This window comes from Martes martes (assembly GCF_963455335.1).
Source record: "Martes martes genome assembly, chromosome: 9".
NCBI classification, from domain to species: Eukaryota; Metazoa; Chordata; class Mammalia; order Carnivora; family Mustelidae; genus Martes; species Martes martes.
In genome coordinates, this window is record NC_137896.1 from 123,776,268 (window position 1) to 123,920,446 (window position 144,179).

Genomic DNA, 144,179 nt, shown 5'->3' on the forward strand with positions numbered 1-144,179 from the left:
TTAGAGAAATTGGAGAAATTTAATAAAGACTGGGTAGTAAAAAGATATTACAGAGTTATTGTTAATTTTATGAGGTGTGATAATGCTGTTGTCATTCTGTTCTTAAAAGTCCCTATCTCCAAAAAAAAGTCCTTATGTGTTAGAGACTCATACTAAAATATATGAGGTTAAAATAATATGATTTCAGGAATTCACTTTTAAATTTTCCAGCAAAAACATAAAGCAAATAAACAAACTACAGTAATGTGAACATAATGTAGATGTAGTGAGTGCTAGATTCTAGATATGTTCAAGGTATCTCAAAAGCCCAGGAGCCTGATTCTGCCTGGGAATATGAGAGCAGTATTAGTTGTGTGTTGGAAGATGTGTAAGACCTTTCTGGTCTATTTGGGATAGGGTTACCAGGGAAGGTAATAGCATTCTAAACAGAGGGCCTGGGATATGTAAGAGCACACAGGTTTGCAAGAGGATTTTGAAATATACATGAAGGAGCTTAGGGCAATTTTTCAGTAGAAAATGTGTACCTTTAAGGTAAAAAGTGTTATTTGTTCTGATTGTGCAGAGTTGAGACTGAGTCAACTTTTCTCCACTGGATCATGCCATTTCAGACCAACTAATTTTGTTAAATTATCTCCTCATCTAGAATGCCATTTTCTTTTTTTCTTTATGAAAATACCAGCTATCTTTCAAGACAGAACTCAAGAATACCCTTCAGTCAAAAGTTCTCCTTACCCAATTTATCATTCACTAACTTCCCCCCTTCTGACTTAAGAGCAGTCTATTCAATGTGGCGTTAGATAATGAGCTCATTTACAATACCAGTATAGTTTTATGTGGAATCATCTCATTCCTTGGCTAGAAGAAGTTACCTCTAACCAATTCTACCTCTAGGAGAATTTTTAAGATCTTGTAGGACTCATCTATGGGGCATTTCCCCAAACACAGGCAGGGAGAGGGCCAGATATGAGCAGTCAAAAGTCCATGCATCCATTCAATACCCATAGATGCTCTTTGGGGTTGATATCTGTTTTACCTTGTGGGGGAAAAAATCCCCCAGAAAGGGAAAGTGAATATGATTCCCTGATGTTTCTGAAATGTTACAAAAATGGGTAATGTTAGCACTAAAAGTTGAGATGCTCTAATAATATTGGAATTTCAACATTTCTTTTAAATTTTTGTTTGACTTTGTCCATTTCACTCAAGATTTCTAAAGAAAATCATGAATTAAAATGGAATCTAAGAATGGATTTGAACTCTAAGCTAACAATGTGATTACATTTTGTTTTTCAGGAACTAGACTATGAAAAGAAAGTGCAAGCACAAGACTCTTTTAAAGGCATCTAAATCCAAGAAGGCAAGATTTAACAAAGAAACCCTAATATAGGGCAAGAGAATAGTAGACATTTTAGTTCTTCTGTTGTGTGGTACCCAGGATCATAGTGGACAGTATCTTTGACGGATAATTCAGAGAGCTGAACTGTAGGCCTGGGCATCATTAAATCTCTTAAATATGTGAGTTTGGTCGGTTTGGGTTGAGTATAAAACGGTTTTGCAATTTTTAAGGTCACAACATACTGCCTTTTTAAGCCATAAACTTTTAAAAACTAACACACATGGCTAAGCCCAAAGAAAACTAAACATTAGAGAAAAACATGTATCAGCTGAGTCAGTTGGCTTTCTCTCTGTGGAGACTGGATACTTGTCAAAAGTCACATCAAACGGGAATATTCAGCCAACAGCAGGATAAAGATGCAATGAAGGAGAAATGTTTGGTGGAAGTAAGGGAAGGGATAGTATTTTGGCAACAGCTAACACTCTGAAGCTTGAAATCTACCTGGCTAATATTATTCCCTTGTTTACAAAACAGAAATGATCTAAGGCTTTATTTAGTTGGTATATTCCTTTACACTATTGCTGCTGCCACAAATTACCACAAATCCGTGGCTTAGAACAACACAAATTTACCATCTTACAGTTCTGGAGGTCAGAACTTCAAATCAATTTCACTGACCCAAATCAAGATGGTGGAAGGCTTGTGCTCCTTCTGGAAGAGGTAGGAAAGCACCTATTTCCTTGGTTTGTCCAGCAACTGGTTGCCTGCATTTCTTGGGTTTTGGCCCCTTCCTGCATCATCAAGTCAGCAGCATTGCACCTTCTGACCTGTCTCTCTGACTTGGAGGGCTGCTTCCACCTTTGCATCCTCCTCTCTGATTCTGACCCCCTCCAATCCCCTCGCCTATGGCCCCTTGGGATTACATTAGGTCCACCTGGATAATCCAGGATAATTTCCCTATCTTGAGATCCTTAACACATCTTAATCACATCTGCAAATTCCTTTGATCATGTAAGGTAGCATGTTTACCAGTTCCAGAGATTAGCACATGGACATCTCTGAAGAGCCATTTTTCAGTCCACTACAGTTTCATAAATGGGTGATATGGGAAGACATTTTGATGGACAAAAATTTCCATTCTTACTTTACGAAAGTTTCCATTAAAAAATTTAAAAAGAAGGAATAATTTGTAAAAGTAGCAATATGATTAGCTCACAAAAACCTTACTGAACGGAGCCATTAGTTTCTGAGGAATCCAATAAAATGGAAACTTACAGTACTCTAAAGGAATATTCATGTGTAGCTAGTCCCAAACTCTATTTTGTCTTTAATTTTAGAGAAAATTGAACTACATGTCTCATATTTTCTTATCCTCACCAGTCCTGACATTAAAAGTGTCTTTATGATATGTCTTAAAATACATATATATATAAAATATACACTATATATATTGTGTATATATTATATATTTTTTAAGACTTCAATTTTTAAGACTTTCAGGGTCATTCACCATATATAACGTAACTGCAACTTCAAATGTTTTGTTGTAATCCATTGCTATGATCCTTTAATTCCCCTCAATGAAACCACATCATAAAGACACTTTTAATGTTATATATATATTTTTATATATGTGTGTATATACATTTTTTATTTATGTATCATTGCTGGCCCAAACATCTAAATGTTGATGTGTGCCTGATTTTTAAAAATTCATTCTTTTTGTAAGCCCAGTGTGTCTTTGAAGGCAATGTTATCAATGAACAGTCCTTTAGCAAGAATTTCCAAGTCTCACAGCTCAAGTGTTCTGGCTCTTAGGACTATCTATCTCTTTGCGTCTCTGCATAATGAAATGTCAACTGAGATAGGATAGCTATAATATAGGAGTTAAATATGGCTTTGTCAATGGTTTAGCTATTGATTTTTAACTTATGCTTAAAATAAATCATTACATGGATCAGATTTCTTGATCTAAGGTGTTTGAAAAAGTTATTAATGTGGGTCTCAGGGTGCACCAGACTATCTTGGGAAGGCTGCATGAAGCAATCATATGTTCACAAACTTTTAGAATTACATATACTAAAAAATTTACAAAGGAGAAAATTCACTATTAGAGTCAGTGGAAAAACCACGATTCAAAAGTTAACTGATATTTATGACCAGTGATTCTATTTCTAGAACATATATTGGAAGTAAATTTTAGTTGTCTTCTATAGTTAGGAAAAATCTTTATTTTCTTCTATTTCTTTTCTCTTTTTCTTCCTCTTGTTCCTTTTTACATAATCTTCAATCTCCACATTCTAGTTCAAAGGGGGGGGGGTCTAACCAAGAAGTTGAAGTTGCACATCAACTTCCTGTGCAATGGAAAAATGAGGAAGAGGAGAACATATTTTACTAGTAAGTACAGGTCCTTCTAACAGCTTTCTAACATCCACCAGAAGAGTTCTTTCCTGTCATAAATATCTAAGTGTCATACTTTCCTCTGTTTCATTCTCATTGCTATCGTGGGTCCTCCCCACAAAGTGTCTCCAGTGACTCTCTTACCTCCACGAAAGGGTCCTCAACACCCGTGGCAATTTCTAGGAGTTGTCTTCAAGGGTCCCTATATAGCTGATCTGGGTCATATCAAAAAAGCAATCATTTTTCCTCTCCTTCTCATCATTGACACTGCCCATTAAGTGCCAAGAGGCTCTGACACTACCTCCACTACAGCTCCCTCTTTGTAAGGGCCGCATGTGGTTGGCAGTCCTCTGAAATCACTTCATATCCATGGGACACCGTGCAGAGGCCTCTCTGAGCTCAACAAGAGACATATTTCCTTGGTACTATACACTGCCTCAGTATTCCTGAGGAGTACGGCCTTGGGATCCCCAAATCTCTCATAGATTATGTGGGGAAATTACTTCTTTATGCTTCCCCCTATAATCCTCCTCTCTATGATACTCAAACATAGATTAAAATGGATAGGGCTAAGAGGAGACCATTTATCTGAGATCATCATCCTGAACTCTGTCTTGAAATTTCTCTTCCCTTTCTTGAACTATATAAAGCATTTGGCACAAAACTCAGCACATAGTAAATGTTCAATAAATACTAATTGACAAAAGTCTCTCTCTCCTTCAGGTCATTGACGTTCCTTGGAGTTCTATACTTAGCCTATCCTACCTAAGCTAAGCTTTCTTTCCATAAATTATTCCTTGCCACCCAGTCATGAAGTTAAGTAATCAGAAAACCTTGCACTGCATCTTTTTGTGGACATTCCTTCATCCATGAAATGTGAAGTCAGCTCCTAAATGCTTTTATAATGAGCCCCAAGATGCCCCTGGGGTAGGTCAGCCACTGGCCAGCAGCCAGTGATCACATGATTGAGCTCACCTGTGGATTCTCCAGCACCCCCAGTGGAGCTTAGAGATGTCTGCAGTTCTGCCCAAACAGCTTGGCTGAGAACTCAGGAAAGACTTGGAGCTGGATCCTTCCATCTAGGCTGCTCCTGGAGTCCTGACCCTCAAAAACTCTGTGGGATAATAAATGTCTACTGTTTTAAGATGGGGTAATTTTTTAAGCAACAATAGGTAACCAATGCACTCCTCTCTCTTGATTCTTACCCTTTTAGTTCCCCCATCATTGTATACTAATGCATTTCATTTGTTTGTTGTGTTTCTGTGATAGCAAGGATTTTTCTCTCTGGATCGCTTTCGTGTTCTTGGTGCCTAGAAGAGTTTGAAATGTAGCAGGCAGTCAATAAACATTGAATGAGTAATGAGAATCTAAAATTTTTATGTAAAAGGTTAAAGTGTTTCAATTTCATATACTGTTTTTAAATTTGCATACAATGGTCTAATTTTATAGCCATGTGTTTACAGTAGACACCCTTGTGTAAAGTTTTCCTACTCACTATGATCCGCTTTACTGTAACAGAGGGCCCTTCTGTATAAGATACAATATGACCCCTAGCCCTTGTCATTGATCATTGGATAAGTGCTAGAAACCAGACCCAAGCGGAGTCAATCAGAAAATCTCCCCTGAGTATTTGGAATTAAAATCAAGAGATGAGAAGAGCCTCTCTGTGTGGCTGTCCCTGTGTGTCATCTGCACTGGCTACATTTTACTGCTATAACAACCTCAAAAATAACAACAGAGGTGTATTTCTTTCTTCCATATGTTCACCACAGGATGATCAGTGGCTTTATACAAGAGCAGCGACTCAAGGATACAGACTATTGGGACAGACACCATCTTGAATGTTGCCATCACCTTGTCAAAGAAACAGGTGAAGTTTGGAGGAACTCACATAAAGAATCAACTGCTCAACCTGGAAGTGACATACATTTTTCTTCACAACTCTCTGGACAGAACTACTCACATCCTCTCAGTCACTCCCATCTTCCCACCCTCCTCTGAACTGTGAAGGAAGTATATTCCTAGCAAGTGCCTAGAAGGTGGAAAGTATAAACTATTTGGACAGCAATGATGATGGCTCAATTCACAACATAGAATGCATGAGCCATAAATAGCCAAATTCTGTAATGAACCTGGGGCTCAAAGAATGATGACAAAACAGATGCCTAGAGAGAATTGAAGACAGGAGAGAGAATTCTGCCTCAGCTCCCAACTGGGTTTTTTTTTCCCCTCAGATCCTGTTTCAACTTTGTACTCAGATCTAGATGCATTCCTGCTCTTGGAGTGGGAAATCAATTGTTCTGGGTGTGAACTCAAAGTTAAGTTTGAGATGCCTATTTGGCTTTCAAGTGGAAATGTTAGGGAGGCTGTCTGATCTATAAGCCTGGAACCCATGTAAACACTTTAGGCTGGAGATAAGACATTAAGAGTTATCTATAAATGGTATTTAACGCTGTGGGGGTAGGGAGAGTGTTTAGATAGAGAAGTGGATCAAGGACAGTGCTCTAGGATACCAGTCAGCTAGTACTAAAGGACAGTATGGAGGTTCCCCCCAAAATTAAAAATAGAACCACTATATGATCCAGGAATCACACTACTGGGCATTTACCCAAAGAATAGAAAAACTCTAATTCAAAGGGATACAGGCTCCCCTAGGTTTATAGCAGCATTATCTACAATAGCCATACTATGGAAGCAGACCATGTGTCCTTTGATAGATGAATGTATAAAGAAGTGGTAGATATACATATGATGGAATATTACTGAGCCATAAAAAAGAATGAAGTCTTGCCATTTGCAACATGGATGGAGCTAGAGAGTATAATGCTAAGTGAAATTAGCCAATTAGAGAAAGACAAATACCAAATGATTTCTCGCACATGTGCAACTTAAGAAATACAAGAACAAAGGGACCAAAAAAAAGAGGCAAACTAAGAAACACTCCTAACTATAGAGGAAAAAATGGTTACCGGGGCAGGGGGTGCAGGGGGTCAGTGGGGATGGGTGAAATGGGTGACAGGGATTAAGAGGACACATATCATGATGAGTGATGAGTGATATGTTGAATTACTACGTTATATACCTGAAACTAATGTAACACTGCATGTTATCTACATTAGAATTAAAATTTTTTTGAATAAATAAAGAGGGGCATCTGGGTGGCTCAGCTGGTTAAACTTCTGCCTTCAGCTCAGGTCATGATCTCAGGACCCTAATACCGAGCCCTGCAATGGGCTCCCTTCTTGGTGGGGAGTCTGCTTCTATCTCTCCCTCTGCCCTTCCTCCCTGCTCATGCGCGCTCACTCCCTCTCTCTCTCCCCCTCAAATAAATAAATAAATAAATAAATAAATAAAATCTTTATAAATGAATGAATGAATGGCACAGAGAATGAGAGGGAATGCAGGAATATATTTCCACTACATCTTCTGGTTGATTCCTTACCATTTAGAACAGCTTAGATGCCTCCCTGACTGCCTAACCTAACTGAGCCACTCTCTCTTTCACATTACCATTTATTTTTAAAGACTTATTTATTTAAAGATTTATTTATTTATTTATTTATACTCAAAGATTTATTTATTTTAGAGAGAGTGTGTGTGCATGAGAGGGGACAGGGGGAGGGTAGAGGGAGAGGGAGAGAGAGAATCTCAAGCAGACTCCCCACTAAGTGCAGAGCCCAACACAGGGCTTGAACTCACAACCCCAAGGTCAGGACCTGAACTGAAATCAAGAGTTGGAGGCTTAACCAACTGACCCATCCAGGCGCCCCACCATTTAATTTTCTTTTATTACTTTATTTCCTACTTTCTCACTTTTTGTTTGTTGTCTTTCAAGAAGGCAAAGATCCTTCTGTTTTGTCTCTAGCACCTGAAACAATACCTAGCACATAGCAGGCTATATATTAAAAAAATATATTTCATGGAACTTCTGTTGTGAATGCTAGAAGTGATGACACATACATAGTCTTAGGTAAAAATGACTATAAGCCAAGACCATCACCCTCCCACAAAACATTGTCTCTATGCCCATCATATAGTGCAGAGCCAGGAGAAGTGTGACCTGAAGAATAGCAATGGTAGCAGCCTTATCTCTGAGTTTGAAATGCAAATTCTAGGCCCCACTCAAGAACTACTAAATCAGAATCTGTTCTAACAAACTCTCTGGATGAATCTTATGCACATTAAGGTTCAGAAGCACTGATGGAGGATAATACTAGGAAAAAATGATTTGATTTCAAAATATGCAGCCCTTCAAATAAATTAATACATTCACAAGAACATTAACACTCTTTACTCAAGGATTGTATACAGCATAATTTTCAGGGCAATCTCTGTCTTAATTAGACCTGAAAAACAGTGTGGAAAAAAAGATATTCATATGAAAACTCCACAATACCAGTTTACCTGGAACACATGCCAAACAGATCCTATGGGCCTCACAGGGCACTACACTCTACTAGAGTGGAATCATTTAAACATAGACTTAATGAATGCTCACCATATCTCACACTCTTTTCTAGACCTGAGGAATACAAAGATAAAAGAAGGAAGGGGTCCTTGTTCTCTGGAATCTCACAATCTGATATTGGCGACAAATAAGCACCGTAACAGAAAAACACAGGTGGTGAAACAGGACTATAAAAGAGGGACCTCACCCCACCTGGGGGCACCAGGGAATGCCATGCCAAAGAGAATCTTGGATCGTGTGTTAGAGTTAGGGTAAATGGAGGGATAAGGAAGGGAACCCCAATAAAAAGAGAACAGTGTGCACAAAAAATATGAAAGCTATATGGAAGAGAGAGTGGGCATTCCAGAAACAGCAAGGAGAGAAGATGTGGAAAACAATGAGGCTGCTGCAAGTAACCCAGGAGTAGAAGAGTAAGAGCTTCAACAATAGCGGGAGTGGTGGGAACTCATCCAAGCATGATGTACAATACAGAGTTGTAGAATCCAGCTTTGCCAAGTGACTTTGGGCAAGTTAATTTCTCTGTGCCTTATTTTATCCTTCAAATAAAAATGGCAATAATAATAGAGTGGTCATCAGTCTAGGAAGATAGTTTTTTAAAAAATGATTGAACTCCCTTGCTTCTGTTTTCTGGCATAGGCTTATTTAAGGAAATCAGAGACATAAATCACTTGAGCAGTGCACCACAAAGGCACTAGCATGGATTGAAAGGCTGCATTAGTGAAACATGTTCATTGAAATGCACACATTGAGTTGTACATTATTAATGAGAGAGACTACCTTGAATGCGTAATGCCATTGTAATGTAATCATTCATTTATTTTGTGTATTTCTTTTTCCAGACTCTGTGGTCACATGTTAATACTGACCTCCTTAGGCTGCTATGAGGATTAAAAATGAGTTAATTCACAAAAACAAAACAAAACCAAAAAAACCCTCTTGGGCAGTGAGAGGCTTTTTCTAAACTCATCGTGTTAACTATTGCATTAAGGAAGTAAAACTGAAAAATGGAAAGGTAATGAAGAAGAGGTACCAGTTCACGCCCTTAACTGGTAGGAGGGTGGTGCTTATCACTAAGGTTTTGAATACAAAAGGATCAAGGCTTCTTTCTTATCTGTGGCTAAGTTTCTACTCATCTGCTTCTACCCCTCACTCCAAGACGATGTCACATTCACTACTGCACTTTTGGACAGATAAACAGTGATCACCTACTACGTGGCAGGTGCTGAGAATGCCAACAGTTCGCAAGTCCAGTATGACCTTTGTCTTCACGGAGGTTGGGTGCGTTAAGTTCGAAATACCCCTGGAATCGACATTTTCCACATTTTGCTAAAACGAGGAGTAGCAGCGGCTGGCCGTGTTACTGCTAATAAAGAAGGTCAACTGAGAATCCACTGTCCGGCGTATGTGGGTAAGGGAAGGAAGAGATACAGCCATTAACGGAGGTGGGAAAGACCGAGCATGGAGAAAGGCGTAAGGGAGGCAGTGTATCAGAAAGACTGAAGTAAAAGGAAGAAGACATTCAGGTGAAAGGGAAGAGAAAGTTTCAGAACAGCGACACCTTTTTGACGGTCTCGCTGAACCTGGAACACACGCCCCACGTTAAATTCAAGGACCTCCCAACCCTGAACCCGTCGCGCATCTAAAGGGACCGCCTCCCCGCAGCGCGGCGCGGCGCGGCGCGGCGCAGTGACGTCAGGGTAGGCGGGATTTCCGCTCTCGGTGACGTCAAAGCAGGAGCGTTGCGGTAGAGCCCGCTGCTTTCTAGGTGGACAGGTGAGGCACTGGCAGCAGTTCGGGGGTACGATTTTGCGCGAGGGCTGCCTGGCAGGCAGGCACGTGGGAGCCAGAGCCCTTGCTTTGTGTGGCTCCTCGCAGAGCCCGTGCTGCCCTGGGCCGGACGGTCCGCAGGGGCGTGAATAACCGTGCTGCGACCGCTCACAACCACTTTGGTGCTGTCCCAGCAGTCGCTCCTCTGGGCGCACTACCGGGCCATTTATACTGCTAACTGCAACCTGCCGGCCGGGCGTCTTACAGCAGCCCTTCTGAGGGGTAGGGGCTGGGATATTGGGCAACTGGCCAGGAGGAGTGACGAGGAGGGGCCAAAGTCTGGAGCGGGAACTCCAAGGAACAGAGTTCTTGTACCAGCTTAGCCTCTGACTAGCCCTGGACAAGTCACTGTCTTCGCTCCGTGCATCTGTTTCCCCACTTGTCCATCCGCGGGGTCATTAAAGGCTCTTTTGGTTTGATCTCAGGTTTTTCGTAGGATCAGCCTCTTCCCCCACGCCTCTCCCAAATTTGTTACACCAGGTACCCTTGAGAATTGACTCGTGGGCCAGTCTCTGAACTTGACACGCCTCTGACCACATGGTTGCTGTCCCGCTTTAGTTGCTCAAGTATCTTTCTGCGGCATTGGAGTGCCCTGGTCGCTCAGTCGGTTGAGCACCCCTCTTGATTTCAGCTCAGGTCGTGATCTCAGGGTGGTAGGATCCAGCCGGGAGTGCAGCTCTGAGCTCAGCGAGGAATCCGCTTGAGATTCTCTCCCTCCCTCTGCCCCGCCCCGTGCTCACGGGTTCTCTGCCCTCTCTAAAGTAATTTTTTTTTTTTGAAGTATTTTTCTGTGGCACCAAGGTCAGAACCGAGCTCGTTCCCATGAATTTAGAGTGCAGCATGTTGGGGAAATCACTGAGGCTTTCAGTTGCCTCTACCGCTTGCCCTGCATTGTATTTTACGGAAGGCATCTGTGCCTCAATTTTTCTCATCTCTATAAAATGGGATACATTAGTATCCATTTGTCAAGATTGTTTTATTCACTGAGGTAATTCATATAGCACTTAGAACAGTGTTTTACACACAATAAGCACTCATGAAATCCCGACTGTTTCGGAATGACACACCCATACCCACAGCTCTCTAGATCTTTGCACAGGCATCGGTACTCACAATGCTTTACAATCACCTTACCCTGGGACCTTAACTGTATAAAGTTTCACTCTTGAGTTTTTTATTTTTCCACACAAGGCAGGATGAGACATGTATTCTCTGATTCACAAATTCATTTTTTCCCTCAGGAGTAGTAACCTGACACCTGCCTTGTGTCTGGTCTGCCAACCCTGGAACAGTTCATAGTCTAATGTCAGACCCCTCGGCCACTTTCATTCTAAGAGCAGATCCCTGGGGTGAAAGTGACAGGTATAACAAAAAGAAAAAAGAAACTCAGAAAAGTTGGGAAAATCTCTGGAATCTTTATTCATGAAAGTTTGTTTTTTAACTTCTTTCTAAAACGATAAATAGGAATGTCTCTTTTGGACTTTTTTCCCCCATTTTTCCACCTAAAGGTAAAGAAGGCTTAAGGACCTATGGCCCTCTTCCCAGCATAGGTATGGGGGGGGGGGGCAACCAAAGCAACACTGTAGGTGTGCCTCTAAAGTTGGCATTTATTTTAATAACTTAGACCTTTGTAATAGGTGATTTTCTTTTTCTTTCCTAAAATGCCCATCCTCTTCAGCATTTTCTCGTTTGTGGTACTATTATATTTAGAATTTGGTGCTAATTCTGAAATCTACTTTAAGTACACTTCAAAGGAAAATTAGCATATTACTTTTAATGAGTATATCTAATACATAAATAGAGCAGTTCGTACAAATTTGTAGAATTCTTGGTTTTCACTGATGTCCAGAAGCTGACAGCTGCTTTCTGAGACATTAAAAAAATTATTTTGTGTGTGATTACAATACAGTTTGAAGTCATAGTTGGTGGCTTAAAGTCCCCAAAAGAGTTATGAAAAAAAATTTTTTTTGCCTTTTTCAAGAAAAGGGAAAAGATAATTCTGCAAGTTTATCATGAATGTCATACATGCTTCCGTTTTGATATTTCCTCAGTGAGGGTGATGGACTTTATATTCATCATATAAGTTTATCCAGTTACACAGGTTGAGAAGAATCTCACTGGAGGTTAGTATGCAGTCATTAAAATAGCAAAATCAGATGAAATACAAAAGTTTTAAAAATATTGTAAAATTGCTGGCCTCATGGCCACTTATCAAGCAAGAGCAAGAAACTGTTGCACAAATTTTGGTATAATGTGCATCATGCCTATTCCTTCTCTGACTTTCTCCTACGATATTATGCTATTTTTTTCTCTGGATTCTGTAATACTGCATACAATTTCAGAGTGATATGTGACTGGAAAATACTGGAATAGGAGTCAGAAGACTATAGAATTGATTTTGCCATTTAAAAGCCCTATAATCTTGGACAAATAATATTACAACAGTTGTCTTGCCTATTTTGCAGGCATTGTTAAGGTCAATTGAGAAGGATGAGAATGTACTTCACAAACGAAAAGAACTACCAAAAAAAAAAAAAGTGGTTTTGTTGCTGTTGGTGAGATGATCATCAAGTCAACATAGAAAACAACTACTTCTCTAAATATGTTATTTGGAGAAAGATGGAATAGATACAAATCTAAGAGTTATAGCAGACCAAAAATGATTCTGTTCATGCATCTGTATTATGTGTTGATTCTCAGCTGTATGTTTTGAAACTTACATGGGGCTGTGTGGTAAGATTCCCACAAGTTTTTCTCTTTAATTCCCCTTACAGCAATTGCAATTAAATAAATACATGTATAGTTTTAATTTTCTTATTTTGAAATAATTATATATTAACAGGAAGTTGCAAAAAAAAATGTACAAGGAGGTCCCCATTTGCTATCCAACTAACCTTCCCCAATGGTAGCATCTTGTATAACTATAGTACAATTTTAAAATCAGAAAGTTGGCATTAATATATCCACAGAATTTACTGAGATTTCCCCCATTTCACAAGCACTCATTTGTGTGTGTATACACGTATGTAGCTCCATATAACCAACCATCTCATCCCACCCCAATCCCTAACTGCTGGCAATACTAGTCTGTTCTCCAACTCTACAATTTTGCCCATTTCAAGAGTGTATGTAGTATAAACACAATCATACAGTATATAAATTTTTTGGAAATTTCCTTACATTGCATAATTCCTTTGGGATCCATTCAAGTTGTTTAGTGTGTCAATAATTTGTTTCTTTTTGTTGCTGAGTAGTATTCTGTGGTATGATTGTACCATTTTTAACCATTTCACTTGTTGAAGGACATTTGGGTTGTGTCCAGTTCCAGGCTATTACAATTACAACTGCTATGAACCTTTAAAGTTTTTGTGTGAATATGTTTTTATTTCTCTGGGATAAATGCCCAAGAATGTAATTGCTGGGTCATATGGTATATATTTAGTTAATTTATATGATCATATGCTTTTTCTTCTTTAGCATTTTGATATGGTGGATTACATTGATTAATTTTTGAATGTTAACCATACCTGGAATAGGTCCCACTTGATCATGGTGTATAATACTTTTTATACATTGCTGGATTCTTTTTGCTAATATTTTATTAATATATAGATATAAGAGATGTTGGTATATAGTTTTCTTTTTTGTGTGCTGTCTTTGGTTTTGTCTTTATTAGCATACTAGTATTCTGTAGAGTCTTTAGTGGTAAACCTGTATTTCATGTCTGATATTAGTAATTTGTACCTTCTATCTTTCTCAGTGGAATTTTATTTTTTTATTGGTCTTTATTTAATTCATTTTTCTCTACTTCCAATTTTACTGATTTTTACTCTGATATTTCTCACTTTCTTCTCTGCTTGCTTTAGGTTTATTTTACTTTTTTCTCTATTTTCTTCATTATTCATTGAGACCTTTCTCATTTCTGATGTTAGCATGTAGTGCTATAGATTTCCCTCTCAACATGATTTTTGTTGCATCTCGCGTATTTTTATATGTTGTATTTTCATTTTCACTGAGTTTTATGTATTCTTAAAATTTCCTTTGAAATTTCCTCTTTGACCTGTGGATTATGTAGAAGTATGTTCTTTAGTTTCTGAGTATTTGGAGATCTGTCTTGTCTTTCTATTGTCTTAAAGACATAAGCTATATGATTTTAATTATTTTACATTTACATATGTTGTATAACCCAGAATATGGTGTATCTTGGTGAGTGTTCTGTGGGCACTTGGAAAGAAGGCCTGTTCTGCTGTTGTTGGATGTCAGTTACATGTCAATTACATCCTGTTGGTTGATGGTGTTGTTCCATTCTTCCACACATTGTTGATTGTCTATCCAGTAGTTCTTTTCATTGCTGAGAGATTCCCAGCTATAACTGTGCATTTTTCTCTTTTTCCTTTTCAGTTCTATTAGTCTTTGCTTTATATATTTTGAACATTTATTATGAACATCTATTGTTCGTTACATATATAAGTTGTCTTTTGGTGGAGTAATCCTTTTTTCATTATGACCTGTCTCTCCTTATCCAGTTACTTTGTTTGCTGTAAAGTCCACTTTTTCTGACACTAAGATAGTCAGTGTTGCTTTAAGGAAATAATGTTAGCACAATATAGCTTTTTTCATTCTTTTATCTTCAGGCTACCCCATCATGTTTGAAATGAGTTTCCTGTAGATAACATATAACTTGGTTATATTTCTTTTTAAATCCTTAATACCAATCTCTGCCTTTCAACTTGTATAATTAGACCATTTATATTTAAAGTAATTATAGATTACTGTCAGGGCTTAATTAATTTTATTTTTTGTTTTCTGGTTTTTTCCTCTTATTTCCTTTCTGTTTCTCTTTTCTTGCCTTCTTGTAGCCTACTTGAATATCTTTTAGAATTCCATTTGGGGGCACCTGGGTGACTCATTCAGTTAAATGTCTGACTGTGGATTTCAACTTAGGTCATGATTGCTGGGTCGTGAGCAGCACCCCCCACTGCCCATTCCTCCATTGGGCTGCATGATGATCCTGGAGCTTGTTTGGGATCCTCTCTCCTCCTCTCCCTCTGTCCCTCCCTGCCCCACTTGTACTTGTGCTCTCTTTTTCTCTTTGCCTCTTAAAAAATATTCCATTTGACTAGAGGGTATTATGCTTAGCGAAATAAGTCAGTCGGAGAAAGACAACTATCATATGATCTCCCTGATATGAGGAAGTGGAGATGCAATGTGGGTGGTTTGGGGGGTAGGAAAAGAAAAAATGAAAGAAGATGGGATCAGGAGGGAGACAAACCATAAAAGACTCAATCTCAAAAAACAGACTGAGGGTTGCTCTGGGGAGGGGGGACGGGAGAGGGTGGTGGGGATATGGACATTGGGGAGGGTATGTGCTATGATGAGTGCTGTGAAATGTGTAAACCTGGAGATTCACAGACCTGTACCCCTGGGGATAAAAATACATTATATGTTTATTTAAAAAATAATAATAAATTTTTAAAAAAATATTCCATTTGACTTATTTATAGTGTTTTTGAGTTTATTGCTTAGTATACTGTTTTTTTAGTGATTGCCCTAGATATAGCAGTATATGTAAAAATGTCACATAGCCTACTAGCATTGATATTTTACCACCTCAAGTGAAATTGAGAAACCTTACGTTTAGATCCTTCTACCCACTCCACTTTTTATATGTAATTGTCATATTTCCTCTATATACATTGAGCACTACATCAAATGATGCTATAACTTTTACTTCACTCATCAAATATGATTTAAGAAATTCATAAGGAGAAGGATAGTCCCTTATATTAACCACTGCTTTTAACCATTCCATTGTTCTTCCTCTTTTGAAGTTAAACTTTATTCACTTATTTCTTTCTGTTTGGAGAATTTCTAAGAATAGGTTTGTTAGTGACCGATTCCTTTAGTTTTTCTCCATTTGAGATTATCTTTATTTCCTTTTCATTTTTGAGGGGTCATTTTTCCTGATACGGAATTTGGGTTGACAGTTATTTTCCTTAAGTACTTGAAAAATCTTGTGCCACATTTTCCTGGCCTCCCCCTGATTTCTGATGAGAAATATGACATTCAAATTATTGTTCCCCTGTAGATACTATGTCATTTCTCTCTCTGCTTTTAAGATTTTTTTCCCTTGTTTTGGCTTTCTGAAGTTTGACTATAAGGTGCTTTTATTTCTGTAGTCAAGAAGCTCCCGTAAGTATGAAAATTTATTAGATAAAAAATAATGTATTTTAATTCAATGGGGGGAAAAGATGGTTTCTTTATTAAATGATATTAGCACATGTAGCTCTCTTTCTGAAAGAAAACAATAGATACTTATATAGGTGGATTAAAAGCTTAAGTGTGAACACTAGAATAATAAAAATGAAAATAAACATCTAGGACATTGTGTGTAAAATACAGGAGCCAAGAAAAGGGTTGAAGATCAGTGGTATACAAACTGCTCTTACAAGCCAATAAGAAAAAGATAAATAACCCATTTGAAACATGGGCATAAAATATAAATAGATAGTTCACAGAAGAAAAAGTTCAAAAGCCCAGCAAACATGAAAAGATGTTTAAATGCACTAGCTGCCAAGGAAATGCAAACTGAAGAGTGAGATACTTTATTCCCTGAAGACTTAAAAATAATGGTACCACTTATTAATGATAGGATTACAAAGGAAAAAGATGCCTTCCTAGATTGCTAGAGGAAATGTGATTCTTACAGTCTTTTTGGAAAGCAATCTGGCAATACCTATTAAAATTCTACCAAGTAATTCCAATCTTGGGAATCTGGCCATTAGAAACAAAAGAACTGGTATATATGGATATATGTAAAAACAGGGAGATTTAAGAGTACTTACTGTGACATTGTCCCAGTACACTGGGAACTAATTGAGAACCTGTCAAAAGGGAAATGGTCACATGAATTATAGTGTATCCATATTATACAACCATTAAAAATAATGAATTAGAGTTATACTATTTGACTTGGCAGGATTTTCAGGTGTTATTAAGTATGAGAGCAAAATGCATTGAAGTATGTATAATATACTCCTATTTATCAAACACTGACAACTCATATTTATCAAAATGTGTATAGATGCTTATGTATATTTGTAATTATAGAAGAATGTGAGTTAATGACATGAGTTTCCAAGTGATACGCATGGAAGTGAAAAGAAGTAGAGATGAGGCATGTAAAAGATTAAAAAATAATCAACTATTAAAAAAATCCCAGCATATATTATATCTCATTTATCCATTCAAACGAAATTGTATATAGATAGCTAGATAGAGATAGAGATTTATGTAAAATTTCTCAAAGAACATGGCCTCTGGAGTCATTCACACATCTGGGTTCAAATTCACGCTCTACCACCATCTAGTTTACTAGTTGTTACGTAATTTCCATAGTATCTTTCAGTCAGTTTTCTCCTCATTTGTTTTGTTGGGGTAGAGGGAGGAAACAATAGTATGCATCTCATAAGATTGTTGTCAGGATTAAGTGGTACAACATTTATAAAGTGTTCAGCACAACGCCTGGTTTACAGGAAGTTCTCTTAAAATGTGCGTTCTTAACTATTGCCTTATCTCTCTTGCTCTTTGACACTTAGATATTTTTAAAAACTCATCCCAGCCCCTAACTTACATGAAGCATCCCCCTGTGGCTTACAGGACTTTACATATCTTCTTAGTTCATGTATTTCGAATTGTTCCTTTTCATTCTTTTGCGGGCTTCTTTTTTTCTTGCTTAGGGATATCCCTCCCCACACTGCCCTCCCCCCCCCATTCTAGCAGGAGCTGTCTGTCAAAGAATCTTTTGAATTAGGTGACTGGGTGAATAATGGTACTCTGTATGGAGACAGAGAAGTCAGGATATAGGGTCTGTAGAGTTGATTTTTAAAACAAGATGATTTTTATTTTTGGCACTTATGAAAGTTTGATGCATCGGTGAGGCACCCAGATAAAAATGCTCAGTAGTTAGTACTCAAAGGAAGAAGAGGACCCAGGGCAGAACCTTTGGGTTCAGGGAGTGGGACAGGAAAGTGTTCTCATTGAGGACGGGGAGGCATCAATGAAGCCATAATAAGGAAGCTCTTTAAGAAGGAGCCGGGCAAATCTTTTCTCTACTGTGACCTTCTGGGGCTTTAGTTCTGTGGCTCCCACTGTTTTCTGGGCTTGTCCCTTATTTTCTTGAAACTTACTATGTTTGTAACTGAATCAACTTCCTTTCCTCCAACTAACTTCCCTTCCCTGGTAGTTCCTCTTTATGTGAGTAGTGCTTCCATTCTTCTCATATTTAGCATCAGAATCCGAGTCATCTTTGTCACCTCCCCTTCCGTGCCTTCTCATACAGAATCATGACTGAGACTTGAGTCTCACATTCACCCCTTTATTCCCACCCTCATTTCCTGCTTAGGTTATTTTGATAGTTTTCAAACTTTAGTGTAGTCTTCTCTTTTTTCCTGTCTTTCACTATCTTTTTTAAAAGAACTACATCCTTCCCCGTTTTATTTTTTTATTTAAATTCAATTAGCCAACGTATAGTACATCATTAGTTTCAGGTGTAGAGTTCAGTAATTCATCAGTAACATAGAAGACCCAGTGTGCATCACATCACATGCCCTCCTTAATGCCTATCCCGCAGTTACCCCATCCCTCCACCTACCTCCCCTCCAGCAACCCTCAGTTTATTTCCTAGTTAAGAGTCTCTCATGGTTTGTCTCCCTCTCTGATTTCTTCCCATCCAGTTTTCCCTCCCTTCCCTTATGATCCTCTGCACTGTTCTTATATTCCACCTATGGATGAAACCATATGATAATTGTCTTTCTCTGATTCACTTATTTTACTCAGCGTAATACCCTCCACCCACCCACGCTGATGTAAATGGTTAAGATTTCATCCTTTCTGATGGCTGGATAGTATTCCATTGTATGTGTATATTCATATGTATACACACACCACATCTTCTTTATCCATTCCTCTGTTGATGGACATCTGGGCTCTTTCCGTAGTTTGGCTGTCCTGGACATTGCTGCTGTAAACATTGGGGTGCAGGTGCTCCTTCGGATCACTACATTTGTATCTTTGGGGTAAAGTAAATTATCTTTGGCGTAAATACCTAGTAATGCAGTTGTTGGGTCGTAGGGTCACATTTTAACTTCTTGAAGAACCTTCATACTGTTTTCCAAAGTGGCTGCACCAGCTTGCATTCCCACCAACAGTATGAGGGTTCCCCTTTCTCCACATCCTCCCCAACAATTGTTGTTTCCTGACTTGTTAATTTTAGCCATTCTGATGGGTGTGAGATGGTATCTCATTGAGGTTTTGATTTGTATTACACAAGTTTAAAAAAAAAAAACTTTCTTAGACAATTGTCTTAGATCTCACTAATAAGAGGAATTTGAAAAACAAGACAGGATCATAGGGGAAGGGAGGGAAAAATGAAATAAGACAAAACCAGAGAGAGAGACAAACCATAAGAGACTCTTAATCTCAGGAAACAAACTGAGGGGTGCTGGAGGGGAGGGGGATGGGAGGGATGGGGTGGCTGGGTGATGGACTCTGGGGAGGGTATGTGCTATGGTGAGTGCTGTGAATTGTGTAAGACTGATGAATCACATACCTGTACTGAAACAAATAATACATTATATGTTCATTTAAAAAGATCATTCAGGTGTTGAGAACCATACATATATGTGCATGTGCATATGTGTGTTTCACTTAATAGATATATATTCATTAATCTTTGAATGACTTGATGAGTCTTTGCTACGAGCTAAACTAAATTGTGATTTTATATTTAAAAACAAACAAACAAAAAACCTTTCTTACGTGGATGAATAAAGCAGAATTTTTAATTGAGGAGCCAAAATGAAATGCACACATTATTTGATTTGGATGCTGAAGCTAAATGAGACTCATAACTCCAATTTCAGGTATTTGTGGTCGTTAGTATAGCCTCATTGTTTTCACTGGCTGACTTTATAATAAATAAATATTATAAATTTGAACCTCTAAAATTCATACTCATCAAATGCTTTTCTGGTTTTTTATATTATCTTGGTTTGTGTGAGATTTAATCAGAAAAAAATTTTTACTAAATAAAATTAAACTCATCAGTATAAACAGATGAATACCTATTTTAAGTGAGGCTTGCTTTAGCTGTATACATCGTAGCCGTACTTGGTTTTTATCCCGCCTAAGTCTCGATGTTTATCAACACTGATTTCATTGGAGATTGTAGGCCGTGACTGTAGGTGGAGCCATCGGCCTCTAGTATATTATATAATTAGAACACATTGTCCCTTCTTCATCAGACACTTGTTTGCAGACTGAATTACCTTGGATTCTTAGGTAAGGAAGAATTTGAATTCTCATACTCTAAGGTTTCCTTTGCCCTTTTTTTGTTTTGTTTTTTTTGGGGCAGTGTAGGATTGATTCAGAAACATAAGAGTGAAGTAAAATAAAAAGTTGTTTTATAATATACAGGTTTACTCTGTGTTTCCCAGCTGTATTTTATTTGAGGTGTTTTAGAGGTGTAGTCACTTTTTGTTGGTTTTCCAAACTCTATAGACTGCATTTGAGTTTCATATCTGTTTGAATTCTCATTAATTTTGTCTCTTGTCAAATTCCTGAGATCTTATTTGCTTAACATTAAGTGTTTATGAGTTGAATATAGTTCATAACTTGAGATTCTATTCTGGTGCAAGTATTCAGTTTAGCCACTGTCTTCTCTGATGGTGTTTTACTAGAAGGGAGTATAAAACAGCTAAATCTAATATTGTTTCCAACATTTTATAAATGTCATAAGACCTTTATAAATGTATTTTGTGACAGTTCAAGAGATTGGACCACAGGGACATTTATTAGTAAACTAAAAGTCAGTCCTTAAGAAAATGTGAGGTGATGATTTTATTTATTTTAAATAAAGAGGAGTTCCCATTTTTTGAGTGAGAATTTTTTTATTTTCTAAGTAGTTTTATTTAAGAGGGTTTTAGACTTTTGGTCACATATGGAGGTTGGAATATGTTTATTTCTTCTTCATTCCTAAATGCAATAAAAAGATGGTAATAAGGGCATAACTGAAGAAAGTGAATGAGGCAACATAATATCTGACTAGAGAAGCGAGGTGTTAGAAATATTAGAAGGCAGATGGAGAAATTATCACCATTTAGCAGAGCTGAGCAGTTTTGATTGAACATAATAGTGATCAGAAGATTGAACTATAATTTATCTAATCACTCCCCTTGATGTTGAGTCATATATAGCATGTTTAGTGTCTGTATAATGAATTATCATAATTTATATAACCGTTCTCCCAATAATGACCATTGAAGTTTTTTCAGCTCTTCAGTGTTGTAAATAGCATTCCATGCATTTGTTCTTTGAAAAAATATTTTAGATTTCCTTTTTCGACTTGTTTCCCCAAAATCGTTGAGTCAAAGTTTATGTCTTACGGATATTGCCCCATTCTGCCAGATTGCTCCCCAAAGGCCATTCTCAATGTGGAATCTCTGGTGACACTGCATTCTAGCTACCATTATGCTTACCTTAAGGTAGGTGTCAGTCAGGGGAGGAATGGGTGGTGCTTGCAGTCGATTTGTTGACTGTTATGCTTTGAAAGACATGAATAACAAGTGTACAGATTACAAGTGTAAAGTTTACCTGGCTTCCTTTACCACTGTTGACTTATGATAATGACAGGTGCTATGAGCTTAAAGGAAGAGGAATTTTCCTTTATTTGAGATGTTCAGGGAAGACTTCAAGTAGGAGGTAGAATTAGAGCTACTTCTAAAAATTAGAGCTACTTCTAAAATGGCAAAGATTTGAAGAGAAAAATTTGGATAATCAATGAAAGATATGTTAGTCTAGATCCATTCAGGGGACAGAAGCCACACAGTAACTTAAATAGTTAATCTAACATAAGGAATTACTAAGCTGTGGAAGAAGAGAAACTCTAAAGTTACTGTATAGAGGAAACTCTAAAGATACCCCAGGGCTGAGGAAGAGTACCCAGGAAAGGACAAACGTAGAGTGTGGGTTTCGATCTCATTGAAGAAGGTGTGGTTGCAGGTATGTGGTAGAGAAATTTGGTGGTTGCCTGCACCAGAGCTGGTCGGCAGTCACTGTGTTGGCAGGTGAACCAAGACGGGTGAGAGGTTGTACAGAGTGAATCAGGGAGCTGGTTCCGGTGTGAGGTCAGGAGCGGGTGGCTCCTGTGTTGGAAGGGCTACAGTAAACACTCTGGGATCCAGGTGAGTTGAGACTGCTAAGCAGGTTCAGAGGAAGTTGGTGCACTGCCTTGGGTACTGCTAGAATGGAATGTTAGAGAAGTTTCCCTCTTAAGCAACTCAGAGTTCTCTTGGGCAATGCAGTTCCAGGCTGCTATGTGGGACAAGGGTCAGGTGGCTAGTTCTTTAGTGTGCCTGTGGGCTGAGCAGAGTGTGCAGGGAGCAGCCACCTGGTCTGAGGTACACACTTGTGTTCCCTGGGACTCTTGCTGTATTACTGCTGTTGCTGCCCGAACAGAGAGCTGGAGAAGGACCAGCCAAATGCTGGAGAAAGCTGTATCCTCTAGGCACCTTGGCACTAGAGTAGGGTATTTTTTCAATCTCGGCGCTATTGACTTTTCGGGCTAGTTAATTCTTCGGTGCAAGCACTATCCTCGACACTGTAGGATGTTAGGCAGCCCCGCGGGCTAACCTGACCTTGGTTCACACTCCTGTTGAGTCTTTCAGTTCACTGAAGTCATGTCTCCCCATTTCTCCTTACTCTTGTGGTTTGTTTAATTTTGTGTGTGTGTGTCATCCTATAATCCAGAATAGTTGACTAGTCTTATACCTCCTGTATTTGCTTGTGTATACTGAAATTTGCCTTTTTAAAAAATCTTGAATATTGCCTTTGGCTCAAAGCTTTACATTTTAGCAATTCACTATATTGTTTTTACCCCTCTTATTTAGAAATGGACTCGGAAATCAAGGAAGAAGTTCCTGTGCATGAAGAATTTATTTTGTGTTGTGGAGTTGAAACCCAGGTTCTAAAATGTGGGCCCTGGACTAACCTCTTCAATGAGCCAAGAGCCAACAAGCCTAAGCTGCTTATTTTTATTATTACAGGTAAGTTTAAAAATCTGGATGAGGCGTCTTACTGTAGTTAGTTACAGTAAATTTTTCAGTAAATTTTAAAATCTGAAAAATTTTAAAGAGAAATTGATAAATTATAGAAAACTCTGTGGAAGGAAATAAAATCACTCAAATCATTGATAACAACTACCTTTTGTCCTTTAGTGGCTGGGCTTTTTGTTTTTCTTCTATGCATTTATATTATGTATGTTATGTTGTCTATTATATATATTTTAAAGCATAATTGGAAGTATACTATACAAATAGTTTTGTAATCCACTTTTTAAAATTTCTTAGTGGAGCACCTGGGTGGTTCAGTTGGTTAAACCTCTGCCTTCGGCTCAGGTCATGATCTCAGGGTCCTGGGATCGAGCCCCGCATCAGGCTCTTTGCTCAGTGGGGAGCCTGCCTCCCCGCCTCTCTCTGCCTGCCTTTCTGCCTACTTGTGATCTCTCTCTCTGTCAAATAAATAAATAAAATCTTTAAAAAAAAAAAAAATGTGGCAGGGGGATGCCTGGGTGGCTCAGTTGGTTGAACGACTGCCTTCAGCTCAGGTCATGATCCTGGAGTCCCAGGATCGAGTCCCACATGGGGCTCCCTGCTCGGCAGGGAGTCTGCTTCTCCCGCTGACCTCTCTCCTTTCATGCTTTCTCTCTCTCTCAAATAAATAAAATCGTTATAAATAGATAAATAAATAAATAAAATTTCTTAGTATTTAGAGTAATTAAAATTATCACATTTTTGACAGTTTTCTTAACAGTTCTTTCCACCTCATTCCAAGATGATTAGGTTTACTGTAGAATATTTATTTATCCTGAGATTCGGCAGCTGGATTATTTGTGACTTTTGCTGGATCACTATCAATAGAATGTTAGGTAGAGGTAGCTGCTTGCTTGTAGGTATTCAGAGTGCTTTTAAAATTGTGAGTTAGAACATATTTATATCACCCTGAAAGATCAAAAGTAAAACTGTAAATATGATCGTACCATATATAGCTAAGTCAGTGGGGTATTATGATTGCATTTCTTTTTTTTTTTTTAACAATTTTATTTATTTATTTAAAAGAAAGAGACAGAAATAGCAAGAAAGAGCATGAGCAGGCAGGAGAGGGAGAAGCAGGGTCTCCCCAGAGCAGGGAGTCTGACGCAGGGCTCCATCCCAGGACCCTGGGATCATGACCTGAGCCCAAGGCAGACACTTAACTGAATGAACCAGCCAGGCACACCACATTTCTTGTACATTTTTTCTTGTTTGTTCTCCCTAGGTTAATGATTGTCTTATTTGCATAGTTTTATATTTTTGAATCACTAATTTATCCTAAAATTGTTCTCTGGGAAATGGGGAAAAATCCTCTTATTGCGTTTGAATAATCAGTCAGGTCTTGTTTTTTTCTTTCTTTGGAGCTATCCTTCACAGAACTCTTCTTTGACTCCAGTCTGGACTGACTGACCTGTGGGTCTGCTGTACAGGCCATCCTGGGGATTTTTTTCACTTTCCTCCTGGGTTAGATTCCATTTCCTGGATCCCGTATTTTCTTATTTCTTGGTTTATTGCTTAAGCACATCTTCTAGGAACTTCCTTAGAAGAGGTGCTTGGGAAGTAATCTTTTAAAGATGTATCGTGTCAGAAAATGTCTTAGACTTCTAGGATGCAGATCATTTTTCCTGACAGTTTAGAGGGCATATTAGCTGTTTTCTAGGGTTCAGAGCTGCTTTTGAGAAGTCTCAATATCATTCTGATTTTCGATCTTTTGTATTTGAAGCCCCCCAGCAAGGCGGAACACTTTAGATCTTTTCTTTGTTATAGGAGTCTGAAATTTTATAGGAAAAGCACCTTGGTATGGATGTTTTTTCATCCACTGTAGGCTTTAGTGGACCCTTTTAAGCCAAAAACTCATACACTTCAATTCTAAAAGCTACGTTTTTTTTCTTTTTTTATAGACTCTTGTTTCATGGGTACATTATCATTTCTTTTGGCTTCTTGCATTCTTAGAGTTTTTAGTGTGCATTAGTGTTTGTTTTTCCTCAAATGTTTGGTAACCCTTTCATTTTTCAGAGGAAGACATAAACAGCTAATTGAAATCTTTGTCTTCAGTGTTGATGCTTGTCCACGGTTGCACCTAGAGTGACCAACCGTCATAGTCTGAGAGATTTTCCAGGACACATGGTTTCTGGTACTAAAAACCACAACAGCCCTAGGCAAAACAGGATGGCTGGTCACCCTAGGAATCCTCATGCTAGGGTAATTGGGTAGGGACCCAGCATTTCACTGGAGAATTTCCAGCTTTCAGTATCTGCAGCCGTTTCTTGGGCCATTCAGTTCTTCCAGGAAGGAATCTTCCAGTATCCAGTTTGAGGAGTGGAAGCCTGTTTGCTCATATTCAGGGCTGGACAAGGGAAAGAAGGTTGGGAGTTTCAGTGTTTAGTAACACTTAATCGGACCCCTTCTTGGTAAAGTGCTCCTGTTTGCAGCTGGCCTAAGATTCCTGATCCAAAATGCCTCTTCCGTTTAACCTCTTCTGGAAATAAGACTTCCAGTCTCCTGCCATGATGTAAAAGTCTTTTTGGAAAGCAGTCTATTGATATCTACCAAAACTAAAAATACATATGCTTTGCTAGCAGCAAGGGAGAGTTTGAAGTTATAGGCATGACACATGCTATTTGATGGAACAGAGATTTGAGGCCAGGGCAGAGTATAGGATTGAGAAGGTAAGTAGAAACGTTGTCTTAGACTGGAGATGGCATATTCTTCCGAGGCCAGCATGAAGGAGGTGAAATTAGTTACTGAAGTGGAGAAGCATGAAGGCATGTCAGAGGGAATAAAGTAGTTTCTGCCTCCTGAGCTCTGTCTTCTCTGCTAATTAAGAGTCAAGGTCATCTGTTCAGAATAAATGTCGCAAAGGGTAGATAAGGGCCCTGAGGAAAGCGGTCAGCGCTGAAAACAGCAGATATGTAGATAAAGGAATTACCAACCAAAACCAAATAGGCAGATTTGGAGCAGCACTGTGATGGGATAGCAGATGTATTGGGAGTGAGATCTCCAAGAGTAGAAGGCCTATCAGAGTGAGAATGGTTTGAATGTTAACCATTTCTGGGTAATGAGAAAATCTAAGCCTGTGATTCTTTTCAAGTTGGGGTTGGGACCAGCAGTATCAACTGAGAACTCCCTAGACATGCAGATTCTTGGGCCCCATTCTAGACCTTCTGAACCAGAAACTCTGGGGGTGTAACAGCGTCTGCGTTGACAAACCCTCCAGAGGATTGTGATATGCACACACTCATCTGGGGCATAGCTCATTGGGTAAGCTTAATGTAGGTGACGTTCTTCAAATTTGATTAAGGTAATGAGTTATGGGACAAAGGTGTTGGCTCAGTGAATCCACCTGGATTTTGAAATCTCCTGACATGGAATGGCAAGTGAGACCATCATTTAAGGGTCAAGGTTTTCAGGGAATGTGTGAGAATGACTAAACCGTTGGTAGATGAAAATAAAATGAATAAAATGGATTAGTAAGTGGAGCTGATCCGCTCACTGTGCTTCCCCACTCAGAGGTGCTCATTCACTTACTTGTGCGCACTCCGTGTGGGGAATCCTCTGTCGCAAAAGTCTTTGCTCTCCTTGAGGCATAAGGGTGTTAGAGAATAGTGCCTGCTCTTCTGCACAGGCTTGAAAGGAAGAGTCCATTATAGCGGAGAGCCAGGTTTAACAAGCGATGAAGAGGTAGATGCAGGGAGCATTCAGTGAGGACCGGGTGGAGAAAGGGAAACTTAAAACATTTGTTGTTTTATGGTGTCACTGTTTTATAGTGCTTTGACATTTTCAGATGATACTTGGTTTCTTACTGTTCTTTCATGTTTCCCTTCTATTCTCATTGCTGCCCTTGGCCCTTTTTCTTGGAGTTCATGGGACCTGTAGGCTGGTACTGCTCATTAGTTTTGGAATTCAGAACTGTATTTTGTATTTGGGCTGAGTCCGTTTATACTGTTGGGGAAATTAGGGTGACAGTATTTCAAGGATTGTTAAGCCACTAAAGACATCATGTTTAGTCTATCTCTGACAGACTGATAAATGACGTTTCATTTTAAATCATTTTGTATTTGCAGCTAACAAAATTAATCACTTTTAAGTTAGTAATGATAATGAGAAGGGATTTAGTAGAATCTGCAGATTGAGCAACTTTTAATTTCATCTTTTCCAGTGAACCTGTGTTTTAAGAGTTTTTGTTAAGTAGCAGTATCCTTGGACTTTCTTTAAATAGGGAAATGAGCAAAGGGAGCCAAATTGAGAATTCACTCTAGAACATATTGAGTCATTCTAACTCTCAAGTGGTCATCTGGGTATAATAGAGTCATGTAATGTGTCTTGTGTGGAGTACAGTGATTGGAAATGGAACAGACAAGTCTCCACAGGGAAGCCCAAAGTTCTTTCCCCATGACAGCCTTCTATACAGGTGCTGTGCCGCATTAACTTCACATGTGGTGGTTTTGCCCTCTACAAGATTAACTAACTGGAAGGCATAGGTCTACAATTACCATGTTGAATAGTTAGAGTTTATTGCCAATTGGGGTCTAGTGATGGTCACCACAGCCTCTGTTATATGTTGCTCAGGCATTTGACCATATGCTCAGCCAAGTATGTGTTAATAACACATTTTGATATGCTTCAATACAGTGTTTTACTAGCATTTTTATATTAGAATGTTTTCAAACATCCCTACTTCTGAAGATACAAATATACATACATGCATGTGTGTGTATGTCTGATTTTAGTTGCAGAAAAGACCCTTTTCAGTCTTTTGTGGTTTCTAACTAAGAAGTTAATTTTGTGGCTCATAACGTGTAACAGTGAAGTATGCAATGACATTTAAATCATTTGTGTTACATTTTCCACTTCTATCTCGGTTGTAAGTTGAATCTTCATGATACTTACTGGCCATTGCGGACTCTTCTGTTTCTTCTGGAGCCAAACTCTTCATTGCTTGAGGGCCTTTGCAACTTTTCTTCCCCTGTCCTGGTCTGGGTGATTTGTTTTCATCTTTTGGGTCTTAGCTAAATGCCACCTCCTCAAACATTTTTCTCAGCCACTCTAATTTCTTCCCTTCTCTATCACACGATCCTCTTTATTTCCTCATAGAAGTTATCTCACACTTGAGTTATCTTATTTGCTTATTTAGTTATGTGTATATATTTCCTACTAGAATATGAATTACAAAAAGACCTTTATCTGTCCTGTGCCTGACACCATGACTTCCATGTAGTAAGTGGTCAATAAGTAATTGATAACTAAAAGAATATACAAATGAAGCTATAGCACTGACTAGAGGGAAATGAACATGGAGTAGTTGACATTATCATTTACTTAATGATGATAAAATGGTGAAAAAGAAAGCTTCAAGGGATTTGCTTAAGATCTTATAGTCATTAAGGGAAAGAACTCAGAACCCAGAGGTAGGGAGAAAACATTGTTCTATAGCAGTTCATTAGCGAGTACTCTCAGTTTCATATTATAACTCAGCATAATTATTGCATCTAAATTATGTAGTTGTTATCTATGGATTCTTCTGAAACCAGTTTTAACATACTGTATACCTTAAACCACAGAATGTCACATGTCAAATTTATTCAATAAAAAATAAATATGTAGATTGTATACTTTGCTGAGAGGAAGCAAGATGGTGGAGGAGTAGGAAACTGAAATAGCATTAGATCCCAGGAGTTCAGCTAGATAGTTATCAAACCATTCTGAACACCTACAAACTCAACAGGAGATAGAAGAGAAGAAGAGCAGCAATTCTAGGAACAGAAAATCGACCACTTTCTGGAATGAAAGACATGTGGAGAAGTGAATTCTAAGCAACGGGAAGATAGACCATGGGGGGAGGGGCCGGCTCCCAGCAAGCAGCGGAGCAGCAGAGCACAAAATTGGAACTTTTAGAAGTCTGCTCCACAGAGGGACGTCGCTCCAGAGGCTAAGCAGGGTTGGAGCCCTCGCGGGGACAGTGTGGTCTCAGGACCTGCAGGGTCACAGAAAGACTGGGGGTGTCTGAGTGGGCAGAGCTCCCAGATATTGAGCGGGCTGCAGAGACAGAGCTGAGGATGGGGCTTTCAGCTTGGGGTTACCTTAAACCATGATCTGGGGCAGTCAGGCCACTGCTCTTCAAGCAGGGACCCCACAAGTGGCAGATTCGGAGGAAACCCCCCCCCCCCGCTTCCTCCTCCAGAAGGACCCGCGTGGGAAAGCACGGCAGGAATCTGCTGGGTTTGGAGACTCCAAGTGGGGCCGTGTGCCAGAAATAGAAATGCTCAGTCACAGACCAGGTGAGCACAGAGCACAGCCGGAGACCCCGGAGATGGGAGGGATTGAGTGCTTTTCTCTGAGGGCACACTGAGGAGTGGGGCTTGGAGCTCTCGGCTCCTCTGGGCCTGAGATTGGGAGGCCACCATCTTCATTCCCATCCTCCAAAGCTATACGGAAAGCATTCAGGAACAAAAGTTCCCAAGAGTGAACTGGAGCAGATTACTTAGCCTGGCCCCTGGCAAGGGCAATGCAATTCTGCCTTGGGCAAAGACATTTGAGAAACACTGCAACAGGCCCTTCCCCAAGAAGATCAGCAAGAATATCCAGCCAAAACCCAAGTTCACCAACCAACAAGAACTGCTAAACTCCAGAGCTAGGGGAAAGCAACACATAGAATTTATGGCTTTTTTTTGCATAATCTTTAGTCTTGCAAAGTTAAATTTTTTTAATTTTTTTTTCTCATTCTATTTTTTTAACTTTTCCTCTTTGCTCTTTTAACATTGTTTAACTATTTTATCTTATCAATACTTTTTTTAAAAGTACTTATTTATTCCTCCTTACTTCTCCCCCCAGTTTCGGGTCTCTTCTGATTTGGTTAGCCTATATTTTTCTGGGTTCTTTGCCACCCTTTTAGTATTTTACTCTCTCATTCATATATTCTTATCTGGGTAAAGTGACAGGGTGGGAAAACTCACCACAAAAAAAAAAGAACATGGGGCAGTACCGATGGCTAGGGACCTATCAATACAGACATTGGTAATATGTCAGAACTAGAGTTCAGAATGACGATTCTCAGGGTGCTAGCTGGGCTCCAAAAAGGCATGGAGGATGTTAGAGAAACATTGTCTGGAGAAATATAAGCCCTTTCTGGAGAAATGAAATAACTAAAATCTAACCAAACTGAAATCAAAAAAGGAATTAATGAGGCACAATCAAGGATGGAAGCTCTGACTGCTAGGATAAATGAGACAGAAGAGAGAATTAGTGATATAGAAGACCAAATGACGGGGAATAAAGAAGCTGAGCAAAAGAGAGACAAACAACTATTGAACCACGGGGGGAGAATTCAAGAGAAAAGTGATACCATAAGACGAAACAATATTAGAATAATTGGGATTCCAGAAGAAGAAGAAAGAGAGGGGCAGAAGGTATATTGAAGCAAATTATTGTAGAGAATTTCCCTAATATGGCAAAGGAACAAGCATCAAAATCCAGGAGGCACAGAGAGCCCCCTCAAAAAAATCGATAAAAATAGGTCCACACCCCGTCATCTAGTAGTAAAACTTACAAGTCTTAGTGACAAAGAAAATCAGCCAATTATATAAACCAATTAATAACAAAATCAAAGAAACACATCAACAGTAATACAATAATAGTAGGGGACTTTAACACCTCCCCCTCACTGAAATGGACAGATCATCTAAGCAAAAGATTAACAAGTAAATAAAGGCTTTAAGTGACACTGGATCAGATGTACTTCACAGATATATTCAGAACATTCCATCCCAAAGCACAGAATACACATTCTTCTAGTGCACATGGAACATTCTCCAGAATACATCACGTCCTGGGTCACAAATTAGGCCTCAACTAGTACCAAAAGATTGGGATCATCCCCTGCGTATTTTCAGACCACAATGCTCTGAAGCTAGAACTCAATCACAAGAGGAAAGTTGGAAAGAACTCAAATACATGGAGGCTAAAGAGCATCCTGCTAAAGAATGAATGGGTCAACCAGAAAATTAAAGAAGAAATTTTTAAAATTCATGGAAACAAATGAAAATGAAAGCACAATGGTTCAAAATCTTTGGGACACAACAAAGGCAGTCCTGAGAGGAAAGTATGTAACAATACAAGCCTTTCTCAAGAAATAAGAAAGGTCTTAAGTACAGAAGCTAACCCTACACCTCAAGGAGCTGGAGAATGAACAGGAAAGAAACCCTAAACCCAGCAAGGAGAAGTAAAATAATAAAGACCAGAGCAGAAATCAATGAAATAGAAACCAAAAGAACAGTAGAACAAATCAACAAAACTAGGAACTCTTTCTTTGAAAGAATTAATAAGATTGATAAACCCCTGGTCAGACTTATCAAAAAGAAAAGAGAAAGGGCCCAAATTAATAAAATCATGAATGAAAGAGGAGCAATCGCAACCAACACCAAAGAAATACAAACAAATACAAGAACATATTGTGAGCAACCATATGCCAGAAAATTTGACAATCTGGAAGAAATGGATAGATTTCTAGAGATGTATAAACTACCAAAAGTGAACCAGGAAGAAATAGAAAACCTGAATAGACCCATAACCAGTAAGGAGATTGAAGCAGTCATCAAAAATCTCCCAACAAACAAGTTGAGGAGTCAAACTCTCACTCTTTGCCGATGATATGATACTTTATTGAAAACCCAAAAGACTCCACCCCAAATCTGCTAGAACTTATATAGGAATTCAGTAAAGTATCGGGATATAAAATCAATGCACAGAAATCCGTTGCATTTCCATACACCAGCAGCAAGACAGAAGAAAGAGAAATTAAGGAGTCAATCCCATTTACAAGTGCACCCAAACCATAAGGTACCTCGGAATAAACCTAACCGAAGAGGCACAGAAGCTGTACTCAGAAAACTATAAAGTACTCATGAAAGAAATTGAGGAATACACAAAGAAGTGGAAAAACGTTCCATGCTCATGGATTGGAAGAAGAAATATTGTGAAAATGTCTATGCTACCTAAAGCAATCTATACATTTAATGCAATCCCTATCAAAATACCATCAATGTTTTCCCAAGAAATGGAACAAATAATCCTAAAATTTATATGGAACCAGAAAAGACCCCGAATAGCCAGGGCAATGTTGAAAAAGAAAGCCAAAGTTAGTGGCATCACAATTCCAGGCTTCAAACTCTATTATAAAGCTGTCATCATCAAGACAGTGTGGTACTGGCACATATAGACACATAAATCAATGGAACAGAATAGAGAGCCCAGAAATAGACCCTCAACTCTATGGTCAACTAATCTTTGACAAAGCAGGAAAGAATCTTCAATGGAAAAAAGACAGTCTCTTCAACAGATGGTGTTGAGAAAATTGGACAGCCACATGCATAAAAATGAAACTGGACCATTTCATTACACCACACAAAAAAATAGACTCAAAATGGATGAACAACCTCAATGTGAGACAGGAATCCATCAAAATCCTTGAGGAGAACACAGGCAGCAATCTCTTCAACCTCAGCCGCAGCAACTTCTTCCTAGAAATATCGCCAAAGGCAAGGGAAGCAAGGGCAAAAATGAACTATTGGGACTTCAACAAGATCAAAAGCTTTTGCACAGCAAAGGAAACAGTCGACAAAACCAAAAGACAGTGGACAGAATGGGAAAAGATATTTTCAAATGACATATCAGATAAAGGGCTAGTATCCAAAATCTATAAAGAACTTATCAAACCCAATACCCAAAGAACAAATAATCCAATCAAGAAATGAGCCAAAGACATGAACAGACATTTCTCCAAAGAAGACATCACATCCAAATGGCCAACAGACACATGAAGAAGTGCTCAACGTCACTTGGCCTCAGGGAAATACAAATCAAAACCACGATGAGATACCACCTCACACCAGTCAGAATGGCTAAAATTAACAAGTCAGGAAATGACAGGTGTTGGTGAGGATGCAGAGAAAGGGGAACCCTCCTACACTGTTGGTGTGAATGCAAACCAGTGCAGCCACTCTGGAAAACAGTATGGAGGTTCCTCAAAAAGTTGAAAATAGAGCTACCCTACAATCCAGCAATCGCACTACTGGTATTTACCCTGAGGATACAAATGTAGTGATCCGAAGGGGCATGTGCACCTGAATGTTTGTAGCAGCAATGTCCACAATAGCCAAACTATGGAAAGAACCTAGATGTCCATCAACAGATGAATGGATAAAGAAGAGGTGGTGTATACATATACAATGGAATACTATGCAGCCATCAGAAGAAATGAAATCTTGCCATTTGCAGTGATGTGGATGGAACTAGAGGGTATTATGGAGTGAAATAAGTCAATCAGAGAAGACTTATCATATCTCTCTGATCAGGGTGGTGGGTTGTGGGGGTTAGGGAAGGCAAAAATGAAACAAGATGGGATCAGGAGGGAGACAAACCATAAGAGACTCTTAATCTCACAAAACAAACTGAGGGTTGCCAGAGGGAAGTGGGTAGGGAGAGGGTGGTTGGGTTATGGACATTGGGGAGGGTATGTGCTATGGTGAGTGCTGTGAAATGTGTAAGCCTGATGATTCACAGACCTGTACCCTTCGGGCAAATAATACATTATATGTTAATAAAACTAATTTTTTTAAAAATATGTAATAATAATGCTAGCAATAATAGCTACCATTTATTCAGCACGTACTGTGTGTCAGATATGATGCAAGTGTTTGCCATGCATTACTCCTAATGATAATGCCAGGTACTTTGTGGGCCTTTGTAAGATTAACTACAGCAAGTTATACAGAAGATCCTAAGCCAGGTAATTTATGCTCTTTTTAAAATTCATTATTACTATTTTCTTTTGTATATTCTTGTAGCCATCAAATATTTATTGAGCACTTATCATCTGTGTGGTCTTGGGCAAGCTGTTTAACCTCCTTGTGCCTCAGTTTCCTTCTCCATACAATGGAAATAGGAATAGTACTACCTTTTGGGAGGACTAAATGAGTTGGTACATGCAAAACACTTAAATGCTGCCTGGCATGTAATAAGGTACAAAACTTTAAAATGTGGACTAGGGGCACCTGGGTGGCTCAGGTGGTTGAGCATCCTACTTGTGATTTCGGCTCAGGTCATGATCTCAGGGTAATGAGATTGAGCCCTGCGTCAGGATCCGTGCTCAGCAGGGAATCTGCTTCAGACTTTCTCTCCTTCCCCTCTCCCCCTCCTCTGCTTGCTCTCTCTTTCTCTCTCTCTCTCCTTCTCTCAAATAGATAAATAATTTTTTAAATTTTTTTAATTTTTTAATTTATTTTATTTTTTTTCTTTCCTTTTTTTTTTTTTTTTTAATTTTCAGTGTAACAGTATTCATTGTTTTTGCACCACACCCAGTGCTCCATGCAATACGTGCCCTCCATAATACCCACCACCTGGTTCCCCCAACCTCCCACCCCCCGCCCCTTCAAAACCCTCAGGTTGTTTTTCAGAGTCCATAGTCTCTCATGGTTCACCTCCCCTTCCAATTTCCCTCAACTCCCTTCTCCTCTCCATCTCCCCATGTCCTCCATGTTACTTGTTATGCTCCACAAATAAGTGAAACCATATGATAATTGACTCTCTCTGCTTGACTTATTTCACTCAGCATAATCTCTTCCAGTCCCGTCCATGTTGCTACAAAAGTTGGGTATTCGTCCTTTCTGATGGAGGCATAATACTCCATAGTGTATATGGACCACATCTTCCTTACCCATTCGTCCGTTGAAGGGCATCTTGGTTCTTTCCACAGTTTGGCGACCGTGGCCATTGCTGCTATAAACATTGGGGTACAGATGGCCCTTCTTTTCACTACATCTGTATCTTTGGGGTAAATACCCAGTCGTGCAATTGCAGGGTCACAGGGAAGCTCTATTTTTAATTTCTCGAGGAATCTCCACACTGTTCTCCAAAGTGGCTGCACCAACTTGCATTCCCACCAACAGTGTAAGAGGGTTCCCCTTTCTCCACATCCTCTCCAACACACGTTGTTTCCTGTCTTGCTAATTTTGGCCATTCTAACTGGTGTAAGGTGGTATCTCAATGTGGTTTTAATTTGAATCTCCCTGATGGCTAGTGATGCCGGCATCACGTTACCTGATTTCAAGCTTTACTACAAAGCTGTGATCACCAAGACAGCATGGTACTAGCATAAAAACAGACACATAGACCAGTGGAACAGAGTAGAGAGCCCAGATATGGACCCTCAACTCTACGGTCAAATAATCTTCGACAAAACAGGAAAAAATATCCAGTGGAAAAAAGACAGTCTCTTCAATAAATGGTGCTGGGAAAACTGGACAGCTATATGTAGAAGAATGAAACTCAACCATTCTCTTACACCATACACAAAGATAAACTCGAAATGGAAAAAATACTTCAACGTGAGGCAGGAATCCATCAGAATCCTAGAGGAGAACATAGGCAGTAACCTCTTCGATATCAGCCACAGCAACTTCTTTCAAGATATGTCTCCAAAGGCAAAGGAAACAAAAGCGAAAATGAACTTTTGGGACTTCTTCAAGATCAAAAGCTTCTGCACAGCAAAGGAAACAGTCAACAAAACAAAGAGGCAACCCATGGAATGGGAGAAGATATTTGCAAATGACAGTACAGACAAAAGGTTGATATCCAGGATCTATAAAGAACTCCTCAAACTCAACACACACAAAACAGACAATCACATTAAAAAATGGGCAGAAGATATGAACAGACATTTCTCCAATGAAGACATACAAATAGCTACCAGACACATGAAAAAATGTTCATCATCACTAGCCATCAGGGAGATAAATAATTTTTTTTAAATAAAATGTGGACTTATTTTCTAGCCATATGAAAACCACTGTAAAACTTTGCTGAGAGACAAAACATTTGAGTAAGACATGATGCATTCCTAGAAGATTATAATCAGTAATGTAAAAAAATAAAATCTTTCTCAATTAATGTATAAATGAGATGAAATTTCAGTCAGAATTCCAAAAAGATTTTTAAAAATTGAAGCTGGTGAAAATAATTCTAAAGGCTATGAGATCAGCCTAGAAAATTTACGGGGGTGGGAATTAAGAGAAGGGATTTGCCCTGCCAGTTACTGAAACTTTAAAATATAAATAAAATAAATATAAATAAATAAATATAATAAATATAAATAAATAAATACTGGGGTAGTAATCCAGACAGTGTGGCACTGGCAGAGGAGAAAAGGAAAAAGATAAATGGAATTATTTGGAATTAGAATTAGAATTGGAATCAGAATTTGGAATTAGAATTTGCAAGGTAATGTAAAAGACATTTCAAATCAATGCAGAAAGAGTGGATTATATTATAAATGGTCTTGGGACACTTTGCTAATCACTTGGAAAGAAGTTGGATTGCTACTTTGTACTTTATTCTCAAAAATATTTCAAACTTACTGAAGATTTAGATACAAAACATGAAGCAATGCTGTCCCTGTCCATCCACCACAGATGTTGCAGCCTGGTGCTACACACCCCTCCTCTCCTCCTCCTCCTCAAGCTGCCCCATGACCACTCAGCTGACCAGAGAGCATACTGCTGCCTTTGAGGAAGTTTCTAGGCTATTTAGCAAAGATGACACTAGTACAGTAACAAAAAAATATTTGGAACTTGGGTCAGTAGGTGAGAATGCAACAGAAGCAAAATAGCAGTAAGAGTGCTAAGACCATTTATTACATATCATGGCTAGACATGGTAAGACCATTTATTACCATCATGGCTAGACATGGTAAGTCAGTGGCTAGCATTTCTGCAGCACTTGTGTATCAAGCGGTGTTTAAGTTCTTTGTATACATCAGTTCATTTAGTTCTCACATGATGTAGTCGATTGTTATCCTCATCTTGTGGACGAACATGCTAAGGCCCAGAGAGGTTAGATAACTTTCTGAAGGTCACACACTTGGTAAATAGCAAAGCGAGGATTCCACCTCAAGTCAGGCTCCAGAGTCTGTGCCCTCCACCACTTTGCTTCTTCGCCCGTCTAGGAAACTGACAGGCAGGTCATGAAGAAATAAATCCGTGTTTTTCAACAAGGGTGGCAGAGGTTTTATCAGTGCAGCAAAACCGTGTTGTGGAATTGCAAAGAGGAGAAAACCTAATAGGATGAAGAAATAATAAATTGATTGGAAAATTGGTATTGATGGAAGTGGACCAGTATCTGTGAAAGCATTATACAGATGATGATTGCAAGATGAAAACCCCATCTCACTGTCTTTTCCCCCTAAAGATGTATCAGATTGACTCTTTTTCTAAAAGGTTATTATTCATTCCATTTCTCTATAGCAGACCGATGTCAAAAATACCTTCTGTGTATACACAAGAAAAGTCTGTATGTATTAGTTGGTGGTCTTTTTCCCAAAAGGACAAACTGTACATCTGCTTATAATCTAAGTCCTTGTGAAAAATGACAAGGAACCCTCAGTAGACTCCTCAAAGTACTCTTTGTGAATGATTCTTACACTGATTTGTTTTCATGTAGCTTGCTAACTGAGCACAGTAAAATCGTGAAGGCTTTTTGAGATAGGATTAATGACCTCGGACTACTAGTATGATAATGGGAAGCCACTGAGAGGGATGTAAATAGGATACTGCTATGAGTTGATTTGAAGTTTGAAGGTATCTCTCTGGGTATCCTGCGGAATGGGCTCCCAGGGGACAAGAGTAGATAGAAGCCCCATGAGGAGGCTGCTGCAGGAAACTCAGTGATAACACTAAGGGAGAGACATGAGATGCATAAGACGTGAGATCTATTTTGGAAACAAAGTTAACAGGACTTATTGGTGAATTGGTTGTGAAAAACAGGGCAAAACCAAGAGTGACTTCTGGTGTTAGGACTTGAGCATTTATTTGGTGGTTCCATTTACTAAGCTGAGGAATAGGGAGGGAGAATTTATCTTCAAACCGTTGGGGAACAAAGCAGGAGCAGAAATTTTCTGAGTGATCATTCCCAGATTTAAGGTAAAAAGGCTATTAAAAGTGAAGTGTATGTATAAATATTAGTAGATTTGTAGAAGAAAGCATGAGGTCAAATAGATCCTTCTTTTCCAGTCTGCATATCTTACGGGAGTTTATTGCTTTAGTTAACTTAAACTAAAACTCTGTGTTGCTTTAGTTAACTAAACTAACTCTGTGTTCCTTTTCTTAGGTAATCCAGGTTTTTCTGCCTTTTATGTGCCATTTGCAAAGGCTTTGTACTCCTCAATAAACCGACGCTTTCCGGTTTGGGTTATCAGTCATGCTGGACATGCTTTCGTCCCCAAAGGCAAGAAGATTCTTACAACTTCAGACGGTATGTCTTGATTAACATCTGTTTTCCTCTCTAGCGAGTGGGTGTTCGTGTGTCTAGAAAGTCAGCTAAGGTTAAGAGTTATGCCACTGGAAACCTCTGCTTGTGGCATTGGGGCCATGCTTCCACGTTTTGGTAATTTTAGGATTTTTAGAGCCCTTTTCATCCTCTGCAGGTAGTTTTCTCAAAAAAAATTGAGTAGATCAAACAGTTGTCTAAAACTTGCCCTGTCTGTGGACTGACTAAGTAATCAACTATGTATTTATTGATCAAACACTGTATTTCCAGGGCTGTACTAAGAGGATTGGTGGAGAAAAAATATAATCCATGGTCCTCATTCTAAAGAGGCTCATACCCGAACATTTAGAGAATGATTAAGTGGTCAACTCTGACCTGCTGATCATGTGGCTATTTGAGGAGTAAACGAAGGAAAGAACGCAGTATGGATTTGAAAAGACTTTGTGGAGTAGATGGGTTCCAGCAGTTGAGTAGAATTTGGATCTGGGGGTTAGGGTGTGTGCAGAGGTGTAACAGACAGAAGACATAGCACAGCAGGGAGAGAGATTCAGTAGGTCTCCTGGTGCTGGGCAAGGCCAGACCTAGAGGAACCTCGGAGCTGGGGAGAGAGCCGTGACTGCATTGGTAGATTCCTGGAGGCCTTTAAGTGGAGAAAGTAGCACTAGGTGGCTGCAAATTACCTGCTTCTAATGTATGAAAATTCATCATGCTCACTCTTCTAAAAAAGAAAACTATAACTTCACTTCTCTGTAGGCCTTCCATTCAAGGGCCTTTTGTCCTAAGCATGATCCTTAGTTAATTTAAAGTGGAAGAGAGATGGCTATGGCTCTAGTTTGCTCCTGGTTCTGGTATGCCTCTCCTGTGGTATGAGCATCTTACTGAGCATCTGATAGTGGAAACCATGTGTGGGGAGGCGGGGGGAAAGGAACAGGTGATATGGGAACTCTCTGTACTAATCTGTTCAAATTTTCTATAAATCTAAAACCATTCTTTAGAACAAAACCTGTTAAAAAATACTGGAATTTAAAAATAATTTGGTATTTACATTTTGCTTTTTATCATTGCTGTGACAGAATTAAATTAGGTAGCTTGATTAATATGAATTTATTTTCTTATAGTCTGGAGGCTACAAGCCAACATTAAGGTTTCAGCATGGTTAGGTTCTGGGGAGAGCCCTCCTCCTGGCTTGCAGATGGCCTCACTCTCTTTGAGTCTTCATATGACTGAGACAGAGAGAGAATGATTTCATGTGCTCCAGGATGTTCTCTGATCTCTCTCCTTACGAGGCCACTAATCCCATCATGAGGGCCCCACCCTTGTTATTTAATCCTAATTAACTCTCAAAGGTCCTATCTCCCAGTACCGTCGTGGCAGTCAGGGCTTTAATATAAGAATTTTAAGGGACATGGGCACCTGGGTGGCTCAGTCAGTTAGGCATCCACCTTCAACTTAGGTGACTCTGTGTGTCACCTCACCGGGAACATCTCAATTCCCTGATTCTTTTTTTTTTTTTTGAGAGAAAGAGAGCGCTCCCAGAGCACAAGCCAGTGGGGGTGGGGAGTGCAGAAGGAGAGAGAAAGTTAAGCAGGCTCCACGTACTCCACGTCCTGCACAGACGCCCAGCTTAATCTCACAACCCATGAGATCATGACCTGACCCAAAATACAGAGTCGGACACTTAACTGAAAGCCACCCAGGTGCCCCGCAACTCCCCAGTTCTTGATCTCTCCTCTTACTTCTCACATGTAGAACTGTAGTCAGCTTCCTGAAATCTTAGTTCTGGTTCCAAAATCCTGAGTTAACTTTAAATTGATTTTAACATCAGATACCAGCTCTTGAGAACAGAATTGAATCTCCTTTTTTCCCCCCAGTTTCACTTAATTTAGTCATTTTTGAGTACCTGCTGTGTACATGCCTCTTTACTAGCATTTAGGAAAAATTACACCTGTACTTAAAACACATTTGTTGCACTTAAATTGTTTGTGGTTAGGTAATGTCACTGGCCAGACTTCCCATGTCTCCCCTTTAAGGCATCCCGTGTAACATTACCCTCATCTCAGAAAACTCTCTACTCCTTTCTGCTCACAGCTTCCACTGTCAGTGCTCGGGCCCTTGGCGAGCCATCATAGAAGCGTACTTCCATACTTCAGCTTCTCGAGAGTTCTACGGCCCCTCCACTACCTTGTTTACTGCCCTGATTATCTTCCCCTTAGAGTTATATATCGATCTATAGATTCAGTGCGACCCCCATATGAATTCCCACCAAAATTCCAGTTGTGGCATTTTTCAGAGAAATAGAAAAGAATCCCAAAACTCATATGGAATCATTAAAGTCACCAAATAGCCAATATAATCTTGAGAAAGAAGGAGAAAGCTGAAGGCCCCACACTTCCTGGTTTCAAACTGTCTTGCAAAGCTGTAATCAAAACAGTATAGCACTGGCATAAAAACAAACCTGTGGAACAGAACAAAGAGCCCAGAAATAAACACACATGTATAGAGGCAATTAATCTTTGATGGGGGCTCCAAGAATACACAATGGAGAAAGAGATAGTATCTTCAGTAAATGGTGTTAGGAAAACTAAATATCCACATGCAAGAGAATAAACAGAAATATGTGTAAAATTAATTCAAAATGGATTAAATATTTAAATTTAGGACTGGAAATCAAAAACCTCCTAGAAGAAAACATAGGGGAAAAGCTCCTTGACACTGAACTGGACAGTGATTTTTTGAGCATGACGTCAAAGAACAGGTAACAAAAGCAAAAATAAACATTGGGACTGTGTTAAACTAAAAATCTTCTGCAAAGCAAAGGAAACAATCAACAAAATGAAAAGACAACCTATGGAAAGGGAGAAAATCTTTGTAAACCACCTCTCTGACCCAAAATATATAAGGAACTCATATACCTCAATAGCAAAAAGAAAGAAAAAAAAAAAAAAAAACCCTAATAGTCTGATTTAAAAATGGGCAAATATTTCCAGAGAAGACATACAGATGGCCGGCAGGAACATGAGCCTCACTTCATACCTGTTCTGATGACTGTTATTAAAAATACAAAAAAATAACAAGTATTGGCAAGGGTGTGGGGAAAAGGGAACTCACGCACTGTTGGTGCAACCATTATGGAAAACAATATGGAAGCTCCTCAAAAAATAAAAATAGAACTTCCATAGGACCCAATAATCCCGCTTCTGGATCTGTAGCTAAAGGAAATGAAATCAGTATCCCAGAGAGATATCTGTACACCCACATTCCTTGTAGCATTATTTACGGTATATGGATCATTCCAAGATATGGAAACAACTTAAGTGTCTGTTAATGGTTGAATAAAGAAAATGTACACACACACACACACACATACACACACATAAATATGCAGACACAATGCAATATTACTCAGCTATAAAAAAAGAAGGAAATCCTGCCATTTTCAACAGCATGGATAAACCTGGAGGATATTATACGGAGTGAAATAAGCCAGACACAGTAAGACAAACAACTGTATGATCTCAGTTATATGTGGAATAAAAAAAAAAGTCTACAAACTAATAGAATCAGAGCGTTGCCAGGATTTGAGGGATGGGAGAAATGGGGAGATGTTGGTCAAAGGGTAGAGACTTTCAGTTGTGAGATGAATAAGTTCTGGGGATCTGATATATAACATGATGGTTGTAGTTACTAATACTATATTGTGTAATAGAAATGTATAGATCTTAGTGTTCTCACCATCACAAAAAAAGAAAAAAGGTAGTTAGTCCCTCCATCCCAAGCCTCCTGATGGCAGCGACCTCAGTTAGGCGTGCCTGCTGTGCTTTGCCGGGACACTGGTAGGGAGCTCCCCAGACATTTCCTCCATGGGGGCCCTTACTCATGGCCGGGGCGGCTCTTGTGGTCCTTACTATGGTTGCAGTATGCACTTCAGGAAGAAACCACGAGGGAACTTTGAGGAGCAAGATTTATTACCTACAGTTTCTGGAGGGTACGTAGCAGATGGAGCAGACCTTGGGCCCTGCCTTTGTTAGAGTCCGAGGGCGGGGTGCCAACAGTTTTGCAGGTTCTCTCTTTATTGGCTAATGTAAGGCATAAAAGCCAGAATGAGGGCTTGGGAAGGAAGAAGTCGGTCACGCAAGGAGTCAGTTATCTGAGTTACCCAAGGCTTTCTGAAAGGTACCTTCACCGGTGGGGTGGGGTGGCCTAGTTCCCTGTCTGGTTGTTTTTCTAGTAGCTGTGTCATACCGGTGGCAATATGCTTATTCATGATGGATGTCCTTTGAAATGGAGGCCTAGTCAATCAAAAGTTGAATGTCAGGCACTTACAATACTGTACTAAGTAAGTACAGGCACTTACAGGCACTATGTGAGATAATGGATATGTTAATTTGATTGTCGTAATCATTCACAGTGTATCCGTATATTAAATCATCACATAAAAACAATTATGTGGTACAACCGAAGTATATACTATTTTTAGTTGTCTATCATACTTCAGTGAAGCAGAAAAAAACAATGTAGAAAGTGGACGATGGGTACATGTGGGTCTGTTATGCTGTTCTCTCTACTTTTATGTATGTTTGGAAGTTTCCACTATTGAAAAAAAAAAAAAACTTTAAAGAAAGAGAAAGAATTATAGAACCTTAGAGCTAGAAGTATCCACATCAAATCCTCCCTTGAACCGTTATTTTTCAAGGAAGGAAAGTAAGGCCCAACAGGTCTAAATCACGGGCTAGTGAGTGGCAAAATCTGGACAAGAAGCCAGCACTTGGAACGTTTAGTGCAGTGTTCAGTCCTGTCGGTCATCTTAGGTGGCTAACGTGAAGTGCTAATGAGACTCCGTTGTTAGATTTTGTTATTCCATGAGCTAATTCTAACATTGGTCCTTCTATGATCACCAGTTATACCTGGTTTGTGACCTTTTTCCTGCGGGGGTTCATAGGGGAACAGGGTCATGGGGTGTAGAAGAAACAGTGCCGCTCATGGCAGATGCTTGTATAAATACCTCAAAGTGTCTTTTTCTCGGTGTTAATGCACGTGCGTGAGCGTGTGTGTGTGTGTGTGTGAATGCAGTTCACTCGAGAGTCTTTAACACTTTGCTTAAAGACTAGGGTATACTTTGAAAGACAAGTAAGTATTGATTATCTAGCAGTGAAAGATTTTAAGAGCGGTCATGAGGTGAAACAGAATATACAGATTTCGCTTCCTTGATTAAAGACATGTATTTCAACAGCCATTGTATTGAAATGTGACTGAAGGTGAACAGAATGTGCAGCAGATACTTGCTCTGCTATGAAATATCTTAAAAGATACATCTTTATTATTCTAGGTTGTTTCTTAATATATGCCCAAAGAAAATTTTAGGTTCAATACCATAGTTTTTCCTTCATCAGGAAATGTATATGTTTGCTTGGGAGTGTGTTTTCACTATCTTAGGTTGTATTTGGAAAACAGAGGTGTTAGAATTCTTCTTAGAAAACAGACTTGAGGGGCGCCTGGGTGGCTCAGTGGGTTAAAGCCTCTGCCTTCGGCTCAGGTCATGATCCCAGGGTCCTGGGATCGAGCCCCGCATCGGGCTCTCTGCTCAGCGGGGAGCCTGCTTCCTCCCCTCTCTCTCTCTGCCTGCCTCTCTGCCTATCTATGTCTGTCAAATAAAGAAATAAAATCTTTAAAAAAAAAAAAAAAAGAAAAGAAAACAGACTTGAGGAACACCTGGGTGGCTCGGTTGGTTAAGTGTCTGTCTTTGGCTCATTGGCTCAGGTCATGATCCCAGGGTCCTAGGATCGAGTTCTGCATCAGGATCCTTGCTCAGCGAGGAGCCTGCTTCTCCCTCTGCCTGCAGCCTCCCCTACTGTGCGCTCTCTCTCTCTCTCTCTGACAAATAAATAAAATCTTTATTAAAAAAAATATATGTATGGAAAACAGACTTGAGGGCCTCCTGGGTGGCTTAGTCAATTGGGTGTCTGACTCTTGATTTCAGCTCTGGTCATGATCACAGGTTGTGAAATCCGCCCTGGTCAGGCTCCGTGCTGGGTGTAGAATTGGCTTGGGATTCTCTCTCCCCTTCCCTCCCCCCCCCCCAACCCCAGCCCCATTCATGTGAGCATGTTCTCTCTCTCTCTCTCAACAGATAGATAGAAACAGACTTGATTAACTTGCTAAACCTCCAAAAGCCACCAACTCTGCTGGTCTGTTATTGCTGGCCTGTTACCTTACCTCTGGCAGGAGAGGAGATAAGCCCAAGACAGAAGGAGTTAGGAAGTAGTCAAAATACCTCAGGGTACACAGTGAAGGATAATACATCTTTGTGTAATGTAATGGTGACTAGGTTATGTGTCTCATTCCTACATTCTTAACCTGGATGAGAAGCTCTGTACTGAATTACCTAAGGGGAGCAGCGTCAACTCCATTATCACAGGAAGCCCTTAAGTGAAGGCAAAATCAAGCATTTGAACAGGACGAGCAACTTTGAAAGCTGAAAATAGATTCAAAGGGTATCCGTAGATCAAAGCTTCTCAAATTTTGGCAAGCATCAGAATCACCTGGAGGGTTCATTAAAACACAAACGAGTGGGTGTCACCCCAAGATGCTGATTAGTAGATGTGGGGTGGGATCTGAGAATTGGCATTTTTAACAATATCCCGAGGTCATGTTGATGCAGTTAGTCCTAGGACCATATTTTCAGAACCACTATCAAAGATCTTGAGGAAAACCAGTCGAAATTATCTGTTATGTGTTTGAATTTCTGGGAAGTGTCTTTAGTTCTCATTTTAAATTGACATTATTTACCACGTTGAGTATGCTTATTGCTTAGGCTGCTTTGTACTGTTGAGTTAATAACTTAGTAATTTGAGTCTGGTTCCTTTGCTACCTAATGAGAACAGTGCCATCTAGAGGCATTAGCCCAAAGGGCCACCAGAGGGCCAAAGGAAGCTGGGGTTTTCTAGAGAGGTTGAATGGGCAGCTCATGATCGTCAAGGATTTATTGACAACCTACTAGGTTATTATGTGTGGGTACCACAAGGGTCTACAAAGAAATAGATATTCCAGTCACTGCCTTTTAGGTTAATGACTTTCCATCTGTGTTCTGAGGAGCCCAAAAGTTCTACGAAGGGCAGGTGGGGCTCTGGGTCCCACCAGCACCCCCATTCAGCCAGACAGTTCTGCTTTCATCTGTTTTATGTAGTGAAGGTTATGTTTGCAAATGCACGCTATGCTGGATTGCTTTGTATAGGCAGGGCAGATAGATTATACATCATCCAAGATTATTGCTCTAAAGTACAGGTTTTCTGACATGCAAAATACGGTATGAAAAGTATGTAATCACTGAGAGAGAGGACATAAGCTGTAACCACCCATCAAATGTTGAAAGTATGTTTTGGTTCATACTAGCACATGTTAAAATTATGAACAGTTGGAAATAATATTCTAGCTGCACCACATTATCACAATCATAAATTGAGTATAATTGGGAGAACAGATGTTCACCAGTGTCAGGAGGGGGTGATTCAAGACAAAAAAAAGTGTGAAAAGAAAATGTGAGGAATTAGAAGTATAAACTCTTTCTGGCTTTGATTTACTACAGAGTCAGCTTATTTGACGGCAGATTCATTATCAACTATTTTAAGTCATTTGTTCGAAAAGTGTAACATAAAAGCTAGAAATCACAGTGGTTTGGTTTGAGCTGATAAAACACTACCTAAAAAAGTTATACAATCTTTCAACTAAGGATGAATTCGGGTCATGGCTTATCCAAAGAAACAATAAACCACTCCCATTCCAGTATTCAAACAGAAGGAAAGAGAGAAAAACAGTCGGGTTTTCTCTCTTGCCAGGACCATGATTGGCAGAGGAACATGGAGGCAGAATGGAGTGGCTGAAAGAGCCCGTGGCAGGGACCGTCGGTCAGTCAGTGGTGGGGGCTCACAGTCACTGAAAGTAAACAAGTCTCTAAGTGGGTGGGAAGAAACAGAAAAAAAACAAAAAACAAAAACAAAGGGCAGAGCAGTAAAGGAAGTTAAGAGCCCAGCAGATTGTTAGAGGCTCAGGGAAGACAGAAGTGAGACGCGCAGAAGGACTGAGGAGAGCCGCAGCGCAGTTAGTGTCCTGTTATACCGGCCAGCTCGCTGCCCCGTCTTCGTGGGCCTCAGCATCTCCTCACGGCTCACAACAGTGGAGTTCAGACTCCGTGGTGATGATCGTGTCCTCCTTGATCCGGTTGTGGCCTTCCTTTCCGACCTCATTTGTTCCCCCTCCCTATAAACCACAAACAGCCACGGAACTCATCCCTGTCCAAAATTACACCTCACACTTTTATGTCTTTGGCTTTTGTTATTTGCTAAGTCAATAAACATTATGTTCTCCTTGCTGAATTAATCTCTCTGTCTCTCTCTTTCTTTCTCCTTTCCCGTATTTTCCCCACTGAAATCCTTAGCAGAGCACTGGGTTTTGTCAAGTGGAAAGCATAATTTCATGACCCTGATTTTTAACCATCTCTTGGGAGAATAATAATAAAACATTTTATAAACCATGTTTGTGGTTTACTAAGTTTTGTTTGTTTGGGACAAACAAACTGGGTCTGGGTGGCTCAGTTAGTTAAGTGACTGCCTTTGACTCAGGTCATGACCTCAGGGTCCAGGGATTGAGTCCCGCACGGGGCTCCCTGCTCAGCAGGAAGGCTGCTTTTCCCTCTTCTACCCTCCTGCCTGTGCTCTCTCTGTCTGTCAAATAAATAAATAAAATCTTCAAAAAAACAAAACAAAGTTTTGTTTGCTTGATAGCAGTTTTAAACAGGATGCCTACCTACCATAACCTAACCACAACCTGTGTTGCATGCCATGAAAGCCAAGACACTTGCACCAATGTTGAGATGCAAGGAGCTTGCAGAAATACTGAGGGGGCCAGGGACAGTGGAGGCGTAGACTATGAGAGTATGCTTTCACATTGGCTTAGTAAAGTCAGAGTATAGTCATGAAAGGAAGGCCTTTGGATCAGTGAATTAAATAAACATAAAGAATTAGGGACAGGCTAATAATGCATTATATGTTAATAAAAAATTAAAAATTAAAAAAAAGACTTAGGGACAGTTCTCATCTACCCTTTCACTGATGTTTTGTATAACCCTAGATAAAGTCCACTGGGGCTTTTGTATTCCACTGAGAGTAATGGGGAAGCCAATGGTGATTTCCCCAATAAAACTGATGTAAGGTAGGTAGGATTATCATGTCAAACCATTCTTAAGTAAAATTTTTTTTTATTTTGAGAAAAAAATTTTAAATGTAGAGAAGTACAAACAATCATGTAGCAGTCCAAGATTCTGTTACTTGATTTTTCTCTTCATAGTTAACACTTGGCCATAATTGCCATATTTGCCATAATTGCTTTAATATTTTCTCTTAGTAAACAGAGTAATACAGAAGAAGTCTCATTTTTACATTTATTTTTGTTATTATCTTTTTTAGAGATTGGGGGGAAGGGGCAGAGGGAGAGAGAGAATCTTAAGCAGGCTTCATGCCCAGCAAGGAGCCCGACAAGGGGCTTGATCCCACAACCCTGAGGTCATGACCCGAGCTGAAATCAAGTCAGGTGCTTAACTTACTGGTTAACCCAATGGACACTCTGATAAAATTCCATTTTTTAGGTCCTATCTCCAGTTTTACTGTAGTAAATTTAGAGTAAATTTCATTTCTCTTTTTATATTTTTAGTGACATATATGTGATGAACAGCACATGATATCGTTTTGTGTTTTTAAAGCTTTACCTAAAGAGTAAACCATATATATATCTTACTTAAAGCATTCTTTAAAATGTGAAGTGCTATTTTTAGTCTTTTAATCTCCACATGTAGGTTGTTAATAATAATCAAGGTATTATTAAGATACGGCTTTGGAGTAATGATGGGGGCCGGATGGGAGAGTTCACCAGTTGAGAAATTCTGGTATGAGATTTGTAGAGTTACTGTCTGCAGACTCAGTCCTAGCGGAAGGCTCATGTACACTAATCTCCAATTTCGTTAGTTCTGTGGTCACACATGACTTGTAAATAAATACTGCTTATGTGATAATATATAGTAAAACTTAAGCATTTTATATTCAGTATGTACCTAGGCACACATATATGTGTGTGTATTGTTAAATTTAGGCCATCCAATTGCATTCAAATATGTAAAGTTACACATTTATAGTAATGTGCATTAGTAAAGAATATTTTCTAGATATTTATCTTGGTTCATTTGGAGAAGGTCACGGTAGTTTTCATGAATCCAAAGGGGCATTACCTTTCCGTTGTGATGCAATAAAAGTTTGTTCTTTTCTCAAGGAAATGCTCGAGATCTACTTATTTCAGTGTTTTATAATTGTGTTTTTATCTGTTTGTTGGCTCTTATTAGATTGTGAACTCCTTGAAGATAAGGGAAGGATACATTCTATTTATAACTGTATTTTCAAAGTCACCTCCAGCCATTTAGTCACAATTTTCTGCCAGAGTGGTCAATTTAGTTGATGTGAATAGAACGAAATAATAGTTATTGGATACTTGTGTCCTGAAGCTGTAAGTGATGCATAGTTATTTTGATCCAAAATTGACCAAATGTTAATAACTGGATCAATCAGTTTGAACTAGATGAAGAGTAAATGTGGAATACTAATATTACTTAATTCCTCTATGAAATAAGTAGGAACAGATTATATGTACCTTTTGAAATAAACTCCAGAATCAATAAGTAAGCTATAAAGTAAATTCCATAGAACTGGATCTGAGAAATGGGTCAGGTTCTTTTTCTTTTTTCTTTCCTTTTTTTTTCTTTTTCTTTTTTTTTTTTTTTTTGAGAGAGAGAGAGCAAGAGAGCACAAGCAGAGGGAGCTACAGAGGAAGAGGGAGAAGCAGGCTCCCCACTGAGCAGGGACCTGGACATGGGGTTCTACCACAGGACCCGACCCAACGGCAGACACTTAACCAACTGAGCCACTCAGGCGCCCCAAATAGGGTCAGGTTCTAAAAGGGAATTGTCATTATCATACTTAAGACCATATCTTGATAAAGATTATGTTTCAAACATACTTAGTCAATTGTAACTTGAAGTATATTTTTCAATGGAAAGAATGGCTCAAGTAATTTCCGTATTATTCTTCTGATTTTGGTACAACTGAATATTTTTTTTACTGTATTTTATGGAAAGTAAGTTAATGATTTCAAGCATTTTTTTCAGAGTATATTAAAATAATAATAGACATGAAATATATAGTGAGGTATATAGTCCTTTAACCTTTGCTAGTAAAATAATGTCCAGATAGCACATTTAATGTTTGCTGTCATTATTCCTAGAAAGTGTCTTCTTCTACTCTAACCTCATTACAACAGCAGATGCTAGTAAGTAATTTCTTTATCTGGAAAGTTACTAAGCAGTTCCCAGAGGTAAAGCCAGATTTACTTCTGAAATATTCATTTGATTAATCTTTTGGATTACAATGTTCATTAAAGTTCATCTGAAATATAATCTTTTAGAACCTTATTTCTGGTGTCAGTGAAGTTTTAAAATGTTTACTACATTTAGCTCATTTTCTTTTTCTTTGCACTACCCAAGTAAATGTTCTTGGTATATATTCGAGGGAGGACTTAAATGACAGAAATTGAAATGATAGCAGCCATAACTTTCATTTCTCTCATAATTTATGCCAGACACAAAGTATTATGCTTACACTCTTAAGAGGGTGGAATTACTATCTCTGTTATAGATAAGAGGACACTGAAGCCAGGTTAAAAGATTTGCTCTAGCCACCAAGTTAATACGGTGCTCAGCTGGGATTTAGACCCAGATTTATCTTGTCTCCTGTACCTAGGATGTTACTACATCATGCTGTCCCAGTGAAAGGAAGATTTTGACATTTTCAAACATTATTTTGAAAAATAAAGAATTTCGTTTGCAGGTACTATAGATACTTGTTTTGGGGTATTTGGGAATAATATGATCCCTTCTAGGTGGAGTGATCAGAGCAGATAAACTGAGAGGGGAACATAAAGTACTCAAGTGTAATATTCTTTTTTTTTATTTTTTTATTATGTTATGTTAGTCACCATACAGTACATCATTAGTTTTTGATGTAGTGTTCCATGATTCCTTGTTTGTATATAACACCCAGTGCTCCAGCAATATGTGCTCTCCTTAATGCCCATCACTGGGCTAACCAATCCCCCCGCCCACCTCCCCTCTAAATCTCTCAGTTTATTTCCTGGAGTCCATAGTCTTTCATGGTTTATCTCCCCCTCTGACGTCCCCCCCCCCTTCATTTTTCCCTTCCTTCTAATGTCCTCCATGCTATTCCGTATATTCCACAAATAAGTGAAACCATATGATAATTGTCTTTCTCTGCTTGACTTAATTTCACTTAGTATAATCTCCTCCAGCTCCATCCATGTTGATGCAAATGTTGGGTATTCATCCTTTCTGATGGCTGAGTAATATTCCACTGCATATATGGACCATATCTTCTTTATCCATTGGTCTGCTGAAGGGCATCTCAGCTCTTTCCACAGTTTGGCTATTGTGGACATTGCTGCTGTGAATATTGGGGTGCATGTGGCCCTTCTTTTCACTACATCTGTATCTTTGGGGTAGTTCAATTCCTGGGTCATAGGGTAGCTCTATTTTTAACTTTTTGAGAAACCTCCACACTGTTTTCCAAAGTGGCTGCACCAACTTGCCTTCCCACCAACAGTGTAAGAGTGTTCCCCTTTCTCTACAACTTCTCCAACATTTGTTGTTTCTTGCCTTGTCAATTTTTGCCATTCTAACGGGTGTAAGGTGGTATCTTAGTGTGGTTTTGATTTGAATTTCCCTGCTGGCTAATGATGAACATTTTTTCATGTGTCTGTTAGCCATTTGTATGTCTTCTTATATTCAATGAACATTTGCATTTGGAGCTATCAGAAGCCCTACCAAAGTCAGACTTCCAGATCCTCTCTCTTCCCCATTCTGTTTTATGCTGAAATTCTTTGTTAAATGAAGAATGGATTCTAGGCTGACCTAGGAAGAAGGATTAGTACAGAGCACATCTTACCCGAGAGATCAGTAATACCATGGAAAAAAAGAACTAAGCCTCATTGACTCAGTAAAAAGGTCTTCAATAACTGTATGCCAGGCACTGGGGGACAGAGATAAGCAAGACATAAATTGTAAAGTAGGAGTGAATTAGGAGTAGTGTGGTAAGATAAACATGGGGTATTGGGGGAGCTGAAAGGAAGGCTACTTTCCTACTCACCCACTGATTTATAAAATGGCTTCTCAGAGGAGATAACAGCCATTGGGAGTTTGAAGGATGTAGAGGAGTTAGCCAGATTAACAAGGGGAGCTGAGCACCGAAGGCTATGGAAAGAGCATGCACAGATAAAACTGAAGAGCAGTCCTTCGCAATGGGTTCTGGGTACCTTTCAAATGAGTGACATTGTGGCAAGAATTTTAGTATTCCAGTATTTCAGACTTTAATAAGCAACTTACTACCTTGTGATATTTTGAAATATTACAAGTGCATAGGGAAAACCTATTGGAATTTCCCGTATTTGTAGAATACCAGAGCTGGCAGCATCCTCAGAGAATGTCCAGTGAGTTCATTTTTTTCACTCCACATTATTTACCGTGCTCGTCACAGAGGACACAGGAAAAGGTGGACCTTGTCTCCAAGGAGCTCACAGGCTACGAGAGGAAATAAACAGACAATTATACAAGTATGATAAAGTGCTCTAATAAGAGTGGAGAAGACTGGTTAAGCACAAAGGGAGGCTCATTCATTTTTCTTGGAGATTAGCTAGATAAAGTTTTAATTAGCTCTTGAAGATTTCAGAAGACAGTTCATTTATGAAAGGAAGAAAGGATATTTCAGGTTAAGACTGCTGGTTAAAAGGAACAATTTACAACATTTCTCTTAAGCCCTTCAGTCTAAGTTCTTCAACAAACAAAGATTATCTAAAATAATGAAGCAGTGTCATGGGTTTTCTTAGTTGTCTATTAATAATATAAAATAGCCTAACCAGCGGTTCTCAGTGTGTGGTCCTGGGACCAGTAATATCAACATCTCCTGGAAACTTAGAAATTCTCGGGCCCCAACCCAGACCTACTGAATCATGGAATATGGTGGTGGGGCCCAGCAGTTACTGCTTTCCTAAATCCTACAGAGGATTCTGATACATGATCAAGTTTGAGAGCTAGTGGCCTAAGCTAACTATAGTTCATGGACTAGTTGAAAATTCATGGACTTTGAGGCCAGAGAGACCTGGGTTTGAATCTCACCATTCTTCCTTCATAGATGTGTGACTGTCAGTCTATCACCTAATGTCTGTGAGCTTTGGGATGTTCATCTATAGAATGAAAATAATACCTCCTTTCCAGGACTGTTTTAAAGACTTGCTGATATAATTTAAATAAAGTATTTAACACTGTAGCTAAGATATTGTAGGCTTTAGATAAATGGGAACAACTACTGTTATTGTTAGTTAGTTGTTAGTTTGTAGATCGTTTTCCCAGTAAATTTATTACTTTCCCTTACTGAGTGATAATATATTCATATTTTTGCTTTTAGATTCAAATGCTCAAAAAATCGATGACATCTACGGACTACAAGGTCAAGTGGAACACAAGCTAGCTTTCCTGAGGACTCATGTGCCAAAGGAAACAAAACTTGTGGTCATTGGCCATTCCATAGGCTGCCATATTAACCTTGAGATTCTGAAGCTTGCTCCTGAACTCCCAGTAAGTATGCCTCACAAGGTGATCGTAGGTGCCAGATTACGCACTTGCGCAAATTCTCCTCAGCTTTCCTTCGTCTTTTGTCTCTTGTTTAACTGATAAATAGAACAGACAGGTGGATATTCTGTAGCTGCCTTTATCTTTATCCATATTACTGTGGGCCTATGTGAGTGTATGTTCATGCAGTTTCCATGTGTTTCAAAAAATAATACTGAAGGATGTAGAAATTTTCCAGATGAGTGCCATTTTATCTAGGACTATCTGGAATTCTGAAGTTGCATATAACTTGTCATTTATAAAGGAATATTTTAGAGTAGTCACCAGCTAAGACCTGGACAAGAATCTGTCTTTATTGAGAAAATATTTTGCAATATTATCATCATCAGTAAACAAACAGCTGTCCTTACAGAACACTAAATCTTTATTAGTCATAAGCCTGGATCCTTCTCCATTCTATAGGTTGGCAGCCTTTCTGAGACATTCAGTTCATTCATTCACAAATGATTGGGTCCCACTGGGTGTCAGATATTATGTGAGATACTGGAGACAAAAAGACCTATTTAAAGTGCCCAAGAAAGCTAGTGAGCTGGAAGAGACTTCAAAACAAAATGGAAACTCATACTCTCACGAACACATACCGTTGAAAGGATCTATTGAATGGATGCAATTCACACCATAAATTATTTCTTGATTCAACAAACACATATTGAACACTGACCATGTGTCAGGCCCTGAGCTGTGTTTTAAGGATATCCCAGTGAGTAAGGTAGTCTTTGAAGTAAGAGAGTCCAAAGTCTAGTGGAAGACACACTAACCCATAGGTCTGATAACTACGACTGTGTGGGAGTGTGAGGGAATGCTATTTAACTTCGTAATCTGAATGCAAGATAGGAAGTGATTCCTTCCTGGAATCTCTGTGTCCTAGGATTTTGACTTTTCTCATTCCATAAGATGAAAGTCTCGAGAGGAGTTTCAGAGCTCCCTGGAAATTTTCTTCTACTCCTACCAGCTTGGCATACTAGGTCTCACTCGTAATTGCCCTTAGGAAACATATAACTATAGCCTCCCTGGGTGTGGTTTTTAATACCGAATGGAGGTTGTTAATTTTCGTTTATTGGGTATAAAAAAATGTATTTCTCATTTCTAAGTGTGATTTCAATAAATTCAAGATTGTTTTCCATTCACTGCATTATTGTTTCTACTCTTTTTCTTTTTCCATAGAGAAGGTGTCTTAATTGGAAAGGAGACTTTATTTTTGTTTTTAGCATTTTGCATGGCTCCTGATCTCTTTTTTGCCTTCTAAATCTCCTCTAATGTGGTGAGATTACCTTACAGTTCCCAGCCCTGCCATTCCGTGGTTCTGTCTGCACAGTTGCCAAAAGCCCTGGCTTGGAGCCAAGACACCTAGGTTCATATACTTGCTGTGTGTTTTGTCTGTGTGACCTCGGACGAGTTACTGAGTATCTCTGTACTTCCATTTCCTCATCTGTGAAATCGGGATGATAATGTATGGTCTCCAAGGGAGAATTAAGAATGGTGCCTTGGCCTTCTTTAGAAGTTCCCTAATAGGTATTAGCTGTTCTTATGACGGTGGAAACGACAGTGGAATCATTGGCTCAGTCACTAGGTTAAGAACTATATTAGTTATCTACAGCTGTGTAATTAATTGCCCCCAAATATAATAGCATAAAACCATACACATTTATCCTCTCACAGTTTTTGTGGGTCTGGGATCTGGCGACAACGTAGCTGAGTCTTCTGCTTCAGGGTCTCTCATAAGGCTGCAGTTAAGGTGTCTTCTAGAACTATAGTCTCATCTGAAGATGTGAATTGGGAAGGATGTGCTTCTAAGCTCACTTACATGGTTGTTGGCAGGACTCGGTTCCTTGAGGGTTGTTGGACTGAGGGCCTTGGTCCATTAGTGGCCCTTGGGTGGAGGTCACCCTCAATTCCTTAACATGTGGGTCTTTCTAACTTGGCCTCATTAGAGGAAGTATGGTAGAAAAGCAGAGAAAGTCTGCTGGCAAGATAGAAGTCACAGACTCTCCCCTAATTACAGAAATCATCCCATTACAGTATTCCATTTGTTAGAAGTAAGTCCCCAGGTCCAGCTCCCCACCAAAGAGGAGCAGAACACACTGGAACATGAGCATGAGAAGTGAGAATCATGTCAGAAGCTGCCTACCCCACCACTACTAGTTAGTATTTCACTTGTGCGGTACACGATCAAGCATACAGATACATAGAAATTAAAATACCCAGTTTACTTCCCAGTGTAAGAGGTGAGTTGGTCCTGTCCAGTAAAATGTAGCAAACTGATGTGAAATACAATTTGGGTTATTAGGTATCCCATGTATTTTGAAAACTTAAAAAAAAAAAAGACTTTGAAGAAAAGAATACTTGCATGTGTGAAGTGAGGAGAGCATTACTATTTGTGATGGTTAATTTTATGTGTCAGCTGGGCCAGGCTAAGGGACTGGTTATCAGTTGTTAGCTGGTAAAACATTTCTCAGTGTGTCTTTGAGGGTGTTTCCAGAAAAGACTAGCATTTGAATCAGCAGACTGAGAAAAGATGTGCTCTCACCGTTGTGAACAGGCATCCTCCAATCCACTGAGGTTCCAAATAAAACAAAACTCAGGAAATGGGGGGGATTCTGTCTCTCTCTCTCTCTCTTTCCCTCCCCCCCCCCCCACTTCTCTCTTCTTGAGCTGAGATGTCCATCTTTTGCTGCCCTCTGACACTGGAGCTCCGGGTTTGCTGGCTTTCAACTCTAGGACTTAACACCATCAGCTCCTCCGGTTCTGAGGCCTGTGAACTCAGACTAAATCATACTTAACCACCGGTTTTCCTGATTCCCAGCTTGCAGATGGCATATTGTCAGACCTTCTGCCCTCCGTAATCATGTGAGCCACTTCCTTTCATGAATCCCCTTTCATATATATGCGTACATATATACCCTAATGGTTTCTTTTCCCTGGGGAACCCTGCCAAAGACACTGTTCTATAAACATAGGGAAGAAAAGACTCATTTCTGAGTCCTTCACAGTCTATTAACTTAATCACTTATCTGTCCTTTTGCTTTTTGTTTGCTTCCCACTGATTCTGCATGTACTGCATGGTTTCTCTTGTGCATATGTGCAAACAGTTGTTCAACACATTGGTTTGAACCCTCTCTCCTTTCTGGCATGCACTCACGTATCTGTTGGGGAAGAAGTACAGTGCATCTTAAGGAAATGCAGCTTCTTATAACTCCTTTTGCTTTAGAGCTTTCTAATTACTGCTCTCCTAACAGGTGTTCTCGCCCTTACAGGAACCGTGGTGGAAAGGGGAAAGGGAAATGAAACATGAGCGTAACGTAGTCCGTTCGTGGAGGCATAACTCATAACACGATTATAGAGTTTTCAGAGAGACATATGAAACTGTGTTTCTTTAAAAGGGTGTTTTCTAGAAAATCACGCATGTAATAAATTGTCCATAAAGGTCACCCAGGGAGGAGGGTGAACATCTGTAGAATTTTTTTTTTATTATTATTATTCAAAAGCTTTGTCTGGTTTCAATTAACTGCATTGTTGAAGTCCCCCCACCCCTCTTTAAACACCTGGCCCGGTTAATATCAGTGGTGGGATCCCCGCTGAAGTGTTGAAATTTCAGTGTCTCTGGGCTACTCTCAGACGGCACAGTGCCTGCATGCCTGAAGTTAGCATGACACGCTCCATTTAAGATGTGTTTGACAATCAAGTAAGTTTGTGTAAGCCAGAGTGTTGCAATCCCTAATCATTTTGCCAAAAATAAGTTAGCTGTTATGTTTTATAACATATGAAGTGTGATAATAAGAAACTTGTGTTTCCATCTCTTCTGTTATTTTTACTGGAATATTTGACTCCCATAAGATTTTGAAGACATATGTGTAGTTTAGTAGCTGGTTTATTTGGTTTTATTTTGGTTCAGTTCTTTACAATATTTTTGTAACTAATTATAGGACACTTTGGTCTTAAAATCATTTTAAGAGACTTATTATATACTTTAGGCATATTATCTGACCTATATTTTAATACTAAGAAAACTGGCTCTTTTAAAAATCTGGTATTCGAATTTTTTTGTTTCTTTAAGCAAAGTTGGTACATAGAATTATCGAGATTCTTCCTGTTTTGACAGTAATGTCCAGTAATACAGAATTTTAAAAGAAGCCCGAGAAAATAGGTAATTGGAAGACCGTTCAATAGTATCTATCATGACTTGTAACAACGTAGTTTTAGACTCATAGGATCTTAGAACTCAGATGGGCTTTAGAAGCAATCTCGTCCCATCTTTCATTTCATGGACGGGAACTGAGAGCGAGGTCCCTTGCCAGGATGCAGCCTCAGCTCTGTCTGAATCCAGGGGTGGGGTACACTTATATTAGCTGTGGGTATCAAGAGAGTCTAAGGAGATACTTGATGGCTCTTTCGCACTTTGGATGATAGCAGAGCCTGCAGATAGCACAGTATACTCCTGGGCTACACAGAAGGAGTTTCATGCGGTCCATTATGGCGCAGCTCAAGGGGCAGGAGACCCCATGAATGCTGCTTCAGCACCTGGGGGCTGGAGCTGGAGTAACTGGAACAAAGAAGTGGTAGTCTTATCCCCACTATTTAGAATCTTCCTTCAACATTGGTCCTCTGTGTGTTAAAAACGTGCCATCTGATTTTGCCAGTAAATTGTCTGCATAAAGTTCAAGGTTGGACGTTGAAAGACCTCGATTCTTAAGTGGTCTCGGCACCAAGTTGTGAGGAGAATCTCAAGTAATTTTACTTTTATTCTCCTCTAAGTATTTATATAGCATTTTATGAAAACACTTCATTTCTTTCCAGGGATAGCAGGTCCTTCAAAAACTTAATTTTTTATATCATTTGGCCTTTCTTGGGGAAAATGCACAATAACATAGAGCTTCCTTTGTCTGTCTGGTTGGCAAAATGATCTTCTGTCTAAATGAAATTTCCAGATTACTTAAACTCACTTTTTTAAGCACCAGACTCTTGTATCCAGTTGGATAAAATTTGTCTAAAATATATTATTTACTTATCTTTCTTCTTCAACAATGCATATTGATGTAGAGGAATTAGTGATTCAAGGACATCATTTTGTTAATGTTACTATACTATAGTAAAATACAATCAAGAAGATTTTTCCTATGTTCTGAAATTTCTTAGGTGATAGTGCCTTAAAAAAAAAACAAAAACAAACAAACAAAAAAAACACTTCTCTTGTCTGTTTATTTTATAGTTTCAATGTCTTCTCCCTCATTGTTTGGTTCCCACTTCTCTTCCCTGCTTACAATTTGTTAATATAATTTGCTGCTAGTGGAGAAGGCAGATAATCATGTTAGAATTTTGTCTCAAGTAAGAATGAACAGGTCTTAAATGCATAAACAAGAGTAAAATTGATGAAATTAATTACATAGGTTTTGTTATTGCTTGGAGATTTTTTGTTTGTTTGTTTCTTTTGGGTCCCCAGTGGTGTTTTAGATACAAAATCTGAGAGACTGAAAACACAACCATAGGTACAGCTGAGAAGCTTGAAATTTTTTACTGAAAGATTTAAAATAGTATGTTAGATCATGTGTATGTTGACTTTGGAGTACATCTTGTCTACAGTAGGGAAAAAAATAAAATCAAATATTCTGTGAACAATGAGATTGTTTAGACCATGGTGCACTTAAACTATTCTAATGAATCTTCATGTCTGCAGTCAAAGTTAGATATGTTTGTGATAAACATTCGTGTAACATCACTGCATCGTGTTCAACAGACAAGACAAACTGGAGAGAGGGGAAAGAACAGGAGCTCATTCATATGTCGAAGTAACTGTTGCCAGAGCCCTGTCCCTAGATTAACTGCTAAGAAACAGAAGACAAAATGAGGAAGTCCCTACCATAAGGCTCTGAAGTTTTGAAGAAAGATGGCTCCTAATTGGATAGATCAGAAAAAACTTCATGAAGAGCTCGTATTTGAGTGGGAGAAGACTGAGTCGATAGTTAGAAATGTTTATAAATAGGAAGTTTGATGTGTTGTTGGTGATAGGGAGTTGTTATATATTCTAAGCAGTGGGAACAGTATGAAAAAAAAATGGTTTTGGGGCGCCTGGGTGGCTCAGTGGGTTAAAGCCTCTGCCTTCAGCTCAGGTCATGATCCCAGGGTCCTGGGATCAAGCCCCCCATCGGGCTCTCTGCTCAGCAGGGAGCCTGCTTCCTCCTCTCTCTCTCTCTGCCTGCTTCTCTGACTACTTGTGATCTCTGTCTGTCAAATAAATAAATAAAATCTTAAAAAAAAAAAAAAGAGAAAAGAAAATGGTTTTTATCACCGGCCACATGAAAAGAGCAGTGAGTGGTCTGATTTGGATGCCAGCCTGGTGTACATGCAGGGGGCAGTGGGATGTAAGAACCTAGGCTGACAAAAGTGGGGATAAGAAATGTGTCCCCAGTGTGGATGTGGACTATATATCCTGAGCAGTAAGGAGCCAGTGAGGGACCTGTGATGATAATAGTCCTGAATCAGATATATTAACCTCTCACCAAAAAGGAGAGTGAATTGGAGAGAGTGTGTGGAATAAGAAGCTAACAGCCACATGATAAGCAAGTTATTATTAGTTCAGATGAGAAATAAGTTAGTATTTGGGATTTGCCAAGGGAACCTATTAAGAGAGAAGAGAAACAGGTCATAGATGTATATTAGGAGAATGACTATTTGATAGAAAGGAGGATGAAGAAGAGAAAGAGGCAAACGGTATAGTAATTTTCCAAAGTAATGACTACATTAGTCCTTTATTGAATTCTGAAGTCACCACAGTGGGTTGCAACCAGTGGCTCAGTCAAGGTAGGGTAGGCTGTGCTACACTAACATGGTGTCAGTAGCTTTTAACAACAAAGATTTATTTACTGCTCATGATGCAAGTCTTTTGAGGGTTGGCTCTCTCATGTAGTTCTCACTGTGCACTCCTACTCCAGATTCCGGTTTAAAGGAGTAGCTTCTATCTGGCATACTCCAATCTCATGGCAGAAGATAAAAAGGAAATAATGAATGACCCACTGCATTTTAATACCTCTGCCTGGAGGTGACATTTGTCCCACTCACACAGCTTTACACAGAGCAAGTTATATGACCAAGTCTGCCATCAAGGAGGCTGCAAAGTGTCATCCTTCTCAGAGCAGAGAAGCATATGTTTGCAAACAATCAAATAGCATTTTTAAAAATATATATAATAAAATAGAATAGAAAATATTAGAGTGGATTATATTATGAAACTTCTGTTTCACTTTTTATGGGGTGTGTTGATTATCCTAGGTTACAGTGTAGAGTATATATCTTACTATGAATCAAGGTAAAAAAAGGAATGAAAGCCATTACCCTAGACTAGAGTGTACCACATGCTAAAAGGAGAGAAAGGAGAACGTCAAGAAAGATGTAGATTTGTGGTGAATTAAAGATGGTCATGGATTCTTTGCCAGTCTTCTCTCAGGATAAAGTCTCTTTCCCTTCTCTTTTGAATATGGGCTGAGCATGTGACTTTCACCAATGGAATACAGTGGAAGTGATGTTAATTCCAGGCCTAAGGGGACTGGGAGTTTCTGTTCCTTTCCTCTTGGAAGCCAGCCACCATATACAAAGTGCAACTACCTGAGACCACCACACTGTGAAAAAGCCCAAGCTGGCCACAGAAGAGGATCATGTGGCACCAGATATGGGTGAGACCTTCTTGGACCTTTCAGCCTATCCCATCTGCTACTGAATGCAGCCCAGGGAGGGACCGCAGCCAATGACACATGGTGCAGAAGTCCAGCTGAGTCCTGTTTGAATTCCTGACCCCACAGAATAAGAAAGAGTAATCACTGTGGTTTTAAACCATAAGCTGGGGGCATGGTATGTTATTAGCAGTAGATAACTGAAACAGGATAACAGAGTTGAGTTCAAAGAGAACGTAAAGCTTCTGGTATTGGTAATCAGAAGGGCATTAATGACCCAGAAGAGAACACTTTTAGTGAAGTAGTGGGAGAAGGGGGCCTCAGGCAGTTAGGTGATAAATGAATTGTGTTCCAGGAATTGGCCAGTGAGGAGGAGGAGACAAGATGATAACTTAAGGAAGAAGCCGGTCAAGAGAACATGTTTTCCTATAAGTGGGAGAGAATTTGACATATGTCGAGGGGACTAGCCCATGCAGAGAGACCTGCTGCAGAGGTGTCAGGAACATTGGTTGGAGGAACATCATCATCTACTTATCTTTTAAATCTGCACCCAGGAAAACTAGGAAAATGAAATTTTTCTTAATCTTTGACTGCATCCTTGCAAAAACGTTTCTGTGATTTAACTTGGTCTTCCTTTGATACATGTTCCCTGTACTTGGTTCTTCACTTGAGTCTGGAAACCTGAAACAGTTTTTAAAATTAATGTATTGTCATTACGAACAATTATAGCCAACAGTCATTTGAAATTTACAGAACATGTTTACATGTAACAAGGTCACGTGACAAGCTGACTCTTCCATTTTGCAGATAACTGAGACTAAAGTAACTGGGCGTTGCGTGTCTAACGCATATGTCAGTTGGCCATGAAGGGGCACAACTAGGACTCTGCTGTCTGTTGTCTGACTTTCTCATTATCTGTTTTCCAGGTGAAGTAATTAGGGAGGTGATGATTGTAGATGGGATAGAGTAACTTACTGTAACAAACCACCAAAACCTATTTGACCCAAACATAAGATTTCTACTACTGTTTCTTTACTACTTGAGTTCTTCAAATAACACAAGGAAGGCTTCAGTGGGAAGCAGGTCGATGCTCTTGGGGGAATTTCAGAGAAAATTCGGAGAAATGAGAACATGTATGTGTTTTCTAGAGCAAGGAAGATAGAGGGACTTGGTGTTGAGGCATGGGCCAAGGGCAGAAAGTGAACTGAGAAGACAATGAATCAGAATCCTGGAATTGAGCTGGGGGCAGCAGGGGAGTGGGAGTATGAAAAGAAGTGGATGGTTCTGGAGATGCAGGGTCGAGGAGTGCCACACTTATGTCCTCGGGAGCCACCAGTGACCCCTGCTACATGAAAACCACAGGCGTCAGGCAGTCAACAGCTACCCTTCTTGGTGGAAGGCTCCTGGCAGAAAATAATAAGTCCCCTCCTCTGAGGAAGGCTTGTACTGAATATGGTGAAATGTGACTTTGCCGATCACTTGTGCATTTATTTAAATGCATATATTTATCTGTTTGTGTGTGTGCACACACATTATCTTTTCTAATTACCCAGGAGACTACCTTGCTGAAAGCCGAACACATGGAAAGTTTCAGCTTTGCGACTTCAGCCATGTTTTAGTCATCTGCATATTTTTTTAAAATCCTAAAATTGCTTTCAAAGTGGAAAAATTGTGTGGGCTTTTTTCATCTTTTCATAACTCAAAAACTATTTAATATATTTTTCTCAAACTTAGCAAAAAAAAAAAATCACCTTTGGGCTGAAACCAAGCATGGAAAATTTCACCACAAAGGGCTAATTTTTTGGAAAGCTGCAAGAAAGTGAAAACAGGGGTTTATAATAAAAAATTCTTCATGCATGTTAATCCTTAGTACTTTATCTAATGCATTTCATCTGAGTGTTTTTGAGCCCTGTTCAGATTTAAATATTGAACCATTTTAGTATTGGTGTATCCATGATCCAGTCAGATACGGAAAATTTCCCCCATCTTCTTGCAGGTTCAGTGTATTAAGAGTTAGTGAAATGTGTTTAAAAGGACAAGTAGGGCAAGTGAAGTGGCATGAGGCAGAGAAAACCTTACATATGCTCACACACACGTTAGCACCTCCTCTTCCTGGCCTGGGAGTCAGTGTGAGCAGAATGTAGTAGATAACAGTAGGCACTCATTCGGATAGCTAAGCCAGCATTTCTCAAAGCGACATCAGCATTACTTGGCGTCTTGTTAGAAATGTCAATTATCGGGCCCTACTCAGACCTTCTGAATCTGAAACTTTCTCGGGCTGGAACCAAGCTATCAGTGTTCTCTCTCACAAGTGCCCCAGGTGGTTCTGACAGGTGCTTCTGGTGGGGAGCCACCAACCTAAGCCTTCCAAAAGCTGGGGGCACAGGACGTATGGAGATGCTGTGGACAGTTAAATCTGTCCTTGGTCTGTCAGCTCTGTCTTCTCACATCACGCCCTGGAAGCAAGAGGAACGCTAATCAGGTTCTCTAAAGGAACATTCTTTTTGTGTCTATTTCACATATCCTAGCTCCTTCTGCTTGTGATCTGATCCACAAGCACTCTGACCCTCTTTTTTTTTTTTTTTTTTTTGTATTACCACATCTAAAGACTTTCTTTATTTATTTGACAGAGAGAGATCACAAGTAGGCAGAGAGGCAGGCAGAGAGAGAGGCGGGGGGAAGCAGGCTCCCGCTGAGCAGAGAGCCCGATGCGGGGCTCAATCCCAGGACCCTGAGATCATGACCCGAGCCGAAGGCAGAGGCTTAACCCACTGAGCCACCCAGGCGCCCCCACTCTGACCCTCTTGAGTAAAGGTGCTGAATATCCAGATTGTTCAGGGAAACAGTGCTACTAAGAAGTATTTTCTCATTTCCTTGAGTTGTCAGGGTCACACCTGGGGTGGGCCCATGTATGTCATTCTCATTTCTTCGCTGCCTTAAGTTCCAAGATTTAAGTAGCAAGGTAGCAGAAGTCTGTCCGTGGAAGCTGACCTAAGCCCCGCTCTTCTGTGTGCAAAGTCTGAATCTTGTGTTTTGCATTGGCCCTCTGCATTCCAGCAAACCCATGTCTATGTTATTGTGTCTCTAGGCACTGAAGTAGCTGTGTTTGTGGCATTGTATCAAATTCTGAGAATATTCTCCTGGTGACGGAAGTCATCAGTCCGCTGTATGTGGGCCTTGAGCTAGTCACCCAGGGCTTGCTGTTAGGATGGAAAATTCAGACATAGCCTGGGGGAGGTGTTGAAGCAGTTTAAAGGTATATTCAGTAACAACCCATCTCAGCTAAGCATGAACACAGCTATCTAAGCTGATACAGATGGAAAGGGAAAAGAGACTCGTTTTTAAATTGATCATTTAAAATTTTTACCATGAAAAACTTAAAACAGAAAAATAAAAATAATTGTATAGTGAATTTCCAGAACCCATTATCCAGATTAATATAGCTACTAATATTTTGTTATCTGTCCCTCATTTTCTTCCAGGTGAATTGTAGCCCTCATGGTATTTCACCCATAAATACTTCATTGTGCATTGTTTAAAAAGGACCTTTTCTTATATAACTACCATGTCGTTTTCACATCTAACAAAATTATTGGTAGTTCTTTCATATCATCTAATATAGGCCATATTCAGATTTTCTTTGTCCCCAAAATGTTTTTTTTTTTTTTTACGGCTGGTTTGCAAGATCTTTCTTTAGTTTAAAAGTTTTCTTTCCAATTATAAAAGTTCATATGTTTCTAAGTTTCAGGAAGTAGGAGAAAAAGTAAAAAATCAATGTAATTCTGAAGATTGGTGTAGTATCCAGAGAGACTTAACATATGAAATGTACCATAAATTGCTTTCATAACTCAACAGAGTAGCTTTTTAAAACTGAATGTGAAATTGCTTAAAGAAAAGTATGGCTAGATCATGATTTTATGTAGGTCATTTTAAACCTAGCTAACTTGTCCCTTGAGTTTCCATGTTTAGACCAGAAGATAATACAGCACACCCTCTCAATTTTTATTTAATGAGAAAACAGTGAAAATTTGAACTGTTTTTATATTGTTATTTATTAGGGTGTAAAAATTTATGTAAGACACTTAGTTCTCTAGTAGATATTTAGAGTGATTAAAGTTTAAACTGTAAACTAGTTTTGCTCTGATGATTATTATATCACTATAGCTGTCATTTGTAGGTCTTACTGAATCTGCTCAGCAAGGCTTTGATGGGCTCCTATTCCCATTTTCTACATGAGGAAACTGAGACCTAAGACAGAAGTTACTTGCTCAGGGTTAGACAGCTGGGAAGTTCCTGTCCTAGAATTTGAACCCATGTGTGTTTGGCTCCAAAGTCCATGCTCCTACTGAAGAAGAGCTGGCTTATAAAATCTATCAAAAAATATGTACCGAGCCAAGTGGTAGGTATTAAGGAGGGCACATATTGCATGGAGCACTGGGTGTGGTGCAAAAACAATGAATATTGTTACGCTGAAAAGAAATAAAAAAAAGAAAAGAAAAGAAAAAAAATATGTACCTAGCACAATGCATGACACAATGTTTAATAAATTAGTATTTGGTAGTACTTGGTTGTGTCTGCTTATTGAGTCTATAGTAGCATTTAATAATGCTTGATAAATGGACCTCCATAGTAACGAGCTGCTTCTATTGCAGCATTTAAAAGAAAAATGTAGTGTTGTGATATACTTCTGTGTACACTTTTAGATAGTCTGAACAGGTCAACACCAGGTGCCTTATAATGGTGACCTCTCGGGTTAGAGGTAAGGGTTATTAGAGGTAGAGACCCTGCATTGTTTCTGCTATTTTACTATGACTGTGTGTTATCAGAAAAAAAAAAAAATCCTCTAAAAATTGTCCAAACCCTTTGAACCTACTCATTCTTTTCTTTGGAATCTATATTAAGAAAATAATCTCAAAGATAGGAAAACACTCATGTACAAAAGATATTATTTGTTGTAACAAAAGTTGGAAACACCCTACTGTCCAACTCTAAAGAAAAGGTTGAGTATGGAATGTGCAAGTATCACAAATATATTCTCAGAAGACACTGTAGAACATAAATTATCAAATGTAAAGGGTGTTAAAATATATACAGAATATATGAGTACAACTGTATTAAAAGAACATATATTTAAAAGCTTGAAATAAAATTACCAAAATGAATATAGTGATTGTGTTTGAGTGGTGAGTGTCAGGGTGATTTTTTTTTTCTATTTACTTTTATTTTAAAAATTGCCCTTAAAACGGCATATGTTTCTTCACTGTCCTAATCATTTAGGGGTTATACACTTTCTCTGTTTTAAAAAAAAAAAAAAATGTGATTGCAAGAGTTCGTAACAGAAAGCTGGTTCAGGAGAGAAAATTTTTGGTTATTTGTTACACAGTGCTAGATAAAAAATAAAAAGGGAGAAGTAAAGGTAAGGTCACCGTCATGGTTTTTCTGCAGGAAAACTCCCCTCTGAGATCAGCAGTGGCACCTGCTCGGTAGCGGCATCTTTAGCAATCGCAGCAATCCTCGCCTCTTACCTTATCTGACCTACTCTTCCTCCTCAAGTAGCTGGGCGTTTGTCCTTCCTTGCAATTTTTCATTAATGAGCTTCTCCCCACTCCTAGAATAATTGGGATTATTGATAGGTATGTCTTTTTTTTAAAGTTTTTATTTATTTATTTGAGAGAGAGAGAGACCACAAGTCGGCAGAGAGGCAGACAGAGAGAGGGGGGAAGCAGGCTCTCCGCTGAGCAGAGAGCCTGAAGCGGGGCTCGATCCCAGGACCCTGAGATCATGACCTGAGCCAAAGGCAGAGGCTTAACCCACTGAGCCACCCAAGCGCCCATGATAGGTATGTCTTTTGATGGTCTCTTCATGACTGTTATTTGAATGTGATTAAAAAAACAAAATTGATTGAAAACACACACACACACACACACACACACACACACACACGTTGGGATTAGCATTATCACTCATCATACTGCTAGAATGAAGCTGGTTCTTTTTTAGAACAGTAGAGCCATCATCAGACCATGAGGTTCATAGTGGCTAGGACTCTAAAGAAGCTCTGGGGTATGAGTGAGTGTTAGCTTTGTGAATGCCCTTACAGTTAGATGGATACAGTTCTGAAAAATAGAGCTCATACCTTGCCACGTTTCGGCTTCATTATGCCAGTGAACTGGGCATTCACAGAGAAGCAGATTCACAGAGCTTTGGTGCGTGGAGCATAGAAGAGAGAGCACACAAGAGTATGAAAACAGATGAACGCATTTCTGTGAAGTTGTTCTTCTGTGGCTCCTGTTTACTCTATCCAGAAGATTCTTTTTAGGTCTATCAGTGTGTGGTGATGAGAACGTTGAATGTGATTTGAAGGAAGGGAAAGGCTCTCTAATACGGTTACCCCACACACTGAGGCCGTTCTACCCTCCCCTCTTGCTTTTACGGAAAATCTGTGAACAATATTCAACACAGGCCACAAAAAATTCCCTGAAGTGGAAAAACCCTAGCAGGCACTAAATGAAGGATGCTTCACGAGAATAAAACGTGGTTGCTTTGAGATCTTGGATCCAAGCCAGTTCAGGCTAATTGCATTCGGCTGGGAAGAAGCCAGATTATCAGGTGTCAGAAAGGTATATTGATGAATGGATAAAGATTGAAGCCAGCATCATTTCTGGCAACCTGTCCCTAGGGAAGCAGACAGTAAATCATTTCCCAGTATCAGTCCTACAGAGACCAGAGGGAGCATGCATAAATGAAGCCTGTAGACAGTCCAGAAACTCCATTTCAACAAATAATTTTAATTTATCTCCACACCAGTGTTGCTCTGGGAGCTTCTGTAGTAAACTAAATTGAGTGTTCGGGAGACAGCCTTTTCCTTTTTCATAGCCCAGGACCCTTGGGGACATGCTCAGGAGCTTCTAGAGCCCCACTGCAGAGGAGAAAGGCTCTAAGGGCTTCCGTCATCTTACATGAATGTTGGCTGATGCCGATTCAGAAGTGATTTCATAAAGTCTCAGGGGCAGATCGTGATTATCTGGGTGTCAGGGGAGTTCTCCTCAAGGTCCTCCGAGGTAGATGGCCTCCTCTGTCTCCCTCGACTACGGTCTTTGCACCTGCTCTGTGCATACCTAGTACTCCCTCCTCCCTGTTACTCTTTCTTCTTACCCACTTCCTTTCTGCCTCCTCCTACCGCCACCCAACGGATGCCGTCCATCCATCTTCTGAAACCATCTCAGATGCCAACTCCTACAGGAACTCTTTCCCTGATCCTTCTCAGTCATTTTTATTATCCTTCCTTTGAAACCTTTTTCTCATAATTCTTATATACTCTACCTTGTATTATAGATATTGCGTATTTATTTGATTTTCCCTATTAGATGTTTAAGCTTTTCTTTCCCTCCCCCTTAGGTTGAAGTATAATTTAACAATAACCCTTTTTTTCTCTCCCTGCTCAATCTAGGTATTTTCTGCGACCTATTTTTCGGTCCACCAGTCTTCCCTTCAGCTATGTGTAAACTCCTTTTATACCCATCTTTTGCAGCCTCAATTCAGTTATTGTAATTTTTGCTTATGAACTTTCCATTTTATTATTTTTGTTGTAACCAATTCTTGAAATTCCGTCGTGTCTGATCATGTCAATATCCAAGTTTCTTGCGGTTACATTTCTTTTCTTGTTCCTTCTTTGTTTCTGGTTGTCTTATCTTGTCCCTCAGTATGTTTGTATATGAGTCAGTTCTCCAGAGAAACAGATGTGTGTACCTATGTGTGTACATGCAGAAGGGGATTAACTATAAGGAATTGGCTGACACAATTCTGGAGGCTGACAAGTCCTAAGAGCTGTCGTCCGTAAACTGGAGACCCAGCAGGGCAGATGGTGGGTAAGTTCTAGTCCCAAAGCAGCAAGCTTGAGACCCAGGAAAAGCTGACATCTCAGTTAGAGCCCAAAGGCAGAAGAAAAACAAAAGCAGCAGAAGAAATTCCCTCCTACTCAGCCTTTCTGATCGGTTGAGGCCCATCAGCATCAGGGAGGGCAGTCTCTGCTTGACTTGGTCTGCTGATTCAAATGTTTATCTCGCTCAAAACACCCAGAATAATGTTTCACAAATACCTATTCACCCCATGGCCCAGTCAAGTTGACACAGAAAATGAACTGCTGGGGCATCTGAGCGGCTCAGCGGGTTGAGAGTCAGCTCTTGGTTTCAGCTCAGGTCATGATCTCATGGGTCATGAGATGAAGCCCCATGTCAGGCTCTGTGCTCACTGGGGAGTCTGCTTGAGGTTCTCTCCCTCAGCCCCTCCCCCCTGCTCACTGGCTTGCTTCCTTGTTCTCTCTCTCTCTCTCTCAAATGAATAAATAAATAAATAAATCTTTGAAAGGAAGAAAAAAAAAGAACCATTGCTGCTTAGTCAGGTGTTCTTTTTTTTTTTAAATTGAATTCCTGATGTTATATATGAAAAATTGCTAAGACAGTAGGAGGCTTCTGTATTCCTTCATGGAGAATTTCCTTTTGCTTTTGACTAGCAATTACAGTAAGGACTGATCACACGTTAATGCCATCTGGACTCAGGCTGAATCAACACTACCTCGGTGAGCGTTGGTCTAGGTCCAGTTGGTCGCTACTTCTAGGGGGTAAGCCTTTAATAGTTCCCACTGAAAGCCTACGTGCCTTTTTCGAATGGGCACCAAAGGCCCAAATTTTGGCCCTTGAGCCATAGTGTACTTCTAGAAACCCAGCTTCTTGTCCTCTTAGCTACTGCTCATGGATTGGTAAATAAGAGCTATTTGAACACACCTCTCTTGAGTTTCTTTTTTCTCTAGGATTTTGGCCCTTTCAGCCTCTTCTGCCTTTGATGCTTTCAAAGGCACTTTAAAAAAAACCCTTTCCCCAGCTTTTCTAATTGTTCTTGGCAAGGGGATTGCTTTGCAGTAAGCTAGTCTGTCACCCCCACGCTCCTCCTCCACCGTTACCAGCGGTTGGTTGCCTGGCTTCAGGTTCTTCAAGCTCTGCGGTTGAAAAGTATGCCACTTCGAGTTTTCGATTCTTTCTGTGACTTGTTTCTTCTCTGGATGGTTTTAGAATCTGCGCTTCATCCCCATTATTACATGTTCTGATGACATTCCTTCGACTGCTTATCCTCTTTAGTTTGGAAGCTGGCATCCTTACGTACCAAAAGCTTCTCCCGTGTTTTTTTTCTTCCTCGTTTTCTCATTCTTTACATGTTAAACATCCAGAATTGATTCTCTTGATTTAATTATCAATCTCTTTCTCCCTTCCTCCTCTTTTTAGTTCTATACAGTGAGAAATACCAGATATTTTCCCAACTTTTTCTTGTAATTTATATAACTAAACTTCTTATTTCAGCCTTCATGAAAAGAATTTCTAAGATAATTTCTTGTTCTTTGTTCCATTTTTGTAGTGCCCTCTTTGTTTCACGGCTCGCTCGCTTTCTCTTTCTATCTGAGGAGAACACATTTTTGGAGTTTGGTTGTATTTCAGCACTATCACGATCGATTCTGACTTCCTTTTTTCATGTTTTGTTTCTGTTGGTCTGTCTAGTACAGTGGAAGGTTTGCTTAAATGTCTGAAATTCCTTTGTTATCTATTCATATTTAAGAATGAAGCACTGAAAGTCCCAGGGGGTTTTGTGTGGGTGTGGGCCTTATCAGCTAATTGTCCTCCCTGCAAGGTGATTGGACAGGTATCCTGACATTGTGTGTGTGTGTGTGTGTGTGTGTGTGTGTGTTATTCCTCAGTGTTACTATTTGTATGGTTTTTCTCTAGAGCCATTCAGTTTCTCCAAAAAAGTCTCCCAATCTCCTGCCTAAGGGCAGCATCATCAGAGCAAAACAGCAGGAGAGGCTGGTGTTTGCACATGAGAGTTTCAGCATTTAGTGTTTGGACTTTCATTTAATCCCTCTTTCCTGTGGGCCCTTTACCCTGCCTTTCTCTGAGCCTGTGTACCCAGCTCAGAAAGCTCTTTCCTTCAATTTCTATACAGAATAAACCCACAGTCCTGAGCTGGGCTTGGAGAGGCGTTGTTGCTCAGGGGTATTGGATGAGGCCGTCATCTTGAAGCCTCACTGCCCCTCAGCCAGACCTACAGTCATCGGTCCACTAGGCGCCATGCACTGTCACCAAGCACCTGTGATAGGAAGGGACCCGTGAACAAAGCAGAAAAGAAGCTCTGCCCTCTCAGAGTTCACAGTCTGCTAAGGAGAAACGGTGATAAATATGAACAATGCAGAAATTAGTATGGTCACAGGGGGCACTACCTTGGTAAAGAGTGGGGCAAGATAAGGGGATTGGAAGTGCCATGGCTGGGGGACAGAGGGTGGTGATGGACTGTACTTTGTTATTTAACATTTGATTTGGAAACAGTTTCAAACATACAGAAGAGTTTGAAGAATAAAATAAACCGTACACAGTTTACCCACACTTATGATTGTTAATATTTTACCTCATTTGCTTTATTATTTGTTCTCCCTCTCCCCACCCTCACACTCTACTGTCTCTGCCTCTGTCTTCTCTCAGATATAGGGTAGGGTGTGTATACACTATACACACACACACACACACACACACACACACACGTATATGACTGGCTGAAATTTGAGCTGGTAACAGAGTATATGGTGCCCATTTCCAGCATGTAGCATTTTCAGGCACCATGGAACATTTTAACTGATACGTTAGTGACCTATCATATTTGTATGCCAAATACTCTTTTTTTTTTTAAAGATTTTATTTATTTGACAGAGATCACACAGGCAGAGAGGCAGGCAGAGAGAGAGAGGAAGGGAAGCAGGCTCCCCGCTGAGCAGAGAGCCCGACGTGGGGCTCCATCCCAGGACCCTGAGATCACGACCCGAGCCAAAGGCAGAGACTTTAACCCACTGAGCCACCCAGGCGCCCCTCGTATGCCAAATACTCTTAAGAGCAGAGATGTTTGTAGGCTCTTAGGGGTGCCAGCCAACCCTGTTAGAGAAGGTAAGGAAGAGCCTTCCAGGGGTACTTGTCCTCTCTCTGAGCTCCATGAGAGCTGAGTTCTCAGAAGTTCAGTGAGTTGCAGCGCTAGGACTCAGAAACTAACTCAGGTTTGGGCCGAGCCGGGGAGACCACCAGGGGCATGGGACCCTCAACAACTTGGTGTGTCTGGGAGTCAGTGGGAGGAGGAGCACCCTGTTCAGAGGCCTAGGAGGGAGAAGATAAGTTAGGATACGTCTTGGATGCATCTCTGTTCTTTCCTGATCTGAAAGGACAGATCCGTAGCTGCTCCGTTAGCAGAGCTGGTAATGGGGTTTCTGTGTGAACGTCAGTTATTTGGGCCTAACCCTTTGCTGTGAATCAATTGCTTGTTTTCCCAAGTTTTAATCTCTGTCTCCTGGGGTCTTAGCTGCTCTGACTGTTGGATTTGCTTTTTACCAGTTAATATGTAACAAGAAAACCATATTTTGAGGCTTCCTTTCGACTTCTGAGAAACTGGGAGTGTTGTCTGGGACAGCGTCTGTGGCGGAAGTCCCTCGCCGCGGGCTGCTCTGGCGCGCACCCAGCGTGGGCCTCCAGCCATGGGCCTGTCCATTGCTCCCCTCTCACTTAGTCTGAAAACCCGTGATGGATACCTTGGCCTCATCTTAGCGCAGGTATTAAAATGGTACTTCAGTACATGAAACAGAGGTGTACATGTTTCACAGTGTCTTCAGCAAAGTTAAATTGGGAGGAGTCTTGTGTATAGGTTTCCCCAAACAACGCTGCGCTCTGTCGTCAGCACTCTGCTCACGGACATACCCCGTGAATATTTGTCAGTTTCTCTTTCCAAGGCCCTTCTCAAAGGTTCCTAGGTCATGATGAATCTGGTGCCCATTTTATGGTTCTGTTGTACTCTTTCTTTCCCGTAGCCTACTTCCTATCATGCTTTATTTTAGATGTCTCTCTGCTTAGACTTAGGTACTCTAAAAGCAGAGGCTGCTTTGTCTCGTCCACCGTTGAGTCTCCCACACTCCCCACGGCATTGCTGTGTTGTAGGTACCAGAATATCTTGAATGAATGAATGAATGAATGAACCAAAAAACAAGCAGTAGACCTAATGAATGATTCTTCTCAGTCATTCTTGGCTTAAGCTTTTAAAGATTGCGGTTTCTAACTTTGGAAAGTCCCAACCCCATTGTGAACACTTGGGATATTTATTTATTTATTTAATTGTTTGCTTCCTGATCCACGTAGACTGCTCCACCTCCAAATTTTAGGGAATTGGCAACTAGCAGCTTTTTTTGATCAGGGAAAAAAAAAAATCCTTTCTGATTCTGAGTAATAGTCCTGTGAGGATGTTGTAGGCAGAGACATGAGGATAGATTTGCTGTTGTCATCGTTCATTGAGGCTGCCTGAGGACACTGTTCAGTTCGGAGTGACGTGCCCTGTGGCAGTCGGCTGTGCTCCCCAGCAGCCCTTGAAGAATCATCTGCAGTGGGCCTGTGAGCATCGCTCTTTTCCATCTGAGTTCTTTGTGATCCTGAATCTGAAAGACTCAAAACGAAGTGAATCCCAAGAGATATTAAGCTGAGAAGAGCACTTTGCATTCAAAAGAAAATAAATGTGAAGTGTATGAAGTGACAAAAAGCTTGAGAAGAATGGGCTATGGAAGGCTGAACCTGTGTTTCAGACGTTCAAGTGTCATCAGCCATAAGCTATATAATTCTATCTGCAGATGTGCGAGCATTCCTGTCATTAGCAACACCAACATGTAGATTGAATGCTGGAATGGCTTTGTTGTTTTTTTTTTTTTTTTTACATATAGGTAATTAAAGTGTAGAAAGTGTAGAAAATTCTCTGTCCCAGAAGGTCATGAGTATAATTCACATGAATGGAAATGATAAAAGTGGTCATTTTTCTTGAATGCCGTCCATCTTAAGCAAAAGTCGCGTAATTTTTTAAACAATCAGTTGTTGAAGGATCTCTTGCTTTACTTCTTAGAGCACGGGGTTAGTAATTTCTGAAGCCGACTGATTTGAAACACTTGGAAATACTGGCCTGCCTCTAACAATAATGATAGTGATTGGCTCACCCGTAGGAAATTAGGTCACAAACAATAATGATTGCTAAGAAATGATTTTGTATGAAAGTATATAAGGAAACCTCATCTTTGTCTCTAAACCTCGGTTTTCTCTATGGAATGAAAAAACTTACTTGATAAGGTTGTCACAGGTATTAAATGAGATAACGTATGTAAGGTGCCTAAACCTAGTTCCTAGAAAGTAGCAACTAGACACTACCACTGTTATTAGAAGCACTTCCCTACTGTGGGGCATATTCCTGTCTTACTCCTGTATGAGGTTGTTAAGCTACAATACAAGATGTCAGCAAGCGCTTGATCATTAGAATTTAATGGCATCTGCAGTTCATAAACTGCATACATCTGATTAAATAAGCAGAATAGTCTTATCATAAGGAGAGGAAAACACGGCCTCATGGGGAGAAGAGATAAACAGTTAAAACTAGGATTATTTCTAGGTCTGTGCCTTGATCGCTAGCAACTTTATCTTTCAATGCTATGTGGTTCTCTGACATGTCTTTATAATGTTGGCCATCATGTAAAAGGGTAAATTGTGTGGTATATGTTCTTGTTTTCAACGTGTGCAGTGGAGAAGCACCCTGCCATTACTATAGCAGGTGGGCTCAGCCAATAAACAAAAGTGTATTTACTTTCCTGCATTGTTCAAGGACACATGGTTGTGCTTCATCATCAAAGTTGACTCTGGTAGATTTCTTTTTTTTATTTTATTTTATTTTATTTATTTGTCAGAGAGCGAGTACACACAAGCAGGCAGAGAGGCAGGCAGAGGCAGTGAGAGAAGCAGGCTCCCTGCTGAGCAAGGAGCCCGATGTGGGACTCGATCCCAGGACCCTGGGATCATGACCTGAGCAGAAGGCAGCGGCTTAACCAACTGAGCCACCCAGGCATCCCAACTCTGGTAGATTTCAAATGAGAATGTGAACTATATGAGAATGTTTCCTTAGAGTAGAATGAACTGGCCAGCCTAGAAGTTCTTTCTTTAATGAGACAGTAACATAAGAAAATGTTTTGTCATGTACACAGATTTGGAAACCTTCTCTGCACAGCTGTGTTATAAAATTGGGTATACTTCCTTGACCTTGGTGATTTCTTTTGCCAATAGGTTTCTATATGAATAAAAGAAATTTTTATTACTGTGGCTTATCCTATCAAATCTGGACTATAAATTTCATTGAAGTTCCCATTATGGTATCTAAGAAAAGTATAAGTTTCACCAAACAGGTAATAACTGTTGTTCTCCAAAGGCAAGAGAGGAAAACCAGTCTCATCAACTAAGTATTAGTTGTGATAAGCAATCTTTGGTCTTCTTATAGTTTTGAGAGGTAATGGTGCATTCAGAGTATGTATTCGAACTTCCTTATTGTTTCGGTACATTCCCATGATTTCAGAGTGCACTTGAATTCTCATTTTGTTATTGATACAGATCAACCACATGTAACCCTGTAGTTGTTCTTGTATTTTTAGAGTTCCCCTTGCATGAAGTTTTGTTTAACATGGGTCACAGTAATGGATCATTTATACAAAGTAATAGATTGCTTCCTCTTTCTGCCAGCTGATTTGATCAGTCTGAAGTTCCTTTGTACTCTGGGTTACATAGCTAGTATGGAATCTGTATGGTATATTTTTTAGTATGACAGTAACTGTATTAACCATTTACATTCTCTAAATATTTTAAGGACATTTTATTAAACACAAAAAAGCCCTTGTTTTGAAGTAAATAAACTTGAAACTAAAATGAGCAAGGAGTTATCATAAAGGACTAAACCACCAGACTTCTTGGAAAGCAGGTCATTTTCATTAGGTGACTGTTCTGGTTTAACTGTGGACTGGCCAGGGAAAGAAATGAAAACATTTCTTTCTAGCTTTCCCATTTAACATATTTTTCTGCTTTTAGAAACAGTACAAGAGAACATACTCATTTTGCTTTCCTAATGAAGAATTTGTAGCCCCTGAAGGTTCTAGTTCTGAGTATTTTCCTTTACCATTCACAATGCTGTTTTATAAATGGCAGAAGGTTTAGGGGATTAGGATTAAATGTACTGATCTCACATTATTCCCTGGAATTAGTTTTTTAGCCAAATCCCTGATTATAGTAGTTGGTTTCATTTTTTTTTTACTAATATGGTTTAAAAGTTGCCTGAAAGAGAAAAGAAGATTGAGAGTTCAACAGTTAAATTCCAGTTGGTGGAGATTGCATTATTCAGTGACATTAATTCTCCAGGTATCATTTATAGGGTGTAGTTGAAAAACCTGAAAATAAGCAAAATTGCCTTTGTGTTTTCAAAATTAAAAGCCCAAAGAGCAGATGAGTGAGACCAAATGCATAGAATGTCTCCTTTAAAGTTTGCTAACTCCCCCCCCCCTTTTTAAGATTTTATTTATTTATTTGACAGACAGAGATCACAAGTAGGCAGAGAGGCAGGCAGAGAGAGAAGAGAGAGGAGGAAGCAGGCTCCTCGCCAAGCAGAGAGCCTGATTGAGGGCTCGATCCCAGGACCCTGGGACCATGACCCAAGCCGAAGGCAGAGGCTTTAACCCACTGAGCCACCCAGGCCCCCCTGCTAACTACCTTTTATTCACAGTCCCAACTAGCTGGTTTCCAGGAAGAAAGAGCAATTGGACCTCCTCCTTGTCAGCCCATGCAAATCTACCTGAGGTCTCATTGCAGTACAGTATTCCATTGTATGGGGGCACATGACTATATGTGGGGCCACTCCTTATGAACTCTCCTCTCCCAGCCCTTTGCTACTCCAAGTAATTATTTTTTCCAGTTTTCCCAACTGCATTTATTGAACAGCTTTTTTTCTCCACTGATGGTTTCATCATGAGTTTTATTCCCACATGTATTCAGGTTTGTTTTGAGGCTCTCTGATGTTCCACTGAGCTATGTGACCCTTTTCTGATAAATAGTTTCAACTATTGTAGCTTTGTAATCTGTCCACTATCGTGGAGAGCCTGTCTCTTTCTCTCCTTCTTCAGAATCCCTAGCTGGCTAATGCATTTCGTTTTCAAATGAACATTAATATAATTCATTAAATTTCAAAATAAGAATGATCTTTTAGTATTTAATTGGGATTGAAGTGAATGGAATTGCTCCATTAATTTAGTGGGAGAATTTTTATCTTTTGCTACGGAAGACCAAAGAAATGTCCCATTGTGTTTTAAAGTTTTCTTTAGATAAGTGCACTACATTTCTTCTTACATTTGTATTTAGCTCTTATTTTTATACAGGGGATTTTTAATGTTTTAAATATAAGTAATAAATAATGCTAATTTTGCCTTTCCAAATTTATAACTCATTTTTTATCTTGCCTAATTTCATTGATTTAGCACTTTTGAGACAGTGTTAATAATACAACAACAGAGTAATTCTGTTAAAATGGAAGTCAACCACAACGCTCTTGTTTCGAAAACCCTTCAAAGGATTCTCAGCTACTCACAGTAAAACCCAGTCCTATCAGACCCTACATCCTCTGTCCTCACTGCTGCCCCAGTGATCACAACATGAGCTAATCTCCTTTCACACTCCTCACCCCAGCGATACTGTTCTCTGTGCTTTTGCTCAATATACCAAATTAGGTTCTGTCTTACACCCTTTGCCCTTGCCTTGCTCCTCCCTCTCCCAGAAAAACTTTTTTTCCGAGTGTCTTCCCGCTCACTCCATGACTGCCTATGCACAAATGTCAGCTTTCTTTGTAGCCTTCCCTCCACACCCCGTTTAAAGATGCACTACCTCTTCCAGTAATTCCTAATCTCCTTTCTTTATTGTGTCTCTTCCCTATATCACCATGGCCTTGAGTGTACTAACATATGCATTTTTGCTTAATTATTATTATTTATGGTTATTTATTCCTTAAATTGTCCTATAATTACTTTAGAATGATTAATCATTTTGGGGACTTAAATGGTTTAATCACTCTTTGTATCATTTACTCAACTATTTAATATTTATTGTCAGTTATATTTATTATTTGTATCTTTATTGTTACAAAAGATAGGAAGAAAGAAGAAAAAAATAATGTGAAGGTACACAAAAAATAAAAAACAACAAGGTAAGGTTTTAGGTTTGTATTTTAGACTTTGCTCCAAAATATTAGGAATTATTTAAATAAAAAGGAAGTAAGCATATTAATCATATTAGTTAAAAGATTAGACAGAGAAAAACATCCCCATGTAACCTCTAAATATAAGCCCATAGAAAGGCAGAAAATGAAAGAGTACAAAAAGTTGTATCTTACAAATTCTAACCAAAAGAAAGCTGGTGTAGCTATGTTCATATTAAAATAAGCTCTAAGATGGGGCACCTGGGTGGCTCAGTGGGTTGAGCCTCTGCCTTCGGCTCGGGTCGTGATCCCAGGGTCCTGGGATCGAGCCCCGTGTCGGGATCTCTGCTCGTTGGGGAGCCTGCTTCCTCCTCTCTCTCTGCCTGCTTCTCTGCCTACTTGTGGTTTCCATCTGTCAAATAAATAAAAAAATCTTTAAAAAAAAATAAAATAAGCTCTAAGGGAAAAGCATGCTAGAAATGCAGAGAGTTCTTTTTTTTTAAGATTTTATTTATTCATTTGACAGAGAAAGAGCACACACATAAGCAGAGGGAGCAGCAGGCAGAGGGAGAAGCAAGCTCCCCACTGAGCCGGGAGCCCGATGCAGGACTCCATCCCAGGGTCCTGGGACCATGACCTGAGCCAAAGGCAGACGCTTAACCGACTGAGCCTCCCAGGCGCCCCTAAAGGGAGTTCTTTCATAATTATAAAGGTTTACTCTGTCAGCTAGTAATAGTCAGTATCAGGAATGAAAGAGTCATTCTGGACTACTACTGTAGTCCAGAGACTGAAGTATAATCACAGGATGTTATAAATAACTTTGTGCCATAGACGAACCACCAGGAAAAGATAACATTGAACATTTTGAAGAAGAACTTTAATTATTTTTTTCCCAAGAACTCTTAAAAGCCCAAACAGTCCTAAGCCATTAAAAAAATTGAATCCATCAATAGGCAGAACTTTCTAAAATATACTTCAGTCTTTACTGATGAATTCCATCAAATATTGGAGAATAAATCATTATTATTTTATAAAATCCTCTAGGCAACAGAAGAGGAGACCCTACTCTCCAACTTAATTTCCTCAAACTAGCAAACTCTTTACATCCAAACCTAGATTCACTTATCAACATGCAGAAGTCCTACACAAAATATTAGGAAACCATGTAAAAAAGATGTATCATGACCACAGTGGGTTTATCCCAAGAATGAAAAGTTAATTTCACATTAGAAAAACAACCAATAGTTTACCACGTTAATAAATGAAAGGAAAAATATCATATAATCATCCCAATAGGTACAAAAAAGGTTATTGATAAAATTCAGCATCCATTTATGATTTTAAAAAGCAATTAGCAAACTAGGAATAGAAGAAATGTTTTGAATCTGACAAAGCATATCACTAGAAAACCTTCAGTGCACATCATGTTTTGTGATTATATTGGAAAAAAAAATTTCTTAGTTTGGGATCAAGAATTATTTCTGTTAACATTGTATTAAGATTTTCTTTAGCTCAGGTAATATAAGAAAAAAAGATACAAGGATTTGAAAGGAAGAAATAACACTGTCATTACATGGGGATGATACGACTATGTACTTAGAAAATCCAAAGGAATCTACAGACAACTTATTAGAACTAAGGGGCTTTAATAAGTTTGCTGGACACAGAATCAACATGTAAATATTATTTATATCATATAGAAGCAGCAACCACTTAGAAAATGAATTTTTTTTAAGATTTTATTTATTTGAGAGAGAGACGCAGACTCTGCACAAAGTACAGAGCCCAACACAGGGCTCAATCCCAGGACCCTGAGAAACCAAGAGTCAGATGCTTAACCAACTGAGCCACCCAGGTACCCCCTAGAAAATGAAATTTTTAAAATAATCTATTTACAATAGCACAAAAAAAGTACCTAATAATCTGACAAATGTTGTGCAAGATGACTACATGTAGAATGTGTAAACATTTTTAGAGACTCAAAAAAGGAGAACTCTCCCATGTTCATGGGGTGGAAAATTCAGTATTATGAAGATATTACTTCTCTCAAGTTAATTTTTAAATTTAGTACAATCAGAATCTCAATGAGATGTTTGTGGAACTTGAATAGCCAATTCCAAAATGTTTATGGAAATGTTGAGAGCCAAAAATACCCAAGGCATTTTTGAAGAACAAGCTGGGGCTTAAGTTAATGTACCAAACATCAAAATATATTACGAAGCTTTTGTTAAGTAAGACACTGTGCTCTTGGCACAGACTGAGAGAGACTGGCCTGCAGAACAGGTCAGAGAGCTCCAAAAAGAACCCATTCACATCCATATGGGATTCACAACAGGAGTGTCTGTGCGGAAAGGCAGGGAAAGGGCAGCCTTTCCAGTTCATAGCGCTGGGACAATCAAGTTTCCATATGTTAAGAAATTAAATTAGACCCATATTTCACGGCATACATAACAATCAGTTTCAGGTAGATTATGAACGTAAGTGTGGAAGACTAGACCACAGAGCTTTTGGGGATACTATTAAAGAGTGCTGGCTGCCGGGGAGCCTGCCGTGCCTGTGGACTATGGCCTCACCCGGCTCCCTCAGCGTGGCGTGTTCCTAGGGCTCCTAGTGAGGCTGGCGAACGAGAGCCCCGCTGAACCCAAGAAGTCAGTTCCTTTCATTTTTTTCCTTTGCGGCCACCGCAGCTGCTAACACACCTGCTTCCCGTCTCGAGGGAGAAGTCTTCCCGGGGTCGGGAAGGGTAGCTCCTTCCTGGCCAGATCCCTCAATTAAACTAACATTCGACAAAATGATAAAAATTTACATTCTGTGTGAGTTCCAGACACCCACTAAAGTGGTGTCTCAGAAACAGAGGAGGAAAGTGTGATAGTTATTAATGCCATGTTGTGTAAGAGTTCTTATCGATCCGCATCGTTAACACTTGGTACTGTTGGACTTCGTAATTCTTGCGAGTCTGAAGGGCTATTCTACGTCTGTTAAGAGTGGCCACAGTCGTACTTGACTTTGAGCACGGCAGAAAGGCAGGGGTGAAGTAGCAGCATACTGCTGTTCACTGAACAGGGGCGCGGGGTCAGCCTGTTCAAGGGCCGTTGGGTTCTTTACAGGTGCCTCCTGCGGGGCAGAGGCCTGCAGTTACGAAGCCGGTGCGGCACACCCTGCTCACCCCGTGTCCTCACTCTGGGGGCGGGGGGGGTGCCTACTGCAGAATCTGGGATGCTGCGCCCCAGTGATACACCAGAGGGGAAGAAGAAGACCAAATATCAGAGAAGTCCCGGGATTCCAGAGCTGATCTCCTTGCTTCTCTGCCTGTGTTTGAATACACTGGATTGGAATTCACACTGAAAGTGGCATCGAGGGAGGATGATTCCTTTAACTGACTTTTCTTGGTTAATCAGACTTCACGGAGATTCCACAACCCTTATGTGAATCTTCATATAGAATCTTTGTATAAACCCATTGCAGAATAGGCAGCTGGCTCTGAATGGAGGACTCCCCATCACCCCTGATACTCGGGAGTCCCGTCCTCTGCATCACAAGTCCCCGTGAATGCCTTCGTAAAGCACACACAGTCCATCCAGCATCTCCCCTGCTTTGTACTTAAGAAGATGCTAAGGTGGCAGCAACTCCCGTACTCTGGCTGAAACCCTGCATTCGTTCCAAGAGCACGTTATGAGCATTTTACATGTAAAGTTGCCAATGCCGCATTTAAAAAATCATCAGAAAAGCCTGTGGCTCCCTGCTCCCAAATAATGTCTTTTAATCACCACCAAGACCTCAAGGACCAGTACATTCTTGCTGATGTGACCTAGTAGAGGTCAAATTAGGACCAAACAAGAAACAACTAAAATATCTCAGCTACTATTGAGAGAAAAGGAAAAGTCTGTAGGAAACGGCCGAGCACTCAGCTGACAGATACAACCGTGGGAAAACAAGATGATTAGAAGGAAAAGAGACCTCCGCAGTTTGACCCTCAAATCCCTGTTCTTTACTAGAGACAGTAACAGACCCTGTAAATTAGTGAGAATTACAGACCAAGTTGAACATTTGGGCAATGCCGCCCTACAGGTTCCTATGGAAAAGGACTGTCAGTGATAGAGGATGAAAAAGTCCACAAAAACCTATACGGTACTGTCAGGTCTTGCCAGGAAAAGTGCATTCAGTTCATCCAAGAGGAATGTAAATACACGAGGGAAATGGCAGATCACTGATAGCTGGAATCAAAGGAACAGACTCGCGGACTCTGAAGAGGTAGCTTTCCCTAATTTCTAAGGAAGCGTTTTGAATGAAAAAAGTAATATCTTCATGATTTGAGGTCAGACAAGAATTTTTTGAACTAGGCACAGAGAATAAGTATAGAAGAAAAGATTTAAATTCAGCTGCATCAAACTTAAGAACTCATGTCCCTTAAGAAAAAAATAAGAGATCAACAGGCAGGCCAAGGACAGCAACGTGACAAAGGACTAGTATCTAGAATAAAAAAACAAAAACGAGACTACAAATCAAGGAGAGGAAATGATAGGCAGCCTAGTAGAAAAACATGCAAGAGACTTAAATAAGCACTTCAGGGGATACAGAAAATGTCAACACATAGAAGTTGTTCAACTCTACTGTTATCAGAGAAACGCAAAGCCACAATGAAGTATACCACGATTCATCTGGTTAGTGATCAGTACCAATGGACTGCTGATCTGTAACAATATGAACTCTCATGTCTCTCGGTATGGAAATACATTAGTACTTAGGGAAACTGTTTGGAATTATCTACTAAAGCTGAACTTAGACATACCATAATGACATAGTATTTCTACTTTGAGTGATATAATCAACAGAAATACATACATACATGCACCAAAAAACACGTATAAAAATGTTCATAGCAACATGTTTGCAATATCTCTGGACTAAAAACAACCCGAATATCTATCAGTAAAATAAATAGCACTATGTTCATACAGTAGAACACTACAGAGCCAAGATAATAAGCTGTTGCTACATATATCAACATGAATGAGTCTTACAGGGTTGAGTGAAGGAAGTAGAACACAAAAACATACAGCTGATTGCCTTTGTGTAAAGTTCATTAACAGACAAGATTTAGCTATAGTATTAAGGAATATGTATTAGTCAGCTCAAACTGCCATAAGAAAATACCATAGACTAGGGAGCTTAAACTGACATTTATTGTCTCGCAGTTCTGGAGGCTGGAAGTCCAAGATCAGCATGCCAGCGTGCTCAGTTTCTGGTGAGACTTCCTGGCCTGTAGACGGCTACCTTCTCCATGCGTGTTTGCCAGACCTCTTTGTGTGTGCCTGGGAAGGGAGAGCGAGCTCTCTGATGAATCTCCTTGTAAGGACATTAATCCTACCTCTCTGAGCCCTACCCTGTGACCTCATTTATCTCGACATATGATCACATTGGGAGTTAGGACTTCAACTTGGGATTTCAGGGGAGTCACAATTCAGTTGATTGCAGGATGATAACTATTAATGTAAAACAAAATAAGGAAGTGATTACAGTATTAAGGAATGATAAGTATTGGTAGAAAGCAAAGTAAGGAAGTCAGGATAGAGGTTACCTAAGATGTGAACAGAGGTAGGAGTTGGGATGGGAAGATGCCATACTGGCAGTGTTTGGTTGCTGGATTCACATAGCTGTTCATTTTATCCATTATTTGCTAAAGTGCACATTGTTTTATATGCTTTACTGTGTGTATCTTAAACTTTTTTTTTAAAGTAAAACCATTGTATCCATTCTCATTTCCTCTTCTATAATCTGTTAACACTGGTAATCTATTTCACTTATATTACTCTGGTATTAATAGGGATTGTACTTAACTATTTGCCTTTTCTGATCCCTCATAGAAGTTATGTTTATATATTATTTTTTAAAATATTGGTATGGTAGATAATGGTAAATATAAAATGTTTTAGTGGTGCTCTTCGTCTTGTGGCATCTATATTTCCGGATATCCTGATGAATTCAGTTGAAATTATCTTTTGTCCTTGAACATTTTCCCATGTAGGTAAAGATTTCCAGCTTTGCTTGTTTCTGGCATGCACTTTATTAAAGTTAAATCACATGTTAGAAATGTATTTGGTCCTCTTAAAGATTACCTTTTACTGGTAAGAGTGGGGAAAAGAGGAGCTTTTTCAAAGTGAACTATCCCAAATCTAATCAATAAAAGGAATGCTGACTAGAAGGAGAGTTCTTTATGTAGCTCTACTTTCTTCTGGTATCACTAGTCAGTCAAGGTGGTATAACTACTGAAATGGGACACGAATTCCTAATTTCAGCAGTCTTTCAAAAGGATTGTGAATTGCTTCCCAATCAGGAAGGTATCAGAGAATCTGATTTGCTCCTCACCCTGAAAATTAACCCCCGTAACTCAAGGGGACATCCTTAAATTTTTGCCCAGATGGCTTGAGCAGTGAGAAGACAAGCAGGTAGTGGTACTCTTTCACAAAAGATCTTTGTCATATTCTGAAACCCCATTTGTTCATACTGTATGGATGAAACAGTAACACAGTGGGTTATCCCTTAAGAAAACTTCTCATCAAAATATGTTTTTTATTATAGATAATTCGCTCCTTTCTGCTCTTTCCAACAATCGAGCGGATGTCTGAGTCCCCGAACGGCAGGATCGCCACTCCCCTTCTGTGCTGGCTTCGATATGCTCTCTATGTTTTTGCCTACCTTCTACTTAAACCGTGGCCTGAGAAAATCAAGTCCTTTATGATCAGAATTGGCCTTCGAATGATGAACCTACAGAGTGAATTTTCGGTCCTGAATGTATTAGAACCATTTTGCCTTGGTAAGTACCTTTCACAATGCATATATTTTTCCATTTCTTTGTGTCTTTCTCAATTTCTTTTGTTAAGTGTTCTATAGTTTTCAGAGTACAGAACCTTTATCTCTTTGGCAGCTTTATTCCTAGGTCTGTTATGGTTTTGGGTGCAATTGTAAATGGGATCGAGTCCTTGATTTCTCTTTCTGGTGCTTCATTATTGGTGTATAGAAATGCAAACAGACTTCTGTGCAGTGATTAAAAGAATGAAGTCTTGCCATTTGCAACAACATGGATAGAACTAGAATGTATTATGCTGAGCAGAACAAGTCAGAGAAAAGACAAATACCATATATAAATTCCACTTATGCAGAATTGAAGAAACAAAACTGATGAACATAGGAGAAGGGAAGGAAAAATAAGATAAGGAGAGGGAGGCAAACCGTAAGAGACTCTTAACTATAGAGAACAAACTGAGGGTTGCTGGGCAGGAGGTGGGTGGGAGGCTGGGCTAATTGGGGTATGAGCATTAAGGAGGGTATTTGATGTAATGAGCACTGGATGTTATATGTAACTGACAAAACACTAAATTCTACCCCTGAAACTAATAATACACTATATGTTAACTAACTTGAATTTAAATAAAATCTAAAAAGTAAATGAAAATTTAGAAATAAAAGAAAAAATAAAATAAAATGTATATGTTTATTCTCGTATCAGGAAGTGGTAAGAGAATAACCTCAGACAGTCAGTGAATATTGAGCAAGGAATTATTGTTGGTTTTTTCTCTCCCAAAAGCTTAAAACTAGACATAAAATAAAAATAGGAATAGAAGCTTTAATTTTAATTTTCATCAAGCTTTAATTTTAAAACTTGTCCTTCTGATCCTCCACTCTAGCTGCTGGATGATAGGAAAAATTCTGTAAATGGTATATATGGAATCTTTATAGGAATCAAGGGGGCACCCTGTTAGTCCAGTGTGAGAACTTAAGGGAAACCAGCCAAGGAAACCAGGCACAATATTCCCATAGAGTGAATAGGCAATACTTTTATTTTCCTCTTTAAATGTTTTTGGAGGGGTTTAAATGATAAAAGTAACAAATGATAGTCATGGTAATACAACACTGGGTGTTGCGCTGATTATATTTTCTGAATGTGCCAGGAGATATTTGCTACTTTACTTTTTGGCTTCAACCTTGGTTTTTTATTTTATTTTATTTTTTTTAAAGATTTTATTTAGGGACGCCTGGGTGGCTCAGTTGGTTAAGCAGCTGCCTTCGGCTCAGGTCATGATCCCAGCGTCCTGGGATCGAGTCCCACATCAGGCTCCTTGCTCCGCGGGGAGCCTGCTTCTCCCTCTGCCTCTGCCTACCACTCTGTCTGCCTGTGCTCGCTCGCTCTCTCTCTAACAAATAAATAAAAAATTTAAAAAAAATAAAAATAAAAATAAAGATTTTATTTATTTATTTGACAGAGAGAGATCACAAGTAGGCAGAGAGGCAGGCAGAGAGAGAGGGAGGAAGCAGTCTCCCCGCTGAGCAGAGAGCCCGATGTGGGGCTCGATCCCAGGATCCTGGGATCATGACCTGAGCTGAAGGCAGAGGCTTTAACCCACTGAGCCACCCAGGCGCCCCCAACCTTGGTTTTTTAAATGTAATCTACCTTTTTAGTTAATACTAATTTTTAGAATATTTATAAATCATTTTCATAATAAAATAATCCTTTCTTAATCTATACCTCAAAAGTTTATTGTAGGATTAAATATGATAACATATACAAAGTCTCTATATAATATTGTGTTTATGATAAGCCTCCAGCAAAGGATATGATGACAGTTGCAGCAGCAGCTAATGGCACCGTTCTAAGCTTTTACTTGTAGTCCTCAGAACTAATCAGGCTTGGGTATTTTACTCTCGCCATTTTATAGATGAAGATACAGAAATACAGAGAAATTACAGGAATTGTGCAGTCATACACATAGTGGGTAGTGTTCAAACTTTGGAAATCTACCTGTATGCTAAAACTTCCTTTTACCATAGCTTCTGCTGTCATCTTTTTGCCCCAGTCGACCCTAAAGGCAGGACTCCTGAAAAAAGCTTACCATGCTCACCTGTGTTAAGAGTGCTACACTGCCATGTACATAATGAATCCAGAAACAAGTCACAGCCCTGCTGTACAGCTACAGATTGGTTGTATGAGATATTTTTATAAATATGTAGTAAGAAACAGTGATTGCAAATATCAAGTTCAATATATTTTCTGTGTTTGTGAATTTTTGTCTGTTCCATACTCTCTCCAACCCCACTCTTTATTATAGACTTAGCATAGCAGTGGAAGAAGTTGAGATAGGCAGAAGGGGAGAAGAGCTAAGGACAGTTATAAAAAATACCAAAGACCAAAGTTGGAGAGACCCCTTAATGACCTGGTATGGCCCCTTATCCTTCCTTCCTATTCTGGAAGAGACAGAGATGCCTAGGTGAGAAAGGCATTGACTGCAAGTCAGAAACCCTTCCCCCTTTCTGGTTTTCAGTCATTGATCAGACCAAAAGTTAGACTTGATTTCTAAGGGCCAATACATCTTTGGAAATTATTTGAGACCAAATGGAAATCATTTCAAATTGTGGCAAGCATAGATAAAATTACTCCACATACAAATCATTTTATTTCCCTTTACAGTTTTTTTCTTTTGGTGTTTTTCTTTTTACCCTGTAGGGAAGATTATAAAAAGCATTTTCCAGTTAGGGACTCCATTTTCCTCTGAGGAATTGTGCTTCCAGGAAAATGGAATGGATGTACTTTTCTCTGCTTGCTTACTAAGTACCAAAACCCCTGCATATTCAGTAACACATGGGAAGGCAAGAGAAAGAACACAGAGAAACAAACAAACAAACAAAAAAACAGAAAACAAATAATACAATGGCATACAGACTCTAACATATCAATAATTACATTAATGTAAATGGTCAAAATACACCAATTAAAAGACAAAGATTGGCAGAATAGATTAAAAAACATTACCTAAGTATATGCTGTCTTTAGACATCCCAATTCAAATATATAGGTAGATTGAAAGTAAAAGAATGGGAAAAGATACATCATGTAAACATTAATCAAAAGGAACCAGGAATGACATTGCATTAATAATAAGAGATTCACCCTGAAGCAAATAATACACTATGTGTTAATTTAAAAATTAAAATAATAATAATAATAAAAGGGTCAATCTACCAGGAAGATAGAAGACATATCAATCCAAAACGTGTGTGCACCAAACAAAAGAGCTACAAAATAAATGAAGGAAAACTGATAGAACTAAAAGGAGTAATGGACAAATCCCCAATTATAGTTGGATACTTAAGAACACCTCTCTCAACAGTTGCTAGAACAAGACAGAAAATTAGCAAGGATATAGAAGAATTCAACCAAATTATCAACCAACAGGATTTAATAGACATTTATAGAACACTTCACCCAAATCATATTTTCTGATGGGCATTAGATAGGTAGCCACCTGTGCTTTTCTTACACTTCTTCAGAAATATTTTCTAAACCCAAACCAGGACATAGAGTATATGAAAGTTTTATTCATTTTTCTATATACGTTTAGTGACTGTGTAACCCATGTGACATATAATCAAGTGTTTAATATTTTTAACTAAAAGAAGGAATTATATAAAGGTGTTTTCCAATTTTCCTACACCAGAGTTCTAAGCACCCTCTTTGAGAAATAGGGTGCATAAGCTGCAGGTGAGAGAAAGGAATCTTCCTTCCAGCTATAGCAGTTGACCTCCTGCTGTGTCTTCCAGAGGCCTCAAGTGCAGGCATCAAGAAACAAGACTGTTCAGACTTGACACACTACCCTCCCTGGTTCAAGGCAACTAGAGCCTTCCAGCTGCATTGCTGCTTGGAGAGTCCCAGGATTCCTTTTCCTCACAACCACTGTTGTACAAGTTAGATACTATGTGCAAATTAGACTCTATAAACTAGACTGAGCTCCCAGCCGCCTTGCTTCATCTCTGTTCCAAACAACCAACGTGCAAACAAACTTTTGGAGCACAGCTCTGCTATTTCTGCCATCCATCCTTCTCTGATTTTCTGTTCTCTTTGTTCTGGATCTGGCTTTCTGATGTTCAAGTGAGCAGTACTTCAGGGGTCTCTTTTTCCCCATTACCACTTGGACTGTGAAACCTTGGGTAAAGGGAAAGCAGGCAAAAATTACTTCTTTTTTATTTGGGTTCTTGGTTAATGGTTTACATGAGTCTTAATTAAGTCTCCTAGTAGTGACCCTAGGCTGATCCTTAACCAAGCATTTCAGTCATCCTAGCCAGCCTCTTCCTACTTGTCCCCTTGGGATCCCACATCACCCTTGCCTCCTCTTGCAGCAAGTACCACAGAAACTGCCTTTGCCTGGGCTTGCCCTGACTATCCCTTAGGTGATTCTGATGACCTTGCTTACTATGAAAGGAAGGTGGTCCCAGCTGAGGGAGACCAACATTCATAAGATCCTGGCTTTTGCAGATGATCAATGGGCTCCTGCTGAACTTGTATCTCATGAATGGCGAAGATAATCAGTACTCAAGCCAGCCCACTTGAGTCAGAAGTATGAATTTTAGGTTACACAAAGAGAGGGCTCACCAAGAGAGGAAGACCGGCTCCAAGATCATTCTCAGTGGTCTGTGCCATCGGTGACATCCTCGGCAGACCTGTTTTTCTGGCTTTCCTGTCATCCAGACAGTGACCTCTAACATGCCAGCCTGACTTTTAGGAGGCCTTGCAGTGTTTGCACATTATGTAATGTCTGTGCTCCAGTAGGAATCTTACAGAAACAAATGGAGGAAGTTTGCTAGTCCAAATAGTGGATAATAAATCCTGCCGTATCTAGATAGACACTGATTTTCTGTATCCTTTAGTTTATACACATTTTTTTTTGTTGCAATAAGGTCTGAAAAATTCAAGGAACCAAAATAGTCAAGTACTTCAAATGCTGTTGCCCTTTTGGCAAAGATGGTACTTGCTATGGGCTGGGATTCTACGTATTAGCCTTCAGCATATTGAAACATCCCTTCCTATCGCATTCAAAGAGTAGCTCAGATTCAATTAGCATACTTCATAAACTTTACCTCAGTATTCATCAGATCAATTTGCATAATTAGATTGTTTTAATTGCTTTTAAAGAAAATATATGGGGTTTTTTAGTTTAATTTTAATTCTGGAATGTTTGCTACTGCATATTTCTTTACGATAGATGGTCTTCTGTTTCATGAGAAATAAGCTTTTCACTGAGACAGTTAAATTGGATTTCTTGATCAAAGCTGAAAGCAAATATATTTTAGCTTAGCAGTATCACAGGTCAAGGTAATTAACTTTAAAAAATATTCTACGGTCTTTTCGTTCGTTAGGCCAAATTCATGTTTTAATTCCTTTCAGTTAACTAACTAGAAAAACATAGTGCAGATAGAAAGGACATTCCTGGTGGGCATGTTACTTTGTTGCATACATTCTTAAAAAAAAAAATTTCATTATCTTTCTTTTCTTTGGTCTACATGGAAATAACTGTTTAAACATGTACTAGTAAACATAAGCTTTACTAAAGAAGCACATATTTCTTCTCAAAATATTTTTAATTCAATCTCAGAATAATTTTTTTAGTAAGACAAAATCAGACTCCCACGTTACCTATTCTCATTATGTGTGTAGCTTAGAAAAATCTCTTGTGAAAAGACAACTGCAGCTTTAATAATTCATGGAAATTTAGCCTAAAATGTAACATGATGGAAGAGGGGTGGGGGGGGTCAGTATTAGGATTTAGGACAAAAGGTGGTTGGATACAACACTAGAATATCATCTCTGATTTAGAATTCAGTGACTTAATGAAAGTTTTGCTGTATTTTTCTTTTTTTCTAATTTTATTTTTTCTTTTTTTTCAGTGCATTATTTATGCACCACACCCAGTGCTCCATGCAATCCGTGCCCTCCATAATACCCACCACCAGGCTCACCCATCCCCCTACTTCCCTCCCCTCCAAAACCCTCAGTTTGTTTCTCAGAGTCCACAGTGTCTCATGATTTGTCTACCCCTCTGACTTCCCCCAACTATATTTTTCTAAAAAAATTTATATGTATGTTATCTGCTACTCTACAAAGTTGTATTATTTTTTTCCAAAAAAAAAAATCATATACCTTGAGTTGTGTTTTTCCCTTTGGTGAACCCAGTGTCACAGAGGTGTTAAGGTGATCTGTTGGCAGACTATTGCAGACTAAACTGACGGTTATAATAACCAGTATAATGGCAAAATCAAACAAACAGGGGCATTCTGTGAAACCTGACAGGAGGCTCTAGACTTCCTGTCACCAAACCAGCAAGACAACTTGGCTTCCAGTCCCCAAGTTCTACCTCAGAAAACTGTGTGTGCATCTCCCCCCAAACTTCCTACTGGAACACTCACTGTGGATTTACTTCCCTCTGCATTTTTCCTCACTGCTGAGACCAGTGCTTTATGAGGCCTAATTTTTTCAGTCCCAACAGAAGCTCATAGATGCTCCCTCTTCCCCGAAGTGATTTGTGCTAGTCTTATACCAGTACCTCCCAGCTCAGCTCACCAGTGTCCCTGTGCATCTGCCTCCAGTTCTGGCCTCCACTGTAACATCAGCTCAGGCACCACTTCAAGGAAAGCAGCAGGTTTTTCCTCCCAGCAGTCGCCTCCCCAGACCCCCCAGAAAAACCGACACCAGCGCAATCCCTTCCCATTTCATTTAACAACCCTTACTGACACCTGTCGTTAACCAAGTACACAGATAAGCCCTGAAAAGAATAATAAATGAAATAAAGCACCTGCCTTTAAGCTAATTTCCAGCATAGTAAGGGAGATGAATGTGAAGAATTGTCATCTGTCACAGTTAGGGCTGTCATGAGAATCGATGCCCAGAATGAGTGATGCCAATAAAGGAGGAATCAGTTCTACCTAGGTAAGGAAGGGAAAAGACAAATGAATTGGACTTGAAGATGAGTTGGGATTTTTCCAGAAAGATGAAGTAGCATCAAGGTAGGTGATGGAGTTTAGCAGAAGACGGTTTTCCTTCATAGATTACATGTACTTGGAGAACTTGTGATGCCATCTCACCTGTGAGCTGAAAGTCCTGCCAGTCTTCCAACATCAGTCCCCACTCCTCATTCCATTAGCCACTGTCCTGGGAGGGCAAGTCCTGCAGTAAGCAGGTTTCAGAGGATACAGTAGCAAAAAGACCAGAATATTAGACTCCTCGGTGAGTTTTCTTATACCTGGACTTAGATCTGTGATGGAAAAAGAAGTAAACAATTCACATTTTTCTGAATCCTTCTCTTTCCTTCATGTTCATGTTTTTGTTTCCATTACTCCTGCTCCTGGATATTTCCTTCACTGTGGTGCTTGAAACTCTGAATTCTGCTGGGTTTCCAGGAATGCTGTTGACAGTCATTGCCAAGAGAAATGTGTTTTCCCCTTAGGAAATTACATGTCCATTTGGTATTATTATTTCTGACCACTGTGTTGTGTTACAAGCATTTCTGAGGAATGAAAAAGATGGCTTCCTTGGAGCAATTACTGGAAAGGAAACTGGTATGTTACTTTCTTTAAAAAAAAAAAAAAAAGTATACTTAGATCAGAAATTATCAGGGAAAAAGAAGAATAGAAATGAAGACAGAGTGAGGTACATTCCCTGATTTTTTTAAAAAATTACTTTTAGGGACACCTGGGTGGCTCAGTTGGTTAAGCGGCTGCCTTCGGCTCAGGTCATGATCCCAGCGTCCTGGGATCGAGTCCCACATCGGGCTCCTTGCTCCGCAAGGAGCCTGCTTCTCTCTCTGCCACTCTGTCTGCCTGTGCTCGCTCGCTCTCTCTCTCTCTCTGACAAATAAATAAATAAAATCTTAAAAAAAAAAAAAATAATTAAAAAAAATTACTTTTAGAAATACAAAATTCCTTATAAGTTATTTGAATTTTTTAAGTTGTTTCTGATTCAGGACTAATGCTACAGAAAAGTGATTAAAACATGAATGTTTTTACCTCCACGATTTATAACCCACAGTATACTCCCGCATAACTCCCACTCAGTTCAAGAGTCCCCATTGCCGGGATCTCAGAAACCTCCCCTATGGCCCTGCATGTCCAAAAATCCACTTCTGAGCTCATTCGGGTTGTTGGCAGAGTCCAGTTTATGTGGCTTTATGACTGACCTCCCCACTGTCTTGCTCACTGTGAGCCAGGGGTCCGTCTCAGCTCCCACAGGTCAGTCTCCATTCCCTTCCACATGAACCCCAGCTTCAAACCAGCAGTGGTTCTTCTCATCCTTTTAGCACTTTGAATCTCTGACTCCCTCTTCTTCCACCAGCCAGAGGAAAACTCATATTTTGAAAGACCTGTGTGACTGGTTAAGACCACCAGGATGATCATCCCTAGAGTCATCTCTGCTGTATAGCATAACCTAGTTAAGGGGTTAAGATGTCATCAGATTCACAGGTGTCACCCACACTCCAAAGAGAGGAGACCATAGAAGGGCAAGGATTATTCACATCAGCCTAGAATTCTGCCTACTACAGAATATTCTGCCGCTCTTAAATGCTACCTCGGTCTGTCAGAACCCCAATATCCATATATGTGTAGTCATTTCTGGAAGAGTTTATATAAAATCAATATTATCTCTTCCTTAAATATTTGGTTGAGTGGACCAATGAAGTCCTCTTACCCTGGCGTTTTCTTTGTGAAAAGGCTCTAAATTACAAATTTAATTTCTTCAATAGATATAAGACTTTTCAGGTTATCTGTTTTCAAGTAAGCTTAAAATTTCTGACTTTGTTCATTTTATCTCAGTTGTTGAATTTCTTGGCATAAAGTCATTTACAAGATTACCTGATTATCCTTTTGGTGTCTGTAAGATCTATAGGGTGTCACTTCTTTTTCCCGATATTGATAATGTTTTATGTCTCATGTTCTCATGTATTTTTTTTCTGATCAGTCTGGTTAAAGGCTTATCAATTTTATCGAACTTGTTCTTGGTTTCATTTATTTTCTCAATTGTTTTTCCGCCTTCTGTTTCACTAATTTCTGCTATGAATATTATTATTTACTTTATTCTGCCTACTTTGGCATTTTCTAGTTTCCTATGGTGGAACTGAGGTCATTCATTTGAGATCTTTTTCCATTTCTAAAATAGGTTTTTAGTGCTTTATAAATTACTCTCTAAATACTGCTGTGGTCATGTCCCACAAATTTGGATATGGTGTGGTTTTATTTTTATTCACTTCGCAATACTCTCTTATTTCCCTTTAGATTTCTTCTTTGACCCAGGGGTTATTTTGAAATGGGTTATTTCATTTCTATATATTTGGCGATTTTCCAGGTATCTTTCTGTTATCGATTTCTAATTTAGTTCCATTATGGCCAGAGAACATATTTTGTATGATTTTAATTGTTTAAATGGATTGATACACGTTTTATGGACTAGGATGTGGCTTAACTTGGGAAATGCTCTGTGGATACTTGAAAAGAATGTATATTCAGTTCTTGATGGGGAGACCGTTCTATAGATGTCACTTAGGTCAAGTTGATTGATGGTGTCATTTTCTTTTTTTTTTTTCTTTTCCTTTTTTCCTTTTTTATTTTTTTATTTTATTTTATTTTTCTTATTGTGTTTTGTCAGTCACCATAAAATACATCATTAGTTTTTGATGCAGTGTTCCAAGATTCATTGTTGATATGCAATACCCAGTGCTCCATGCAATACATGCCCTCCTTAATAGCCACCACCAGGCTCACTCATCCCCCTACTCCCCTCCCCTCTAAAACCCTCAGATTGTTTCTCAAGAGTACAGTCTCTCATGGTTCATCTTCCCCTCCGATTTCCCCCAATTCACTTTTCCTTTCTTCTCTGATTCACTTTTCCTTTCCTTCTCCTAATGTCCTCCATGTTATTCTTTATGCTCCACAAGTAAGTGAAACCATATGATAATTGACTTTCTCTGCTTGACTTATTTCACTCAGCATAATCTCCTCCAGTCCCATCCATGTTGATACAAAAGTTGGGTATTCGCGATGGTGTCATTTTCTTTATCCTTACTGATTTTCTTTCTAGCTGTTCCAATCAGTTATTTGAAGATGAATGTTGAAAGCTCCAACTATATTTGTGGATTTGTCTGTTTCTTTTTATATTTCTGTTAGTTTTTACTTCACATATTTTGAAGTTCAAACATACTACTAGATGCATAAACATTTAGGATTTTCATACCTTCCTGATGAATTAACCCTTTATCTCCAGTAATATTCTTATATCTGAAATCCAGTTTTTCTGATATTAATATAGTCATTCCACCTTTCTTTGGGCTAAAGTTAGCATGATATATCTTTTTCCATTTTTTAACTTTTAGCCTATTTATGTCTTTATATATAAGGTCTATTTCTTGTAGGCAGCAAATAGTTGACTCTCGCTTTCTTATCCATTCTGCCTATTGATTTGAATGTTGAGACAGTTTATATGAATTGGGCTGGCTTAAATCTGTAATCTTGATATATATTTTCTATTTTCCTATGTCTTTGTTCCACTTTTGCTTTTTTCCTACCTTCCTATGACTCAATTGGGTATTTTTTATGATTTCATCTCCTTCATTGGCTTATTAGTCATTCTTGTTTTACTGTGTCAGTGGTCACTATAATTTACAATGAACACCTTTAACTTTTACAGCCGTCAAATGATATTATACCACTTGAAGTATGCCGTAAGAAACTTAACAACAGTGGGGCACCTGGGTGGCTCAGTGGGTTAAGCCTCTGCCTTCGGCTCAGGTCATGATCTCAGGGTCCTGTGATTGAGCCCTGCATTGGGCTCTCTGCTCAGTGGGGAGCCTGCTTTCCCTTCTCTCTCTGCAAGCCTCTCTGCCTACTTGTGATCCCTCTCTGTCAAATAGATAAATATAAAATCTTTAAAAAAAAAAAAAAAGAGAGAAGAAACTTAACAGCAGTGAGCCCTTTCTCCCTCCTGCATTGTGATAGTGTTGTCATACATTTACTTCTTTGATATGTTATTATTATTTTCGCTTAAACAGTCAGTTATCTTATAAAGAGCTATAAATAACAAAAATGTAATTTAAATTTACCCACATAATTACTATTTCTGATGTCCTTTATCTCTTTATGTAGACAAAATTTCCATCTTCTTCTTGCTCTAAGTATTTCTCATGACTTTTCTTGTAGTTCCACTGACAGTTAATTCTTTCAGCTTTTGTATGTCTGGAAATGTATTCTGTCTCCATTTTTTAAAGCTATTTTCACTGACTATAGAATTCTAGATTGGCACGTTTTCCCCCTTTCATTACTTTAGAAGTGTTCCTCTGTTGTCTCCTAGTTACATCATTTCAGGAGGAAATCTGCTGTCATGTTAGCTCTTGGTTCATCTGTATATAATACAGTTGACCCTTGAACAATGTGAGGGACGGGCCACCAACCCCATGTGCAGTCAAAGATCTGCATATAGCTTTTGACTCCCCCAAAATTTAACTATTAATAGCCTACTCTTCATCAGAAGCCTTACCAATAACCAATACGTGCTGTGTATATTGCATTTTTATATACTGTATTCCTACAGTAAAGTAAGCTAGAGAAAAGAAAACATTAAGAAAATCATAAGGAAGAGAAAATACATTAACAGTACTATCCTACATTAATCAAAAAGAATCCCTATATAAGTGGACCTACACACTTCAAACCCATGTTGTAAAAGGGTCAACTGTGTATCATTTTTCTGTGTCTACTTTTAAGATTTTCTCTTTATCACTAGTTTGAAGCAATTCATTATGTACTTTGGTATAGCTTTCTTCATGGTTCTTGCACTTGAATTCTTTGAGCTTCTTGGATTTGTGGGTTTATGGTTGTAATATTTTAATATTTTGTCAGATATTTTTTCTGTACCTCTCTCCTTCAGAGACTTCAGTTACGTGGTATACGCATATGACACCACTTTCAAGTTCACTTGTGGTTCTCTGTGGGTCTGTTCTTCCCCGTGCCCCCCAACCCCAGTTTCTTTCTCTCCATGTTTCCTTTTGGATAGTTTCTATTGCTATATCTTCAATTCACTAATTTTTCTTTTATGATGTCTACTCTGCTGTTATCCCATCGGATGTATTTTTCATCTCTAGAAGTTTGATATGAGTTTTTCTTACATCTTCCATAATTCTGCTTAACATGTTCAATATTTCTCACTTCTCAAATATACGGAATAGGTTACAAAACTTTCAATATCTGTAAATACCAATTTCATAAAAATAGGCTAATTTAGATATAATTAACATGCCATAAAACTCACTCTTCAGTGGTTGTTTTTTAATATGTTATTCAGAGTAGTACAACCTTGACAACTATCTGACTTTTTAGAATATTTTCATCACCTTAAAAAGAAACCACATGCCCATCACTCCCCATTTCCACCTTCCTCCAGTCCCTAACAACCACTAATCTACTTTCTCTCTCAATGTATTTGCCTATAATGGACATTTAACATAAAAGGAATTATATAGTATGTGGCTCTTTGTGACCTGCTTCTTTCATTGAGCATGTTGTGTCCAAGGTTCATTCATGTTGTAGCATGTATCAGTACTTCACTATTGCTCAATAATATCCATTATATGGCTATGTCATATTTTGGTTTTCCATTCATCAGTTGATGACAATAGAGATTGTTTCTACTTTTTGGTTATCACGGACAATGTTGCTGTACCCGTTCACATGAAGTTTTGTGCGGACCTCTGTTTTCAGTTATCTTGGGTTTGTGCCTACAAATGGAAGTGCTGGATATATGTGGTAACTCTATATTTAACATTTTGAGTAGCTGTCAAACTATTTTCCAAAGTGCCTGTACCAATTTACAATGCCACCCACAATGTATGAGGGCTTCAATTTCTCTGCATCCCTGTCAACACTGGCTTTTGTTTGTCTTTTTTTTCTTGTAGCCGTCCATTAGGTGTGACGTGGTATGATATTGTGGTTTTGATTGCATTTCTTTGATGACTAATGATGTTCAGCATCTTTTCACACACTTATTGGCCATCTGTACTTCTTCTTTAGAGTAAGGCCTATTCAAATCCTTTGCCCATTTCTTTTTTAAGATTTATTTATTTATTTTAGAGAGAGAAAGAAAAAGAGTGCATGCAAGCATGGGGGTGAGGAGCAGAGGAAGAGGGAAAGGGAAACTCAAGCATACTCTGAGCTGAGCGTATGGAGCCCAGTGCAGGGCTCAAGCCAGTGACCCTGAGATCACAACCTGAGCCAAAATCAAGAGTTGGACACTTAACCAACTGTGCCACTAGGTGCTCCTTTTTACCCATTTTTAACCAAGTTTTTGTCTTTTTATTGAGTTGTGAGAGTTCTTTATATATTGTGGATACTAGATCCTTATTGGATATACAATTTTTTTTTCATTCTGTGGGCTGTCTTTTCACTTTCTTGATGGTGTCCTTTAAAGTGCATATAGTGTTAATTTTTATGAAAACCAGTTTATTTTTCCTTTTCTCATTGTGCTTTTAGTGTCATGTCTTTGAACCCATTGCCTCATCTGAGATCACAAAGATTTATTCTTATATTTGCTTCTGAGAGTTTTAAATTTAGAACTGTGATCCATTGTTAATTAATTTTTGTATACGGTATAAGGCAGTGGTCCAACTCATTCTTTCATGTGTGTATATCCAGTTTTCGCAGCAACATTATTGTTTTCCAGTTTTATTATCTTTGTCATTTTGGAGTCTGTTTTAATTAACTTTTTCCCTTGTTTTGAGTTGTATTTTCCTGCCTTGCATGTTTGATAACTGTTTATGGGATGTTTTACATGGTTAATTTTACCTTTTTGGATGCTGGATATTTTTGTATTTACGTAGAAGTTCTTGAGCTTTGTTATGGGACAGTTATGTTATTTGGAAATAGTTTGATACTTTCTGTTCTTGCTTTTAAGCTTTGTTAGTTGGTTGCAAGACAGCATTTAGTTTAGAGCTAATGTTACCCCACTACCAAAGCAAAACCTTTCCAAGTTCTATAGTTGATACACCATGAATTACAAGATTTTCCTACCAGGCTGGTAGGAACAGTAACTACTCCCAGTTTGGGCACTCTTCCCTCTCAATCCTCTCAGGCGATTCGTTCCCCAGCTTCTAGTGGTGTCGCACATGATAGTGCCAATTAGTACTTAGCTGGAGCTAAAGAGGAGCCCTCTGCTCATCTCTGGAGGTTCCTCCCCAGCCCCTCTTTGAGCAGCTTTCTCCCCTTCACTACTCTAACCTACAAAACCAGGGCACTGACCTCCCTAGAATACTAGGTCTGGCTTCTTGTTTTACAGTGTGTCCAGAATTTGTTTGAATCGGCTGTGGTAAAGTAACAGGCATGGAGAACTGCCTTTGGAATAGGAGTTTATTACCTACAGTTCCCAGGAGGAGACAGGGTAGAGGAAGGCATGAGGAAAGTGCAGGGATGCCAGGGTCCACCTTGTTTGGATGGAGAGGTTATAGACACTGATTAATTCCAGACAGCAATAGAAAAAATATGTTTTTTTTCCAAAATTTTAGGTACAGCTAACCACTCAGTGAATAAAAGTAGAATCATGCTTTCAGACTATTCAGTGAAAAGAAATTTTTTTTAAAGATTTTATTTATTTATTTGACAGACAGAGATCACAAGTAGGCAGAGAGGCAGGCAGAGAGAGAGTGCGGGGGGAAGCAGGCTCCCCGCTGAGCAGAGAGCCCGATTCGGGGCTTGATCCCAGGACCCTGGGATCATGACCTGAGCCGAAGGCAGAGGCTTTAACCCACTGAGCCACCCAGGCGCCCCAGTGAAAAGAAATTTTTAAGAGATAGTAAAGGGACACGTGGCTGGCTCACTCAGAAGAGTGTGCAACTCTTGATCTTGGGGTTGTGAGTTTGAGCCCCATGTTGGGTGTAGAGATCACTAAAAAAATAAATGAACTTTAAAATACATAGAGGAAGAAAACATCATTAAAATACATAGAGGAAGAAAACAACATACATAGAGGAAGAAAAAAGGGGATAGAAAGTTGGAAATTAAAAGAAAGCAAAGCATATACAAAATAGGATGACTGGAGTCAGACCAGAGATCTCATATATTAATATATGTGACTCTGTTAGGTCCCTTTATTTAAGAGATACTTTCAGATTACATTTTTAAAGAGGTCTACTTATGATTTCAAGAGACATACTTAAAACAAAATGAGAAAAGATTTAAAAATAAAGAAAAGGACAAATATACGAGGCAGATGATGACAGAAAAGAAAGCAATGTAACAATAATATGCCAATCAAAATGGAACCCAAGGTACACAACATTTAATGAAAATTTGTAGATGAGGACTTTCTCAGGTATGTGACATCTTGAAAGGGAGAGGGTCAACTTTGCCCATTACACAGTCAGTACAAAGGGACTAACCCTCAATAAAAACTCTTTAAACCTATTTTAAAATAAACATTTATTTTAGTTGTAACTTTAAAAAAAATAAAAGGTTAGGAAAGTTCCACATTAGTAACTGCATGCAGTTACTAGTATACATGATTTATCTGTAAGTCTGTGCTTTTAATCGCACCGTAGGTCATTTGCTCTGGTGGCTGACGTTAGGCTGTCCTGTCGCTGCTGTGTGTCACTATTGAGAAAGGCAGGTGAGGGCAACATACCTTTCTTAGCCTCAGTGACACCTCACATCAGACAGTGCTTGCTGTAAGGAAAAGTGGGAACGGGAATTAAATCCAATTAGTTTGACATATGTGTTTATTCTGTATATTCTAAGTGTTTGACTCTTTTTTCAAATGTAGCTAATGCTGCCTACCTTGGGGGCCAAGAAATGATGCAGGTGGTGAAGCGAGACAACGAAACCATAAGGACATACTTACCTAAGGTAATCACTTTGGTGCTGCAAGGAAGTAACTAGATGGGCAGAAATATTTACTGAGCGTGAAGTGCTAGAATTGGTTAAGAGTCTGTAAGACCTCCAGGGTTTATAGATTTCATAAAGAGTTCTACTAAGACCTCCAGGGTTTGTAGATTTCATACAGAGTTCTACTTCTAGCTCAAATAAGGCAGTTCTTGAAAGTTGCTTAGGAAGTAAGTAAAGCTGACTGTATAGATTTCAGTATATACTTAAACAAAGTTTACCACCTGTTTTTGTTAGGTTTGCTTCTAGAATCAATGCTTCTCTCTAGGGCCTTCTACTGTGGAGGTCTCAGTAATATATAGAATAATGAGTTCTATCAAAATGTAAATAAAACATTTACATCACTATGACCTGTTGGCTCAGCCTGTCTTTCTTTATTCTCCAGTGCATTAGAATAGGAATGTTCAGCTCTGACACCAAGACCAGATTTCTCTGCAAGCAGGTGCAGAAAGGCAAAGATTGGAATATTTAGCATTTGGGAGTTACTGCTCCAAATGTTAGCATCTTTTTTTTTTTTTTTTTAGATTTTATTTATTTATTTCAGAGAAAGAGAGAGAGAACATGAGCAGAAAGAAAGGCAAGGGAGAAGGAAAAGCAGACTCCCCACTGAGCAGGGAGCCCTATGTGGGACTCAGTCCCAGGACCCTGGCATCATGACCTGAGCTGAAGGCAGACACCCAACTGACCAAGCCACCCAGGCACCCCCAAATGTTTGAGTCTTGCACAAACACATTTGGAAGCACCAGTCTCTGAAACTGGAGGGTACCGTGTTTGAGAATATGTCTGAGAACCCTAGAATTGGCGGCTCTGGTACTCCCATGGCATCATATGTCTGCTGTCCATTCTGAATAGGATGGAGCTGCACTGTCTAAACACGACAGCCACCGGCCACGTGTGGTTCTTTGTGGCTAGTCTGAAAGGAGGTGTGCTGTACGTATAACAGACACATTGGATTTCAGAAACTTAGTACTCGTAAGAGAGAAAATATTTCACTAATATTTTTATATTGATTGCATGTTGAAATGATAATATTTTAGACTATTAGGTTAAATAAAATAGACTATTAAAAGTAATTTCCGAGTGCCTGGGTGGCTCAGTCATTAAGTGGCTGCCTTCGGCTCAGGTCATAATCCCAGGGTCCTGGGATCGAGCCCCGCATCAGGCCAGGAAGCCTCCTTCTCCCTCTTTCACTCCTCCTGCTTGTGTTCCCTCTCTCGATGTGTCTCTCTCTGTCAAATAAGTAAATAAAATCTAAATAAATAAATAAAATTAATTTCATCTATTCTTTTATACTTCTTAATGTAGTTACTAGAAAATTTCAAATTACATATGAGTTTATATATTTCTTGGGGTGGGGGGGGGCGCTGTGCTAATCTAGAGTTTTACGGTCAGTGCTGAGCTGTGACATCTGTAGGGTCCGACGCAGGGCGCCCTGCTGAGGGGCCAGCTCTTCCAGGCCCAGGAACCCACAGTCTGCAGGTCAGATCTCAGATACCCTCCCCGTGGGTTTAGAATGTCTCCATAAACTTTGAAACATTTGACTTCAGCTTGCAGCAGTGTTAATTCATATTTTTAGAACCTCCCGATACAATTATCTTAAAGCAAAAAATGTATACTTTCTTTTAAAAAAATATTTTTTCAGAATATTGATCTATAGGAGCTTTACCCAAAGAGGACTTTTGAAAATCTGTGTTTGACTTAGGGCCATAGTGGTCATTTTTTTTTTTTTTTTCTAAAATAGCATTTGGCTAGAGATTGAAATTTTGAAGCCAGAAGGAAACCCTCACTGGCTGAATGGGGGAGGTTGGGGCCTCAGAAAAACACTTTCTCCAGGGCTTTCAGCTGTTTCCAGTCATTGAAGGATGTAAAAATACAAGAAAAACAGTATTTTATTTTTCAGCTAAATTATAAGTGAATTTGTTTCAAAAATGCATTTAAGTTCTCAAGGCTAGAAGTTCATAAAAACAACTCAATTCCCAGTTAATAATCAGACTGGCAGAAGCCCACTTCCAAAACTCACACTTGCAGAATAACTAGACCCATCATGTGTCAAAACCCATCTTACCACCTGTGGAAGCCAGCTGCTGTAAAATACTCATCATTTCTGGATTCTGTTTGTATGTTGTGCTCAGAAAGAGGTCAAAAGATGGTGCTAACTTATTCCTGTCCTAAGTTAAATCCATATGCAAGTGTAATCATTCCCAGATCGAAGTCTGCTTATGGTAACTGTGTCAGGACTGTAAGTTTACTGAAACTTTTATAAGAGAAATATGGGGGTATAATGGTAGACGGCAGGCCATTTCAAGGTTATTATTAACACAGTCACAGGAATAAACTTTTCCAACTACAGAGAATAGTTTTGTTTTGTTTTCTTAAGACAGCACGAAAGGTACTTGTGGAATTTGGGAAAGCGAGGCATTGTTTAGTTTAATGATGCAAAACTACCTTGCCATTAATTGATTATCTTTTGTACCGACTCAGTTTGATCTCTCCACTAGAATAATAGTTCCAGTTCCTAAGTGAAACAAGGTACAGAGAGACAGGAAGTTTATTGCAACTTTTTGTTTCTGTAATGAAAAAAGAGGAAACATGCTGTAATTTAATATTGGTAAAAGTTGAATCAACATACGTCCCAGTCTGCTTGAGAAAATAAGGAAAGTCGAAAGGGCACGTAGTTTTAGGAAAGTGGTGGGCATTGCCTTCCAAACAATCCTGATATGTTGTTCAACTTGAAAACCAATTCCCAAGACGAGACATACCCGTTTCTGGATACTCTAGTCAAGGATACTCTGTCCCATTTCAGCCCCAAACAGAGGCGGTCAAAAACTATATACCTACCCAGGACTGTCCAGTGTGAAGACTCCGTGAGCCCCACATATTTTGTTGCAAAAATACTTGAAGGTATCTCAATTATTCAACAAATTTTAAAGGAATGCTGAAAAATGTGTCTTTGTGCCATCTAGTCAGGAAGCCACAAGCAAGTTGGTCTAAAAGTCTACTACATCACGTGGATGGCTTAGGGATTTTTTCTGATCCCCTAGAAAACTATCGTACAGGCTTTGGTTCTACATTCAGATTTTCCACCACTGGATTTCCATTGTCCACGTGTCCACTTTTTATCTTCTTGAGGAAAGTGGGCCTTTTTAACTCTGAAAAATCTACTGGGCTGATTGCCAGCCTGCCTGCCTGCCTGCCTGCCCGCCCTCCCAGGTCTAGAGACTTCGTACATGGTATCAGTTGCATTTATTAGCACGGCTTTAATACTACATAGAGTTGCTTCCCTTTCTTGGAGCAAATATCCCAGACTCACAGTTCTTTCCAAGAAACCTGTGGCATCATAGACTGTGTTCTGTCTTTATCTGACTGAATCCTACCTGTCCTTTGAAACTTGGCTCCATTGTCATCTCCAGGAGGCCTCCCCCAGCCCCTGGTTTTGGTTAGCTGTCCCTCCCCCAGCTTTCCTGGTTCCCTGTGTAGTTTATAATATTGCCTTTTTTGCACAGTATTTAAGAGGTTAGTTTGCCCCTCTTGTCTATCTACAGGTCAGGAACTATGTTTTTTCTCATCTTGGTATCTTAAAGACTCAGAACAATGTATGACACCTGTGGAGTTAATAATTAATTGTGTACTGGATGCATGGATAGATGGATGGGGAAGCCATCAAGGTAGAGATTCTAAGCCTCTTTTGTGCCATGGGTCTGTTTGGCCCTCTCATGCGTGGACCCCTACTCAGAGTAACGTTTCAAAGTGCATAAAATAAATACATGAAATTACTACCAAAAAAAGCAATTATATTGAAGTATAGTTATCACAATAACTTAAAAACAGATTTGTGGTGTATAGTTTGTGCACTTTTATTAACACATTAAATAATGAGATATAATAGCAGTCAGAATTAGTATTGTAAATTTGTAGCGGTGAGCACAAATAACTTTTTAGTTATCTTCACCAACTTTTCTGTGATTTGAAAATTTCCATAATTTTAAAGGTAACAAAATATAGATGTTACTCAACTATTGTTTGTTGCCTGTATTCCTAACTGAAGGAAATACTAAGTTATAGTTAGAGGTTGGCAAAAATAAAGATGTCATCTTTTTTCCCAAGCAAGTTTACATTACCCCTCCCCCACTGTCACCGCATCCACATGAACCCATGTGGACCCATAGACCCCCAGTGAGGAAGCCCTACTCGAGACACCAGACAGGGTGAGGCAGCATGATGGTGTGGCTTGAGCGCTAGCCAGAGAATAAGAAGCCATGAAATGCTACGCTAAGAAGATGAGGTTATTTTGAGCTGTGGGGGAAGTAGTGCATGGTCTCAGCAAAGGGGTAATGATCAAGGTGATATACAAAATGTTTGTTCACTGCCTGACAGCCACTTACTCATCTGAGCCGATGCCATCCATGAACCGCCAGCCCGTTGAAAGCGACCAGTTCACCTCAGTCAGCCCTAAGAATGTGGCTGGGTTAACAAGTGAGAGGGATTATTGGGGTGGCGGGGGATGTATGGAAAATATTGGAGCAGAAGAGATTTGAGATAGGGAGATCACTCGAAAAGCTTTTACGAGGACTGAGGCAGTGGGATGGGGGCGGAGAGGAGGGAGGATAGGGAAGATATAGGAAGCAGAAGCACTTATACTAATAGGACATGAGAGACTAGAGAAGGAAGCGTCTCAGATTATGTCTCTGTATTGAGATCGGTATAAGCTAAGGGATGTGGGGTAAGTACCAGCAAGTCGTGGGAGGTGGTTGAGAAAGTAGTTCCTGTGGGTACTTTGTCTGAGAGAGCTGTGGGACCACCAAGCCGACACGTGTGAAGCTTAGAATGGTGGTCGGGGCAGAATTTCTATTCGGATATAATGACGATAGACTTGAAGCCGTGAGCCTGGATAACTGTAACAAAAGGAAGTAGTATGTGGAGAGAAGACATCCAAAGATTGATCCTTGAGAGAGCAGAGCTTGAAAGGTTGGAAGTAGAGGAGCTAACGAACAAGACAGGAGTTGGAGGGGATAGAATAAACCCAAGTAAGAGAATCAGCTCTACCTTTTCCGCACCCCAATCCCAATTCTTTTGGGAACCCCTGGGGTATGTAATGCTTTATGAGGCACCTGGTGTGTCTGAGGCAAAGAGGTCCGCATTCCCTTGTTCTGTCATTGTTCTAAACTGTAAGGGAATGTATGTCTCATTCACAGAAAAGTGAATTAGTGTTTGGTTTAGAAACTTGAAGTTTTCATTTAAAACTCACTTAGGAGGGAAATTCTAAACTGCCGTGACCATCTCTGGCCTAGGCGTATGGAAACAGCTGGTGTGTGCTACTGCCAGCCCGGATCTGAACTTCACTATCAGGCAGCAGGGGTCTCAGGTCGTTCCCAGCAAGAACACACGAGGTGCAGCTCTGTGACAAAGGCGGGCAGCCATCGAGGGACCACCTGCAAAGTGGTGCCGGCCCTGCCCCCAGAGGGCCAGGCCAGGGTGACAGGGTGGTTTGGGAAAGGGGCAGAACGCCCTCAGGAACGGGAACTCCTCCGCCATGGCTCTTTTCTTGGCCCACCTGAGCCCAGAGGTGCCTGTTGCCTTGGGGAAGAAACCCTGTGCAGTTGTTTGCAGATTGGGGCGTGCAAATCCTTCAGACATGCGCACGTCCTGCTTAGCAGAGCGTAGGAAGTGCCGCCTGGACCAGCTAACCCCGACCGCCTTCCGCCGCACCGCGGTCTGAAACTGATTGTGTTAGTTCTGCCTGTTTCATTTGAAACCTATTCGGAATGTCATAATCATCCTGGAAATACGTATATTTGTCTTTATCTCAATCATTTTGACCTTGAGAGCTTCATCTTAGTCACTTGTGTTAGCGTACCCTGAGTTCTCCAGGGGAGCGTGGTTGAAAGAAGCTGGTGTGTACTGGGGAGCAGTCTTCTGAGTCACAGCCTGAGGTTCAAACCCCAGCGCTACCACTCGCTTCCTTATGGAACCTTGACTAAGTTATGTGACCTCACTGTGCCTCCTTTTTTCATCAATAAAATGGTTTGATAATAGTATCTAGTATCATACATTTGTTCCAAAAATATAATGCTGTAATTCATATAAAGACCTTCCAAGAGTATCTGGCATATACTAAGCATTCAAAGAAGTTTATTATTATTATTATAAAGCTAGTTATATCCTAGATATGCCTCTGAGTGCTTTCAAAAGACTATTTGCTTAACTTCTCCCCCCACACACTCCTTCCCAGATATTTTCATTCTGTAGCAAAAGATTTCAGTGATATTAAATATAGAGCCAAGAGACTCTGGAATGTCCCAGCCCCGTTCTAGATCACAGACACTGCTCCCCTTGAGATGCCTAGGGGAGATGTTGGATGGGAATGAACAGTGGTAAAGGGAACCACAGGAGTACTTAATTTTTACCAGGACTTGGTCCAGTACCCTCGTGCAGAGAATTCAGATGAGCTGAACTTGGCCAATTCTCTAAGTTAGTTAAACAAGACCCTTCAGCACATCTGCTAGTTTCCAGAGGCATATGACCAGGAAGAAACAGAAACACAAGGGGATAAATTTGTTCCCGATGCCTCAGACTCTGTAGCCTCGCCAGAAGAAAATTGACACCTCGGGTCAGCTTCTTACGCTAGTCCTGGGTAAGAAAGAGACAAAGCTGGTCACTAGCTGGTCCACTACCTTTAGGAGTGAGTGTGTTCTGGCCCTTTACACTTGAGTCACCCAGGAAAGAGAGAGCCTCACTCTGCAGGCCTGTTGTTGTCCCACTGGAGAGGGGTCCAGTCGGTCACCCACCAGCCTGCCTCCTCCCCCTCTCCCTTTGGTGCCTCAATTCCCAGTGCTCCCCGAGGTGCCTGCAGAGGGAAAAGGGCTCAGTGGTCATAAAGGGTTGTGTTGTCTCCTCCATCCCCAGCCACGTTTCTTCATCTTTGGGAATTTTAATTCTCATGTTCTCAAGAATGATAATTGAGCCAATTATGGATAAAAGGAAGAAAGGAAACAAGGTAAATTGGAAAGTGAATTTCCTAAACTGTCTCCCTTTCTTTAGCAATTCTTCAAGTTCCTAAAAAGCGTTGCTCAGAAAGACTGCAGTGAAATTGTAAAGCTTTGTGACTGCTGTCCCTCTGTTCCCAAGAGGAATGTGATTTTTAAATAACGGGAAAGAGGCTTATGTTCCAGAATAGGCCTCTGAGGGTGGAGGGTCCGACTGTCCTGTCCAAGAGGGAAGGCAGCAGCCTGCCCTGGCTTCTCTGCAGGAGTGGGTGCATGCAGAAGGCTCAGTACCCTGAGCCTCAGAAAGTGGCGGGGAGGAGAGGATACAAACAGGGAAATAAAGCAGGACAGGGAGATCTAGCTGGGAGGTAACTAGGTGTCCGGGTACAAATTTGACCCCTTGGGAGTACTTTATGACCACTGAGCCCTCTTCCCTCTGCAGGCACCTCAAGGAGCAGTGGGAATCCTTGGGGCACTTGGGGTACTAATTGGACCCTGCTTTGTATCTGATCTTTGGCTTCTTTGGTCATAAACAAAACAAAAACCGCAGACAAACCCAAACCTGTCAGGTGGCAGTTATTTCTGAGAAGGAGAGGAAACGTGGAGAAAGCAGGAATGACAATTTTTCTGACTTCTCAGAGCACGAAGGAAACAATGTGTTTCCTGAGCTCCCTGAGCATCTACACCGCTGCTCCGGTTACTGTCGAGATGATGCCGCGGCTTCCCCTGCCGCCAGCGTGACAGCTCAGGACTCTCTCTAAAGAAGTGGGCTTGTTCACGCGCTGGGCACGCAGGGAGCTGCAGCCTTTGTGGAATGCTGGCAGCGGAGTCCCTGTGCGGCCCGGGAAAGCAGGAGGCCTTACCTCTGCTGCTGCCGGAGCCCAGGGGCTCCCCCCGGGCACCCGACCAGGAGGGGAAGCGGCAGCCTCCGAATACTGGTGCCGTCCTTTATTTTGGAAGACACTCGACCAGGAATACCCAGATGGCACGGCAGTGTGGGCTGCAGGTCTCATTAATAAGTAAAAGTAAACGAGAGTCACCCTAGCGAGCCGAGCGTGAGTGGTGGCTTGACGACGGGGCCTGTGCCTCACGGCGTATTTGGTTGGCGACTAATCTTGGATCTTCCAACCAATGTCTTTCCAGTATATTCCCCGTGATCTTCTCAAGGGAATACAGCGTGTGTGTGCACACATGTTTGTGTGTGTGTGTGTGTGTGTGTGTGTGTGTGTGTGTAGAGAGTGTAGAGAGCTACATGATAATAATATATATAATAAAATGCTTTGTTTTAGCCTTAAAGAAAGTATATAGGGATGCCTGGGTGGCTCCGTGAGTTGAAGCAACTGACTCCTGATTTCAGCTCAGGTCATGATCTCGCGGTCACGGGATCCAGCCCTGTGTCAGGTTCCATGCTTGGCAGGGCGTCTGTCTGAGATTCCCTCTTTCTCCCTCTGCCCCTCCTCCCCCCGCCCACAAAAAATAAATCCTTTTAAAAGAAGAAAGTGTATAAAACTTAAATATTTTCTGATCCTGACATATCAAAAGCAGCTTATCAGAAGAAAATATATTTTTTTAAAAATTAATTTAAGGTCAAGTGGCTGCTTTTTCCTCTGACCTGAGCACAACTCCCGCTATAGGGAAGACCCTGGACAGATGTTCCCCCCACAGGAGATCCCTTTGTCTTCATCATCATCACCAGTAGAAGAGCAGCTCCCCTTTCGAGTGCTTACTATACGTCCAGTCTCTGATATGCTTGTTTTCTAATCCTTACCACCCACAAGGTAGCTGTTCTGTCCCCACTTTACAGGGAAGGAATTAGGCACAGAGAGGCTGAGAAACTTGCCCAAGGTAACAACGCTAAGAAATGGAAGAATCAAGATTCCAGTCAAGGCAGCTATGGCTTGGAGCCTGAGCGCTCGACCCTGCACCCACTGCACTGCTCTCCCCCGTAACGGCATCATGAGCTCTCACAGATTATTTTACCATAACAGAACATGAAGGCTTTATGAGAAGCCCTGTCACTCTGAGTTGCCTTGAAACGCCATTTACCCCTCGGCTCAGCCTACACTGGATCATGAGACAGGTTGCCCAAAAACCACTGGAAGAGAGGAAGTTCGATACATTTAACCGCCAAGAACTAGTTTATACCAAACTTGGCTACACGGTCAACCATGTTCTAAGGAGCTTCTCAAATTTCACTTATCCGTAAGGTTGACAAAATGAATAAATAAATTTATGAAGTGAATGAATACATAAATAAAATTAAATAAATAAATAACATTCTGAGACTATGAAAAACTTCCTTTTATTAGACCTGTGTTTCCTGTAATGCCTATAGTCCTACTGGATTGTTGAATAAAGAGAAGTAATATAAATAGAGATTTTTTTCCCCAGTTTTATCAATATATAATTGACACCAAACATTGTGTTAGTTTAAGGTATACAACATAATGAATTTGGTATATGTATATATTATGAAATGATTACCACAATAAGTTTAGTTAACATAATCACCTCACATAGTTATAAATTTAAATGTCTTACGATGGAAACTTTTAAGGCCTACTTGTCTTAGCAGCTTTTAGGTATACAGTAGAATACTGTTAACTATAATCACCATGCTGTGCATTAGATCCCCAGGACTTACTCATCTTATAACCGGAAGTTTGTACCTTTTGACCACCTTTACCCAATCCTTCCACCCCCCACCCCCCATCTCTGGAAACTACCAGTATGTTCTCTGTTTCTAAGAGTTGTTATTGATGTGGGTTTTTTATAGATTCCACCTACAAGTGAAATCACACATTATTTGTCTTTCTCTGATTTACTTCACTTAACATAATGCCTTCAGGCTCCACCCATATTGTCACAAATAGCAGGATTTCCTTCCTTTTTATAGCTGAATAGTATTCCTGGGGCGGGGGGGGGGGCACATGCATCACCGCATAGAGACTTTTGTGGATTTTTTCATGTTTAATATTTTAAGATATGTTGGGGCACCTGCGTGGCTCAGTCAGTTGAGTAGCTCCCTTCGGCTCAGGTCATGATCCCGGAGTCCCAGGATCAAGCCCCACGTTGGGCTCCCTGCTCAGCAGGTAGTCTGCTTCTCCCTCTGGCTCTCCCCCATCTTGTGCTCTCTCTCTCTCATTCTCTGTCTTTCAAATAAATGAATAAATGAATTTTTCTTTAAAAAAAAAAACCAAGTGCTCTAAAAAATGTATTTTATGATATGTCACTGAAAGTGATTTTTTGTTAGTTATTAGCTAAATCAAAAATATAAACTTAGGTCATAAGATGATTTCTAGCATTTCTTTTGCTCTTAAAATAAATCCTCTGTTCATAATGCATAAAAGCCAGCAACTCAAAATGTGTAGTAAAACCAAGCTTTGTTGACCCCTTCAGGGCAGAATTCTGATTTTTCTATGTTGGGCTCCTATAACAGTTCCTCTCTTTCTGCCTGTTGTGTTGAAGGGCCAGTTTGTACTTGCCTGTGTTTTTCCCTAGTCTGGCAGCTTCTCCAGGCCAGAGCTGTTTTACTCACTTGTGAATTTCAACCACTTCGCCAATACCAGATGGGAAATAGGGTTAGAGTCATTTTTGGTGGGACTGCTTTGAGTCTGTGAGTTTCAGCAGCAAAAAGTGAGAGAAAAAAACACCCACATGAGAAAAGACAAATGTGGTTTTTGTATGGTGGCAAACTACAACAATTGGTAGAGACATTTCTGCAGGGACAGATCTCCTTAGGGGTGCACTGAAAAGCTAAAGGAAAATACATCTGTGAGCGCAGGGACTATTGTAACCGTAATTCCACCTTGCCACAGAAAACACGTGAAGAAAAGCAAAAAGCAGTCCTGAGAAGTCAAAATGTACAACAACTGGGAAAATTAAATTTTGTGTTTAATAGAGAAGTGAATTACTTAACATGACAGCAATTTGGAAACACAGAATAATTTCCATTCAAAAATATGTACTTTTTATCAACTCTCATGCGTATCAAAACCGGTGCCAAGGAGAAAGAAACTACAGGAAATAATTTATCTTCTAACAACCCTTTAAATTTAAAAGTGCCGCTGATAGCCTGAGATTCTCAGGTAACAATTCTGGTAATTTCCTGGCAGTTATCCCACCCATGACACTTAGCACTCTGGAACTGCATAGACGGTGAGGAAACCTATAGGTAGAGGCGTTTGGGGGCGCCTGGGTGGCTCAGTCAGTTAAACGGCTGCCTTCGGCTCAGGTCATGGTCCCAGGGTCCTGGGATCAAGCCCTGTGTCAGGCTCCCTGCTCAGTGGAGAGCCTGCTTCTCCCTCTCCTCCCTGCTTGTGCTGTCTCTCTCTTGTCATTCTCTCTCAAATAAATAAATAAATCTTTACCCCTCCCCCCCCAAAAAAGTACAGATGTTGGGTGTGCTCCTACCCTTGCTGGCCACACTCAGTTTTTAAAGCCAGTTTAAGACCCTCCCCTCACCCCCAATCTTTAGGTTTATATGTTTTCATAACATGGGTCAATTCTTTGTTAATTGTAGAGGGTAGTAAAAAGAACTGATCAGGAATGTTGTCCCTGGATTTATAACCCAGCTTTACAACCCACTAATTGTTTGAACTTAAGCAAGGTACTCCCACTAAGCCTCAGTTTCCTTTTCTATCAAATAGGGATAAAATGCCTCCCTCAGAGTGTTGTTGTGAGGACTCCTTGAGTCCAGGGCTTAGCACATTATTCTCAGTTTTTATCGGTTCATTATTATGTGTCGTGATAGAAATTTGCTTTGACGAAGCGACATAGAGCAGTATACACTCTTAACGACCAGGCTTCGGTGTCCAGTTCTTTCTTTCTTTTTACTTCACCTGTCTGCCCCCCACCCCCCACCAGGACCTCTACACACCCCATCCTTTTTCAGTTTCCTGTTTAGGGTTACAGATGCAGAGTTTTCTGTTCAGATCTATTGCCTGTGACTTGTAATCTATAGGGACGGGAAGTATCTTGAGCCAGTGTAAGTAAAGGCATTAGAATAGCCATGTGTTTTATATGTAAGCCAAGATTTTCATAGAGGGCCCTTCGTGAATATAGTCCAAAGAAGAATTACAGGGGGAAAAAAAGACCTTACCCCACCATCACTTAGAGATTTAACAAAATCTAGCCCACTCTAAATGGTGACTAGCCATGGAGGATTGAGAAATAAAATTTGATGAACATATGGGAAATCTGGAATCCTTACTACTACACCGGCTTGAACACTTAGTGTTAAGGTTCCTAGTACATGCCTTGGGCAGCACATGCGCGTAACTGCTTGGATACGACTGGTCTCTTGGTGTAGGTAGGTGTAGGATCCCTGGGATCCATGCTTATTCCTGCTCAGCTGTCTGACACTTTCATGCATGAGGGAAGGAATGGTGTTTCCCTAGTGCTGAGCCTCGCCAACCTGGACTTTTCAATGGAGGCATTTCAAGTGGTGTTTGCCCCACTGAAAAGGAAATGCCGAGTTCTCCACAGAAAGAGAATGAGGCAGAAGTGGCAGCAGGCGCATACGGTGGTGATCGTCCTCCTCGCCAGAGAGACTCCTGGGCAGGTCTTTCTGCCTGGCCCTCCTTCTGGGTGACCCTTTCATAGTAAGGCTTTTCACAAGACTTCACCATCAGCTTGGGCTGGTGCGAGGGCTCCCAGAGAGCCTTGCTCGGTGTTCAGGAATCTTCCGGCAAGAGAGTGTGCTGGAGCAGAGGACCACCCCTGATGGACACAAGTCCAAGTCAGCATTTCCAGATTTCTCAGCACCGTTTCATACTCTGAGGAAGTGCAGAGCCACTGGGCACGATGACTGCTCCATACGCTGTTTCCCAGATATAATTTAGAATATTCTTATGGGTAAGGGTAGGGTGTGGTGTAGAGAGAACCTAAAGTTATTAGGCTTATTGGTAGGTAATTAAGGCCTGCAGGCAGCTGGTCTTCCCAGCAGTACCTCAAGGGAAGCTGTGGCAGGGTGTTGCTGGCCAAAATAGTGGCTCACTGCCCGTGAGGTTGCAGCATGCCTGAGCTGTGGAGAGACTGACCCCCGAAGCAAGGAACCAGGCCACTGCCAGGCCCTCTGGTCTCCAGCAACTCGAAGAACTTCCCATTCTGCTAAGAGCCATGGCAAAATGAATCTCGGCTTTAGGGCCTTTGGAGTGCCCAGAAATGGTTGTAGTGAGCAAAAACCAGGAGGATGTAACAAATAAGTGAGCAGCCTGTGAGCCACAGAGCCTTTGCAGCATTCAAAACTAAAACCCCAGGTGACACCCAGAAAAATCTCGATGACATAATTCAGAGGAAGTCTGCACCTCAAGGTTTACTATTAGTAATTGACTCTCTGGACTACTGCATCACTTATTTTCCTCTTTAAAGTATTAACTATCCTTTTAGGGGCACCTGGGTGGCTCAGTGGGTTAAGCCTCTGCCTTCAGCTCAGGTCACGATCTCAGGGTCCTGGGATCCAGTCCTGCATCGGGCTCTCTGCTCAGCAGGGAGCCTGTTTCCCCCTCTCTCTCTGCCTGCTTCTCTGCCTACTTGTGATCTCTCTCTCTGTGTCAAATAAGTAAATAAAATCTTAAAAATATATAAAGTATTAACTATCATTTTAAATATTGGTTAAGTCATAAGGCAATTGTAATAAAGACCAGTGTTCTTGTAAGCGCAGTCTCTCCTGTCCATATTCAGCTAGTGGATTTAATGGCTGTAGAGCAGAATCAGTGGACAGTAACACACGTGCCCATCCTGTCCTCCACCACACCTTGACTCCTCCAGTTTCTCGTCACCATTGTAGCCAGAGTACATATCCTACCATGCAGACCTTATCATGTCACGTCATCATGTGAAGTCCTGGGGACTTCCGGTTTCCCCCACTATCCCAAAGTCGAGCATTCCTGTGAAACCTTTTGTAAGTTGAAACGCCATAAAGCAAAGAAGCAGTTATCTTTAATCTATATGGAGAAAAATTTTTGAGTGGTCCCAGACCCCAAAAATAAGCTCTCGTAGGCTTTTCTGATACCTTAGGACACATCTTGCCAGTGGGTGCACAGAGTAAATCGAGGTAAAGCACAGATGCTTGCAGACACAGTTCAGAGTTCTGGTGGCTTGATGTGGAATGGGGTTCCAGGGGAAGGTGCTCAGGGGAGCCGTGCACACACACGCAGCACGCAGCCTCTCTACCTGCCCACTGCCGAACGAACACTGAGCACTACTTTCACTTTTCGCCTTTATTCATAAAAGCAAAAATCTCTTTGGATTTCTTTCAGTTGGCAAAAACAGGTACTAACATAAGTATTTCGGAGAAGCAAAGCAGCAGAACACAGACTTTGGAAAAGCAGGGGATGTGTGTGTGTGTGTGTGTATGTGTGTGTGTGTGTGTGTGTGTGTGTGTGTGATGGACAGGTCTAGGTCAGTTTCCAGTAAGGGTCTTAGTAATGTCTTCACAGAGGCTGTGTCTCCCTGCAGCTGCTTGCCGTCACCCGAAGTAGGGCTGGGTCACCAGCCCACTGAATCAGCACATTCTCCTGCTCCATGAAGCCTGTTCTTAGAAATGTTACAGACACTCTCAGGGTTCTGGTCACTTTTCATCTGCTGCATTGAGAAGCCTGAGTCTATCTGATTCATCTTGGATGCATTCAACAAACCTATCGCATCCGCCTACCATGTGGCTGCATGGAAACGGTGAGGTGTGTAATGAATGGTCACTAGGCTCTCAGTGATTACATCTCAGTAACTTGTCCTCGTCCTCACCAGTCATCTCTCCAGTGCCCATCCCAGCCTCAATATACACATCCTTTTAGTGGATCACGGGTGATCTCTCACACAGGACTCTCCCTCCCTATATGGGAATGGATTTCTTTCCATCAGATGCCTCTTAATTCACTCCCGTACACCATGAAGGTCACTGCCTCAAGAGAGCCATGCTCTGGAGGGGGCCTTGGGACTAGCCTGCAGAGCCAGAGATGGGAGCCGTTTCCAAAGCATTGCAGGTTGCTGGTGTCATGTTTGTGTTGGAAGAGGAAAATATTTTCTAATACAATGTTTTTGTCTTGTCTTTTAGCTTACATTTTACTATGGAACTATAGATGCTTGGTGTCCAACGGCATACTATGAAGACATAAAGAAAGAATTTCCAGAAGGAGATATTCGACTCTGTGAGAAAAAAATCCCTCATGCTTTTATCCTCCGTTTTCCGCAGGAAATGGCTGACATGGTAGCTGACTGGCTAAAGGATGATCTGTCCAAAATCTAAGTCCTGACCTGCAGAATCATGACTGAGAGCTAGTACATAGCAACAGTGGCTGTGCCTTCTCTTAGTAACACCCTTAGTAGATAAGTGTTCATTGTTAATGTTTGATATTAGACAACAAAAACAAAAAAAAAATCTCTTGGCTTGTTATCAGCTCCCAGCTAGCTCCCCATACCACCGGCTGAAGTAAACACAATGAAATACACCATAGGTTTAACAGCACATTTTCCAAGACTCAGGGAACACAGTGATCAGTGACCTAAACAAGACCCCTTATGTTTGCGCGAGATACCCCAGCGGCACCCTGCAGTTGATTTTAGTAGGCAGGATCCTTGCAGACCAAAGGCAGTCTAAATTTAGTTGATTTTAATCCAATTACCATGTGGAATAGGCTCTCCTAGAGGAAATTATGAAACACGCACTAGGAAATGTGAAAGAGAGCAGTGAATGTGAAGTGTGGCGTCAGATACGTAAGTGTATGAGATCATGAGGACACACATTCCAGTAGCAGGAAGTGACGAGTAGTGGATCTCGGACGCGGACTTGGGTCTCCCTTAAAGACAGAAGCTGAAGGTGAGCCTGGACTAACTTTGAGGTCATCAGAATCCGCTGGCTACCGGCACAACCTGCGTGCCCCCCGTACCCCGATACTACCTTGCAGCATGTCGTGAACCACAGGCAGAGCCAGCATCAGGGGAGGCACTGCTTGTCTGCATCTCTGAGAAGCTTCCCTGAGGAGTGAGATTTCCTGATCTCTCTTCATCAGACAGAGAGTAAAGTTCACCAGACATTCCTTGGGCCAGGGAACTCGGTAAGAGTTGTTGACTACACCTCCCGCCACGAGACAGCCCCAAGCTCTGTGCTGAGCACCAGCCTGCCAGGCTGTGAGCTCTTGGCAGGCTCCTCTCCTACAGGGCCAGAATGCAGAGGCCTGGGGTGTCCCAAAGCCAGCCTGTACCTGCCTCATGAAGTTGCTTCTGCTGTGATTTTTCCAGTGAGACTACATTGAGGACCAGCTCGGAGCCAAATACTATGCTAGGCATCAAGGAGCGAGTTCTTGGCTATGTCATGATTCTTTTCTTCTGAAAAATCTTCCAGTAAGTAATTTTTGAGAGGGCATCTTTCAGTCTGTGAAGAGAGAATTACCATAAATGAGTTCTGCATTTCCGCCCTGGCTTTGTTAGTGGGAAAGAAATTGTTTGACTGTTGAACCAAAACAGGCCATGATGGATTGTGTGAATTCACCTTCTCCAGATGCCTTGAGGTCCAGTAGAGAAGAAGCATGTTCTCCAGCCTAGAGTAGGCCCACAGTATTTCTGCCTTCCCTAAAATGACTCAATCATGGGACCCTAGGAGCCAATAATTCCCACTGACAGCAGTGATAGTTGACAACTGATCAGAAACATTCAGTTTTCCCCTAGAGGAGACCCCTCATGGTGTTATCATTCCTTAAGAACAATAGATTGTTGTCCTTCCTTTCAAAGCCTAAAGCCCCAATGAAAGATTCAGCTCTGATATGCTGCCAAACCAGTGGTGAGTGTTGAACGAGTTACTGTCCCTTGGCATGGCTTCTGCATCCGAGCAAATGACTTCTCAGAGGGGAAGAGCCAAGCCCCAGGCAAGGAGTGCTCTTGGCCCTGGAGAGAAGCCAGGAGACACACATTGGCACAGGCCTGCACACACAGTCCCAATCGGCCTCTGTGTGGGAAGGCCTTCTGGAAATCTGATGTTAGAAGCTTAGGATTCCTGTCTCCAAAGTGCCTTGCATATAGGAGATGCTCAGTTGTACTGACTTGAAGCCCTCGAGCAAGTCATGGTTGAATCACACCTACTCAGAAAAAACATCCCCAGCTTTCCTTTCAGCAGAATTTATATTACTCCCTATTTCACAAGTCCACGTGTATGACATTGTGTCTTATTTTGGTTTGTCCGAGCCTAAAAAATGGCAAAAAGTAAAATGATAAAGTAAACAATATGGGCTCATTTTTTGTTTATCATCTGATCACCAAATGAATTTTCAAAATAAATGTTTTACCAGCACTTACGACTGCCCGGCCTGATCTCTGTGTTGAGGGAGGAGGGTGTAAGCTCAGCTGTCCCCCTGAGTTAGACTCGGGCCAAAGTCTCTCTGTTTAATTCTCAGTACTTCTTCTAGGGAAGGAAGAATCCGATTTTAGGAGATTAAAGTTCATTTTATTTCGTTAGGAATTAAACAAAAGACTCAATGTTCTCATGCATTTGTATGAGGTGATGATATGGTATAAGAATTCTGGAGGCTGCATCCTCGGTGTGATTTTTAGGCGACTTTCTCTAATTTTCCATGCCTCAATGTCCTTATAAGATAGGATTAATAATAAAGCATGCCTCATATTGTTGGAAGAATTAAGTGGGGTGATAAAATTAAAACATTTAGTGCAATTCTTGGCCGAGAGTATCTTCTCAATACAGATTGGCTCTAATAGTTATTTTCATTATTAAGCATCATCATCATAAAAAAGAAAAGATTAAAATTGGTAAGCAGTGGATGAAATTCACTTTCCAGAAGCATTTCTTCCTGTATGTACCAGTCAACCACACGAATGGTCCTTGTCAAAGGTTTGTCTTCGTACGGGTTTATCTAGCGCCCAGTGAAGGGTCTAAGCTAGAGTCAGAACCGGCGCCCCCAGGTGGTCCTCAGGCTGTGCTGGGCCAGGGACAGAGAGAATGTCCAGAGGCAGCTCCCGTGGTCCTCTGGGCTCATATCCGAGGTGGCTAGGGACCTCTCATCATCCACTTCACCACCGAACCCTTGGAGAGCCAAGGACCGCCAAAGGCTTGATTTCTCTTTACCCTACATTGTATTAAAGTTAATTCCATATTGTCTTTTAAAAGATTTATTTATTTGAGAGAGAGAGCTCATGCAAGTTGGGGCAGGGGGCAGAGGAAGAGAATCTTCAGACTCCCCGCAGAGGGCAAAATCCAAAACAGGCCTCAGTCCCACAGCCCTGGGATCATGACCTAAGCTAAAACCAGGAGTCAGATGCTTAACCGACTGAGCCACCTAGGCGCCCCAAATTAATTCCATTAAAGGAGACTAAAAGACATGACAACTTAATGTAACACTTGATTCTTACAGAAGAAAACATTGTTGGGGCAGTTTGCACAACTCGATCGGGGTCTACAGATGACCTGGGAGTAAGAGATCGATGTTTATTTTCCGACATCAGTGGTTGGATTGTGAAGAGAATGTCCTTATTTGTACTGAAGACACATTGAAGTTTCTGGTGGTGATCAGGCATCAAATCATCTTACTGATGGTTCAGAGAGGAAAGAAAATGTTCTTTGTACTTGCAAGTTTTTTATACATTTGAGATGAGTTTGAAATCACTGTACTGTCTCCCGCATCTGTCTTTTCTTCCTTCCCGGAAAGTAAATTTCTTCTTCTAAGCAGTAAGTAGAGATTTGAGTTCAAATCCCGGATCTGTCATTTACTGGTTTTTCCAGGCTACCTTGGCTTAGCCCCCCTGAAGCTCCCCACCTCCCATCTTGTCATCCATGAAAATACTTGCTTTCATTTGGAGATGTTAGAATGTTAGATTTGGGGAGGGCTTTTGTTTTCCGTTAATGGGGCTAACTGAGGTCATGCGTAACAGCAGCTGGCACCCTGTCTGGCTTATGGAGGATGCTCTGTAAAATGCTACCTGAAGGGAAAGGTTAGCAAACTTTCGCAGTCTCTCCTCTTTGGTGCAGCAGAGGACCCGGTGATGTCTCAGCTTCTACGTGGTCTCACCCAGCCTGCAACTTGATTCGTGCGGTCTTGGCATTTTTGGTTCCTACTGGGGGGAAGGGGGCAGTTGCTCACCCGGCCCAGCTTTCGGGCCGCAGGCCGTGCAGGCCTCCCACGGACAGCACAGGATGCTGGACCATCACCTTGTTGAGGACCTGATGGTGGATTTAGAAAGATGCAGGAAGCCAAACATTTCTTAAATAACCTGAGACACCGTCTTTGTTTCTGGCCTCCTCTTGCAGGAGAGAAGAAGACATACTTGGGCTGCTCCGTCCCATGGGAGGTGGGGTTTAAAGAGGGGTCAGTGGCTGGAACTAAGTGTGCCTGTGAACAGGTCTCTCTCTGAGGCCTTAAGACCTGCAGGAGTCCTTTTCCAAAGTGCAGAGATTCCTGCCTCTGCCCCGTAGATAGGCGAGTGATGGCTCCGGTTCACGGGGGGAGCCACTGTGGGACACACGTCTGGCCTCTTCTGCCAGACTGAAGGTTCTGGATTGCCGTAGTCCCCGTGAAGCGGAAACCCCCAAAGGGAGTGGGGAGGCATCTGCTCCAAATGCCAGAAAAGACAAGGAGAGCTTGGGCAGGGTGGGAGAGAGGAGAGAGCCCACAGAAAGAGGCTGCCGCTCCCCCTACACTTTCACAGGGTCTCAGTTAAGCCTTTCGGTCCCACGGGCTGTGGCCGTACTCACCACAGGTCACCACAGAGGGGAGAGGTAAGTGACTGGCTCAAGATCTCACAGCTACCGAGAGGCCTCCGGCATTCAAAGGCAGCCTCTACTCCGAGCCAAGGCTTCCTCCCCTTTCCACGGCACCATGCTGCCTCCTGGAGGCAAGCGTGGGCAGCCCAGCCAGAGCGGAGGGCTGGACGAGCGAGGCAACAGAAGGGCAAACAATGGCCTGTTTAGCAGGCCCAGGGAAGAGAAGGTAGTTTGTGACACAGCAATAGTTTTAGAAGACTGAAAGAGAGAACAGACCAGCTGGCCAGGGACGGGGGCGGGGAGGGCGGTGCATGAGGCAGCGGATTGCAAGGAGGAAGCCCTGCCTGCGAAGTCAAAACGAGGCTGCAATCCCGCATTCTGCCCTCCAGGTGCTGACTTCTCCGACCGCACCTGTGCTCTGAAACCTCTAGAGTCACCTGCTCCAGCTCCGAGAGTGCCCACGCCCCTCCCCTCCCCCACCCCCAGACTTGGCCCCAAAGGCCAACTGCTCCTGCCTCCTAGTATAGCCCCTCTCCTCCCCCGCCCTCCCTCCCTCTTAGCCCTGGGGGGGGGGGTGCCCTGGCCATGTCTCTACTAGAGTACCTACCAGTTACTGCTGGAATTATATTTTTCATAATTATTTTCATATTTCATATTTTCATATTTTCATAATTCCTCCCACCTCCACCGCCAAACTCCTTCCTGCCCTTAAAAGGAGAGTCCTAGGACATGGAACTTGTGTCTTGTCATCTCTGTGCTCTCCGGGCTTATAGAATAGGGCCTGCCACACAGAATATTCAGGAAGTTTTACCTAAATCAATACAAGTTCCTACCATACCTGAGAGTCAACCTCTCAAGAAACAATTCTCTCAGTTGCTCAGACTCTCAGGGAATCACATCTCAGGGATTCTGTGTCCCTCTGTCCCTCTCGACTGAGTGCCTAAATGGAAATGGGAGGTGGACTAGCTCTTTTATCCCTTAAGCCTTTCCGCAGCTGAGCCAGCACAGCGGGGCCAGCTAGACTCTGGGACGTTGGCTTTCTGGCACTGGGGACTACAGAAAGCAAAGCCCCCACACTTCGTGGCCATTCTTGTCCCCTCCAAATGCAACTGTTACTTCCATTCTTCCATGGTCAGAAAACCTCTGGAGTTTGAGTCTTAGCAACTACCAAATATGTGGTTGTTATTTGTTGAGCGCTAACCCAGTGCAGCACCCCAAGTGGGAATTACAGCAACAATACATGAGACCGGGCCCGGGGAAAGCAGAGCGTTTTCATTTTGGATCGCATTCCTCAGACATTCTGGCAGTGGGGCCTGTGCTGACCTCCCTACGTTGGGACAGACTTCCTTGCTGGGTAAGTCTATGGGAAAATTCCTCTTCCCTGGGAGGGGAATGTGACCCCGTGACTGGGCGTCCATTACAGCCAGGGGTGCGGGTGCACCTGCAGGGCCTCCCTCCTCACAGAGGGACTAGAATCCCATCTCCGCAAATCCACCCTGCTCCGGCTCCACACCACAGCTGGGCTTCCTCCTGCTGGCCACTGCCGAAGGGCGCGCACCTGCATGCGATTAGGACTGGCAGACGCCCATGGCCTCGCAGTCCGGGGCTGCACGCTGGTGACACGTTGCAACGGACGAGTTCCTCCCCAGATCCCTCCTCCTTCCGCACAGCAGAGTGTGGGATTCCCAGCGTTGGAGGAGCACAACCACCATGTGGGGGGCGTTGGGGGGGGGACACCACCCTCCGCAGGGCAGCAGGTGGCACGCGTCCCGCTTGGCTGCTGAGCGGCGAGCAGGCACTGGGCACGCAGTGTCGATCGGGCACACCAGGACCCACAGGAGGGAGAACAGCCCGCAGCCAGCACCCCCGTCACTAGGGAACCTTGACGCTCGGCTCTCATCAGTGTTCGGGAACAGGATAAAAGTCTAAATGCTACCCCCCACTTTCCATTCTCCCCGTAACTCCCCCTTGTCTGCTAACTCGGTATCCCCTCACCAGGGAATGCCAGTGTAGGCCACGTGGAGACCAAGAAATAAGAAAACAAAGAACTGACTCATGGTCCGTATAAACGATCACGATAAGACTTCACACTTTTCGACGGCAGAGTCTCAAATCTTACACTTGAAGGCACATACCAAGTGAGTTAGTTGAAAGGTGAACGTGATTTTCTTCCAAAGAAAAAGACTCCCTTATTTAGCAGGCATGAAATTAAGAAGCAGAAGGGGAGCAGACTTTCTAGATCTACCTTTCACCAGAGAGAGACAATCATGACCACGGGGACTGGCATTAACCCGGGGTAGGAACAACCCTATTCCAGTGGACGTGTGCCCTGCAGGAAGGGGGGCTCCCCCTGGCCACGTCCCTATCCCAGAGGAGGTAATTCTGGTAACAAGCCATTCCTGAAAGCAAGGCCCTGTCACCTTCCCCATTTGGCTGCTCTGTCACTAATCCTCTCCCAGAAGTATATAAGGAACAGATAAAATAGCTTTCTCCTTCCTGTGTTGTAGGGGAAAGTCATGAGTGGCTGGTCCTCTCCTGCCCAGTCTGGGAGAAGTACTGAAGGATGCCGGCTGGTGCCACACAGCACAGATCTTCATACTCGTCTGAACAGTACTGAGCAAAAGCGGCCGGATATGCTGTCAGAATTTGTTGGTTTCCCTAAAATACATACCTGGCCTTGCAGAGGAAACTACCACAGCTGGGTGTTTCTATGCCTGTGGGTTGTGGAGGCCTCCCTGTGCAGCCTCAGAATGGGGGTGCTCAGGCTTCCTGCAGTGAGACAGATCCTACAGGGGCCTGCTCTGTATGGAGCAAAACCTTTCCACTGGGACTGTGCTGGCAATGACAACGCTCACCTGCGACACGCGGCAGCGCCTGTCCTCCAAAGAGAAAATACTTCCCCCTTCACGTCTGCCTCTTCACCCCCGAGCCCAAGCTTGGGTACCTTCCCGTGCAGTGGCTTCATGCAGTGCGGGCTGTGCCGTGTCCCACGGAGCCACGCCAGTGACAAAGAACCGAGGCACGTGAGAGCCTGCTCTGTTTCAAGGGAGAACAGTGGGCACGACGTCCGACAGGCCCAGAGCTACCAGGGAGCCCCGTTTCGGGGCAGTTGTCCTAACGCCTGAAGTACGGAGCAGTGGAAAGCAGAGCCCCCGAGAAAGGCAGAATAGCAAGGCAAAACACAGTTCTCTGAAGACCAACCACCAGCAGCTCCATTGATAAAATATTTAATCAACTTGTCTGTACAAAATATTAAAATGGTTAATGAAGAGCATACAAGAGCATGTTTAAGAAATATATATACTGCCGTATAACTGTCAAGAAAAATAGAGATTGCTGTTTTACAGTTCATTTACATTCCGATATGTACAATCTATTTAAACTTGAGAATACGTATACACAGTGGGTTTGTGCCTGACCTTGAGCTCCCTGCCAGCCGGCCTGGGCGTGGGCAGCGTTCACAACATGAGCTCCTGCTGCCGCAGCCGCCCGGCAGAGCAGCGGGGAGATGGCCGGGTCTCGGAGCCTCCCAGCCTCGGAGCTCTGCTCTGGCCAAACCAGAGCAGGAAGACATTCCAGCTTGCATTCAATGAGTTTACAATTCTCACCACTTTCCCTATCTTTCTCCCGGGGCGAGCCGAGAAATAGTGGGTATCCTTGCAAAATGAAAGGGACTTCGCCACCCCCCCAATAATACATCCCGTCTTCAGCTGCTGAGGGAGTGTGCGTATTGAGCTGTGATGGCACTACTGTCACTTCGAGTTTTGCCCGTTTCCTCAGAACCACAGTATTGGTAGCAGAGTCCAGGTGCTGGCTAAGAGGCAGGGCACCCGTCGTGTCAGATGCTGCTGCCCACGCAGAGCCTGCGCAGACGGAGGCACGCCACGAGCTGGTGCCTGGGTTCAGCAGCAACCTCTTGATATACACATACATATATATATATATATATTTTAAAATTTTCCAAACTGTTCAGAATCCTCTATTCTCATCTGCTGAACGGCAAACTGCAGTCAGCATGCTAATCCTTGTTAAAAAAAAAAAATGCATTAACTTTTTGGGGGGCAAAATACTTCCAGCTGAAAGACCTAAAGTGACTCAGTTATGATTCTTTGTCACAGAGAACACAGAAGCTGTTTACACTACCATAAAAAGTGGACTACAAAAAAACAAAACAAAACGCCCCAAACAACCACCATGACAACAGAACAGCAGTTACCGTAAGGAAGCTTATGTTCGGGACTGTGACTTATCCGAGGTGGAGACAGCCAGAGGAGCTCTGCTCTCCAGAGTCTCTGTGCCTGGCTTGGAACCCTCCAGGATTTCCCAGCCAGGAAATATATTCTTGCTTTCTCCCTGAACATGTATCATCATTTTCTAAACAGCATGCTGCATGGCTGGCTTTCCTCGGACTCTCATAGGCCCTGACCTGGAAATATAAATTGCAAAGAAAAAGAAGCCCTCCTTGCAGGTGCACCAGCCCTCCAGCCAGCCGCTCATCCCAAGGCACGCTGCTGCTGTCCGGAGCCCCCGGGGAAGCCTCAGGACTCCTGGGATGCACGTGTCATCTTCTGCCCCCGGCAGCCTCCGGCCACTCGGACAGAAACACGCACCGGGAAAGTCTTCCCCTGCCCATTGTCAGACTTGCTTTTCAGACTCGCTCGGCTGACAAGTGCAGGCGAGGGCTGCCCATGCGTGTGGTCTGCGAGAGGCCGGGCTCATCCGGGTAAGAGGGCCGTGTGTTGTGTGCCCAGGCACCGGGCCACCAAGCCCCCACCCGTGCTGCAGCCTGGGGTGGGGGGACCTCAGGGGGCAGTTAGCCTGGGTGCCCCAGATGGGTTCGGGGTCCCCGCCAGTTCAGCAACACTCGGATGAATAAGCAGGGCCTCTGGTTTCTGTCAACCACACAGGCACACCTCAGCCCCAGAAGGTTCAGACAAGGTTCTAGGTTCCTGCCGCCAAGTGTCTGAGCAGGGTGTGGGCTCAGCACAGGCATCTCGCCCCAGCCCTCGGCTCTCGTCGCAGGAGCTGGGTGTGGTCACTGCCACGGCCGGCCGGCGGGTCAGACGGAGCAGCGCAGAGAGGATTTTGCAAAGAAGACCAGCCCCCTTCCTGCACGGCCCAGTCCAGCGGCCCCCACGCCACGTTCCTGTTCGCCAACAGCTCGAAAGATGGTGGAATAGAATAGAAACGCAGAAACCAAGCAGCTGGCCACCTCCTGGAAAGGCTGTGCTACCCAGTGGCAAGGTGCCTGGGACACGACCATCAGAAGCTTGTCCTTGTTTTTTCTAAACAACTTGTTTCAGCTTCTTATCGCTGACTTAGAAAAAGGAGAAAGAGCGTCTGCACTACAGCTCTTACCTCGTGGGCCCGTCTGGAATGAAGAGTTTCTAACCTCGGGCGAGAAAGTGCCTTCAGGGCCAGCGTGCAAAGCGGTTCTGCCCACAGACTCATCTGACTACAGAAACACCCCTTTGCAGAAGTCTCCATGCACACGGCAGCCCTCTAGCCATTCTCGGGGGATGTGAAGCGGGAGACACCAGCCCCTTCCTCTGCATACACGCACACCCACCCCTGCCGGCGGGGCCTGAGGACTGCTCCCGGCGGTGGGCACAGGCAGGAGCCAGCAGACCATCACCCACCAGTCGTGCTGCTCGGAGGACGCACTTGCACTTTTCAACAATTCTAAGCACAACTGGAAACGCGGACCAGCTTTTCAGTGACCTCACACTGACTCCACCCTTCCGTGGGTTGCTCGGCAGCAGAACAGGCGGCGGCCACCGTGAAGCGCCCCCCAACTCGGCCCAGTCAGAAGGCCTATGGCCAAGTCCCAGGCCGGTTTCAGGCATGGCCCCCGTGCTGGCAGTTCTGGGGCGGGATTGGGGGGGCGGGGGGGAGAAGCCCAGCTCTGGTGACACCGGGTGGGCGCGCCTCATGAGCAGAGAATATCCCTGAACAATAATCAGAGCCCACATGGCACGCGTCAAGCCCTCAGTTGCCCCCATTAATTTACTAAGCCAACTTCCCACCCTCTTCCTACAGGTACCATCTGGACAGGTGACTCCACATAAGGGATGTGTGGCCTTCCTGACAAGAACAGGCTTTTTCTCACCTTCAGCCCCGTTGGGGTTTAACTACTTAACAGACGAAAGTCCAGAAATGACACAAAAAGAGAAAGAAGCTTGTTCCAGCCTAAACGGCCAGAGGACTCTAAGTGCAAAGGACAGAGCTGTCTGAAAATTAGAAATAACCTCTTTTCGATACCTCCCTGTTTCTTAATGTTAAACTCTGCCACCATTTTTCACAAAATGGTGAGAAGCAGCAGCTCTTATGGTGCCCGGCCGTGGGTCGCTCCTCCAGCAAGAAGGACCAGACACAGGCATGGCAGTGAGAGGGGGTGGGGGACCGTGGCGACCTGCTGGGGCCTGTCCCCCTTACAGAGGCCTGCTTGCCGGGTGCGGGGACTCTGGGACAGTCCCAGATCTCTGCCGGGCTCCCAATAGGACCGGGGCTTGCTTGCTCCCCCTACTCCCACAGATGCACCAGCAGCAGGTGGCAGCCGTCCCAGGATTTGGTCCAGAACAATATACCCCACCCCCACCCCCGCCGTGTGAGCCTGGGGGAGCTCCAGCCGGGTTGGTGGGGCTCCTCACTTGGAACACAGGAAAGATCGTGGCTTTGGTGAGCTGAGCCCTACCCCTGAGATCTTGGCTTCCCCTGCACCTGCCATGACCCAGGTGGAAATCAAAGCCACATCTATGAGGCACCAAAAGAGGCCAGGAATGTAATCAACACACACCCATACACTGGGCAGGAGCTGTGATACTAGTGAGAAGTGGCTCTAGGGTGGGGAAGGGACACTTTCCAGGAACAGCCACATCTGCTCTGCCTTTAAACTATGTTTGTGCGCTTTTGGACCAACTAGAATCCTAGAACTATGGGACTGGAAAGCTTCTCATTTTACAGGAACAGAAATGGAAGCTCTGGGTACAGAGGTGGTGACCCACTACTGTCCCAGACCTCTCAGAAGGTGGAGCTCTAGCCCCCAAGTGACCATGCAGCAGGCGGAAAGCAGGCGACAGCGTGGAGTGGTCCCCTCCTGGGTACGCTGAGGTCCCCAGACACACCAGTATTGCTAAGACCTGCCTAGCTAAGACCTAAGCTCCTAGGAAACTAGGAGCTAGTTTCCTCCCTTCTCACTCCCAACATCTTCCAACTGCCGGGCTCACTTGTCAGTTGTCTCTCTTCCCTTCCCAATCCAGACACCTGAGGGGACCACGCAGGTCCTTCCCTGCCAATGACAGAAGGCTGCCTTCCAGACCCTCGGTCCTCCCAGCCCACTGGGCACCTGCTTGAGGCTTCCTGGCCCAGGACCGCTGAGAGGGTCCTGCTTTCTGAGCCTGGGGAGGCTTCTCCATCCCCACCGACATGCTCTTAGGTGATCGGCGAGACCCCCCATGATGTTTGTGTCCCACAGACAACTGTAGCTTTGCTTCTTCCTCTCGCCCCATTTGCTGGAGACCAGATTTGAGCAAAGCAAGAGTCTGCCTTTTTCTGTGTACAAGCTCCTCCTAGAAAGAATTCAATTTTCCTCCCTGTTTTAAGAAGAGAATCAGTCTACAGTCCCAGGTTATTTTCTGCTACGAGCTTCAATAAAATTACAAACAGGATAAATGACTTGTAGGATTTGAGTTACACTCTGATTACAGCCACAGGGTGGTCTGTACTCCCTTTAGCACTGACCGTGAGGTCCCCACTCCTGCTGACACTTCCAGGAGACTGTCAGGGAGCAGTCACTGCTCTGGGCTTGCCGGATTTGACTGGACATCACACAATCCACAGCTCGTCTCTTCCCCCACGCCCCTGTGGCACCAAAATGGCGGCACACTAGGCTGAAGGGGAGTCTGTGCATGAGGAATGGGCAGAGCTCCAGCTGAGACAACAGAGCCTGCCACCCTCTCCCGAGGACCCGACCCTGCTGCTTGGAAAGCCAGAATTCAAGGCAAGCCTTTGGGCATCAGTGGGCGCAGGTGTCCACCACTGGAAATATCTCCCCTGATACAGAAGCCTGGTTCCAGCAGCAGTGACTGGACTGTCTTCGTCTTTAGCAGACCCAGCACCAACCCGCGTGGGCCCCATCTGGCCGGCCCTGTGCTCCCCAAGCAGGGACACCCATCCTATTCCCTATCAGGAAGGAGCAGTCAGTTCATGTGGTCTCAACTAGAAGCGCACGTCTCCTCCAACAGAATGGAAAATTCGCGGGACTTGAGGAAGAATATTGTGGTGGCCCCAGATCTAGCGGGGCCTGAGTTGGGAAGGGGACACTGCCTTCGCCCACAGTGCTGACCCACTGAATCCCTGCTTGCGAGCAGACAGCTCTCCCATGGATGGGGAGCGGGGCTTCTAGCTGAGGGACTCAGCCCCGCACCCCCTTGCCTAGAAGATACAGCCAGTATAGGACCGACCGTGCCAGCAGAATTCTTCTCCGAATCCTGGCAAAGCAGCTCAGACCACATCATAGCAGCAAAAACACGTCTGCCTCTACATGTGGTGGCCCTTCTGTCATTTCTGCAAAGTGTGACATATCTTCTCCGTTCACCTACTTTTAACTCTGAGATGCCAGGGGCCAGAGCAGAGTGGTGGCAGGCACAGGTGGTCCCTGGGGGGGGTGACAGGCAGCTCCAGAGCAATTCCTGGAGACATCACTTCTAGTCAGTCACCAAGGACACACTGAGGGAGTTCGAGACCATCAGAGGAACTGTCACTGTCCAAGGACATTCCCCCCGCCCCACATGCAGCCGGGACTCCAGAGGCAGGAAGACCCCTACTTCCTACACCACTTACAACACATCTTGGTAGAAAGAGGTCATCAGGGGAAGAAAAAAAAAAACACAGAGAAAATGGACATTTTTTTCCTGCCACAAAAAGCTCAGGCTAAATCAAAACAGGTCCTCTCAAAAACCTTGTTTTTCCTAGTCGCTAAAAAAGAATCAAAATGTTTCCTTTTGTCCAAGATATTAAATAACCTAGAATTTCTTCAAAGTATAGCTAGTTTTTTCATTAACTCCCTTTCTAAAACTTCAAATACTACAATATTTAATATTTTAGTGTCATTCTTTTTTATTCTTCGCTATGACAGAGCAATCGCCATGCAATTATTAAAAACAGTTTAAGAATGTGAAGCTTCTCTGGCAAAATCCATAAATGTAAAGGGATCACTGGTCACTGAAATTGGTAGGAAGCGTACCATAGCTGCCACCTCGGAAATTTTGTTTGTGTGTTTTGACCCAAAGAGACTTTCCTTTTCTCATTATTTATAGCGACTCAGATAACCACAGCATATAAATTCACATTGTAAATGTATTTTCTTTTCCTCTGGGGGAATTTTACGGGATAGAACGGACTCAGGTGGGGTCCTTAAATAAATTAGCTATATCTAAATGTTTAGTATTCCTCTCTCTTGAACGTTTAATCACTGAGAATTAAAATTTGTATGACTCATCTGGACCTCAGCATCCAAGACAAGGGTAGAATGGACCCCAAAGGAAACAGCCCAACACAACCTTCAAGAGGAGGATGGGGTGGGGGGTGGGGCGCTGCAGGGGTTTTCAAAGAAGCCCTCAGAGTCCCAGAGAGGTGGAATCCAAATTGTTTCTTCTCCCTGTCTCAACCAATCACACAAGGCCACAAAGGACTCCCCAGGTAGAAATGAACCAAATAAAACAATGTAGGCTGGTGTGTTCTAGCTTCCCTGGGCAAGGACAGGTTGTCGGTACCATCAGTGAGACAAAGACAGGACCGGGGGAGAAGCTTCTACCTCTGTCCTCCCCACTGCACCAAGGCCCCACCCTTCTCAAGGGGCCACAGCCAAGCCCTAATGCCCCTCTACTGCTGCAGAAGTTCGGGGGGGGGGGGGGTTCCTTCCTCCTGCTCTGAACCACTGGGTTGTGCAGAGCTGAAATCTCACAAAAGCACTTTTGTGTAGCTTCACTTCCCGTTACTATCACACTGCCAAAACCTACAGCAACAACACAGCGAAAGCGTGTAAAAGCCAACACAGACTTGATAGCTAAACGCAAGCACATGTTGGCCCATTCTGAGCACACCATTTGGAGAGGGTTGCGCCTACCTGGCAGAAAAGCCTGAGTCTTCCGCAGAAGCCCGCCCCAGGACGCCTCCCCCGCCTCTTTCCAAGCCCTAAGAGCCTCTTTCCCAGCTCCTTAGCAAAACCTCCTGGCAGGTCTCTAGGAAAAGCACGGCAGCCTGCCTTTCCCCATTCACAGCCACTGCACTAAGCCTCCTCCTCAGCACCCCAAGGCACCCCTACACGCTGAGCTGCCCAGCCTAGGAGCTTCAGAACCCGGCACATGCCATCCCACCCCCAAGTTCGTATCAGTTCAGACTGGCAGTTTATAACCTTCCCTCCAGTTCACTTTCCCCTAAAAGAAAAACATTTCTTTCCACATTCTAGAGCATTCCCAATTTGAACTGACTTTTTTTAAAGGGTAGTGCTGACCTTTGCAGGGATCTGGGTAGTTCCACCATGAATTCTTTTGGACAAATGTTCCCTTTCAAAACTCAAGGCGCCTGTTAGATTTTTTAAATTAAAGAATAAACAGGCCTTTTGCACCGGTTCCTTCCCAGAGTAAATGGCCTCCGTGCAACGCAAACCTTCAGAAAGGGCATGACAGCCGTTCTGACTGTCCCAGGTGCAACACCAAGCACCCAGCCACCCAGTCCAGCCTTCCCCCACACTCAGCCACAAACAAAAAGGGGTGAGATTAAACCTACTCCCGTACTCCCATTAATTCACCCATTCTAGAACTCCCAATCCCCGAACTCTTATCTACCCCCATTTAGGGCCTGTTATTGTAACATTAACACAAACACCATCCTCCCTCCGAAAGGGGGCAGCGGAAGCGATGGTGCGTTTGCTGAGTACGCATTTGGCTCGGTAGCGTCAGGTCCTCTCTTCCCAGGGCTTTGGTGCTGCCCAAGGTAAATGTGTGCATGAGTGAACGAGTGTGTGGGTGTGAGTGTGAACGTGCGCTCCCCCTCCATCGTGCGGGCGCGGGGCCAGAGTCTGATGCGCACCGCTCGGCGACGGACCCCGACCGCAGCAGGGGGTCCTCGGTGGCGCGGCTGCCCCCTCCCTGGCCGGGCCGGGCCCGCAGGCTACCTGCAGCCGCACGCCTCCACCACCATGTCCTCGTACTGCTTGTAGACCACGTTGTTGGCCGCGTCGATGTAGAGGATGCTGATAGGGCTGAGGCGCGCGGGCACGCAGCAGGAGGCCGGCGCCGCGTCGGGAGCCATGGAGTTGAGCAGCGTCTGAATGATGGCGTGGTTGGTGGGCTCAAGGTGCGAGCGCAGCGGGAAGTCGCAAACGCCCTCGCAGTGGTACGCCTCGTAGTCCAGCGGCGCGATGATCCAGTCGTCCCAGCCCAGCTCCTTGAAGTCCACGTGCAGCGGCCTGCGGCTACAGCGGCTCCGGCCCCTTCGCCCGTGGCCCCGGCCAGCGCCCCCGCCGCTGCCCTGAGCCGCTCGCGCCCCGGCCAGCGCCGTCCGCCGCCGCCTGCGACCGCCGATGACCGCAGTGGGCGACCCAGTGCCGGGTCCCGGGTCTGGAGGCGCCTCCTCCGCCAGCGCGGCCCCGAGCGCGCGGGCCTGGGCGCGGATCTCCCGGAATAGGCTCCCCTTCCTCTGCGTGCGGGAGGAGACGACAAGAAGAGCGCGCTCTTCCGCCGCTGGGCGGCCCCTGTCCCGTGAACCGAAGCCCAGCAGCCGCAGTGCCAGCGGGCCCTGCAAGGGACCAGCCACTGAGCGCAGCAAGAGGCAGAACGCACGGGTGGCACGGGGCTCCTGGCGGTGGCGCCGCACGGCGTCTGCCACGTCGAACACCTCCCAGCGCGCTCGGGCCAAGGGCTCGGCGGCTCGCGAGTGCAGCAGGCGGGGCGCTCGGGCGGCCCCGGGGCATGTAGACAGCAGCAGCAGCAGCGGCAGGGGAGTGGTGCCGCCAGGGCCCAGCTCCGGGGACTCGTGGCGCAGGACGCGCAACTCGGCTCCCACCACCTCGTCGGTGTCGGGAAGGCTGGATACGTCGAACAGGAAGCTTTGGCCGGTCTCGGCTGGCGATTCGTCTGCAGGAGTCGGGCAGAGACAGAAAGAGAGCGCGGTGAGAGTCGAGAGCGAAGCCCGCACTCCGGGCCGCCGGGCCTCCGAAGTGCAAATAGCCCACTGCCCGGGAGGCGGGAGCGAGCCCGCCGGAGGCGAAGCCGGCCGCCCAGTCTCGGCCCAGCCGGAAAGCTGCCAGCCTGGCCCAGAATAAAGGAGCCTTCGCCCTGACTATCGATTATCGGGACCGGGGCTTCGTTCATCGAGCCAAAGTTCTGCCACCGCGACAACCCACGAGCCTTCACTTATGGCCGAGCCCGGGGCCGGGACCACACCCCTAAGCCCGATGCCACTACAGTTCCGCTGCCTGACCCAGAGCCTCGGGTTTACGGGGCCTAGATCGGAAGCCAGACTTTTCGGGCGGGTGACCGACAGAAGGCCGAGTGGGCGCATCAGAAGCCCTGCGCCCCTTCCAAGGCCCGGAGGCCAGGCCGAGGCCCCGCGCTGTTCTGGGGCTGCTCTTTATGGCCCTGCTGATGCCCCAGGACAGCCAGGAAGTCCCGGCTGTGCGAAAACGGAAAATTCGTGTCCCCTGACAGCTCTGCTCCTTGCGCTACCTCTCTTCCCCAGCCCAGCCTGGACACTCCTGCCGGCCACGATCTCCCGTGCGGGCTGAGCCTTGCGTGGGAGTCGTCAGTCCACACGGCGGACCTGCGGACCCTCTAGCGCATCCAGCGTCCTGGCTATGCTGAAGGGGAACTAAGGCCCACATAGGGAGCGGCGGCTCGGCCCAAGGGCTCCCAGCAGGGAGCGCGGCTGCTTGAGATGGGAAACCGCTGGCTTAGCTTCTCCCGGCTTTCCACGACCTCCGATGGAGGAGGCAAGGCGGCAAAAGAGTTTAGGATCCTTCTCCCAAGGGCCTGAGGCAGCCCGGGGCTCCCTTCCTCGCTGCAGTGAGGGCAGCGGCTCAAGGAGGTCTTGCCTCCAGGACACACCGATGCCTTCGCAAACATATTCCTTTCCTCCGTTATGACTTATCTCTGAGTTTGGGTGTTTTATTTTGGTCTTGGGCACTTTTTTTCTTTTTTGGGCTCAGGAAAAAAAAAAAAAAAGAGTTGAAATTCCACGGAGCAGCAGATAAGGAGCTCCCTTTGAAGAAGGTCATATGGTTTCGTTTTGCCCCAAACTCGGAGAGACTGTGCAGACTGCCCCCACCACTGGAGATCTGCTCACCGACCACTGCCGCGGGGCCCTCGCCTCCGGAGCTCTGAAGTCTGGGCTCTGCCGGTGGCTTCTGGGGACCTCAAGTAGCCCTGCTCCAAGTTGAACCTCAGAGTGGAGAGGGAGGGAGGCTCAAAGTCCCGGGCAAGTGCGTCAGCCTCCCTGCCACTGCTTTCCCCCAGGGCTCCCCGGAACACTTTTCCTGAGCCTCCCCTGCAGCATCTCCCCCGCCCCCCTTTACAAGGTGCAGCTACTGCATCCCCTCCTTCCAGAGCGAGGAAGAAAGGATGCCCTCAGAGCCTTGCCAGCCAAGAAAAGACTGAGCTCAGGCTGAGGCTAAGGGTCGGCCTAACTATATCTAAGAAAGCAACTAGTGCCTCTGCCTGCTCAGTGTCCTGCACATCCACCCGTCCTATATCCCTGGGGGCTCACAAGGCAGCCTCAGGGCTAGGGTCTTCCCTGGCCCTGTACACCAGGGCCCCGGCTTTGTAGGAGTACTGCGGCATCCAGTCCTGGGGGCACACCAGGCCTTCAGAGAATGCCTGAGAGTTCGAACTGCACTATAGAGCCATCTAGGCCCAGGATATCCAGCATCCAAAATAAAGCCGTCTCTGTGTGTAGACTCGTGTGTGTGTGTGTGTGTGTGTGTGTTGGAGGAGGTGTGTGATCTGGTTACTGCACCACCTCCACCTGCCTTCCCAGGTTAGGGTGTGCGGTGTGGGCCTGTCTGCTACTTCCTTTCCAGCCCTAGTCCCCTTTCTTCCCCTCCTGCCTTCCATGCTGGGTCTCTGGCTGGATAGAATTAAGGCCAACATTACTTGCATTTCCGCCTGAAATTAGTTAAATTTTCCCTATCTGTCTGCTTTAATGACTTCAATAGAGATTAATAAAATCCAGATGACACACAGCAACCACCACAGTCATACCCATGTCCTACCTTTGAAGGACCCAGGGCAGAGGAAGGTGGGGTGCTTGCTCCCGGCCAGGCCTGCCCTCCGGCAGGGGCTCCGTCCTCTCCACCTCACAGGGCTGGTGTCCTCCACCTCTGGCTGTCCCAGCCACCCAGCACAGGGCACAGGCCACCATAGCCACGCACCTCCCCTTTGACAGAGTCTGCCCAGAGGGGACCTCCGTGTACCTGGTGATGCCACCAGCCTCTCCCGGGGCCATGTGCTTTAGCCTGCCTCCTTCCCTTATTCCCCTGAGTTCCCCCCAAGTTGTGCGGCCCCCAGGAGACTAGAAGCTGCAGAGTTGGCTGCACTGAGAGCCGCTGCCGCCGCCACCACCATCACGACGCCGTCCCTCTCGGCCCGGGCCCCTTCTTGCTTCGGATCCTGCCTCCTCGAGGGGACCCGCCGGCCGGCAGGGCCAGGACAATCCGGCCGAGGGACTAGCTCAGCCCTCTGGGGCCGAGCCCTGAGAGCTGCCGTGCCTCTCGCCACAGTCCAGCGGGTTCGGGTGCGTGGGCCTCGGCGGAGTTGCCACCACCTGAGGCTGGGACGTGAGGGGGCCGCGCCCCGAAGGGTCTGGAGCTGGGGCTCGGCTCCGGCGGTGGCCTCCGCCTAGGAGCGGACAGGACGGACGGGCGCAGTAGAGGCGTCAGTACCTTGGTTCGCCTGGTCTGCGAAGCCGGTGATGGTGTCCGCGCGGCCGTGGCGGCCAGAGCCCGAGGTGGAGGCGGCGGCTGCCCCGGCCGGAGCCCTCCCGGCCAGGTTCCGGTAAAGCGACATCATGAACTGGTGCGGCACCACCGAGCCGTTCCTGAAGCCGGAGCCGGCGGCCCGGCGCCCGGCGCGGGCTCCGGGAGCTGCGGCGGCCGGGGCAGCGGAGACACCCGCAGCCGGGGCGAGGGTCCGCCCGCCGCCGCCGCCGCCGCCCCCCGGACTCCCGACCGGCCCTGCCCCCGCCGCTCGCAGCACTGCGGCCGCTTCGAGCCCGTCGCGGGGGCGGCAGGCGCTCAGCAGCCAGAGGCACAGCGCGGCGGCCGCGCTCAGGTCCATGGGCTCCGTGGGCCAGGCGGGCGGGCGGCGCGGGCTCCGTGGCTCCGGGAAGTCCCCCGGCGCCTCTTGAACATAGTGTTTAATAATGGGGGAAGTGTGCGCAGCAAGTCGCGGCCCCCCCTCTTCTCCCACCCCACCCCCGCCCAACGCCCGGAGCAGCGCCCCCTGCTGAACGCTGGAGTGGCAGCGCCGCGCCCCCCGCTCCGGCCTAACGCCGAGTCCGGGACAGGAGCCTCCTCCCAGCGCCGCGGCGCTTCGCCCCACTCCCGTCTAGCGAGTGTTACCCGCCGGAGGCTCCCGCCACGAACCGGGGCCCCGCCTCCCCTCCCCGCGGCGGTGCGACCCCCCGCCGCCCGCGCCCCAGCCAAACGCGCCCTCCCGAGTTAGGGGCTCCGAGGCATCGCGCGCACCCGCCCAGCTTCGTGCCCACTCCCCTGCGAAGCAGCTGCACCCGCCCCCTGCCCGCTCCGGTTCTCGGAGCGCCCGAGACGCCAGAGGTGGGGTCGCGGAAGGGCGCGGCCCCGCCGGTCACTGCCGGGACCTCCGGGCCAGGACGCACAGCGAGGCCACAGGGCGTACAGAGCCCACAGGGGCACTCAGGGCTGCCACAAAGGCGCGTTTTTCGTCTCGGGTTCGAAGGTTGCCCAGCCTGCCACAGCCTCCGAAGACCGGAGCGCGCGACCGGAGCAGGGGAAGGGACCGGGAGGGAAGAGAGGGCTCGTGGCTGGAAGGGCAGGCCGGAAAGACAGATGGACGTGGACCCACAGTCGGAAAGCCAGGATTTGGACGGAGAACTTGCGCCTAAGCTGGAGCAAGATCTCAAAGGCGCGCAGGAACTACGGAGGGAGCCCCGGGATGAGGAGGGGACCCCTGCGCGGGAGCAGCGCCCCGAGTTCATTCGTGCGTCGAAAGTGATGACCTTCCGCCCGCCTTCTGGGGGGGCCGGCCAACGGAAACGGGCTACCTGGTATGTTGGGGCGCGGCCAGAAGCCTGGAGGGCGGGCGGCCGAGACCCCCAGGGTGGTGCCTCCGGACCTCTCTGGCCGAGGTTATGGGCGGAGGGCACGCGCAGCGGCCCCGGCGGCGGCCCCCCGGAGCGCACTCGGATCGGGTAGGGAGGTGGCTGACCGGTACTGATCGTTTCAGCTCTATCGTAGCCCCGCACACGCCAGTGCGGGAACGTGCAGCGAATGCACGAGGTACTGGTAGGTAGATGGAGGGCCTGAGCCGGGCGGACCCTCGAAGCAGCGCAGATGCGTTCTTTATCCTTTAAATTTTTTATTTGCTACCGAACTTGAAATCTAGACGCGGTCGGTGCGTCATGGTCACTTTGGGTGACCAGCGTCAACACGATGCCACAGTACCCAAAGTCGAGGGAGTCCCGAGTCTGTCCGCGTTGCGCCACACTGCCCTGGGAAGAAGCTCCGCGCAGGGAGCTCCCGGGCGACTCCAGCCCAGGCTCGGAGCTCCCCTGCACCAGTGGCTCGGTCCGAACCAGTCATCGCAGTGAGGGCCGCCGCACAGACGCGGTGGCTGCTCATCGGGGCACTTTGGTCCACTCACCACCACCGGGGACGGGGACGTATGGGGGCAGGAAGAGAGGTCTGGCCGGGGGCCACTCCTCCCGGACCGCAGGCCCCTCAGGTGAGCAGAGAACAAAGAGCTGAGTTTCTTCTCTGTGGGGAGTTGTGGTTAGGAAGGGCAGCGGGGGCTGGAACCACAAGGGCTGCATTAACTCACCCTGCTTTGGGGACTGAGGATGGGGTGCCAGCCACAAGGCCTTGGAGCAGGGGAAGGGACCTGCTCCAAGGTCTCCCTCTCTGGGTGGTGCTGATACAAAGGGCCCCACAGAAATCTAAGCAGGCTGTCTCCAGAGGGTGCCCCCAGTGACACTGGCCCTTTGACCTCTTAACATCAAGGACAGAATGGAAAGGTGCAGATAAGGCACAGCCTGTGCCAAATAAACATGTGTGGGTTGCATATGATTCCCCTGCCCTGTGGCTGTCTTTGGGCTTAGGAATTAGTACTGGGGAGAAATCCCTGCCTTCTTGCTGCCACTGTGGGAGCAGGCCACTTGGCTTCTTTGAGACCAAATTTCCTCATCTGTAAAATGGACCGATTCTCACCTCAGGGCGTTGGTGTGAGGCCAGGATAACAGGCTGGCGCGGATGAGGCTCAGTAGCCTTGCCCTCCCTCTGCCCCCTGCAGCCGGTCTGTTCTGGGGCCCAAGCGCGATGATGGCCCAGAGAGGAGCTGCTCGTAGGTACCAGAAAGGCTCTGGAAAAGACTGCCCACCAGCTGTTTTTGCTTGAGCCGGAACTGAACCCCTCTCACCTGTGTTTCTGGTCTGTAAAGTGAGGTCATCACTCATTCCCTGGTCATTTATCCATCCCCCAATTCATTCTTCTTTCCAGTATAAATACTTAGTGCCAGTAGCTTTCTGTGTGTTGCTGGTCCAGCGATGCCCAGGACAGATGCACAGGAGACCAGGGCTGGGGGCGTTCGACCAGCAGCAGAGGACACCCTAGAGCTGAGGCCAGAGGGGATGGGGGCACAGGGATGCCTGGGACCCTGTCCTTCCCCTGAAATCGTGACAGTAATGCTTTGCTCTCTGACTGCTGGGCACCGTGCCAGCTGCTCAACGTACCTCATGTCATTCCCACCACTGCTATGTCCTGTGAGGGAGGGATGGTTTTTCCCATTTCCTAGACAAAACTTGGTCTATTCAACACCTTGTGCAGGTGGCAGAGCCTGGAGTCTCCAGCTGTTTTTGCCTTATCCTTGGCTGCCCTCAGGAGGCATGCATGTGAAGGGCTTGGTCTCTCATACCCTCTCCAACCCCTCCGGCCAGGCAGAGTGCCCTGCCTGGCCTCTCCAGCTCTCTCGGAAATTCTCGGCTGAGAATGAACTCTCTGGTCTGGTCCAGGTGAAGACCACGGCAGTATCACCCTGGGGACTCCTTTCTGCCCCTGCTGCCAGCTAGGATCTCACAACATCTGCCGTGGAACACAGCCTGTCATCCCTGACTTCAGGGCCTGCCCACGGTCCCAGAAGCCGCAGAGCTCAGAGCAGCACGGGTTCCCAGCAGCTTCTGCTCCAGCTGCTCGGTTCACAAGATGTGACCTGGTGGCCTACTGGGTTAGGCCCACACACCCGGGGCCTGACGGGGTCCTTGTCTCTGGATGCGCTGGGACCCAGGACTGCCCTCCTACAGGAGAAAGAAATGTGGGACCAGGAGTTCCTAGTCCTCCAGCCCTGACTCTCCGTCCCTGTGAGGCTGAGGCCTCTGGTGAACAGGCAGCCCTCGGTGGCCCAGGCTGTGCTTGGCGTCTCCTCCCAGGGGATTCCGGGAGCCTTTGGGAGGTGGGCTGGGCAGAGGGAGCTAGCACTCCCTGCCTGGAGACCCAGAAGTCGTGAAGCTTCGGAAGGGAGTTTCCTCCATCCTCTGTGTTGCCCCAGAAGTCACTGGGAAGCCAGGGATGAGGCCCTGAGGCCAGTACGGAAGTTTCGAGAGGGCTGCCGAAAACTGGGGAGGCTTCTCACTTCCGCTCTTCCATCAGTCTACCGAGAGACTGGATGCAAAGGGGGAAGAGGGGTAAAGCAGCCTGGTGCAGGGGTGGATGTTCACTGACGGGGGTGGGCAGGAAGGGTCCCCACCTTCTCACTTCCAGGCCCTTCCCGTGGAGAGCAGAGCTGTCTGCTTTCTCAGAGCACCGGGGCTCGGGTTCAGGTCACAGAGTCCCAGAACCCAAAGGAATATTTTGAGTTATTTGGGCCAACGTTCCACACCATACCTGAATCATGACAGTTTGCTCCCCCAGGCTGAGCTTGTGTACCTGCAGAGATGGGAACCCCGCCAGCGCGCGCAGCCTTCTGAGAGCTCTGAGTGTGAGCAAGTGCTCCACACTGCACCTGGGACGGCCACAGCCTCTCTCAAAGGCACCTTTACTGACGGGAGGTCACATGTCATCTGTGCACCGGCCGGGCACGCTGGGTTGACGCCCCGGAGGAAGTTACATTTGACCCTTGAACGAGTCAGGGGTTGGCAACCCCTACCGCCCCCCAAACACTGTACAGTCAGAAATCTGAATATAGCTTCTGACTCCCTCACAACTTAACTACTAATAGTATACTACGACCAGGAGCCTTGCTGATAACATAAACGGTCGATTTTTGTTACCATACACCTTTGGTATATTACACGTGTCATGTACTGTATTCTCACAGTAAGCTAGAAAAAAGCAAACGTTACTGAGAAAATCTTAAGGGAGACGAAACACTTTTACAGTACGGTCCTGTGTTTATAGAAATAAATCCATGTAAAAGTGGACCCATGCAGTTCAAACCCTTGTGGCTCAAGGGGCAGCGGCTGTCCTGGATTCTGCCAGCTAGAGACACCTCGTGGTGACCTTCAAATACCAGGAATTGCCCGGGCCCCAGTGGCAGCCCTCTCAGCCTCGAACAAGTGTCTCCTGCCACACCAGACACCGGGCCTCCCTGTCTGATGACAGGAGCACGGGAGGTCCCTCAAAGACGGCCTGCTCCATGGCTTCCGCTGTCCACAAAGAGGCCAAGTCTCTGGGAACGGAAGCTGTCCGTGCTCGGTTCTGTGTCCTTGAACATCCCTGATGGCGGGTCCCTTCTGTGATCCTGTGCCTTTACTGTTTGTGCAGCCCAGCTGGTGTGCCTCAGGCACCCTGTAGATGAGGCTGATGAGGGCTCAGCCTCCACCCTGCCCACGGCAGCCAAGCAGTGTTCTGGAAGGGTTCTGGGTGCCTCCAGCCAAGCCTATTCTGCAAGATGAAACAGATGCCCCCTGGCCATGACTGATTGATGTTCCTGAGATTCTAGAGAATCCAAACCCAGCGCCTAACCTCCGGCTGCCTGTTCCTCAGGCCCTCCTGGCAAATGCACAGTGAGGGTGACAAGCAAATGGCCACCATGGATCCAGCTGCAAGAGGCAGACAGCATGTGAGGGTGTGGCGCCATGCCAGGGACCCAGCCAGGAGCCTTCCTCGGTCTGGACCCACCATGGCCTCTGGCCTCTGCAACTCAGAGCTGGAGAGAGGGTTCGTGGTGAGGAGGCCGGGCCCGGGGTGAGCCTGGGTTTCTGCCCCTGAGGACAGTCTCCCTGGGAGGGTGTGAAGGGAAGATGGTGTCCACCGCCCATGGAGGGAGCCACCTACCATTGCATCCGGGCTTCTGGTCTCCGCAGCAGTCCTCTCCTCCTGAGGAGGAGCTCCTCCTGAGCTCCTGCCTGAGCTGCAGGTGTGGGAAGATTCCAGCAGGGCCCTGGCTCGGCCCTGCTGCCTGATGCCCCCGCCTGGGCTTCCTCAGCCTCCCAGGAATTTCCCATGCTCAACCCAGGGCTGCCTCTCCCCGGGTTACCGGGCAACAGCTCTGGCATCCACACCAGGTCGGCTGCAGCCTGGCCCTGGGACCACCTGCTCGACCTGCCCCCTGGGCCCCAGGCTACTGAGTGGGGGAGGGGAGGGGACAGAGAAGAAAGGGGCGGGTGGCTTCTTTCCTGGAAGTTCCTAGGAGCCCTCTCAGAGCCCTTCCTTCCCGTTGGGACAAGTGGTGAAAGGCTGGTGGACACTGCCATCTGCTGGTCACTGGTTATAACAGCATCACTGTGTAGCTGAACACCCTCCCACTCAGACTTAAAAAGACTAGGACCAACCGGACAGCCTGGGGAAAGATTTGGGAGCCCTGGCGCCGGGTTTAACCAGGTGAGTGGTTCTGCACCTGCAGTTAAACCAGGTTACCTGGAGCTCTAAGGTATCCTGGGAGATGAGGGGACAAGCACTGTGGGCCTCCACTGAGGTCAGCAAAGAAAGTACGTATGGGGTCATGATAAAGACCTGGCTTCCAAGCCACCTTTGCAATGCACTCGCTTTATGACCTGGTTAAGTTAGTGAACCTGTAGTCCTCCATCTCCTCACCTTTAAACATAGATGAGGTTCCCACTTGTCAGGGTGTGCCAAAGTGTGAAGGGCATAAATTTAGTAGGTAAAATCACTGTATTTGAGACATTTCCCTTCTGTCAGCTTGCTGTCTTGTGAATATCAGTAATCTGAATGTTCTGGAGATTTTCTTGGAGACCTTTGTCGACACATAAGATTAAACAATGTTAAAACTCCTTTTGGAATAAAAAACAGGTACTCTTAGAATATTCAACAATTTAGAATGCCCAGTCCTTTAATCTTGGTCAAATAGGAGGCTGGAGTTTCTGTTCCAGACATACAATGAATTGAGGACCATCCTGTCTTCATCTGGGAAGACGGGGGCTGGCATGGGTCAGGAGCAGAGGTGGAGGAGCCAGTTGTGTCCCCCAATCTGGGATGTGACACCTTGAAACTGCCCCCGAGGATGAGGACATTGGGACCAAAAAGTGTCCTGATTCCCACAGCAGAGTGTCCAGGGGGGTTGACCTGGGGACCCAGTGTCATCAGGTTGGGTGGCTTCTCTCAGGTCTTCTGGCCCCACGTGGCAAAGGCATCTGTGAGATCTGTCTGCAAGAGACTGTCTCGGAGGCTGCCGTGAGGTGGAGGAAGCTGGCTACAAAATTGGGAACTTGGCCTGAGGCCATGGCCACCCCCGCGTGCTCCCCACTTTCCTAGACAGCTGCTCCACCTCAAAGTAAACCTTAATTTAAGGCAACACCCCAGCTGGGTTCTGTCCTCCCAGACTTCCTTCCTGGGTTAGATAAAGAGTTGGAGGACTCTAATTAAATTGCTTATCCTGATTGCTGGGGACACAAATCTGAGAGTTAGGAAAACACTGGGTGTCAGAATCAAAATCCCAAAAGCCACCAGCAAATCATGGCAAATTAAAAGAACAGGGAGATGCCATTTCTTCTTTACTTCTCAGGTTAGTAAAACCAGAGAAGATAAAACCCGCTATTGGTGAGCAGTGGACAAGCGGGCATTCCGTAGATCCTTGGCAGGAATGTAAATTCATAGATTTTTCTAAGAGTAATGTGACAGCATCAACATTTGAAAGAAGGAAATGCTTTGACTCAGCACTCTTGTAGGAATTTAAGTTGTTATGGGTATACCCACACAAGTAAAGATAAATATACAAGCATTTTTAAAATTGAGGAAATCATGAAAACTGGAAATTACCAAAAAGGCTTTTAATAGGGTCATAATAAAATAAATTATGACACACTCTCATGTGGACTGCTCTTCTCCTGTTACAAGACTGAGGTAGATGTTGGTGTGTGGCATGGAAATGTGCCTGCAGTATATCATACCGAAATGCCCAGTGGACAGAGTAGAGGAGGAGGAGGGAGGCTCCATCCACACAAAGGTTCAGGCTGTGTTGATGGATGTGTGTCTGCCCAGCTGTCATGTGTCAGTCACTGTGCCATCCACTCTCTGCCCTCTCCCGTCCTCAGGGGTCTCTCTCACTTCTCTTGCCTCCATCTAAAAACAGGTGCACATTGTTTACATCATAAAACAATAAATCTGCCTTGGAGAGCTTCATTATTACATGTCAGTATAAAGGGACTCCTGCGTAGTACTTGAAGATTAATTGACAGATCAAGACAACAGAATAGGGAGTCCAGGTCACAATGTTGGCAAGTAATAGCGTTTGTGAGTATTTAGGACACAACATAGTCACGATTCCGATGGAAGAAAGGACAAACTGTTCAAAAAAAAAACTTGCCAATGAATGGTCCTCGATACTTGACTAAGTATTTAGGGGGAAAAAATGACCCTTATCTTCAGACATAAACCAAAATGAATTCTCAGTGAATCAAAGAATTGGTTGTGGAAAATATATTTGGAGAAAATTCATGACTATTCATATAGTCTGGAGTAAGGAATAGTTCTTTAAGTATCATTCCATTGTAAAAACCACCAACGGGAATGTCCAGGGTTGGAACTACATAAAAATCTTAAAACCTGCATGTTAAAAAATTCAAAACGCAGAACTGACCCTAGGAAAACGATCCAACTCAACATCACCAGTCACGGGAGACAGTGGCATCACATGCCCTCTGGCTGATCACCAAGAGAAATCACTAGGAAAATACCAGTCGAGGAGCAGCCTGCAGGATTGGTGTGGACCCCGTAAAGATGTCAGCGTCACGGAAGACAGAAAAGCCGGGGAACCGTAGAGTGAAGGAGACTAAATGCGTATGACAGTTAAATACGATGCATGACCGTCAGCTCCATTCTTGATTGGGAGGAGAGGGGAGCCGCTGTGAGGAAAAGCCGTTACTGGGACAAGTGGGCACGCTGGAGTATGAGCGAATGTTAGGTAACAGTAATGTGTCCGTGTCCCATTTCCCGAGTATGAGCCCCGCATCGTGGCAGGACAAGGCTCCACACTGTGCATCTGAGAAAGCACTTGCTAAAGGATTTAGA

At 42.9% G+C, this 144,179-nt stretch overlaps 2 protein-coding genes across 4 annotated transcripts; one reads left to right on the forward strand and one right to left on the reverse strand.

The window, feature by feature from the left end:
- The first annotated feature begins 9,895 nt into the window (after positions 1-9,895).
- On the forward strand, positions 9,896-118,045 carry LDAH (lipid droplet associated hydrolase). Of its 2 annotated transcripts, none has more exons than XM_080814595.1 (7): positions 9,896-9,974; positions 22,976-23,131; positions 38,333-38,476; positions 53,059-53,228; positions 84,626-84,860; positions 100,662-100,744; positions 115,820-118,045. In XM_080814595.1, exons 2-7 carry the CDS (start codon positions 22,978-22,980, stop codon positions 116,009-116,011), a joined length of 978 nt encoding a protein of 325 aa, XP_080670721.1. In that variant the 5' UTR covers positions 9,896-9,974; positions 22,976-22,977; the 3' UTR covers positions 116,012-118,045. The 2 variants fall into 2 exon arrangements, with proteins under 2 accessions (XP_080670721.1, XP_080670720.1); XM_080814594.1 differs by lacking the exon at positions 9,896-9,974 and adding an exon at positions 12,653-12,761.
- A 13,596-nt stretch (positions 118,046-131,641) lies between these two features.
- GDF7 (growth differentiation factor 7) lies at positions 131,642-135,801 on the reverse strand (the record flags this gene model as incomplete). 2 transcript variants are annotated; one of them, XM_080814031.1, is made up of 2 exons in its annotated part: positions 131,642-132,594; positions 135,408-135,801. In XM_080814031.1, 2 exons carry the CDS (start codon positions 135,799-135,801, stop codon positions 131,642-131,644), a joined length of 1,347 nt encoding a protein of 448 aa, XP_080670157.1. The 2 variants fall into 2 exon arrangements, with proteins under 2 accessions (XP_080670157.1, XP_080670156.1); XM_080814030.1 differs by having other exon boundaries at positions 131,642-132,606.
- Between the last annotated feature and the right edge of the window lie 8,378 nt (positions 135,802-144,179).

Excerpts from the sequence above, each read along its gene's own strand:
- LDAH (XM_080814594.1), top strand. Across the intron at positions 38,477-53,058 it reads GATTCTTACAACTTCAGACG|ATTCAAATGCTCAAAAAATC; the intron begins GTATGTCTTGAT and ends TTTTGCTTTTAG. Across the intron at positions 53,229-84,625 it reads AGCTTGCTCCTGAACTCCCA|ATAATTCGCTCCTTTCTGCT; the intron begins GTAAGTATGCCT and ends TTTTTATTATAG.